Source organism: Stenella coeruleoalba (genome assembly GCF_951394435.1).
Source record: "Stenella coeruleoalba genome assembly, chromosome: 21".
Taxonomy (NCBI): Eukaryota; Metazoa; Chordata; class Mammalia; order Artiodactyla; family Delphinidae; genus Stenella; species Stenella coeruleoalba.
Window position 1 is genome coordinate 25903453 of NC_137167.1, and position 128705 is coordinate 26032157.

A 128705-nucleotide genomic window follows, 5' to 3' on the forward strand; every position below is an offset into this window, starting at 1 on the left:
TAACGCCTTCCTGGGGCGATGTGTAAACAGAAGCGCTCTCTTGTGTTCTGTTTTATTGTAGACGCTTTCCTAGCTTACAAAATGTTTTGTTTTGGTGTTTTTAAAAAATATATCAGTGTCCTTATTTTTCCCTTTCCTCTGCAATATCATTATTCATGGGAAGATAAGAAGAGCTAAAGATGAGAACGTGTCATCTTCTGGTTGCGTCTGAACGTATGTCAGCGGCCACGTTCTCTACACTTTCCCCCCTTCCAGGAAGGTGCCTGGACCACAGGAGCTGGCAGGGCACTTCGTACCTGCTTGGTGAATTGGTTTGAGATGAATTGAACTAAAGGCCTAGATGTGTTCTCATGCGAGATGAAAGCTCCTCTGAGGCTTTTGAAAGCTGTAAGCAGTGCTGCAGTGTGGCCGGGTATTAAAGGCAAACAGGTGTCTTGAAGACACAGTTCAGGCCGGCTGATGCTTTATGGGTCAATGCTTCAGTTTCTAGGTCCTGGGTACCAATCGCGTAAAACCTTGTACGTCTGTCTGTTTATCCTGAGATGAAATAAATCACTGGGCGATGCCAGCGCTCCTGAAACCTGCGCAGCTGTTCTTGTGTCTTTTCTTAGGAGCGGAGCCCTGGGTGGGGGTCCTTGCCTGGGAATGTGCTCCCGGGGCTGGGAGATTCCGGCCCGACCTGCGAGGCCCAGGGCTGGAGTCCCCCGTCTGAATGTGGAATCCGGGGACTCCGGAGGGTCCGTGCAGCTCCGGTTCTAAGCCGGGGGGTCTCTTCATACTCATCAGGTGCATATGAACCCCTTGGTCCCCCTTTCCTCACCTGTCCCCTCGGCCAGCAGGCTGTGGGCCGCCCCCCGTCACTGCTTCCCGGAGAGGCTGTCCTCAACGACACGATGTTGGTTGTGGGTTAGGAGAGTTGGTGTGGACACAGGAGAAGCAGGAGCCAGGCTGGCGGGGGCGAGGTTATCACACTCACAGCCCGGAGAGGGGTCCGCGCACAGCTGGCTTCGTCGGGGACGCAGCGCAGGGGCGAGGGGAGAGCTGTTCTTAGGGTTCCCGTGAACAGCTGGGCACAGCTGCTCTGAACGATCCCCAGGGCTGGCAGGGGCCCCTGCTCCGCCCGGGGTGCCAGGCAGGGGAGATGTTCGCTCGTGTGAGGCAGGGCTGGGGGCGGCAGAGGCAGGATTGGCAGGGCTGGGGGGGGGGATGGTTGAGAGACTGCTCCATGTGCTTCGCCGTCTCTCAGGAATCCCGGGCCCTGGGAGGAGAGGCTCTCCCGGGTCAAATCATCACACAACAGAGAAAATAAGAAACGAGGCCTCACCCAACTGTGGAGCCCACGGCCCAAGCCCCACAGAGGGTTGGGGGCCGATGAGTGCATCGGGTGAAGCTGGAAGCGCGTCCCTGGGTTCCGCCGCTCCCCCTCCATTTCCCGAAAAACACCTCCTCCCTCTGGCGTCCAGAGGGGCACAGAATGGGGGCCTGAGGGGACTGTCTCCTGCTCTCCTGCCCTACCCACCAAGTTCAGAATAAACTGAGAAATAGGCTCAGCGGCCGAGCAGACACTTAGCAGCACAGGAGGGGAGAGAAAGTGGAATTTGGGTTGACTGACCAAGTGGCTGGTACACGCCACTGGAATCGGGCCACGGGATCCGGGCCTGCAGGTCCACAGGAGTCGGTGGATTGTACGCACTAAAAATTTTCCATCTACTGTGATGTTCTGACCTCTTAGGTCCCGCCTGGCTGCGGCGAGATGGCCCCCCTTCGCCCCCGCCAGCCAAGGGCCCAGCCAGGAGCCCGCCTGGGACCTATGCCAACAGCCCGGCCAGGCCCGGCCTCCTCCGCCTGCCCCGCCCCCGGGGAGGTGACCCTCCTCTGCCTGAAACACCCAGGCCGGGCAGCTCGGGGCAGCCCTGTCGCCCAAAGCCCAGCAAAATCACTAAAACCGGCCAACCGCACGCCTCTTATCTCTAGGGCCCTGTGAGTAGCACGGCATTTTTCATTCAGTGGCTTCTCCGTGCTGTCACTCAGTCAGCTTGGTAAACTAACGCCCGGCACAGACGGACGCCTGCGCCTTGCAGGGGGAGATCCGAAAGGGAGAGCCCAGTGCGAGGGGCAGGGCGTGCCCCCAATCCAGCACGCAGCTCCCCCGCCTGCCCTGGGGCGAGGTGGGTGCGGCGAGGTGCAGAGAGACGTCAGGAGTACCCCCTGGAAATGTCCTCCGCGTGGGAAGAGGGGAGTGGGGGTGTCCTCCCCCAGCCTCTGGGGTAGCCGTTTCCTGTACGTGAGGGGAGGTGAGCCGTGTGCATTTCAGAGCCGGGGGGAGGAGCCTGTCTAGAGGTTGTCCACTGCACCCTGTTGAGTTTCGAGCCGGAGTTTGGACGAGTGTGGCAGACGTGGGCTGTTGCACACAAGGTCTCCGGCGCTCTTTGCTCTGACCCTCCGCCGCGCACGGAAGCATCAACCGCAGCCGCTTTGGGAGGGGCATGCAGGGTCTGAGACAGACCAGGGCGGCAGAGGTGGGTCATGGCTTCAGCACCAGTACCGGGCAAGCAGTTCTGACGCACACGGTGGAGAGATGGCCTGAAGCCCTGGACGGAAGGGTTCTGTGACGGGGATTCAGGGCGAGGCTCTGACGGGCAGGAGAGCCAGAGGTCGTCTCCTCGATGTGCCTTGGAGCCTGCATCCCTCAGCTCCAGAGGAGAGAGCACGCGTCCTTCTGCACACCCCAGTCTTGAGCCGCTCGGCAGCTCTGCCGGTTCCGTCACACCGACACTCCTTACTCAGCCTCCTGGGATGGAAAGTGTGTAAAAACGCGGTGCACGCCCCCTTGTTTGCACTGGACGTGAGTATGGACTCCAGTGTTGCTGTTAACTTGTGGGGATTCTTTGAAATTTTACTTTTCCCTCTTGAGAACATTTATTTTTTCATGGCAGGGGATGCGGCTAACAGAGCATTGTTCTTAAACAGCATTTTCTTCTGCAGAAATAGAGTTAAACCCGAACGTACCCATGGCTTCATGTTTTTCTCCTGCTGAGTCTTGGGATTCTGATAAAGAGTTAAAATGATTTTCTTGGCCTTTGGCATCTCTTCAATTAGATGAAATGGCACAAAACACACGGGCTTCGCAGACAGATGATGAATCCTATAAGGAACGTTGGGGCAGATGAAGGATGTGGTGAGAAGTCACAGAAGTCTAATATTCCCGCCCAGTGAGAAGGAAGGATGTTTTCTAACCTCTTCAGACAAATTCAGTTAAATCTATTTTTAGGAAGATTTCCTTGTGCACAGTTCTTTGGAGGTCATAAACAAAGCACCACATTGAAGACTTCCGTTCGGGCTGGTAGGCGGTGTCCCTACCCCGTGTCACTAACTGCAGAGGGGCCTGGGCACTGCAGTCAGGTGGATGCCCCGTAACTGCCTGACTGATTTCCTGCGTCTTAGAAGACGCCCCCAGACCTTTCAGCAAAGGAAATCAAGCATTTGAATGCACCCAGCCTCATCCCAAAGAATTCATGCTGTAAACACGATATTGGGGTGTCTCAGAGGGTGGGTACCAACCACTGACCACTGGTCATCAGGGATGGGAACTCGGGATTTCCCTGGTGGTCCAGTGGTAAAGAATCTGCCTTCCAATGCAGGGGACGCAGGTTCGATCCCCTCTCTCCACAGTTTTGCCCTTTCCAGGATGTCGTAGAGTTGGAATCACACAGTCTGTAGCCTTTTCAGATTGGCTTCTTTCGCTCAGGTATATGCACTGAAGGCTCCTTCATGCCTTTTCACGGCTTGAAGGCTCGATTCTTTTTAGCCCTAAGGAAATACTCCGTCGTCTGGATGTGTCACTGTTAGTTTATCCATCGCCTACAGAAGGACACCTCGGTTGCTTCCAAGTTTTGGCGATTATGGATAACGTGTGCAGGGTTTCGTGTGGAACCGACAGGGTTCTAAATCCATGGGGAGGACGCGGCACGAATCTCTCTGGCCTTTGTCATCTCCCTGGGGAATGACCATTTCTGGGGTGGCTCTGTCGCTCTCCCACACAGACCCCCTGGTGGCTTGCTAGCACACCTCGGTGGACCCCAGACTCCAACCCTGGCCCACACGGCCCCACGATCAGCTTCTGCCAACCTCTGCACGCCATCCCTACTGTTCCCCCACCTTCTCGCTTTTCCAGGCACTCGGGCTGTCTTGCTGGTCCTCACCTGGGCCATGCTTGTGCCTGTCCCACAGTGTTTGCTGTTGTCCCCTCTGCCAGGGCCCTCTGTCCCCACGCCTCCGGCCCCCCATGTCCACCTGTCTCTCTCTCAGTCCTGCCCAGGAGACAGCCTTCGACACCACCCTCCAACCCAGCCACTGTCTGTCCACTCAGCCTGCTTTGCTTTCCTTGCTGGCTCTTGTTAATATCTAGTTAGGTCGTGTCTTTATTTTATTTTTTTTTGCGGTACTTGGGCCTCTCACTGTTGTGGCCTCTCCCGTTGCGGAGCACAGGCTCCGGACGCGCAGGCTCAGCGGCCATGGCTCATGGGCCCAGCCGCTCCGCGGCATGTGGGATCCTCCCGGACCGGGGCACGAACCCGTGTCCCCTGCATCGGCAGGCGGACTGTCCACCGCTGCGCCACCAGGGAAGCCCCCGTGTCTTTATCTTTATTATCCATTACGTCGTGTCCTTATTGCTAACGCCCAGTGTGTCATGTCTTTATTATTACTATCCTGTTTATCAGGCCTTTGCTATCATTATTTTTTAACTAATTAATTAATTTTGGGCTGCATTGGGTCTTTGTTGCTGCACACGGGCTTTCTCTAGTTGCGGCGAGTGGGGGCTACTCTTCGCAGTGGTGCGTGGGCTTCTTATTGTGGTGGCCTCTCTTGTTGCACAACACGGGCTCTAGGCGTGTGGGCTTCAGTAGTTGTGGCACAAGGGCTCAGTAGTTGTGGCTCGTGGGTTCTAGAGCGCAGGCTATAGTTGTGGTGCACGGGCTTAGTTGCTCCGCGGCATGTGGGATTTTCCTGGACCAGGGCTCGAATCCGTGTCCCCTGCATTGGCAGGCGGATTCTTAACCACTGAGCCACCAGGAAAGCCCAGGCCTTTATTATTGTTATCCAATTAGATCACGTCTTTATTGTTAATGTCTATTGTGTCATGTCGTTCTTATTATCCATTTATAGCAGGTCTTTCTTATAGTTATCCACTTACGTCTTTATTATTATCCACGTAGATCACGTCTCTGTTGTTACTATCCAGTTAGAGCAGGTCTTTTTCTGTTTGCTGTGGTCTGTGGTCCCCAAGCTCTGTGAAGACATGGGTGGGCCTGGTCGTTTGACCCCTGCGTCCCCAGAATCTCGGTCAGCTGCTGGGATGGCGGGCGCTCGGCTGGCACCTGTGAGCCGTGGGCACCGCGGATGAGCGCAAGATGATCTGCAGGGCAGCGTGTCCCATCCAGGAGCCCCACCGCCAGGCCCGGGATCTTGGAGAGGCGCTTATGTGGAGGAAACAGAGCGCCCAGCTGCTGCCCTGATGGAGGTGAAAACCCTGTGGCTCCGGAAGTGACTGGCACCTACCTGGCCATTTTATGTTTCCCTGTGAAAATCCACGGTCCAAGCAGCCTTTGGAAGGCGCATGGGCAGGTAGGGCCATTAGCTCAGCGAGCAGGGCCCCGATTCTTCTGTAGGAGAATCTGCCAAACCCAAACTCAAACACATGCTCACGTTTCACGTTTCTCCCCTCTCTCTCCTCCCCGGCCGTCCTCCAGCTCCACTCTCACGGGCCTGTGTCCACAGCGTCCCAGCCCAAAGCTCCCGCGTCTCTGGCCCCCGATCCTTCCAAAGCCACTGTCTCGCTCACCACACCCGAGTCTCATCAGGACGTCTTGGGAGCCACTGTGCCTCCCTCCAGATCAAGGCTTGGGTGTGACTGTGAGTTTCCTGACCTTTGAAGCCCGTCGAAGACAAACACAGCTGGACTTCAGTTGAAGCAGTGACAACAGGCTCTGTTCAGTTCCCACCCACGGCGGGGAGAGCCGAGGGCCCCTGGGGTTCACGCAGGGGTAATGGCGCCTCAGCAGGAGGCTGAAGGAGCGGGGATGGGAGAGAGGGGACCAGCAGGCGGTGCCGACGTCCGTCCCTGTTCCGCAGCCGGGCCGCGTGTCTGTAGCTGACAGTTGCCAAGTTGGGGATGCACCCTCCCCAGGGCCGCACCCTCCCCAGGGCCTGGGAGGCCAGCCCGTCCTTCCTGAAGGCTCCATCTCGAGGGCGTGGTGCTCAGGCCCCTGAGAAGGATGCTTCCGAGCTGTGGGAGGGTACATGGGCATCTCAGAGGGACAGAGGAAGGACCCACACTTGTCACCCCTTTTTAGTAAACGCTCTGAAAGGCCAGGGCTACGGCCGGGTGTGGGTGGGACAGATGGTGAATTCCCCCGGCGACCCTGAGCTTTTGGGGCAGGTGTTTCCATGGGGTCTGGGCCCCCCAGGACACAGCCTCGGGCCAGCGGCCCTGCTGGAGTTTGGTCGAGGGTCCTGGTATCACAGCTCGGATGGAGTGGTTGATGTGCAGAGCCCAGAGTCCTCAGGCAGACAGAGTAAACCCAGCTGGGGGAGATACTCAGGCACTAGTGAGATTCAAATCCAAACCCACTCCTTTTTCTGCAGATTTGACGTTAATCCTTCTAAGGCGCTCTGAAAACATCTTCTTCTGCTCCCCTGGCATAAGTCGGAAACCCTCTAACTTGAGCAGTAATGGTACAGTGGGCTTGCACATACAATCTAAGGAAAAGTTTCATATATCAGAAACATCCGTCACGCCCATGGCTGTGGTTTCAGTATTGTGTAACCTTTAGGTATACTGCACACGCCGAGTCAGGCAACAGGCCCCCAGAATAATCTACGAGTAACCTGATATCAAGGCTGTTAGGTCACAAAGGCTGTTTTCCTTTGACAGCGCCCTGGGACACGGGAGGTCGAGGCTTAGCCCCCCATATCCAGCACAAGAACTGGCCAGCAGCTGTTGGCGTTTAGAGAGTGTTTACTCTTCAGATGCGATTTTGTGATTCAAGCGGTAACTTATAGAAGGATGTGGGCGCATCTGCTGCTCTAGAATCAGGTTTGCTTTGGGTCTGAAACGGGCCCAGGATGGCGACCCGGGATGAGCGGGGAGGGCAGCCGGGTGCCCGGATGCAGTACGACGGCCGTGACTCCTCAGGCCTGGTCTATGACTTCCATCAGGGTGCAGCGTCCTGGAAAGTCCTCCAAGGCAGGTCACAAACGATTCTAGCAAATAACCAGACCTTTGGAGCAGCTGGCTCAGCTCTCCCACTGCGTGAACATTGCCGGGGCGATTTCCGGGTTTTCTTTGCCCACTTTTTCTGCTGTTCAGCCTCCCATTACCTTTTCCTTGGAGAGACTCTGTAACCGACACCCTGATTTCCCAGGCCGAGTTTTGCACGGCAGGTGCTTTCCTGCCTTCCGTCCTGCTCTGTAAACACCCAGGGACAGGAAAACAGCAGAGGAGTGTCCACGGCCTTCCTTTGTGTGTGTGTGTGAAAGCGACTGTGGGAATCAGCCGCTCCCGGCAGACAAAGGCTCTTTCTCTCCGCCGGCCTCCGGTCTGAATCTCCTACTGTTTTCTGGGTTCCAGTGGGACGGCGTCCAGGAGCAAATGAGGAACCTCGCAGGGGCCTCTGCTGCTGAGAAAGGTGACCGCAGTGGAGAAAAGAGCCGAGGCATCTGTTAATTCCTCACAGTTTTCCTTAGCAGTTAAAGGGCTTTCTGTGATGGGCTTGCTGTGTTCTTTTCAGGTCGAGGTCTGAGGATTTATGTCTGGGTCAGGGAAGTCATCCTCTAACCCTTGGCCCCAAGGAATGATGGTCTGCCCCGTCTGGTTACTGATCATTGATTTGGCACAATTCAAATGCATTAAACCTAAACAGAGACTCGTGTTCTAGGGAGGGGCGATAGTACACAACCATAAGTAGGAGCTGTTATCTCAACAGTGGTGGAATTCCCGTTGCGCCGGAGCCGCAGACAGAACGAGACGCAGCTGGGGGCTGGGGGGGCGGAGTGGCCAGCTGTGAGGACCCCAGCTGTGAGCAGGCCTAGCGCAGCTGTGTCTACGCTGCCGGCACGACCGGGGGTCCTGAGCATCAGGGAAGGCTTCCTGGAGAACGTGGTACCCAGCCAGGTGGAGAATGGACCCCAGGACACTGCACTCTGGGGGGCTGAGCCTGACAGGTGCGGGGTGGCACGTGGCCGAGCAGGGCCGGTCGTGGGCTCGCTGTGGTTCTGGGGAGCGTGTCAGAGGCCAGGGAAGAGGCAGGAGGACCATGTGTGGCTGGTCAGTGCCTCCCGGGGGCCCAGTGAGGCTTCGGAAGCTGGTGGGGTCAGAGGAGGATGGGGTGAGGGCCGTCGACACCTGCACGAAGCCGAGGCCGGGAGGACCGCGTGTCAGGGCTCATGGGGCCTGGACCAACCCGCCTCTCACCTGCTCGCTGTGGGGGGGGAGGCACGTGCGTCCTCGGGGTGTTGCTGACACGAGAGCGCGGCCACCACAGATGGGAGTGAGCGAGGCCCACGCCCAGGGCTGTGACCACAGAGAGTCCAGGGCTGCTGGGCTTCTGTCCCTCCAGGAGCAGGGACACAGAGGAGGAAGGGTCCCCCATGCCCCCGGGAGATGAGGGAGGAGTGAGCTCCATCTTCCAGAAAAAAAGCCAGCTTTCCATGGCCTTGAGGTCACGGGAGACAGTGTTAGGGACCAGAGACCCTTGGGCCCTGACTGCTTCCCACCCCCCTCCTCCGTTTCCCCGTGAACCCTGGGCTCAGAGGAGGCAGAGGCTGGGAGATGGCGTCCCGGAGACCCAGGTAGGTGACCCCGGCCTGGCCAGGAGCCCAGGACCCTTTCTCTGTTCAGCCGCCACCTGCAGATCACGGAAATGCTGACTCGGTGACCTGCTCGGGGTCACCCCTTCCTGTTTCCTCCTGCTCCTCGCCCACGGCTACCTCCACACCACCCTCCACCTTCGCTGGAGCTCCTGCACCCGAGCGCCTGTGCCCACGCGCCTGTGCCGACGCCCCTGAGTCCATGCCCCTGCGTCCACTCCCCTGCGTCCACACCCCTGCGCCCACGTCCCTGCATGCACGTGCCTGCACCCACGCCCCTGCACGCACGCGCCTTCACCCACGCCCCTGCGCCCACGCCCCTGCACGCACGCCCCTCCGCCGACGCCCCTGCACCCACGCCCCTGCGCTCACGCCCCTAAGCCCACGCCCCTGCACGCACGCGCCTGCACCCACGCCCCTGCACGCACGGCCCTGCGCCCACGCCCCTGCGCCCACACCCCTGCACCCACGCCCCTGCGCTCACGCCCCTAAGCCCACGCCCCTAAGCCCACGCCCCTGCGTCCACTCCCGTGCGTGCACACTCCTGTGCCCATGCCCTTGCGCCCATGACCCTGCGTCCACTTCCCTGCGTCCACACCCCTGCATCCACGCCCCTGCGCCCACGCCCCTGCGTCCACACCGGTTCCCCATTTCCCTCCAGCCTCTGCAGGCACCTCCTCCGTCAGCACAGCCCCCGCCTTCTCACGCACTCCCCACCTCCCCCCCTCTCCTGTCACCTCTCTGTCTTCCACCAATAGGCTGACTGTTCCTAGAAAACACTGCCAACCAGAACCAATGTTGAATTCATTATTTGAGACATCGAGAGGGGGCTGACTTTCTCCTCCTCTCTGCCCTGTTCTGGGTCTTCATTTATAAAGGTGACTGGGTGATGGCAGGGAGAAATCGGTCTCATGTTACAGTCCCCTGGAAAGAGGGCACAGCTGGCCACGCCGGGCACGTGGGGGGATGGCCAGGGGGTCAGAGGGCGGAGGACAGGACGGAGGGAAGACTGAGGGCACGGCCTTTACTGGGGTTTCCTGGGGAAAGGCAGGCGGGGCGGGGGGAACACGTACGATTGGCTGCTTTTAGTGATTTTGCCGGGCTTTGGGTGACAGGGCTGCTCCGAGCCGCCGGGCACCCGGCCCGGGTGTTTCGGGCAGAGGAGGGTCACCTCCCCGGGGGCGGGGCAGGCGGAGGAGGCCGGGCCTGGCTGGGCTGTCGGCGTAGGTCACAGGCGGGCTCCTGGCTGGGCCCTTGGCTGGTGGGGGGTTGTCTCTGCCCAGCCAGGCGGGACTTAAGATGTCAGAGCATCACAGTAGACAGAAAATGAAAGCCAGGACGATGCACTGTCTCTGAGACAAAGTTCACTCCTCTAGCTGCGACTCCCTGGCTGCCACCTCTGACCCCCACCCCGACTGCTTCATCCTCCTTAGCCCAGACCTGCGACGTCTCTGGGGGCCTCCACCCTCCTGCTCGTCGTGGGGGGAGGGTGTCTGCTCGGGATGTCACCTGTTCCAGCCACACCCCCCTCCCCCCTCCAGCCGCCTGGTGTGTTTCAGCCCCGGATCTCTTTCTGTCCTTCACAGTGTTGGTCACAACTTGTAATTGGACTACTCAGTTGTTTATAATCAAATTGTTAATCAAAACCAATGATTACATACACTTAACTGTTGATAAAACTGATCAATGCTCAATTCACCACGTCAGTCCATCCATTTACTATTTACTTTATTTTTAGTCCATTCTACTAAACCGTGAGTCCCTGGAGGGCAGAGACGTGTCCGTGGTTTCATTTTTGAGTTCCCGGTGCATTTCACATGGCTGGTGTGTCAGCGCTGCGGCAGGTTTAGCCACGAATAGCGGAGACTCAAGCCAACAGCAGCTTAAGGGGTTTAGAAGTGTGTGTCCCTTTCCTTCCTGTGACAGGAGGAACTCAGCTCTGCATCTGAGTCACAGGCTGGTGGGGGCGGGGGCAGGCATCCCTCCTTTCAGCACAAGCTGGACTCAGTCTTAGGGCTGCACCGCTACAGGGAGGAGGGGGTGATGCTGTAGCCGCCACGTGCGTCCCGAGTGAGCGCAGACAGAATGGGAAGCTGAGGGGGTGGGAGGCGGAGCTGCCGCGATGCCCCTGCCCACCTCCTCCTTCTGTTTCGTTTTTGTTTTTTTCAGTTCTAATAGCAAGTACTCAGTCCCACCCCACACAGCTGGGCAACTTCTAAGCAACAGAAATGCCAGCAGGAATCAGCTGTCTTACGGATCAGTGTTTTCAAACCTCGCGTTGTGGCTCACGTGTCAGGAAATCAGTTTGCTGGGATGCAGCCTGACGTACGAGTTGAAATAGGCAGAATTACCAATATCAGAGCTTTTCTCTCTCTCACACACACGTGCCCTCTGGGGCAATGGGAAGAGGCCTTTAACATTGCACCTGCTGCCCTCCTGTGCCTGCCTGTCTACCCTCCTCTCCTGTCCATAAGACGTCTGGTGCCACGCGCCCAGTGATCTTTGCATCGTTTGTGATTTCCAGTTAGAGATCATGGAGACTGCGTCAGAGAAACAGGACCAGTAGGAGGTACAGAGATAGATAGATAGATACTGATATCAGTATAGACACATAGATGAACACCTGTGTCTGTATACATACATAACTACATCTGTCTCTAGAAAGACACTTGTGAAGTATTCGCTCACGTGACGCTGGAGACAGAGAAGCCCTGTGATGGGCTGTCTTGGAGCTGAAGGTGCAGGGTGGCCGAGGGGGCAGCTTGAGGCCTGAGAGCTGGAGGGCTGCTGTGTAGACCCCAGTCCGAGTCTGAGGGCCTGGGAGCCAGGAGTGCCCGGGACAGAGGTTGGGCTCAAGCAGAAAGGTAGAGAGAGTGCATGTACCCCACTTTGTCTTTTGGTTCTGTTCGGGCCCGCAGTGGATGGGGGGATGCCACCAGACACACCCAGAAATGATGTTTACTCAGAAATCAGGGCAGCCCTGGGCCCCGTGGAGTCGACACGTGAAACCAACCATCACAGAGGCAAATACGTTTGACACGACAGAGGCAGCCCTGGAGGTGGAGAGAGAACCCGGGCGAAGAAGCCGGTGGACGGTGCCCACCCGGCGCAGCCGGTCCCACTGCTGCTGTTCTATTTAGAGAGATAATTTATACCTTTCCGTTCCGAATTCCATGTGCAGTATTTTCGCCTCAGAACAAGAAGGGGGGAAATGCTCGGGCCTCCTCCGCCGGATGGGACGATTCTGGGGCCTCCGGGGGTCTGTCTAGAACCCCGGGCCCCCGCGTCCCAGGCTGTGATGGGCAGCGCTGCGTCCAATACCACCATCTGCTGGACAACGGGAGACATTACACTTTAGAGCCAACTGTGAACTGAATACTCAGGACGTTGAATTGGGGAAAGAGCCAGATGTTTTAAATGACGTTACAGCTACTATAACATAGATCAGGGCATGTAAGATACTTTCAAAACCCTTTTATGTACACTTAACATTACTTAAAGTGCATCCACACAATAAATGCTTGTTAATTAGAGAATAGAGATACATCTCTATTTTCAAAGGTGACGCGCCCTACGACGAGTTAAATCCTCCAGGGACACACATTTCTGTTAATAACACGACACACGATAGGCTCCTTCATGTGTGCCCACCACGGTGTGTGAAAGTCACCCTCAGGAGTGAACAAACGTGGCTTCCTGCTATCAACAGGGGCCTTCTGGAAAATCTCACATAGCAGCCCACAGTTATTAAGGAGGCTAGAAAAATTATATCCAGGATTTATAATATAAAAGATTAGGAACCTAAGCAGAACACTCGAGGAAGTGTTCCCGTTCGGCAACCACAAGTTCATGGGATATTGAGGAAGTGATGCCTCTGTCTCATTTATCCGACAGTATCTCCTTCTGAGGAGATGCTTCCCCAGCTGCTTGTCCAAGCCCGCAAGCCGGCCAGGCTCCGGGCCCCTTCCCTGCTCTGCTTCCCCGCAGTGCAGACCACCGGCCAGCGTGTTTGTGTGAACTCTCTGGGTCCTGTCTTACTGTGACCTCTGGTGTTTTGACCACAAATGTGAACAGTGCCCGCACACAGTGGGTGCACAGTAGCAGGGGCTGGTGGACAGGTGTGGGCTTCGGAAGGGCCCACATCCTCTTCATGACACACCCCCGTGTCCTGGGCCCTTCCTTTCACAGCCCTCTCTGGCCCTGGCAGACGAGTTTTCAGAAGTCACGCACAGTTTGTCTGAAATGACTAATCCCCAGCAGAGGGCCTGGCCCCCACACGCACTGGATTTGTTCATCTGTGTTAACCCAACATCTTTCTCTTCAAAATTTCAAATCATGTGGAAAGTTAAGTAAGCGAATATTCCCGTAGGTATATTTCTGGAGCATCCTTCTCTCTCGGGGGAAAAGGTTTACATGTGGCGGCCGTTCTTTCATTTAAAAGGCAAATGACAGGCGGTCACAGGATAAAGGCTCACGGAGGAACTTGGCCCGAGGAAGCTGGCACACCGTCCCTTTGGGTTTCCCGGAAGCTGACCCAGAGAAGTGATGGGGACCTTCGGGGCAGCGGATGTGGGTACCACGGGCTCTGGGTGAGCGGGGTTCATTCCTGAGGACATCAGCCTCCTAATGTGTGCCAGGAAGGGCCGGACTATATCTTTAGGACCATTTTCTCTCTCTGGGATCCTGTGCAGCCCACACGAGAGAGAGGGGTGGAGTTTGAAATGTCACCGCCTTTCCGGGAGCACAGTTATGTTTTTGCAAAAAAAATTATGTAGTGTCTTGGGTACACCAGCTGGTATGGGTCAACTATTTCAACACAGAATTTTGCTGGCGGGAAAACCTAGCGCACAAGCCCGTTTTCTTGTTTGTTTGCAAGAATAAGTAAGCGCTGGGACACGGAGCCCTCCAGCGGGCATGGGGTCCTGGACTGTCTGAAGCAGCGGGGTAAATACTACGAATGTTATAGATTATTCTGAGCTAATGATCCCGAAACTCCCAGCTAACACACCAGCTAATGTTCTTCACGTAAATATTTGACGTGGTTGAAAAATTAGGTTGCTTGATAGAGGAATGCAACAAACACGAATTGAATTGACATTGTTGGAGAGAAGAAAGAAGACTGAGTATTCTAGGTCCTTTGCTCCCTGCTAGTGCCTGGGATGTAGTGTTTCTCTCAGGCAAAGGGAGTGTGTGGTGAGAGCTGGCGTATGTGGCAGGGGTTGAGGCACTAATTAAAACCCCAGGAGCCAATGCTGACTTGTCACTTGAAAGGCGACGCCCCCAGGTTGGCATACAGAGACTGTCTGTAGCGTTTATACTGCATTCTTCCGTCACACCCTCAAATGCTTCTAGAAGGGTTTACCTGTAAAACGTTTCATTTGTGTATTCAAATGTAAATCCACACATACCAATTCTGTGCTGCCGTTAAGTCATCATTGGTTTTCGCATTTATTTGGAGAAGACTTTTGGCGGGTAAGTCACCCAGTTCCCATGGCTTCATCCTCCACACCTGACTTAGGAAGAGTGAAAGCATCACACTCACGCTGCATCCACACACCTTGGTCATTGTGATTCTAGACTTTGCTTGACTGCATGACAGACTTTTTTTTTTTTGGCTGCATTGGGTCCTCGTTGCTGCGCACAGGCTTTCTCTAGTTGCGGCGAGCGGGGGCTACTTTTCGTTGTGGTGTGCGGGCTTCTCACTGGGGTGGCTTCTCTTGTTGCGGAGCACGGGCTCTAGGCGCCCAGGCTTCAGTAGTTGTGGCTTGTGGACTCTAGAGCGCAGGCTCAGTAGTTGTGGCGCACGGGCTTAGTTGCTCCGCAGCGTGTGGGATCTTCCTGGACCAGGGATCGAACCCGTGTCCCCTGCACTGGCAGGTGGATTCTTAACCACTGCGCCCAGGGAAGTCCTGCACGATAGACTTTCTGTGTGTCGCTTAAGATTTGAAAGCTGTGCTTTCCGGCAGGAGGGCCAGAAGCGTGAGGCGAATAGTGATGCCGATTGGCTGCCTACCCGACAGGGGTCTGGGGACATCCCTTTCAGGTGGCAGGTCAGCATGGGCGCCTGGGGGGTTAATTTATAAGTCGACTTCCTACCACTTACCCCCAGCACACTTTACACATTTTCTCCGCCTGAGGACAACAAACTGCTCTTTTAATTAACTTTTTGCATCTACGACAGGAAAGAAAAAAACACCATCCTATAACTTAGATGATCTGGACCAGCAGTCAGCCAGCTTTGTCTGTAAAGGGCCAGAGAATAAGTATTTTAAGTTTGGTGGACCTACTGGTCTTTGTGACACGCCTTCTTTGTTTTTGTTTGTTTTGTTTTAACATCCCTTTAAAAATGTAAAAGCCATTTTGGCTTAAAGGCCGCTGAACTTGGCCTGAAGGAATACACAGCCCTGGGTCAGGCATGCCCCCAGCAGTTTTCCCTAATTTTTCTAAAATAAATATGTCCTGCCAATGAGGTAAATTCCAGTGGTGTGGGCCATTCCTCATAAATACCTCATTAGGATGTCATGAAAGTCTTACAAATTCATCCCAGTTTTAAAAACTTTCCATGAATTTGATGGGTGTTTGTTTCTGTAGAGTTGGGACCATTTCTTACTTTCTCCGTCCCTTTGTCCTGTAGACTTTTCTTCCGGCTGTGCTCCTTCTGCCTGAATTGCGTCCTTTAGTATTTTCTGCTGGTGGCAAAATGTCTTCCTTTCTCTTTGTCTGAGAAAACCATTGACATTGCCTCATTCTTGAAAGATCACGTCTCTGGCTGTGGAGTTTTAAGTTGGTGGCTGTGTGCTCTCTGTGCACCGTGGGTGCCGTTTGGCCTTGTGGCTGGTCAGAGGTCGGCTCGTTTCCACACGTCATGACTTGGAGGAAATCCCTTCTTTTCCTCTGCCTTCTGATAGGATTTAATTTGTATCTGGTTTTCTGCAGTTTCCTTATGATCAGTTTAGGTGTGGACTTCTACCATGGAACCTTCTTGGGATGTGGTAGTAGTCTGGGGTCTGAGGGTCGGCATTTTTCATCCATTCTGGAAAGATTCCACTGTCTGCATCTGTCGTCTCCGTGTCACTCTCTAATTTTTGCCTCTGGATAATTTATTCTGATTTAAATGCCACATATTTATATTTTTGTGCCAACTCTGCAGTAGAATCCAGCCATTGTGTTTTTGATTTTGGTCATTTAATTTTTATTTCTGAAAGCTCTATTTAGTTGTTTTTAAAATCTGATATGTTTTCCTGTTATCTTAGATATCTTCAGGATTGTCTCTTACTTATGTCAACGTTTTCACATATTTTTTCACTCTACTGTAGCTTTGTTGAGACATAATTCACATACCATACAATTCACCCATTTACAGTATAAAATGCAATGGGTTTTAGTATAGTTACAGGGTTGTGCAACCGTCACAGTCCATTTTAGGACACCTGCATCACCCCAGAAGGGACCCTGTACCATTCTTCCTCAATCTCTCAGCCCCAGACGACCACGAATCTACTTCCAGCCTCTGTGGATTTGCCTGTTCTGGACGTTTCATAAAATGGGATCACACAACATGTGGTCTTTGTGATTAGACCACATTTTGTTTTATCCATGAATCAGTTAGTTGTTTCCACTCTTTGGGATATTATGAGGAATGCTTCTGGGGACGCTAGGATCCCAGTGTCATGTGGACACGTGATCGTTTCACCCAGCGTCTCTGTGTCAGATGCTTCGAGGCGCGGCCAAACTGTTCGCCAACGTGGGTGCATCACTGAAATTCCTCCTCGGCCCCCCCGCCCCCGGCCTGTCCCCGTCTGTCCTGCTCACTGCCGTGGAGGGGGTGAAGGGCCACCTCGCTGTGGTTTTGGTCTGCGTTTCCCTGACGGCTGAGGCTGTAGCGTTTTTGTTACAGTCTGCCCGACGGCGGCCATAAGTGAAGTCTCTGTAGATCTGTTTTCATCGGTAGTTTTCACGGACGTTACTTTATCTTTGACAAGATACTAGTCATTGTATTTGGAAAAGTATTTGGAGGAATAATTTTCCCCACAGATGAGATGCCCTTTTTCAGATGTTATTTACATTTACGTCTGCGGGGCGTCGGGTGGGTGGGTGGGACTCCCTTTAGCCAAGGTCAGGGCTTATGGTCCTCCTGAGGGTACACGGGACCTGACCTGAGGCTGTACTGTTGCACCCACCGTGTCCCCATCCTGAGGGAGTCCCTGGGGAGCTCCTGGGGGGTCACGTACTGGATTCCTCACCTCATTCAGGACGTGGGATTTTGATTCCTGCCTTCTACGTGAGGCTGTCAAATGACAGTTACATGTGACCAACCGTCATGGACGGGGCTTCCTTATTCCCTCCGCTTCAGGCTGCTGTTCCTTGTGGAATTCCTCGTCGGCCTGTGTGTGTGTGTGCGCGTGTGTGCATGTGTGTGCTTGGCAGGGTTCTCCAGAGAAGCAGAACCAACAGGATGTAACACATAAAATCAATGTAAAAACCGAGCTAGAGAGAGACTGAAACTGGCTTGCACAACTGCGGGCCCGGCACGTCCAGCATCTGGAGGGCAGGCGGCAGGCTGGAGACCAGGGGGGAGCTGTCGTTCGAGCCTGAAGGGGGTCTGCTGGCGGACACCCTGTTTATGAGGGCCTTGGTCTTTTTCTATCAAGGCCTTCAACTGATTGGACGAGGCCCACCCGCTCACATCACGGAGGATAATCGGCTTCACTCAGAGTTCACTGATTTAGATGTTAATCCCATCCAAAAAATACCTTCACAGGAACAGCTACGTGGGTGTTTGACCAAGCATCTGGGTGCCACGGCCTGGCCAAGTTAGCACATAAAATTGAATGTCCCAGTGTGCACACACAGACGCGTGCACACACACACACACCCCCCCTCAGATTTTTAAGGGCGTACTTTCAGTATAAGAGTTACTACAAGTAACTAACCTGCCGTTACTCAGCTTGGAGCTTTTACACTGAAGTGTTTCCGACATGACTGTGACTAGCTGGAACCAAGTTAGGATTAATGTAACTTTTTTTCAAAATTGCAAAAGATTATTGGTAATATAATTATTTAAATTTGCTTATGGTGTTTTTCCTCTCTCTTATAAAACACTTTTGAATTTCTTCTTAAAGAAATTGGTATGAATACATGTTTTGACGGTTCTGCCAGTTTTGTGCGCCCTCTAGTGGCCATACGTTGAATAGTCACTTTGTCACGATTTCGATTTCCAAAGCCTGGAAGGTTCGCAGCTTCAGCAGAGGCTAAAACAGCACTTCTGAATGTGGTCCCGAGTGGCCTGGAAGTTTCTGATGCCCGCTTACAGAGTCTGGGTGTCAAGAATCATTTTCATAATACTGATGAGGTCGGTGGCTATATCAACAGTGTGAGTTTCTGCTACTGTATGATGGGATTTGGAAGATTCTGTGTAAATTCAGTGAAGTCTTATTTTCCAGTGGCCAACACAGGATGTCACAAATCGTGCATAGGGTAGAAGGCGCCTCCAAGCTGCAAGAGAGGCCAAAGGATGTAACGTAACAGGCGTGTAAAGGTCATTGCTATGGTTTCGGATTCCACATTGCAACTGATCTTTAAGAAATTAACCAGATGGTGTTTGCAGTAAAAGAAAACACTATTCACTTCTGAAAAGGCTGCTCAGATCCGCGCAGTCTTAAACTGTCTGTCAACGTGAGACTGGATCCTTCCCACACATTTCAGCCAAGAATTGGACTGCAACGAATTGAATGCAGAAACACACCCTCCGCTGTCTTTTCTTAAACCAAACGTCAGAGAGATTTGTAAAAACATAAAAGAGAGCCATTCTACCTATTTTTTTGTTTTCAAAAATACAGTTATTTTTCATAAATATGTTATTTGTGTTAACATAAAATGGGTTAGGTTTTGTTACTTTAAAGTGAATTAAAATTTCTAGTGTGGTACACGTAGGTAGATATATAACCCACATAAGTAAAAGCTGTTTGGGATATTTTTAAGGGCACATAGGGGTCCAAAAAGTTTGACAAGAATATTCAAGAAACTTTGGGCTAAAGGACTACTTGATAATCTGCAGACAATTCATAATAAAATGTAGTGCTGAATTACAAAACTAGAATGGGGTAATAATAATATCAATGTTTATATATTGTTAATTTTTGATACTTTAACATCATTTCATTTGTACGTCAAAAAAGTCAAGAGTTGACACTTGTATCTTTACTTTTCACAGCATTAAAGCAGGTTCCACTCCTGACTGGACCACATCACTTAGGTCAGTTCATTTAATTTTCTTTCAAACAATCAAATAAGGAGTATTTATCACGTGTCTATTCTATGCCAGCCCCAGGAATAGTTGTTTAAAATAAAAAGAAAGTGAGACACAGTTTCGACCTCTCCTGGGGAAGAATAATAATAGCCTTATTTATGTGCATTATTGAAAATAATTTGCTCAACTTTCTAATATCAGTGCTAAATTCAACTCAGGAAGGTCATCTTTTTTTTTTTTTTTTTTTTTTTGGGTTTGCGGGCCTCTCACTGTTGTGTCCTCTCCCGTTGCGGAGCACAGGCTCGGGACGCGCAGGCTCAGCGGCCATGGCTCACGGGCCCAGCCGCTCCGCGGCATGTGGGATCTTCCCGGACCGGGGCACGAACCCGTGTCCCCTGCATCGGCAGGCGGACTCTCAACCACTGCACCACCAGGGAAGCCCGGAAGGTCATCTTTTAATTTATGAATAATTGAGTACTTTTAGGCGCTAGGCCTACTGCAGTTTTATACCTAATTGGCTGAAATTAGAATTTTATGTGAATAACCGTTCCATGAACTTAGGATACTTTACCACTGGGGGCATCATCTGTACATTTTTTTCTCAGAGTCTTCTCCAAGTAAAATAGTCTGTGATGAGAAAAGGAATCTTTTAAAGAAGGAGGACAACGTAACGCTCAAGTCGAGATGATTCTGTGAAAGCTCCTCATGAGGAGCATGAGGAAAAGAAAGTGCAGCGCTCATGGGGAAAATGGCAAAACCCTGTGAACTCAGCTTTTAATCAGACCCGAAGGAAAAATACTAGTCTTTTGGAGGAAAAAAGTCATCCTCACAGAGAGAGCGCCTCTCGAGTGTTTCACTTTTTATGAAGTACATCTGGGCCCCCAAACGGTTCTGGTTCCCCAAGATGTGAGGTGACAACTTCCCCATTCGTGGGGCTGAGCTTATGCTGGTTGTAGTGAGGGTGTGGTAGTCAGGGTCCTCCAGAGAGACAGCCAACAGGACAGACGGATGGACAGACGGGCACAAGGGGAGGTTTATTATAGGAAGTGGCCCGTGGGGTTACAGAGGCCAAGAAGCACCCCCCATCAGCCGTCTGCAAGCTGGGGACCAGGACAGCCGGTGGTGGGACTTGGTCCAAGTGCAATTTCCGAGAACCAGGGGCCCCGACGTCTGAGGGCAGAAGGAGATGGATGTCCCAGCTCAAGAAGAGAGAGCGTTGTCCCTTCCTACACTCGTGTGTTCTATTCAGGACCTCAAAGGACTGGATGAAGCCGCCCATACTGGGGAGGGTGGTCTTACTCAGTTACTACCTCAAATGCTGATCTCTTCCAGACACACCCACCCAGACGCCCCCAGAAATACCGTTTCCCCAGCTCTCCCAGCATCCCTCAGCCCCGTCCGGGTGACACATGAAATCGGACTCCCCAGGTGACAGTAGGTACATGCCTGTTGTCTCAGAGTGTTTTTTATGGTCATTGCTCTCTTTTTTTATTAACATCTTTATTGGAGTATAATTGCTTTACAATGGTGTGTTAGTTTCTGCTTTATAACAAAGTGAATCAGCTATACATATACATATATCCCCATATCCCCTCCCTCTTGCGTCTCCCTCCCACCCTCCCTATCCCACCCCTCTAGGTGGTCACAAAGCACTGAGCTGATCTCCCTGTGCTATGCGGCTGCTTCCCACTAGCTATCTGTTTTACACTTGGTAGTGTATATAAGTCCATGCCACTCTCTCACTTCGTCCCAGCTTACCCTTCCCCTTCCCCATATCCTCAAGTCCATTCTCTACTAGGTCTGTGTCTTTATTCCCGTCTTACCCCTAGGTTCTTCATGACATTTTTTTTTTCTCTTAGATTCCATATATGGTTTCAGCCTGGGTGATAAGTTGTAAGGTCCTTCATTATAACAGAATTGTGGACACATGGCTGTGAATGGGAGAATCTGGAGTTTTCCAGGAAGCCCAGGGAGCCAACACAAACATATTCTTGATTTCAAGTAAACACAGAATTGAACGTCCTGGGGAAAATCGTTGTGGTTTTCCAGGCCTCGTCTTGTTCAAATGCCTAGTTATTGTCAGAGCAGGTCTCTGGGCCCAGATGTCACCCTGGTTCTCAGCCCTGACTGTGTCTGCTCTCAGGAACAAGGAGGTGAGAACCGAGCCACACTGGATTCTAGAACCTGTTTCTGACCTCCACGTGCTTAGGAAGAGCTGGACCTTAAAATGCAAGTCAAAACCACCGTGAGAGATAACCTCACATCTGTCAGAACGGCCATCGTCAAAAAGAACACAAATAACACATGTTGGCGAGGGTGTGGACAAAAGGGAACCCTCGTGCACTGTTGGTGGCAATGTAAATTGGTGCAGACACTATGGAGAACAGTGTGGAGGTTCCTTTAAAAACTTAAAATAGAACTACCATATAATCCAGCAATCTCACTCCTGGGTATATATCAAAAAAAAATGAAAATACTAATTAGAAAAGATGTTTATAGCAGCATTATTTACAATTGCCATGATATGGAAGCAACCTAAGTGCCCATCGCCAGATGAATGGATAAAGAAGATGTGGTACATATGTATACAATGGAATACTTCTGAGCCATATAAACAAATGACGCTTTGTCATTTGCAGCAACATGGGTGGACTAGGAGGGCATTATGCTAAGTGAAATAAGTCAGGTAGAGAAAGACAAATACCTTACGATGTCAGTTATATGTGGAATCTAAAAACAAACTAGTGAATATAACAAAAAAGAAGCAGACTCACAGATGTAGACAACAAACTAGTGGTTACCAGCGGGGAGAGGGAAGGGGGAAGGGACAATATACGGAGAGGGGAGTAAGAGGTACAGGCTATTAGGTATAAAACAAACTGCAAGGATAGACTGTACAGCACAGGGAATACAGCCTATATTTTATAATAACTATAAATGGAGTGTAACCTTTAAAAATTGTGAATCGCTATATTGTACAGCAGTAACGTGTCACATTGTACATCAATTATACTTGAATAAAAAAAAAAAAGAATTGGACCTCAGAGCCCATGTCTGAATGCGTCCTGTGGGCCTGGCCCCTCAGCAGACTTGACCTGTGTGTGGATCACCCTGTAACTCAACCTGGCTGTGGCCTCCCTGAGTGGGTCGTGGCCCAAGTCACTTGCTGAACTGGTCGTGGCCGTCACCTTGACCTTGACCTGGCCTCACACACCCACTGTGGGAACCAACTCCTCCCTGGAGGCTAAATCATGAGGGCCTGAAAATAAAGCTCTTTGAATTTTAGTTCAAACCCATGCAAGGCATGTGACCCTGCCAACGTTTTTTAACCTTTTTGGGCCTCAGTTTCCGAGTTTATAGGGTGAAGTGAGGGCCGGACGGGATTTCTGTCTGTTTCTGAGCGTCCCCCGTGGGCTGGCCTTGGGCCTGTCTCTGTCCTCACCGCGTGCAGCCCCCCGGAGCCCAGGGGCACGCAGTCTGTCTCCTGCTGTGCACAGGACAGGTGGTCCCTGCCAGCTGAACTCACTCCTGCACTTTCCACCCGCCTTTGTTTTATGACAGCCTCTAGTTACAAGCACCTGGCTTGTTGTGTTGTTGGTGATCTTTAAGCCGTTAAGCACTTTCAGAATCCTCTTGGCAGGACCATCCTGTGCTCTGGTTCCTGTTTCCTGGATCCTATTCTGGGCCAGGCCGCTGGCGACCGTGTTGGAGTGGGTGAGGCTCTCTTCTCCTGGCGTGATCGTTCAGGACTGAAATCATAGCGTATCTGCGCTTAGACGAGGATCATCTAATTTAAGTCTCACTTTCCCAGTGGGGAAGCCAAGATCTGGGAGGGTGGAGAGAGTCTGCCCAAGGCACGCAGCTTCAGCAACAGATTAACAAACAGGAAAACCAGGCCCGGAGCCAGTGCCCTTGACAACAGCTCAGGGCCCTCTGGCCACGTCTTACCTCCTCTGCCCTTGCTGTGATTATTTAATGACAGGGTAGAGATTAACTTCCCATTAATTGAGGGCCATAGCTGTACACAGGAACCCGTAAATAGCGTCTACAGGATAAAGGCCATGCTTTCTCATTTAGTAAAAATATATTGTTGAGCTTGTACGATGGGCCAGGCATGATCTGGTCAAAGTGAGAGTCCAGATGTAAACCAGCTCCTGTCTCTGCACCAGTCCTTGGCCGTTGGGGACAGTTGGTTTAGAAGAAAGGCCTACAGGGTACGGTTCTAACAGTCAGGAGGCAGTTCTCGGAGTTTTAAAACACAGCCGTGAATATTGCATTAAGGATCGCATTGTAATCCTGAACGTTGCCAAGATGTAGACATCTGTGGTTGCCTTGACAACTATAAGCGGCTTCAACGTCATCCTTTCCTCTCCCACATGGGTTTTCGTAGCCTCTTTGGGTCTCTCCTCTGCTAAGACAATTTTTTTTTTTTTTTTTTTTGCTAAGACAATTTTTATCCTCTATCTGGTCCAGATGAACCTCACGAGTTGGGAGACATCTGACCCCGGGTGAGCTGGGCTGCACGTCACCCATGGCCCTGGGGGCTCCCGGCACCCCCATCTCGGTGAGGAGTGCGTTGGAGGTGACACGGAAGAGAATGCGCACATGATACCTGCAAGGTACAAGGCCGAGAGCTGGGGCCAGGTTTCCTAGGATTAGTTTTGATTTACAAAAGATGGAAAAACTTCGGGCTCCATTACAGAGACGCTGAGAAATGCTCCAGGCCACCGGTTGCTTTGATGTTGGGACGAGCACACTGGTCGGGTCACCACACAGTTTCTTGCTCACAGTGAAGGAGACACGTTAACTAGTTTGGTGTATTCAATAGGAAGCTCTTCTTTGTTGAGAGTGTTTTTTGAGTGGGTTTGGAGCTGAGCCCCTGTATTTTCGTGGCCAGCAGAGCGCTCGGTGCTCAGAGCCCTGCCGGTGAGATGGGCGAGCCAGACCGGCGCCCGAGTCAGTGCGCATGCGCGGGTACCAATCGCAGCGAGGGCCCTGGGGAGGACGTAACGGAGGAACCCCACTCAGACTGGGCTCGGAAAAGGCGCCTGAAAAATGGGTGCTTGAGATGAGGTCTGAACAGGGGTTACCTGAGCGGAAAGAGGGAGGCCGTGCAACCAACCTGGAGCCTTCCAGCCAGGACCCTGTGGGCGGGGCTCAGACGTCAAGGTGCTGGTCTTTAGATTAAGACATAAGGGCTCTGAGGGGCGTGGGGTGACTGCTCCGATTTGCCTTTTGAGACATTTATTTGGTCGTGGTCTGGAGAGTACGCGTCAGAGGAGCCAGGATGGGCGCGGAGAGAGGCTGTCGCCGTTCAGCAGGAGCCGGTCCCAACTTGGCCTGGGGCGATGGCCCTGGAGGGGGTCCGAGGTGGCGGGACTGAGGGTGTCCAGGAGAAAGACTGTGCAGGCTCAGAAGGGCCTGGGGGAGGCGCCCGTGCTCCCTGCCTCGTGCTGCTCGTGGGGTGGGGACCGCTGGACACGGAGACGGGGCAGCAGGAGGGGGCCCGAGTTCAGTCTTCGCCTTGTTGAGTGTAAGGTTCCATCTACGCTTCCGATGGGGGAGCGAGGGCAGCTGGACACAGACTCTGGGCGCCCCCCGCCCGGGGAGGCACCTGCTTCCAGGTGGAGCCTCCGAAGGGTAAGGGAACGGGGCCCAGTTGGGAAGAGAAGGGGCCGTGAGCAGTGCCCTGGGGCAGCTTTGACATCTCACGGTGGGATCGCATGTCTTGGGAGGGAGGTGGCCGTAGGGGTCAGACAGTGGCCGGAGGTTGAGGAACCTGAGAGCAGACACGTCCCTTGGAGGTGGTGACACGGGGTCGTGGGTGACAGAGCTATTTTGGTGAGTGATGTGATGGGAACAGAAGGTGGATTGGAAGAGGCCAAAGGACGAATGGAAAGGGGATAAACGGGGAATGCGAGCATGTGCAGGTTGGGAGCCAGGCCAGGAGGGCGAGGCTGCAGCTGGAGCGCGTGTGGGGCTGGGGGCCCTGTTCCCACGGCCGGAGGACGCTGGAAGGACGTTCGGGTAGTGACGCGGCTGCGGGGCGACAGCGTGGACACCCTGAGCAGACGGGAGGGTGAGACCAGGCGCCCCCCGGGCCTCGGCCGACACCCTGGGTATGAGGCAGGGGTGTCTCCTGGGGTTCCCACTCACAGCACCCTGGCTGTGTGTGTGCATGGGCGGGGGTCACCTTCGTTTCTGAAAGGTTTTTTCCTTCTTTTGGCTGAATACCGTCCTTTGCATTGTTTCCGTGAAAACTCCTTCCTAGCCTCATTCCTCTGCAGAAAATGTCTCGTTCCTCTTTTTGCTTTTAAGCTTTCCTCTTAATCACTGACTTTAAGCGCTTGGATACCGATATGACTTGCATAGTTTCATCCATGTTTCTTGAAGTTGATGTTTGTTGAGCTTCTTGTGTCTGTGGGTTTATAGTTTTAGCAGTTTTAGGAACATTTTGCAAGTTATTTCTTCAAATATTTTCTTCTGTCCAGCCCGATCCCTTGGGGACCCGAATTCCATGTGTGTAATTACCTGCCTCAAGATGTCCTGCAGCTCTCTGAGGCTCTTTTTATTTTTTCCCATCTTTTTTCTCTGTGTATTTTATCTTGTATATGTTCTATTGTTGCATCCTCAGTATTCAGTGATATTTGTTTCTGAAGTAATGTGCCGTCAATCCCATCAGTACCTGAAAAACCTCAGACGTGGAATTTTCTAAAAGTTTCACTTGGATCTTCTCAATACCGTCTGTGTTTTTATTTAGCATGTTCAATGCATTCTCTCCTTCTTGAGCTTATAGAGATGTGAGAGCAGCCTTACCTTAGGGTAATTTGATGTGTTGCTTAGTCTGTGCCCTGTTGAGGACCTCTTCACATGTCCCGTGAACTGTGAGCTTTTCCTTTCTGGCTGATGGGCTCACAAAGTGTTCCTGACCCTCTATGAGCTCTGGGGATTATTCCGCACGAGAGGGATGGGGTCCACAGCACAGGGGGCGTATTGGCCTTAGGAGCGGAGGAGAGAAAGGGAGTGTTGTTAAAAATGTTTATTAAGTTCTTAATTTCTATAGTTGGATTTTTCAGTTCTAGAATTTTCGTTTTATTCTTTTTAAACAATAAATTCTAAGAGAAAAGTCTAGATGACTTTGAGCATGGCGATGACTTTTTAGGTACAGCACCAAAGACACGATTCATGAAAGAGATAATTGATCAGTGGGACTTGGTGAAAATTAAAAATGTCTGCTCTGTGCAGAACACTGTCAAGACAATGAACAGACAAGTCACAGACTGGGAGCAGGATTTGCCAAAGACATATCTGATAAAGGACTCATCCAAAATATACAAAGGGCTATTAAAAATCAACAAAAGAAAATGAAAAACCTGATTAAAAACTGGGCAAAAGACTTGAACAGACACTTCACCAAAGAAGATACAAAGATGGCAAGTAGCATATGAGAGGATGCTCCGCATCACGTGTCATCAGGGAAGTGCAAATTAAAACAAGGAGATACCACTACACGCCTATTAGAAGGGCCAAAATCCAGAGCACTGACACCATCAAATGCTGCTGAGGGTGCGGAGCAACGGGAACGCTCATCACTGCTGGCGGGGATGCAGAGGTGGGAATACAGCTACTTTGGAAGTCAGTTGGGCAGTTTCTCACAAAACTAAACATACTCGTACCCTGTGATCCAGCGATGGTGCTGGATGAGTTGGAAGACTCATGAAAACAAGTTTCACGAGTTAAAATTCATGTTCACATAAACGTTTGCACAGGGAAGTTTATGGCAGCTTTATTCATAATTGTTAAGACTTGGAAGCAACCAAGATGTCCTTCAGTAGGTGAGTGGATGAAATAAACTGTGGTGTATCCAGACAATGGAATATTATTCAGCACTGAGAAGAAGTAAACCTTCAAGCCATGAAAAATCATGGAGGAACCTCAAATGCATATCACTGAGTGAAAGAAGCCAACCTGAAAAGTCCACAAACTGTGTGACATTCCGGAAAAGGCAAAACTATAGAGATAGTATAAAGATCAGTGGTTGCCAGGGGTTGGGGGGAGGGATGAATAGAGCACAGAAGATTTTTAGTCGATGAATCTACTCTATATGTTACTGTAATGTGAATAAATGTCATACATTTGCCAAAACCCATAGAAAGTACACCAAGAGGGACCCCGAATGTAAGAGGACTTGGAGTGACAATTGTGACAAAGGCACCCCTGTTGTGGAGTGTTGGTCATGGGGGCGGGTGTGTATGTGGGGGGACCAGAGTAGATGGAAACCACCATACTTTCCACTCCATTTTGCTGTGAACCTAAAGCTGCTCTAAAAAAGTCTGTTTTAAAAAAAAAAAAGAGTAGGGCTTCCCTGGTGGCGCAGTGGTTAAGAATCCGCCTGCCAACGCAGGGGACACGGGTTCGAGCCCTGATCCGGGAAGATCCCACATGATGCGGAGCAACGAAGCCCACGCGCCACAACTACTGAGCCTGCGTCTAGAGCTCGCGAGCCACAGCAACAGAAACCCACGTGCCTAGAACCCGTGCTCTGCAGCAAGAGAAGCCACCACAATGAGAAGCCCGCGCACCACAACGAAGAGTAGCCTCCGCTCGCCACAGCTAGAGAAAGCCCGCGCGCAGCAACGAAGACCCAACGCAGCCAAAAATAAATAAATAAAAGAAATACATTAATTAAAAAAAAAGAGTAAAGGATAAATTACCAAAAAAATATGTTATTAAAAAAATAAACTCCAGTTCTCTGATGAAATTCTCCATTCTGTAGTCTTTTTTCTTGAACACAGGTATTTTAAAAAGGGGGTGGTTTCATCTCTCTGAACAAGGTCACACTCGTACGATGAACATTTTCAGAAAGTTCTCATCTAGGCATGTGCTTTTCTTGAGGTTTAAACCATTCTCCCGTATAATCCAAATATGGAACACACAGACACACATGTCTAGGAAGAAAGACATTCTGAAGAGAGAGAGAAGGACAAAGCACATTTCTCCAAGTGTACCTCCTTTGTGGTACTCACATTTCCGGGGCTTGAAAGGGAGGGCCAGTGATGGGGCTGATGGCGTAATGGAGTTGTCCGGGTCTACGGTTCTCGTTTCTCATATGCAGGGTTTGCTTACCATTCGAGGTGCTGCTTCATTGCCTAAAATGTGGGATTGTTTGAGAGGGCTGAGAAAATTCTGATTGCCCTCTGGAGCATGTGAGAACATGGACAGGAAGCCAGACAGGAAGCTGGTGTTTAAAATCCTGCTCTGTGGTTTCTCTTGGGTGAGTTATTTACTGAGCTCCTCTAGGACGCGCCTGCCTCAGTGGGGCAGCTGCCTCACAGGATGGTTGTGCTCCAGGGGCAGGGTCGGGGGGGCAGGGTCCGGGGGGGCAGGGTCCAGTGGGGCAGGGTCCAGGGGCAGGGTCCAGGGGGGGCAGGGTCCAGGGGCAGGGTCCAGGGGGGGCAGGGTCCAGGGGCAGGGTCCGGGGGGGCAGGGTCCAGGGGCAGGATCGGGGGGGCAGGGTCCGGGGGGCAGGGTCGGGGGGGCAGGGTCCAGGGGGGACAGGGTCCGGGGGGGCAGGGTCCGGGGGGCAGGGTCCGGGGAGGCAGGGTCCAGGGGGGACAGGGTCCAGGGTGGGCAGGGTCCAGGGGCAGGGTCGGGGGGCAGGGTCCAGGGGCACAGGGTCCAGGGGCAGGGTCCAGGGGGGGCAGGGTCCAGGGGCAGGGTCCAGGGGCACAGGGTCCAGGGGCAGGGCTGGGGGGGCAGGGTCCAGGGGCACAGGGTCCAGGGGCAGGGTCCAGGGGGGGCAGGGTCCAGGGGCAGGGTCCAGGGGCACAGGGTCCAGGGGCAGGGTTGCGGGGGCAGGGTCCGGGGTCACAGGGTCCAGGGGCAGGGTTGGGGGGCAGGGTCCGGGGTACAGGGTCCGGGGGGCAGGGTCCGGGGGGGCAGGGTCCAGGGGCAGGGTCCAGGGGGCAGGGTCCGGGGGGGCAGGGTCCAGGGGGGACAGGGTCCAGGGGCACAGGGTCCAGGGGCAGTGTCGGGGGGGCAGGGTCCAGGGGCAGGGTTGGGGGGACAGGCTTAAGCCCCCATACAGGCAGGCCAGCAGTCTGAAGGGAGTGAAGTTCATGGGGGAGTTGCGATGGGCATTGCCCCCCTCCCCTGTGGGGCCTGTCAGGTGGCATCTGCTGGGAAGATGGCTGAGCAGGGCTGGTGAGCTGGGCAGTGCATGTGTCCAGCTTAGAGGCTCAGGATAGGCCACTGCAGCAAGAATGTTAGGATCAGTTCTCTTTGGTGAGAAGTGAAACCCTCAACAACAGAGAGATGAGCAGTCGGGAGAAAGAGCTGGCGTATTTGGGGCTAAGGGGGCCCAGTTCTCCGGGCGCCCCTCCTGGCAGCCATCTGTTAGTGGGGGACCCACTGTAGACATGAGGAGATAAAGGCCAGCACACGTTCCAGACGGCCAGCAGCGCCGTTTCCACCGTGATTGATGCTCTGCTTCGTGTTCTCGCCAAAGCCTGGAAGCTTCTTTTTGACGGGCCTTCAATCTTTGCAACGTGAAATCGTCACGAATATCCGGCCAGTTGGATAGACGTTTTCTAAACTGCGTTAGACCATTTCTTTTGGTGCTTTCTGAGACAGAATGTATGGAAGTTAACAAAATATCTTAGAATAATTTTACTTTTTTCAAGTATTCGAACAGATTTTTCTGCATTGAGCATCTATTTTGGCCCTGTGCTATAATTTCATGAAATCCTGAGGACTTAACTTTGCTCCGTAATCCATGTGACCCCGAGGTTTCCATGATTCAGAACGTTTCTGACGCCACGTTTTAGCTTTCAGTCTTCTTTTTTATGTCCTCTGACATTTCTCCTTGATATCATTTTTTTCCTCCATCTTATTGCAAATTTTAGCTAAATTTGTAGAAGTAAAATCACTGAAGCTTTTCTTTGCATTAGTCAGGATTCTTTAGGTCACACGTGATGGAAACCCAATGCCAAGTGGCTTCAGTAAAAAAAAAAGGAATCCCTGTGGTTGGGAAGCCGGGGAGGGTGGCTGTAACTCACACCTCTGGCCACATCCTCCGGGTTTCCTCTCTTCGGCTCCTGTCTGCTTGCAGGTTCAGCCCACGTTCGGAACATAGATGGCAGTGTTTAGGGAGGAGAGTGAATGGCTGGATGGAGAGGATGCAGGGATGCTCAGATGGTGAAGTAAACAGCTTTTACTCTGTGCCTTTGTGATATCTCGTTTTTTTTAATGACGTGTAGTTGATTTACAAGATTGTGTTAGTTTCAAGTGTACAGCAGAGTGACTCAGTTATGCATATATATCAATATATATTTCTTTTCCAGATTATTTTCCACTATCTCAGTAGGTTATGACAAGATATTGAATATAGTTCCCTGTGCTGTACAGTAGGTCCTTGTGTGTTACCTATTTTATATACAGCAGTGTGTATATGTTAATCCCAAACTCCTAATTTATCCCTCCCCCCCTTTCCCCTTTGGTAACCATAAGTTTGTTTTCTATGTCTTTGAGTCTGTTTCTGTTTTATATATGGATTCATTTGTACTATTTTTTTAGATTCCACATATAAGCGACATCATATGATATTTGTCTTTCTCTGTCTGACTTACTTCACTTAGTATGATAATCTCTAGGTCCATCCACGTTGCTGCAAATGGCATGATTTCATTCTTTTTAATGGCTGAGTAGTATTCCATCGTATGTATGTACCACGTCCTCTCCATCCATCCGTCTGTCGATGGGCACTGGGGTTGCTTCCGTGTCTTGTGTGCCTTTGTGGTATTTACCTCGCTCATCCATTGACCTGTGCTGCTGGTCCTTGGCTACGTTCCCGATAAGCCAGATGTGGGAACAGGGAGTTTTTTGGACTCCCAGGCACTTCCTATATATTATTCTCACTAATTTTTGCAGCAGACTTAAAAGCCGGTTGTTCTCACACACATTGTGTCAGCGGGGAAACAGCCCCACTGCAGCTGAGCCTGGGACATGGCTGCAGTCAGCTCTGGCCTCTGAGGGGGGGCATCCCGACTCGGCCCGCCTCTCGGCGATAGGCTCCCTGTGACAGCCCTGATCAATCATGCCAGTCGTGTGTTATTTATACTTGGACACATGCTGCACCCTGCAGTCATCCGGGCGGGTTAGATGCCGCGCACGCCGGTGGTAATAACTATAAATAAGACGTAACTTGCCGACTAGGCATGGGTCCTCTTTTAGGTAGAAGTTCTGGCTAAATTAACCCCAGGATGAAACCAAGTCAGAGCTTGAGTCATCTCTGAAATAAATTTTAAAAAACCCAACCAAACACACACGCACCCCAGAGGCCACCTTCCCTCCATCCACGGCTAACAGCACTCTCGGGATTTGGTGTCAAAATAGTGAAAATGCTTTTGCAATCAGGTCTGTGTTAGAGACTCATCTGCGAGCGTCCGTTTAGGTACCAGGGAAACTTTAGCCCCAAAGCATTAAAGATAAGTCTGCAAATTTATGTTCGGGGTGCAGCGGAGTCTGGGGAGGGCGGGCGGGAGATGTCAGGGCCCTGCCCTCTTTTTCTCGGTCGGTAGCTGCTTCCTCAGTTTCCTGGGCGTGAGAAATGCACTTTGTGAGTCGGGAAGGATGCTTTTCACTTTTCGATTTTTCCGCCTCGAATGAAACTTTTTCCCTCCTAAGAGCAGGCTGATGATTTATGATGCAGGTATCAGCGAGGGGCCAGGCTTCCCAAGGGTCTATAAATAGCATCTCCTCAACCATAAATGGGAGGGAGGCTGGACGTTTGGAGGGAGACGTGCTTTGCTTCCCTCGGCCGGAGCCTGCAGCCCGGTGAGCCCGTGAGGCAGACGCTGTCTCCTCTTCGCCACCTTCCTTTCTCTCTGGGTGAGTTTCCTCCGCTTCTTTCCTTTTCTGATGTGAGGCTTTGGAGGAAGGAAGGATAGCGTGCAGAAGCTGGCTGCACTCAGATTTCCTAAGCAGAGGGTGTCAGGGTGAAGCCATGGGAACCAACGAACTCCGCTCCATGCAGAAAGCCAGCCAGTAATTAGAGCCAAGGTCTGGGTTTCTTTGACTGGATTCGAATACTTTCTGTGTTGTTAGGAGGTTCTGAGCCCCTTCCCAGCCCTCGCACTTTAGCCCTGGTTTTTGCAGCATCTCCTTTTGCTCCCTGAGTTGGTTGATGGATGTCTGCAATTTTCACGAGTCACAGAAATGAGAGCCTCTGTCAGGAGAGGGCAGGTTTGAAATGGTGTGAAATAAAATTGGATATTTTCTTAAGAGAAACAGAAAGAAAGCAGGGCTCTTCAGCTCAGACCTGACTGTAGCATCTAGGGGAGGGGACAAAAACAGTACTTCTTGTCACTGTTTCTAATTTCTCCCCTCACAATGATGCTTTTCCCCTTTGTGCTTTTTCATGCGTTACGATCCTGCAGCATTTTCAGGCTCGGTTTCCCTAAGAGAGCCTGAGCTTCCTCTGGTCATGCTCTTGAAACGCTGCCCCAGAAAAGTGCAGTGGAGTTGGATGCCTGAACCCAGGAGGCCCGGGAGGGGCAGTGAGGCAGGAACGTGGGGTCTCAGTGCTTGGAAATGCTTAGCTCTCTCCACCTCCTGGTCTCAAGGTCCTTCCTCACTGAGCAGAAGTAAGACAGGCGTCGAAGAGCACACACAGCAAAGATCATTTAGAGTAGCTATTTACTGGACTAAGTCTGGGTTCTATGTGCAGCGAATTCGCATGCCGCTAACTCTGAATTAGGGACCTTCACCCATGTGCCTGTGCTTCATGAAAACAAGGGTAAAGTTTATGGGATGAAATACTTGTGTCACCGTTGATTTGTTTTTAATTCTCGCCATTTATGAAAAATGTGGTAAGTCGCTGGGTTGCTGGAAAGCTTCTGTCCGGGAAGCAGCGCATTATCTTGTCTCTCCATCTAATTCGATCCTGCTTAAGCGTTGGGCCCGGGTGGGTCAGGCTCCCTGGAAGAACCCTGGAGCTTCAGGGAGAGAGGTAGCTGAGCGACCTGCTAAGACATTCAGTCCTGGGGCTGAGAGGCTCTTTGGGGGACACTTGGGAAGCTGGCTGACAGACGTTAGACGTCAGACCACGTCGGATGGTGAGATTTTGAGAGTTATGCTGTGCTCAGTTATATTTACTTTTGGAGCTGAGTAGTTTGGAAAAACCTTGGGGAAAGTAGTCCCCGATGTGAATGGAACCCGTCTTGGGAACTGAGGGCATAGTTCCTCGGGGCTGTGGACCGACTGTACCCTTTCTGTTTCTCCAGAAGAGCTTTACCTTGGTGTGTTCATGGACTTCAACAACTTTAGCTGCACAAACAACCATTTCTTTTATGAAATGGAAGTAAATGTGTTTTCATTGAAACGTCTTCACAGATTAAAACCCTTCTTGGTGACATGAGAGATCGGTTCCAAATAGGCCTCGCAGGAAGGGATCAGGATGGAGCCTGTCACGGACGCACGGCCCCCAGTGCTTGACAGGCTCGCGTTTCATTTCAGTGTCATGATTCCCAAAGGTGTCAGGAGCGATGGTGGGTGGGAAGCAGGCCGGTGCCGAGTCAGACGCCGGGATGGAAATTGGTCTTCGTCACCGGGAACCAGTGACCTGAGGGTTAGTTTCATCACCTGAAGCGGTTTCCTCATAGGAAAGGTCGAGATTCGAACCAGGACAGAATAAGGTGACGCATCTCAAGTTGTGTAAAGTCACTCACGATCGCTGAAAACACCAGAACCTGTGTGTTTCATCAAGGTCGACTCTGCTTCTGTGGTATTTGAGGGCGGTCAGTGGGCGGAGCAGTGTTGCCTCCGGTGGTTTTAAACTTGGCCACAGATCCAGGCGCCGCTGGCGCGCTTGAAGGAATGTTCCTGCCTCCTCCTCTGGCCCCTCTGTTCTCAGCAAAACAAACTGAGCCCCGAGAGCTGGGTGGGCGGCAGGGTCAGCGCTGGAATCCCGCCCCCGACGCCCCCTCCATGCGGGACTCACCCCCCAGAACTGTGCTGGGGGCCAATGTCTTCGCTGTGTTTTGAGGCGTCAGCTGGGGGTCGTTTCCCTAAAGAGGAGAAAGTGGAGGGAGCTCTGTGCACACCGCCCGCCACGCCCTCCTCTCGGTGGGGTCCCCCTAGCACAGCTGGCCACGCCCCTCACGGCCCCAGGCTGAGGGGGGTCGGAGCCCATGCTGAGCCTGCAGGGAACTCGCTTCCACGAGGCGTCCTCCCCCCTGTCTGCAGGTCCCCAGTGGGGACAGGGACACACGGGCAGGTTCTGGAATTTTTTTTTTTAATTTTATTTATTTATTTTTGGTTGCATTGGGTCTTCCTTGCTGCACACGGGCTTTCTCTAGTTGCGGCGAGCGGGGGCTACTCTTCGTTGTGGTGTGTGGGCATCTCATTGTGGTGGCTTCTCTTGTTGCGGAACACGGGCTCTAGGCGCACAGGCTTCAGTAGTTGTGGCATGCAGGCTCAGTAGTTGTGGCTCACGGGCTTAGTTGCTCTGCGGCATGTGGGATCTTCCCGGACCAGGGCTCAAACCCGTGTCCCCTGCATTGGCAGGCGAACTTTTAACCACTGTGCCACCAGGGAAGTCCCCAGGTTCTGGAATTTGAGGTCCACTGAGCAGAGCCCAAATGGGTGGCCTGGCGTGGGCTTGGGCTGTGTAGTGGCCCTTCCTGTGCACCTGGGCTGGGCTTGAGGCTCATACAGTCAGTGAGTGCGGGCAGGGGGCCCCGTGCACAGAAGGTGGGAGTTTGCTGCCTTCCCCGGAGCAGGCGTCCCTAAGATGTCTCTGTCCTTGAAATGCAATGCGCCCCCTCCCCGGTCCAGGCTTGGCCGGCGCGGGGCAGGGCAGGTGCTCCAAGTGCAGGTGGGTCAGCATCATGTCCACTCAGCTAGTAGAGAATCACGTGGGCTGAGCCCTGGGTACCGCCGCGGTCCCATGGTGTCCTGGGGGTCATACCTCCAGCCAGTCCACGGTCAGAGCGAGAGTGCGGGAACCACATGTGCTCGACTCCGGCCCTGCCCCTGATCGCCGCAAAGCACCTGCTCCCAGCAGGAGGCGTGAGGACTCAGCGGCCACACAAGCTGGCATCACGTCAGCCCAGGACACGCCGGGTGCTGACTGCACTCGGAGCCTGCAGGTCGCTGGCTCTGAGCAGGAGCAGGGTCCCACCAAGGGGGGGCTCTGAGGGCGCTAGCTGCCACACTCTACACATGTCGAGATAGCTTATCCTCTCCAGTCACCTAGGCCATTTTTGGATTCTTCTCTCTGCCAAGAAACACACCCGGATCTGCAGGGTGACTCCACACAGATGTAAGTAAATATTGTGACGGAACAGGACCACTGGTGCAGCAGCAGGTGCAGGGGCTGTTCTGGGTTTTTCTGCTGTAGCTGACTTTTCCTCCATGGGTGCAGGGGTGATGGGAGAAGGCATCTAGATGAAACTGGCTCCAAGTGGTGACCCGTGTGCCCCAACACATCAATCCAGTGACCTGTCCCCAGCAACGGAGTGTGTACCTTATGGGCGGAAGCTTTCCTTGAAGATTCACCCTGAGTAACTCACTGGAAAATCCCAGAGATGCAGTCGAGGATATTGTGCAAGTGTTAAAGTGATAAGTGCATGTTTTCAGACACCTGCAGAATTCAGCTTCACAGCAACAGACAACGACAGTGTGCTAGGGGCGGCCCCCAGTTGTTTGTTCCTCCCTGCCAAGCACGGTGCCAGCACCGTGCAGATTCAGTAGAACGTCCAAGATAGAGAAATGATAGGTCAGCCCAAGGTCACTTCACAGTAGTGCTGGAGTCGGAAGTCAGTCCTAGGCCTGTCAGGTGTCAAAACCTGTGCACTTGACCTCAACGTTATGGTACCTCTTTCAAACCGGGGGTGGAGTGGAGGGGGTATGTTTTTATTGGGTTCTTTGAGGTGCAGCATCCTATTATATATTTATAGTCAAATGTATGCCAGCCACACGCTGGACCCTCAATGGAGACGTGGTAGTTGGTTCTTAGGAGGGAATTTTGAGGTGAGTTCGTGTGGAGAAGTATAGAAGACCCCGAAGGAGAAGTCTGGCGGCCTCTGGATGGGCAGGCACTTTCTGTATGTTTTTAGGGAAATCACTTCTCCCCTCTGGCTGGCGGGTCCCCTGCCCCACTCGTCCTCCCCCATAGAATAGGGGTTTGGATAATCCCCAAGGATCTTTCCAAGCTCTATAATTCTGTGATTCTAGAAAGTCACAGTCTAAAGGGAACGGATCCTGAGACATAGACTTCGAGCAAATTCTATGCTTGTAAGGTTTTCTAACGTTTGCTTAGAGGTGTGCGCTGCAATGAGGAATGAGGGTGAGGGCCCGTCTCAGGACAGGACCTGGCATTTTCTGCCCGTTTCCACCCCCGTGTCCCCTGGGGCTGTGCTGTGAGGCCTCCTAAGGATCCTTCTTTAAATCGGGGCAGATTATTCCAATTTCAACACAGAGGACAAAAATGGAGCTCGGGTTGGGAGGAGTTCTTGTGCCCCTTAATTTGGGAGGTTAATAATCACAGGGCGGGCTTCCCTGGTGGCGCAGTGGTTGAGAGTCCGCCTGCCGATGCAGGGGACACGGGTTTGTGCCCCGGTCCGGGATGATCCCACATGCCGCGGAGCGGCTGGGCCCGTGAGCCATGGCCGCTGAGCCTGCACGTCCGGAGCCTGTGCTCCGCAACGGGAGAGGCCACAGCAGTGAGAGGCCCGCGTACCGCAAAAAAAAAAAAAAAAAAAAAAAAAATCACAGGGATTTAGGGACATTGTCTGCGTCCCTTTTTAGAGAGAGTCAAGCAGCCCGGTAAGTTGGCATTTTACTTATTTGGGTGAACACATGCAGCAAACGGCCGTCTAATACCTGCACTGCTTCAAATCCCCACATCCTTGCTGCAGGGTGGGTCTCGAAGACTTCTTGTTTGGGGAGAATTTAGCCAAAGAGCGCTCACTTCCCCGCATCCCCCAGACTGTGGAGCTGGGCTCAGCCCCCAGGCCTGTCCCGCCCAACCAAGCAGGCCGACAAGTAGCCAGTGAGACGGGATTTTAGGGGACTGGGTCTGGAAGGCTTCCTGGAGACCGTTCTGTTCTCAAACCCCCCTTCAGAGCGGGAGAGTCTTCACCTCCTGCGTGGACGCCGAAACCTCCGTGCGGCTGCATGCTTTCCGGGGCGACGTTTCCTGTCTGCTTTTCCCGAGATCCTGAGCCCCAGGGTTTTCCTGCTTCCCACTTTGCCCCTGGGATGCCCTCTGTCCGCCCCACCTCCGCCCATCACCTCCCCAGTCCATTGGGCTCTTCTCAAATGTCACCTGCTTCAGGGCCTCTGACTGCCGTGGCCCTGGGCCACGTGCTCCCCCCCCCCCCATTACTTCCCAGCACGTTTTGTGTCTCCTTTGCTCTTATCTCCTCCTCTCTTGTATTCTGTTTGTTTACTTCTGTGACCTGTGCTTTAATTATTTTTATCCTTATCACTCACATTGCTTTTCACGGTTGCCTTGAACAAACTAGATAGTTTGTAGACATTGGGTGAGTTTACAATTAAGTGAAGCGTGCGGCTCAATCTTCTAATTTTTATGGAAGCAAACGAGAAATGAAGTCAGGTCCCAGGGAACTTAATAGGCGTCCAGGATTATTTCCTCTTATAGACCCTTTCTTACATTCTCTTCCCCCACAAGGGTTTTGCTAATTGGAGTTGATTTTCCTCTTTGGAACAACCTAAAAGGTTAGTGTGAATTGCAGGAGCCTGATTACTTTAGAAATTCCAGGACCTCTGCTCTGTTTGTTACTCTTTTTCCTAGGTGTCCACAAAGATGTCGCTTGTTGCCGTGCCCTTCTACCAAAAGAGACACAAACACTTTGACCAGTCATACCGTAATATTCAAACAAGGTACCTTGTGGATGAATATGCAGCGAAAAAGTAAGTTGTAATTCACTGATGGGCGCAGGCCGAGCCTTGATGATGAGCTTTGTCTGACCTTCAAGGCAAGAAGCTTTATCCAGTCCCCTGAAGACTGGAGGTGAACTGGTTTAGCCGGGGAGGTAGGGAGGGCCGTGCTCCCCGATGCCTGTGTCCAGAGCCAGACGGGGAACGTGGCTGACCCGGCTGCACAGCAAACTTTATGTGGGGCACTGCATGGCATCGTGGCAGGTCCTGGCAGATCCTAGTAGATCCTGGCAGGTCCTGGAAGATCCTGGGAGATCCCGGCAAATCCTGTAGATGCCGGCAGGTCCTGGTAGACTGGCTCTTAGCCCCTGGTTTAGCTCATGAGTCGTGGACCTTCAGTAATTGCTCCTTGACTTCACTCTTCTTCACATGCCTTCCAGAGCTAGAATCTAAAAGGTCACCAAACAGCGAGGGCGATGAGAAGGAAACCCATGGGAAAGAATGTCGGTGGGACAGAAGTTAACGGGGGCCGAGTGAAGATGGGATGGAAGCCCATCTCAATGATAATTTTGCTACGTTAATAATAATGTTGCAAAAGGTAGACTTTTCGTTCACTGTCTGATAGGCTGGTGTCAAGCCGCAGGCTCATCTGTGAGTTTCTGAGGTTCTGCGTCTGCAGGGGCCAGCGGCACATGCCCTGGCCGCCCACGTTTCCCCGGTGTTAATTTAGGAGGTGGACGCCGGGCACGGGCTCCGGCCTCAGGTCCCCGTCCCGGCCCCTGTATTTAGAACTGCCTGTGGTCCTTTGTGCTTAGCTGCCATCCTGGTAACAAACAAAGCCAAACATTCTGTGCTCCTCCCAGCAGCCTCAGGGAGCTTCGGATCCCTTAAGATTTACATATATATATAATCATGGCCTCAGGCCAAAAGGGCCTGGAAGGCACTGGCTGGCCTGAGGGAGGGGCAGGGGTGTCGTGCAGCTGAGTCTGGGGGCACGTCCCTGTGGGGGATGGGCCTGTGCAGTCGGGCTGGAGGCCACACTTAGGGGTGTGTGTGTGTGTGTTCACATGTGCAAGTGAGCGCATACATGCAGGTGTGCCTGTAGGCATGTGCATGTGTGTGTGTCCGCATGTGCAGGTGTGGGTGCCCTGCATTTCGAGGATGGTTTGGGGGCGTGGAAAGGGAGTGATGCTGTTTGTGACGATGCATTTTTACACTTCTCCACCACATGTGATTTTTCCCATGTTCGCCAAGGCGCGCTTCCACCCAGACGTCTTCCCAGAAATCTGTCACTCAGGAGTCGTCCTCGCAGAGAGAGTCCAGCCAGACGGCACCGGGGGGGACCACCTGCAGGTTGTGTGCCAGGAGGGTGAGCTCCGCGCTGGAAGAGGACGAGCAGGAAAGGAAGCACAGGTAACGCCCTGCCCTCTCTGCCTGCAGCTGGGCCAGCCCCGGGGGCCACGCACTGCCCTGGGGCCTGGGCAGGGGCTCTGCAGTCAGAGAATGAGGCGGTGGGGGTGGGGGTGTGGGGGTGTGGGGGTGGGGTGGGGGTGGGGCATAGCTGAAAGGGGACGTGTGCAAACTGGGAAGGGAACACTTGCTGCAGTGAAAGCCACGCACGACCGTTTTCAGTCGATTCTTATTCTCCACCGTCATCGTCTTGATTCATCCCGACAAGGAAACGACTGGGGGTGGATTTTCTGCATCCTCGTGCAGAAGAGAACCCTGCGGTCCAGAGGACCCACGGCCACTGTCCACACGTTGCAGCTGGATTGGCCTCAGGCCTCTGTCCTCTGCCCCCAGACTCACTCCCTTTCCCCAGAAAGCACGCTGGTCCCATTCGGAGGCCTCAGGACCTCAAGGGCTGAGTTGGAGTTTTCCAATTTCCACCACCAGCCTCCTCGGCTACTAAGGAACAGCTGTGAGGCTGGAGACTTGAGTGGGGAATCTTCCAAAGAGAGGCCAGGACTCCAGCCACGTGTCCGTGTGGACACAGAGCTGCAGGGAGGGGCTTCTGTAGACCCTCATGCTTCACATTGCTACAGACTCAGCTCATGGGGAATATGTCACAGGAATGGGGTGGGTGACTAAGAACCTCGGTCTTAAAATTATTTCCAGATCACAGAGAAACAGGTGGTCAACTGCCTTGGATCTTTTCAGAGCAGAGGACTTGAGCATCTCATGTATGCTTCATTTCGTAGCTGCTCTGTTTTTTACCCCTCACCTTCTCCTCCTACTTACTTCTAGAAAGTTTTCTCTGTATCGCTAAAACACTCAAAACTGGAAGGAAAATGAGATTTCGCTCAACACGTTTCAGTCTGAAAGTTGCACTATGACTAAGGAATCTATTTAGTGAAAATATTGTATAGCTGAAAAGATTAGCCTTTATTTATTTATTATTATTTTTTGGCAGTACGCGGGCCTCTCACTGCTGTGGCCTCTCCCGCTGTGGAGCACAGGCTCCGGACGCGCAGGCTCAGCGGCCATGGCTCACGGGCCCAGCCGCTCCGCGGCATGTGGGATCTTCCCGGACCGGGGCACGAACCCGCGTCCCCTGCATGGGCAGGCGGACTCTCAACCACTGTGCCACCAGGGAAGCCCTAGCCTTTATTTTAAAAAATTTTTGAATCATCTTTTAGATGCCTTATGGGAATTTTGCCCTGAAAATTTATTTTATTGTCAAGTGAAGACTTCTTTTGTGAAAGAATCACTTCAGAATGTGTACATTAAGGAGCTGGGTTTTATGTGTTGGATTATTTCAGAAAGGCTTCTACTATGCTTCCGGTTTTCGCACAGGGAGTGAGAAGACCAGAGCTTTATAATTTTATTTTAATCGGTTATACCTTGGTGTGATCTTATCCCATGAAGTTCCTACTCCTCAGTTTCCTGGGGGGAAATAAATGGGGAAAGGAAGCGTATATTAATCTGAACAGTCAGGGAGTGGGTTACCACGATTGACGTGGTTCAGCAAAAATGACTTTTGTGACAATCCTGGCTGTTGGAAATCTTCCTAAAACACATGAAGCTACTCTTGCAATAGCAAATCTGACTCAAGAATGTATTTGGATTCTTGATGACTGATTATAACGTTACTGTGTCCCTGGAGCCCAGGGTAAATGTCAGTCCCTCTGGGCAAGCACAGTGGATATAGGTCAGGGCTGTGTCAGCTCTCCACGGAGCCCAGCACCCATGCTTTGGGATTCTGCATTTTAGGACCCTCACAGTATGTTATTCTCACAACCCATGTGCCTATCTCCCATGTGAAAGGTCTTATTGAAATTAGGTCTTTCCTCCTTTAAAAGTAAATCTAAGTAATTGGAGGTTTTGGTGAGCGGGGCCGGAGTTAATGGAGATGTTATCGCAACCCCTGCTCTGTCCCTGCCATTCGAGGGAGCCCGGTGTAGGGTGATTTGAGGAGTTCGATGAGTTCCAGTCCTTATTATGATAATTCACTACTCTTGCTGGCCTTCCTGAAAGTACGTATTTATTCCTTACCTCCTGTGGCATATATGAGTTTAACCTACAGGACAAATCGGTCCTTGGAGAGAGATGAAGTTATGGGTTCATCAGTTTGAGTTAAGCTGTGTCTTCATGTAAAATAAATACCAATGAGGCATCGGTGTGCCCTGAAGGGTCTGGAAATGTTCTGCTGGAAGATACAGGGGATTAGAAATGTCCCTTTGACGCCTCTACTTCCGTCCTGTGAAAAGTGGGCCTCCCTGCGTTATGCAGCTGTCCGAGGGGCTTGTCTTTAGGGCAAATGCACGATGAGTGACATCATTCTGCACAAGGGGGCAGTGTCACAGTCACCCCATCACAGACTAGCAGGGGTGCCTTCTCAATGTCCCAGATCACAGTATTGGGGGCTGGGCCGGCCAGGGGGAGCAATTCTAGTTCTAATATTTATTATAAAACATCCGGCACTGGCGGTGCGATTGACAAGTGCAATTCACATAGACATTCTAAACGAGGTCCAGGTGGGACTTCTGATCCTTTAAGCTTATCAGGACAGTTTGCGGCAGGAATAGAGATTTGCCTTTGCTTACGCTGTCATTTAGTGGGATTCACTGCAGACAGGAAAGCTCGGTTCCTGCAAGCCCTCTTAGCAAAGCGCTCGCTGTTTCTCCCACCGGGACCTACAAAATCATTTCTGTGCGTGTGGCTCCAAGAGTGAAGGGGAGCCGGGCAGTTGGGGTTACGTGATGTGACGGGTGTGCACCCGTGCCTAAAAACCTAGACGCTTGTTCTCCTCCGTGGAGAATCACCATGAGCAGAGGGTGTGGGGAAAGGCCGGAGGGGCGAGGAGATTGTGGGTGTGTGTCCGGGGAGGAGACGCAGGCAGGTGTGGGCTGGGCTGGGCTGGTCGGAAGTGAAGACGAGGCTGAATCAACACTGGCTCGGGGTTTAGCTTTTATTATAGTTCCTGTCTCCACGGTTCTGCCTGAAGAAGCTGCAGAGTTTCCTGAAACTCTGTGTTCAACCTCCAACTTCCCGGACACCTGGCACCAGGCCTGCGATTTGCGCTGTGTCTGGAGAAGCGCAAACTGGTAGTTAGGGCTGCGGGAGAGGCTGGGGATGGGGGGGAGCTGCCCGGGTTCTAGGACGGCTTTCCCCACTGGGCCACACAGAGCAGGAAGTCCTCCAGTCTGACACCCCACCGTTATGAGCCACGTCCACCTGGTCCCCGCCTCCCCGGCTGCACACGTGATGCTGCTGTTTTCCCTTCCCGGGCAGCCCAGGGAACAGCAAGCCTCTGGCTCTGCTGGGGCCTCTGGAACGCGGTGGTGAAGGAGGGGATGGGGCCGGGGAGGGGTGACAGGCTGGCTGGACGCACCGCTGGGCCAGGCAGTGCCAGGATGTAACCTGTGGAGCCCATAGAGGTGGCCCTCGGGCCAGAAAGGAGGTGCCCCTCATTTCTCTGCCCCGACAGATTAAGAAGCTGCTGACTGTATCCTTTTACTTTTTCTAGAATACAGACTTATTTCTTAATTTGAATCTATTAGTTCAGAAGGCTTCACTTCAGTCTTAAATTCACTCAGAAACGGCAGCCTCTAAGGAAAACGAGTGGGTCCTGTGAGTCGCGGCACAGAGGAGAGCTTGCAAAAGAAGCAGAAGTAGCTTCTCTCCCACCCTCTCCTCGAGCCCACTTAGGAAGTCCCCGGGGACCGCGTGTCTGGTCCCAGGCCCTCAGTGACCACATGCCCTTTGCACGTGTCCCGAGAATACTGTGGCGTCTTGGCTTCTGCAGGTACCAGTCACTGGTGGCTTCCTATGGGGAAGCCAAGCGGCAGCGTTTCCTCAGCGAGCTGGCCCAGCTGGAGGAGGACGTGCACCTGGCCCGCACCCATGCGCGGGACAAGCTGGACAGATACGCCCTGCAGCACGTGGACAGATACGCCCTGCAGCACGCGGTAGGGGTGGGCGGGTGCCGGGTGCAGCTGTGCCGTCAGCACGATGCCCGCGGGCCTGGTGGCGGGAGCCTCGCGCCCCTGGCACCCTGACGCGCTGCTTCCCGGGGCAGGTGGACGACAGTCTGGCCTGGGAGAGGCACTTACGTGAGGAGCGGCTGAACAGAGCCCCCGAGATCCTGGTGCAGCTCCGGTCACACACCATCTGGGAGCGGATGTCTGTCAAGCTGTGCTTCACCGTGCAGGGCTTCCCAACCCCCGTGGTGCAGTGGTGAGTGGGGGCGCCTCCCGGGGCGGAGGCCCCGCTCCTCTTCCTTTGAAGGATCTGCACCCGTTGACTCACCTGAGCGGGTGGAGAAGATCCACCTGCAGGGAGCGCGCGGCACCTACTCCAGGGACCGATGCTCTTGAAACTCACCAGGAAGTGCGTGCATGAAAACACGGAGAGGCCCCTGGAAATCCTAGGCAGGCGTTTTCATTTTAGTGCAATTGACCCAAATGATTTTCCAGAGGACTTTTATTGAAAACCAGGTTCCCGGAAATGACCTGTGTTTACCTGCAGCTCCGCTTTTACTCATGTAAGTGGAGACCCTAAACTCCAAGGCTCTGGAACCACAGTGAGAGGGTTCCTCGAGCCTTGTGATGCTGAAAATTAAATAAGCCCCACCGACGACACTTTTAGTTTCAACGTACGTTGCTAAGACTCACTTGTATGTTCATTTATTTTCCCACTTGCTGGTACCGAGTCCCCAGGGTCTGTCGTTGGCCACAACACGGCGCTTTCACATACGTCCTGGGTTAGGGCTCTCAGCAGTAGAGCAGAAAAGTAGTGCCTCCGCCCTCTGGCTGCTCACGAGGTGGGCCGGGGAGGCTGAGAGCCACCCACCCTTGCCCTAGGGGGAGCCGTGGCCCTGCTGTCTTGGGGGGACACCGAGGCCAGCCTCCTCCAGGCAGGGTGCAGAGCAGTTGGGTCTCTCCACGTGCACTCCGGCTACACTGCGGCCTCGCTCCAGAGGCTGGGCCAGGGCCTAACCAACTGGCACGTTTGTCCTTGGAGTGATGTATCCAGAGTTCCTGACAAGTTCCAGGGGACCTTCGGCCCACGCTCTGTCCCATGCAGGTTGAGGGTTGCCCAGGTAGTCTGAGTCCTGCCAGAGCCCGCTCCCCTTAAACAGCCAAGAGTGGGCTCTGAGCCTTTCCCGTAGCTGCTCCTGCCCTGCGATCCGAGTGGTGAATCGGGCAGAAGCAGAGCGAAAGTGTGCTGCGTGTGTGTGTGCGCGCGCGCGCTCGCCCGCCCACGAGGGGCGGCGGGGAATGGGAAACAGGAAGGTGGGGACACGTGCAAAACAGCCAGTCGGCCTTTACGCTCAGACAGGTGTTTCCCTCTTTCAGGTATAAAGACGGCAGCTTGATCTGCCAGGCAGGGGAGCCGGGAAAGTACAAGATTGAGAGCAAGTACGGGGTGCACACGCTGGAGATCAACAGGTAAGGGCTTGGCGGGCACGGCCGCGCCCCAGCACCTGCCCAGGTGAGCAGTCTCCCAAACACAGAAGCGGCGGGCAGCTCACACCACATCTAGATTCCGCGTGACGTTCCTGGTCTTTCTGAGTTAAATATGGGTGGTAGAGGCTTCCCTTTGTTTCCTTGGGGTCAGGCCAGAGGGATGTGGATTCAGTGGTTGGTTCTGCGGGGCTCCTGTTCTGGGAACGAAAGGAGAAAATGGCCTAAGGAAGGACGGCAGTGCCAGGTGTGAGGGCCGCGGGGAAACGCACAGACATCCTCACAGCCTGCTCAGCGGCCGGGCTGCATCTCCTGCAGGTTTGGGCAACGGTTCCTAAGCGCAACTCTTCAGGGAAACATGACCTTTATTTTCTTCTCGTAGCAAATTGAAAACATGCAGTAAATACAGATAACTAAAAGAAGGTAAAGTTCATCCGTATTTCCAACCTCCAGGGTCGGTATTTTGCTGTACTTACAGCGCTGCTGTTTCCCTTACACAACACACTTGTAGAACCGTACAAGCACGTTTTGATTTTTTTTTTCCACAAAAGTGAGATTCCGCTGTGCATTTACTCTCTGCTTTTCTGTATACACAGCTTCTATTTTTTACAAAAAGGTTGTAACGTTATGCAGATTAATTAGGACAGAGGCTAACAGGTTACAGTTAAGATTAAAATTTGTGTCGAGTCATAGCCTTGTTTCTCTAGGTAAATTTGAGGCTGTTTAGAAAAGCTGGAGGCCCTGGCCCCATGGGCCCCACTGGCACTGTTTATTGAGAACCTACTCTGTGCCCCACACAGGCTAGGAACTTGTGTTAAAGCGACCAAAACCTCGATTCCTGACTTGGAGGTCCAGAACATGGCGGCAAGCCTTAAGTGTAATAAAAAGGGAATCATACAGTAGGTCAGCCTGGGGCTGGGGCGGGTGTGGTGTTAAAGGGGGGCCAGGCAGGCCTTAAGAGGAGAAGACATCTAAGGGGATGGAGGAGGGGACAGATGCGTGGGGCAGAGGCTCCGAGAAGGAGCTTCAGGACCCCAGGGCTGCAGCAGTTGGTGGGAGTCATAGGACAGAAGGGTAGAGATGTCACCAGCGCCGTGAAGATTACCCCGGACCCTGTAACCATCACAAGGCTGTTACTGGGGGCAAAGGGGAAGTGAAAGATCTGTTTCCAAAGGGTCACTGACTGCGAACGGATAGTAGGGCAGACTTGGACAGCTTGGCCGAAATTCAAGAAAGATGGTGGGGCCTGGACCGCCGTGGATGAGGTAGAACCAGTGAGGTGGGCGGGGCCCGATTTTGAAGTTAGAGCAGTAGGATTTGCTGATGGATTGGATGTGGGTGTCAGTGAAAAAGAGGGGTCGGAATCAGCCCCAGGGTTGGGGGCTCCTGCGTCAGCTGAGGTGCGGAAGGCTGAGAGTGGGCGGGGTCTAGGCATCCCACTTTCCTTCAATTTCCAAAATTTCCAGAAATTTCCACAGGCAGTAAGCCATACGATCTAGAAAGAGAAACTTTCCTTCTTTTGAAGAGTATTTTTATTTGGTGTGTGTGTGGGGTGACTCTATTCTAACCTGGGATGCCCTAGCAACTGGTTTGTTTGCAAGCTGAATTTTAGTCATCGTTTTGAAAAGAGAAACGAATTCCCTTTCTCAAGTATGAAAAAGTCCTGTTCACACTACGTTGGCAGCTTTTAAATTTGTACTGGGAATCAGAGAAGCTTTGAACCATGAGAACTAAATCAGTGAGGCCCCAGTATATCCAGGTGTCCTCAGATATATTACGTGGAGTTTGCCTCAGCTTGCCAAGAGTTAAGGAATTTGGGACAAGGAAATTTTTGAGACTAACTTTTCTCTCGGTATTCTTACCCACATTGGGACATTCTTAACAGATGAAATGTAGAGAGTCTTCAGAAAAAAGAGCCAGGGGGAAGCCCGCAAATTACAGCTGACCTCAGCTGTTCATTCCAAACTGCTGAGTTACCATCATCTGACCTGTGGCCGGCTAAGTGGTGAGGGATATGTTGGCTCCTTTGCTCCACTGGCTGGGGAATGAGCTCTTTCTGTTACAAGAGTGACATTTATTCCTATGAATATTCTTTGGCCACTGTCGCCGAATTCTTGAAGTGCCAAAAAGAGAGCTTAGTTCCCTTTGGTACTGTTCGAATTTAAGCTGTAATTCATACGATTTTATATGCTCATAAGATTTTCTCTTGGGACTCATAGGGTGAGTTCTATTTCTTCAAAGAATTTTCATGCTGCTCTCGTGTTTTTATAAAGGTGCTTAGAACATCCTATCTTGTGTTTTATCCTAACCTCACCTCTCTGCGCTCCCCACTCCTCGCAGGGCGACTCCAGGGCTAATCTCTTCTCACACTTTATTTTTAGACTTTGATATTCAAATTCTACTTTGAATTAAGTTGTAAATCCCGTGTTAACACCGCTTAGAGTTTGAGTACATGGGGCCTGACTACACAAGAGAAGTTCACGTGCCACTTAAACGTTTGCCTGCCCCTCTTTAAAATAGATGAAGTGTTATTAGTTTCTCCCCTGGAGTGGTTTTGGGAGCACTTCAGATGGAGACTTTGGGCTGCAAACATGCCCCATGGAAGTTTGTAAAAATTGAGACCAAAGGATACCACCTCTGCCTATTCTGGGATGAGGTCCAAAGAGAAAATAAACCCGTTTGCCCCTTAATCACTCGCTTGCAATTTCTGACAGCATGAAGTAGAGGCTCGAAATAGACTCTGTGGGTTGGCAAAGTGCTTCTCCTAGCGTGGCGTCGGGCAGGAGAGGAAGATTGGGGGCCCCTGGGCTGTGGTCAGGCATGTGGGTCTCCAAGTGACCTGTGAGCAGAATTTTAAGTTGGGCACAGTCTCCTCCGAATCTGCAAAGTCCTGGCTGCCTGGTCCCTTGCTGTGTCCTCTGTCCGGTGCCCCCAGGCACCATGCTTCCTGCAGCCCACCCCCTGCAAGGGCAGCCAACAAATATATATGAGCCCTCCCCCACTACATGCACGTGTGTTTATTTATAATCTGTATATGTTCTACTGTATTTTATAGAATGTAAAACATTTACAAAAGAGATGTGCAAAAAGAACGAGACAAGAGTAAGCATAACCGGAAGTTCTAACTCTCGCCTGCATCCTCCCTCAGCCGGGTGCGCCCTGCCTGGGGTCTGTGGTAGTAAATCAGTGGGTCTGGAGGTTTTTAGGGGGCATGGGCTTCTTTACAAATCAGACGACCCCGTGGAGCCTCTCTTTTGCATAGGTGCGCGTGAGCAGGTGTGCACGTGTGTGGTGCACCAAGATCCTGCCTCCAAGGCGCCTTTTCCCCAGCCTGGTCCCTCCTGCTAAGTGCCAAGTGCTAACTGGTTACCTGACCGGCTGTCAGCGCTAGAGTGTTTGGTACGTCTGCCTCTGGGGTCCTAATTCTGTGAGGCAACTGAAGAGCAGCTCAGACTCCGGCGGGAGACGCCGCTGTCCAGGTGGGCTTGGTGCCTGGGGCTTCTCCTGCCCCTTCTTTGCGTCACACGCCTCCTTCTTGGGTTCCTCCAGCTGTTCTCAGCTAAGAAACGATGGAGAGCAATTCACTGCGGTTCTCAAAACGCTTAGAAATCCGTGCTGTTTCATTGGAATGTAAAGGCAAAGGAGAGGACCTTCTCCGGGGAGGGAAAGGGAACCTCTTTTGAACTTCAGTCCAAGAATTCAGCTATACATTTCAATTAATAATATACACAGTTCATACAGTACTATACAGTTGCAAAGTATTTTCAAATGCATTGTTTTATTTAATCGTCAGTGTCCCCCAAGTAAAGTGTAGGTATTCCATAAACGTGTTTGAGAAGTTTTAAATACATACTATTTATTTGTTAAAAAGTCAGTAGATGAGACTTACCAGGCTGGCCTGACGAGGGCACAGACCTGAAATCAGAACTTGCGGCTGACGACTGCAGTCTTGTAATAGTCTGAGTAAACATAATTTTGCCCCAGCTTTTATTCTGATGGCACAATATTGAAGAAAAGTCCTGATTCACAGCGATTAGTGGTCGCAAATGGGAACATTAAGTTTGACCTTGAAATCTCAGAGTGTAATTCAGTTAAGCAGGGAAGGCGTGAGCAGCTCTGCCTGAGGGCCGTCGCGCGCGGCACAGAGCTGTGTCTGGGCTTCAGTGAATGGCCAGTACGTGGTGTGTCAAGGGTGTGTTGCTACTGTTGTTTTAAAAACGGCTGAAATTCATATTGAAGAAGAAATTGGTAGCACGTTTGGGAGATTTGGTTTAAAAACTATGGGACACAGTTTGGAAACTACCAAGACTAAGTAACGTCCAGAAAGGCCTTTGAGGGAGGTATTGAAGAAGACGGAAACAGGTTTATGGTGACGGATGGACACACTCTGAGTGACGTCTGTACACGGTCTTCTCGAGCACTTGACGTGCTTCAGGCACCAGTAACCTCCTCACTCAGCAGTGGTAGCGAAGCTGACCAGCTGGGCCCGGGGACAGCCTTGGTTCAGGTCCAGCGGGGGGAGGGCCACTTCCTGTGCTGGGCTGCCCCGTCTGTCGGCTCTGGGTGGGGTGTCTGTTTTTGCCTTACGGCTCCTACTTCTGAGTCTGTGTCACAGTCAGGTTCCATCCCAGCCTCCAGGTCGGGGGATTTGGTGCTGCAGTCTGTACAGGAGCCTTTGCCTCTCGCCTGCATTGTTCTGGCTCCCGACTCCCCAGCCCATGCCCGACTCCCCAGCCCATGCCCGTGGGCGGCCCAACCCTCCGGTCTGCAGGGAGGGTGAGTCCCGCTAGTGGGGAAGGATCTTTGTAGAGCGAGGTATAGGGCTAATCCCAGAAGAATACTTCCTGTTTGAAGAATGCGTTTATGAAAACACAGTGGTTTCATTGTTTAGAAAAAATAACCCAAGGGCAAGGTTAAAAAAAATCCAAGCCAAGCCTAAGGTTATGGAAGAGAAGAAATTCTCCACTCGTTCCTAGACCCCCAGCCCTGGCCGTGTTCCCAGAGGTAGCTGCTGTGGCCTGTTTGTTGGGGGCGTGTGTGTGCGCGCGCGCGCACGCGTGCTCAGTATGTGTGTAGATCAGCAGAGAACATTAATGGCCAGTGATGGGGAAAGCATCCGTGTTATGGTTACGGGATTCTTACATGTTGTACCGTCACTCTTACTCTGCCCCTGGCGATACGCTGTACCCGCAGTGTACGTGGAAATGGCACGGCAAAGGAATGTGATGCGTTCAGGCTAGAACTGCAGTTCTGTTGAGGGGCCTTGAGGTTGGCCTGTATCCCTCCAGGGTGGGCCTGAACGTAGTGCACTCGTTTGAACATCTGCGGTAGCGGCTCTCTCTCCCTTGAGCAGCGGCCGTGACAGGAGGCCAGGTGGCATCACCGGGCGCAGCGGAACTGGATTAGAACCTCGTCGAGGCAGGGACGGGGTTCTTCCCAGGCAGCGTGGGTCCCTGAAATGTTCTCTCTCGTTTCTTGGAGACACTGTATGTTTTGGTCAAACTATTTTCAGCTCCAAATGGAATAGAAAATACAATAAGATGATGAAGGACTTCCAAAGAACGGGTTTGTCTCTGGGTCGCTGGATGCTTAAAGCATCTAAACGTGAAGTCTGAGTAAACTTTGTCTGTGTTTTTGTCACTCTGCCTGTGATGCCCATGCCTGGAGAGATGGCAGAAGGCCTTGTGGACCTTGTGGACCTTGTTTCCCCAACTTCTTAAAGGCTCTACTTTCTCTCCAAGTGAATAGGGTAATAGTACTGTCTTGCTGGGCACTTGAGACTTTTATACAGAGTAGCCAACGGAAAGTAACTAGCAGAGGGTCAGTTGAGTAAGAGTCCTCACGTCAAGTTTTGGGGGGAAGCTGGTGGGAAGACAGTTCATAGCCAGAAGCTAAGCTTCGGCTTCTGTGGGATGGATGTGGGGAGCTGAGGAGCCCCACCCCTGAGAAACTGGGCTCCGCGGTCCCTGGGCCATTGTCCTTCCCGGGGGTGGACATGTGTCCCTCACGACGCTCCGGGCCCGGAGGCCTCAGGTGGGTCCAGTCCAGGCACCTTTGTTACGCCCATGAGTGGGTGCTTCCTGTCTGGACGATCCCACTGCTTTGGGGGTCTGCGCAGGGAACCCCTGGTGGGGAGGGAGGTGGGGTTGATTCTCCTGGAGCTTGAGGCCATTGGAGTTGCCCATTGACAAGATAAAACCACGGATGATGCAGGTAGACATACAGAACCAGAGGGAATACGAGCTTCTCTCTGAGAGTGCAGTTCAGCATTTCCGGAAGTGCTAGTACACTGTCTTCCCCCGCAAAGCCAAAGCCAAGGCATCGTACGGGATCAGACGTCACCCGTGTCTGTAGTTAATACCTCGCTCCGAGGGCAGAGCTGGCACTGCTCTCAAACAAATCACTCACGAACCAGGGGTGCAGGTCCCACGAGCTGCTGTCGAGGAAGGCTGTGCTCGAGTTCGGGTCACTGACTCTCAGAGACCAGGCCGGCCCCCGACAGCACGTTCAGGACGCTGTCTTGCTTTTTTCCCTCCAAGGGTGGACTTTGACGATACTGCAACCTACTCAGCGGTGGCGACAAATGTGCACGGACAGGCGTCCACCAATGCGGCGGTGGTGGTGAGAAGTGAGTCTGCCGTCTTGCGGGGATGGGGCGCTGTCTCCCCACCTTCTGTCCTCTTTCTCCGCCGTGATCGCCGGACTGTCTTGCAGGATTCCGAGGTGACGAGGAGCCGTTGCATTCTGTGGGGCTCCCGATCAGAGGTAAGTTGATTCTGTTCCTTCTTTGTGCAGAAAAATGTGTACTGACATAGCATATCATTGAAAAATATTTTCTAAGCATCAGATCTCTTTTCAAACTGTGTTGCAAAAGGCCCTTTCTCCTAGCTGGTGTCGGTGTGCTGACCGTCGCTGCCATAGATTCAGGGGCTCACACATCTTGGGGCTGATGCAGGATTTAAACTCTTTACGCTTTGCACGTGGCTCAGAGCACGCACCCCGTGCTCACTCTGCCTTCCATCCTCCTTTGGCACAAATGACCAGATTCCACTCCGCGCTGGTTTTCTGATTCTTCAGGAGTGGCTGAGTCCGCTCGGGCACCATAACAAACAGCACACCTGGGTCTTGAACATCACACAGTTACTTCCCTCAGTTCTGGAGGCTGGAGGTCCGAGGTCGAGGTGCCCACCGGGGAGGGGACACCGCGTCCCAGCTAGCAGGTGTGGGATGCCGTGTCCTCATGAAGAGCTGAGAGAAAGGGCTGTGGTCTCGTCCTCTCTTACAAGGGCACTGACCCATCCCGGGCCCCACCTCCACGACCTCATCCAGCCTAATCACCGGAAGGCGACCCCCAATATCTTCACACCGGGGGGCGGGGCTTTGACCTGCGAACGGGAGGGACACAGGCGCTCGGGCCACAGCGCAGCCCGTGAGGATGCGAGCGCAGGCGGTGGTAAGGGACCTGCTTTGCCCAGCCGGCCTGCCGTGTGACCGCGCCCTCTGCCCCGTGCAGTGCCCCTGCCCTCCGTGATCCCACACATGCACTTCGACGTCCAGTTTCTGGAGAAATTCGGTGTCACCTTCCGGAGGGAAGGCGAGACGCTGGCTCTCAAGTGCACGCTGCTGGTGACGCCGGACCTGAAGCGGGTGCAGCCGCGGGCCGAGTGGTACCGGGACGGTGAGTGTCGCGGCCTCCTGCACGCTCTGCACCCACACCCGCCGTGCTTGGGCTCGGACCCCGGCCTCACTGGGGTGATGGTGACCTGGCGCTTTCTCCACCTCCGTGACAGCTGCGGGCAGCAAAGCAGGCAAGCCTGGGGCAGCTTGGACCTGCGTTGACCTTGAACTTCCCTGGGAATGGGTTTAGCAGGGAGGCCTGGAGGTAGATGAGTCATGGGGGGTTGTTATAGCTCCATAAAGAGGGTCTCCGTGAGATTAGGAGGAATGAGCGGGGTGTCTGTGTCTTTATGTTTTTCCTTTGCTGAAACAGTAGCTACCATTTATTAGAGCTTGTTGCGTCCCGACTCTATTCTGAGTGTGATAACTCACTTGATTTTCATCAGGTCTTTGGGAGGGAAGTGTTGTCAACCCCCTCATAAGTGGGCAGCTGAGACAAGGAACTTCCTCGCCCTACCCCCGACCTCCGGGAAGTGGCAGGGCCGGGACCCCCCCATTCCCGGGGCCCTGCTCCACTGCTTCCGCCAGCCAGCATGGGCTGCCCTGTGCGGCTGTGGTGTGTGTGTGTGTGTGTGTGTGTGTGTGTGTGTAGTGTGGATGTGGTGTGGGTGTGGTGTGTGTGTGTGTGTGGTGTGTGTGGTGTGTGTGTGTGACGTGTGTGTGTAGTGCGTGGTGTGTGTATGTGGGGTGTGTGTGTGTGGGGTGTGTGTGTGTGGTGTGTGTGGGTATGTGGTGTGTGTGTGGTATGTGTGTGTGTGGTGTGTGGTGTGTGTGTGTGGTGTGTGTGTAGTGTGTGTGACGTGTGTGTGTGTATGTGTGGTGTGTGTGTAGTGTGTGTGGCGTGTGTGTGTGTGGTGTGTGTGTGGTGTGTGTGGTGTGTGTGTGGTGTGTGTGTGTAGTGTGTGTGGTGTGTGTAGTGTGTGTGACGTGTGTGTGTGGTGTATGTGTGTGTGTGTAGTGTGTGTGACGTGTGTGTGTGGTGTGTATGTGGTGTGTGTGTGTGGTGTGTGTGTACGTGTGGTGTGTGTGTGTGTAGTGTGTGTGGTGTGTGTATGTGTGGTGTGTGGTGTGTGTATGTGTATGTGGTGTGTGTGTGTGTGGTGTATGTGGTGTGTGTGTATGTGGTGTGTGGTGTGTGTGTGTATGTGGCGTGTGTGTGTGTGGCGTGTGTGTGTGTGGCGTGTGTGGGTAGACTGTGGAAGGAAGCTTCATCTCTGGCTGCTGCTTCTAAGGGAGGTCGCTCCCTATGGATTCAGTCACAGAACATCCTGCCTGTGTTTATTCAGGGCCTAACCCAATGCAGAACAGCACAAAGAGTCACACGCCATTCCTGCCCATAAGGTGTTTATAATCCAGTTGGGGAAAATACACAAAATGGTAAAGCAGAGCCTCTGTGAAGTGTAAGGAGTGTCCCAGAACAGGCTGTGATAATTTGCCAAACTCATGGCACTGGCCCCGCGCACTGTTAAAGTTAGCCAAGAAAGCAGGTTTGCGGTGATGATGGAGAGCTTTATGGAAAGAAAAAATAGGCCGTTGACAGATGAGAAGGGCTCTGAGCTGGCGGAGGGGGAGGGGGACCCCTGGGCCCAAGCGCAGAGGAGAGGAACAGGTACGCGTCCCAGGTGCAGAGGAGATGCCTGTGACCTTGCAACCCCCGGGAGTCCGCTGCTGGGATCCGAGGGCACTGGGCTTGTGCTCTTCGGTTGGAATAGGATAGTTGTGTCTGATTTTCATGGTCCGGGAGGGAGAGAGGAAGGGAGAGAGCCTCTTTGTGGTGGCAAAGGAGATTAATTTACCCTTTGCAATTCTAATTTAAGAGTTAAGTTCTAAGATTCTAAGTTACCCTTTCTGGAAATGAAATGGGTTCGAGGAGCGTTCTCCTAACATTCCCAGAGGATGTTGGCATGGATCTTAGAAGGTGTTGCCGTGACTGGGAAGTGCCCGGGATTCTGGGGACCCGCAGTTTCATAGTCTTGGCCAATTCCAATGGAACAGGCAGGTTCAAGGCTGCACCTGACAGGCTGTCCTCTCTGCACTTTCCAGTTACGGATGTTGGCAAATCAGTAGGTGAACAATAATTTCTCATGATTTTATTTTGTGTCTCCTTGATATCCAGTGTTGAGTATTTTTCGTCACTTACCTTGTTTCTTCTCCCGAAATTTGCCTCTTTGGTTCCGTCACCTTCTGACTGGTTCGTTGGCACTGTATTATTAATTTCTAAGGAACGCGGGTGGGGGACTTCCTGGTGTCAGCGTCTGGGTGAAGTGCGTTTCGAAGCCGCAGCAGGGCCCCTTGCAGACGAGTCCCGCCTTTCACACTCCGCGTGCTGACCTCTGTCCTGTCCCGCGTGTCCCGGTCCCCCCAGCCCCACGTGTGTGTTTGTGCTCCGGGTCAGGCTGGCGGGCACCTCTGTCCTCCGCGTGTGCCCCGGGTCCCTGCGTGTCCCTGAAGCCCGTCTCCCTTGATCGTCTTCCAGACGTGCTGCTGAAGGAGTCCAAGTGGATAAAGATGTTCTTTGGGGACGGCCAGGCCTTGCTGTCCTTCAGTCACCTCAACAAGGACGACGAGGGTCTCTACACCCTGAGGATCGTGTCCAGGGGAGGGGTCAGCGACCACAGCGCCTACCTGTTTGTCCGAGGTGCGCAGGCTACGGGTGGGGTGGGACGGGGCCCAGACGGAGCCCAAGGCTGCTCCCCAGAGATGGCCTGACCGCCGGGAGGTGTTTCCTGGGCGCGTCCCGATTACATCCGCGACATAAGCAGGTGTCACTGGGGGTGGAGCAGAGGCGGAGCTTTGTGTCCCTGTCGCTGATAAATTGCTGGAATTCGTAGGATGACTCCTTGGAGTGAACAGCCCCGAACTGCTGATTCTGGAGGAAATCCACGCGGGGAGTGGGGTGCGGAGTGGAAGAGCCCGTTCCCGGGCCACCTGGGCCTCCCTCCCCTCTTCCCCTGCTTAGGCCTTGTGACAGGGCCAGGGCCGTGGCAGGAAGGACTGACACTGTCATGACCACTGACTTCAGTCACATGTGTGTTTAAGACAGTAACCACGGGGGCCACACCTCCGGGGCGCTTACACCAGGAGACACGCGTGTTGTCATGTTTCATCCTCCCAGCAGCCCATGAGAGCCTGTCCATCCCACTCATGGAAAGGAAAACAAAGCTCGTGATATCCCAGGCACAGTGGTTGATGTTATACATATACGTGTATTTATCTTTATGTATACGTATAACATAGATATTTGTGTATTATCTATAAATGCCTATCATATATAGGCTTGTGGGTGTACATATTCATACGTGTGTCGATGTATACGTCACATATACACACGTTTATGTAAGGGATGTATAAAATGGATGAAATTATATATAATATTATATATATGTGTATGTGTACACATACATACAGGTGTATATATGTGTACACACACACATACATATTCACATATGTATATATAATCTAAAGTTCTTACAGCAGTTTTGGAAGAAAATATTCTCTCTTTCTCCAGGGAAGGTGTAGCGCGCAGAGGCCTGGGCACTTCTCTGGGAAGCAGGAGCTCGCCCCCTGCGAAGCCCCGGCCCTGTGTGCGGGGCAGTGAGTGCCCCCCAGCCGAGCCCTCACCCTGCACCGGCCCTGGCTCGTGCAGCGGCCTCGGGCATAGAGGCCCCTCCTGGCTGGGGCCTGGCCGGCCCCTCCTCGGACACCAGTCTCTTCTGGGTGGCCGGCGGCTGCTTTCCTGACCGGGACGCCCCTCTTCCTCTCCCCGCGGCCCTGGCCACTCTGCCCTCCATTCCCCACCCCTGCCTTCCCTGCCCTGTTCTCCGTGTCCCCTGCACCTGTATGCCCACCTCGGGCTCCAGGTTATATGTGCCTGGAATGACACCGTCAGTATATTATTTTTTTCCAAACCATTTCCGTTAGATCCCTGGGGTTTTAGACACGTCCACAAAGTTTTACCATTCTTATTTGGTTGGCGTTAAAATGTGCCTTCCATTCTCCGTGCGTGCCTTCTAGCAAGGAGTTTTGCCCCATGAAAGCACAGTAAAAGCAGTAGCTGACATTGCCTTGCTTGTGCAGCCAGCAGGAGGAAACTAATGCACGTATGGGGAGTTTAAGTGTTCTGACAACTTCTGAGGACTTGGAATATGAGAGACAATATTTGACTTGGTGTGAAGAAATCCTTAGTTTTAATATGCTGAGGAGAGGGGAACAAGAAAGTGTACAGTGCTTACACTGCTAAGAAGGTCCAGCTGCCCTAGGTCCTGAAGAAATGCACATTTTACATGGGGAAATTAAATGTGCAGTGTATTCACTTTCTAAATGGCTCTGTTGGCCTTCAGGGCCGCCGTAATTAACAGTTGAAAACAGACGTAATTGCACTGTGACCATAATTGGCGGTGGAAGGGGTGCATGGGTACGGACCCAAAGTGTGCTCACGACTTGCAGGAAAAAAAATCTAAGTCCTCAGACCTTCGGAGGACTCTGAAACACACAAGTGTCTAAGGTACCATCTCTCAGGTGTTCAAAAGGCCCCATTGTTATTATCATTACATCGGTCGGTTTTGGACGACATGACATTATGTGATGACATGCCATCAGCAGAAGGTGAACTTCAACTTGGATTCGTTTACGGAAAATCACAGACTGAGTGTGTCCTAGAGGACAGAGTGTTTCGAGTTTAAAGACTCATCAGTACATGTATGTCTCTTGTCACCAGTCCATCAAGGGCGTGAGGACTAGGCGGGGGAGGAGAGCAAGCAGATAGCTCACTGAGTTTGAAGAAGTTGTCAGCTGGCCTCAGCTGTCCCCCCCGCACCCAGGACCCTGATCACGTGACTCCCCTCTCCTCTCCCACCCCAGACGCTGACCCCCTGGTCACAGGGGCCCCTGGCGCGCCCATGGACCTGCAGTGCCACGACGTAAACCGGGATTATGTCATCGTAACTTGGAAGCCACCCAACACGACCAAGGAGAGCCCGGTCATCGGCTATTTTGTTGATCGGTGAGTGTCCACTGATTCCTCTGGGGATGGAAACGTTCCTCAAAAGAGTATTACCCAGGACGAGGTGTGTAGGTATTTCTCTGATCTCAAGTTTGTGACGCCGTTCTTGATGGGATATAGGTAACTTCACTATTTGGTTCTTAGTCACTCCTGGCTGGGTAATTGGAAAGTATCACCTGCCAGGCGGGGCCTCGTGTACCCACACGCGGTTCCGTGTGTGCTGGCTGAGGCTCAGTTTGCCTAACTGGCACCAGTATCAAATCCCACCCTGCCTCTCCAGGCTTGCTCTGAGCCCAGCCTGCAGGCTCCGCTGAGGGTCCAGCCTGGGGCTAGGATGGGGCTCCGGCCGGCAGGTCTGTGCTCAGCCCTGTTCCTCCCTCCGAGGACGAGGGCCTGGGCATGGTGACGTCGGGCGGAGGATGCCAGCAGGAATTTGACATGCAGTTTCTGTATTGACATTTCTCAACCTGGGAAAAATGGAGGTCAATCTTTTCTACATTTTCAGATTTCTGGTCAGGACTTAATATTTCCTAAAGACTTCCAAATTCCTCATGAGAAGCGTTCTAGAAAGAAACATCTTAACGTGATTGGAGTAGACGGTGAGCCAGCCTCGCAGCGAGGACTCACTTTGTGACCCGGTGGAGAAAGATGCATCTTTGGGACACCGGGTGAAGGACCGTTGATTTCCTGGGCCTAGGCAGCAGACGTGCCAGGGATTTTAGGGGCACCCAGAGATTTTGTGGTGTAAATTGAAAGAGAACCGTCAGGGATAGATCTGAAATAACCTTTGGAGGAGATTTTGCCTAAATGTTTTTGAAGGGGGGAATTGAGCTTCAGCTGTAAGTTAGAAAGACTCAGGGACGATACATTTCCTAGATAGCTCTGTCTTTTAAAGTTTATTTATACTACTATTTGTGTAAATCAATATTTCGACAGCATTCATTTTACCAGTGGGAGATGTTCTCCTGTTATAACTGTGATATATATATATATAATATATGCGCGTAATGTATGTATACAGCTCTATATACTTACTAGACTGATATAGTTGTTATTCTCTACTCTTATTTTTTATTTGAAGATGTGAAGTGGGAACTGACAGTTGGGTTCAGTGCAATGACCGCCCCGTGAAGATCTGTAAATACCCCGTAACCGGACTTTTTGAAGGAAGGTCCTACATCTTCCGCGTGCGGGCTGTCAACAATGCAGGGATCAGCCGGCCTTCCAGAGTCTCTGAGGCTGTGGCTGCCCTCGACCCCCTTGACCTCAAACCGTTACAAGGTAGGGCGCGCAGACTTCAAGTTCCAGCAGTTCTGTGTGATTTGTTCTTTCTCTTTTCCCCCCATCTTGTATCTGAGCCTCGAGAACATCTTCAGAGCTGAGCACAGCACAGCTGTGCCTCATGGGCTCCGGGTGGCCGTCAAGGTCACGTTAGGGGTGGGGATGCCAGGCTGACATTTACACCTTGAAACGAAGGTGCTTCATCTTCCTAAGGCTCTTCACTGAAATCCAGTTAAATTGGTTCAGAATTAGACTTTTCTTAGTCCACTGATATTGTAATTTCAACACATGATGAGGCTCAGAAGGCAGTGAAGCCAAGCCCCTCCCTTTCTGAATTTTAATTTCACGTGACCCAGATTCCTTAACGGGATTGGGCCCTTAATTATGGTTTTAAGTGGGTCACTGCATTTTCCTTACCTGCGTGGCCTTCGGAGCACAGGCTCCGGACGCGCAGGCTCAGCGGCCATGGCTCACGGGCCCAGCCGCTCTGCGGCATGTGGGATCTTCCCGGACCGGGGCACGAACCCGCGTCCCCCACATCGGCAGGCGGACTCTCAACCACTGCGCCACCAGGGAAGCCCCCGGCGTGGCCTTTTGAATCCAGTACAAAGAGCCAAGAAGCACTGGATCTCTGAGACCACTTCCAAAACATCAACTGTGAGGACCTCAGAGTAGTGCGAATGATGTCATCGTAATACAAAGGTGATTCTGGGGGCTTCCCTGGTGGCGCAGTGGTTGAGAGTCCACCTGCCGATGCAGGGGACACGGGTTCGTGCCCCGGTCCGGGAAGATCCTACATGCCGCGGAGCGGCTGGGCCCGTGAGCCATGGCCGCTGAGCCTGCGCGTCCGGAGCCTGTGCTCCGCAACGGGAGAGGCCACAGCAGTGAGAGGCCCGTGTATTGCAAAAAATAAAGGTGATTCTGGGAATCCAGCGCTTTCTGGACGTCAAATTCAGCACTGACCTTTCTCTCCGCAGCAGTCCACTGGGAGGGAGATAAAGAAATCGTAATCTATCAGGAGGACCTTGAAGGTAAGGAACTCGTTACCATTTCCTTTCAGCTGCTTATACCCTAGGGATTTAGGGTTGTAATTAGAGAGTGGTGGGTACACTCTTCACATGTAAAAATAAAAACTGTGGGTCAAGCTTAAGGTCTATGGAATTTAAAAAGTCAGCAGGGCAGAGGGCGGGAATGAAAGTGAGAGTGGAGGTCAGTGGAGTCCTGGCTTCATGGCTTCATGTGGGATCTCTCAGGCATCCTCGGGGACCTACAGAGGAGTAACCAGACCCAACCTGAGACTTGAGTCCTGGCCGAGGCTGGGGTCCTTTCTCCCAGACTCCACGACTGAACAGTATTTTATTTTATTATTTTTTTAAGCAAAAATTTTATTTCTAACATTTTGACTAAAAGGGACTAGTTTTCTATCAAATAATGTCCCTGTGGTTTGAAAGTTTGCATTTCCTTTTTTCTATTGGATTTTGTGCACACTTCTTCTTAATAGTCCTTAGATATCTGGGAAGATAAATTTACTGAGAAGGAGAATCTAGCATCATTAACCAGGAATCCAAAGATTTTAATTGGAATTGTAACTACAGTTCACAGAGGACAGTGAGTGAAAACTTAAAAATTAGTAAGTCAGAAAGAGAAAAACAAATATCGTATATTAACGCATATATGTGGAATCTGAAAAAACTGGTATAGAAGATCTTATTTACAAAGCAGAAATAGAAACACAGACATACAGAACAAACGTATGGATACCAAGGGGGAAGGGGGGGATGAATTGGGAAATTGGGACTAACATATATACACTATTGATATTATGTATTAAATAGATAACTAGTGAGAACCTACTGTATAGCACAGGGAAGTCTACTCAGTGCTCTGTGGTGACCTAAATGGGAAGGAAATCCAAAAAAGGGGGGATATATGTATACTTATAGCTGATTCACTTTGCTGTACAGTAGAAACTAACACAACATTGTAAAGCAACCGTACTCCAATAAAAAGTTAAAAAATAAAATAAAGTCTTAGTTAAAACCTCTGCTTCCAGAAAAACTCAGAAACTGGGAAAGATGCCCAACAAGTAAGTAACAAAAGAAAACAATTTAGGAAAGGTGGATGTTATGACCTCCTAAACAGCTCATGAAAACACAGACGTTTGAGTGAGTAAAAAATGGCCCAGTTATATTAGAAGAGATGTTTGCTGCAGGAGACCAGCCTGTATAAAATACGTATTTTGGGGGGAATTTTTGAATTTTATTTTATTTATTTTTTTATACAGCAGGTTCTTATTAGTTATCCATGTTATACATATTAGTGTATATATGTCAATCCCAATCTCCCAATTCATCATACCAACCCCCCACCACTTTCCCCCCTTGGTGTCCATACGTTTGTTCTCTACATCTGTGTCTCAATTTCTGCCCTGCAAAACCGGTTCATCTGTACCATTTTTCTAGGTTCAACATATATGCATTAATATACGATACTTGTTTTTCCCTCCTAGCAATGGCTTCTTTTTTTTTTTAACATCTTTATTGGAGTATAATTGCTTTGCATTGTTGTGTTAGTATCTGCTTTATAACAAAGTGACTCAACTATACCTGTACATATATCCCCATATCCCCTCCCTCTTGCGTCTCCCTCCCACCCTCCTTATCCCACCCCTCTAGGTGGTCACAAAGCACCCAGCTGATCTCCCTCTGCTATGCGGCTGCTTCCCACTAGCTATCTATTTTACATTTGGTAGTGTATATATATGTCAATGCCACTCTCTCACTTCTTCCCAGCTTACCCTTCCCCTTTCCTGTGTCCTCGAGTCCATTCTCTACGTCTGCGTCTTTATTCCTGTCCTGCCCTAGATTCTTCAGAACCATGTTTTTTTCCTTTAGATTCCATATATATGTGTTAGCATATGGTATTTGTCTTTCTCTTTCTGACTTACTTCACTCTGTATGACAGACTTTAGGTCCATCCACCTCACTACAAATAACTCAATTTTTTTCTTTTTATGGCTGAGTAATATTCCATTGTATATATGTGCCACATCTTCTTTATCCATTCATCTGTCGATGGACACTTAGGTTGCATCCATGTCCTGGCTATTGTAAACAGTCCTGCAGTGAACATTGTGGTACATGACTCTTTTTGAATTATAGTTTTCTCAGGGTAGGTGCCCAGTAATGGGATTACAGGGTCATATGGTGGTTCTGTTTTTAGTTTTTTAAGGAACCTCCATACTGTTCTCCATAGTGTCTGTATCAATTTACATTCCCACCAACAGTGCAAGAGGATTGCCTTTTCTCCACACCCTCTCCAGCATTTATTGTTTGTAGATTTTTTTTTTTTTTTTTTCTGTATGTGGGCCTCTCACTGCTGTGGCCTCTCCTGTTGTGGAGCACAGGCTCCAGACGCGCAGGCCCAGCGGCCATGGCTCACGGGCCCAGCCACTCCACGGCACGTGGGATCCTCCCGGACCAGGGCACGAACCCGTGTCCCCTGCATTGGCAGGCGGACTCCCAACCACTGCGCCACCAGGGAAGCCCTGTTTGTAGATTTTTTGATGATGGCCATTCTGACCAGTGTGAGGTGATACCTCACTGAAGTTTTGATTTGCATTTCTCTAACGATTAGTGATGTTGAGCATCCTTTCGTGTGTTTGTTGGCAATCTGTATATCTTCTTTGGAGAAATGTCTATTTAGGTCTTCTGCCCATTTTTGGATTGAGTTGTTTGTTCTTCTGATATTGAGCTGCATGAGCTGCTTGTATATTTTGGAAATTAATCCTTTGTCAGTTGCTTCGTTTGCAAATATTTTCTCCCATTCTGAGGGTTGTCTTTTTGTCTTGTTTATGGTTTCCTTTGTGGTGCAAAAGCTTTTAAGTTTCATTAGCTCCCATTTGTTTATTTTTGTTTTTATATCCACTTCTCTAGGAGGTGGGTCAAAAAGGATCTTGCTGTGATTTATGTCATAGAGTGTTCTGCCTATGTTTTCCGCTAAGAGTTTTATAGTGTCTGGACTTACATTTAGGTCTTTAATCCATTTTGAGTTTATTTTTGTGTATGGTGTTAGGAAGTATTCTAATTTCATTCTTTTACATGAGGCTGTCCAGTTTTCCCAGCACCACTTATTGAAGAGGCTGTCTTTTCTCCATTGTGTATTTCTTGCCTCCTTTATCAAAGATAAGGAGACCATATGTGCGTGGGTTTATCTCTGGGCTTTCTATCCTGTTCCACTGATGTATATTTCTGTTTTTGTGCCAGTACCATACTGTCTTGATTACTGTAGCTTTGTAGTATAGTCTGAAGTCAGGGAGCCTGATTCCTCCAGCTCCATTTTTCGTTCTCAAGATTGCTTTGGCTATTCGGTCTCTTTTGTGTTTCCATACAAATTGTGAAATTTTTTTTCTAGTTCTGTGAAAAATGCCAGGGGTAGTTTGATAAGGATTGCACTGAGTCTGTAGATTGCTTTGGGTAGTATAGTCATTTTCACAATGTTGATTCTTCCAATCCAAGAACATGGTATATCTCTCCATCTGTTTGTATCATCTTTAATTTCTTTCATCAGTGTCATCTAGTTTTCTGCATACAGGTCTTTTGTCTCCTTAGGTAGGTTTATTCCTAGGTATTTTATTCTTTTTGTTGCAATGGTAAATGGGAGCGTTTCCTTAATTTCTCTTTCAGATTTTTCATCATTAGTGTATAGGAATGCAAGAGAAATCAATGTTTTTGATTTTGATTTTGATTCCATGTCCCCTGCATTGGCAGGCAGATTCTCAACCACTGCACCACCAGGGAAGCCCCCCTTGTATGTTATTTGTTGCTCTTCCCTTCCTGCTTTTAATATTTTTTCTTTGTATTTAATTTTTGATAGCTTGATTAATATGTGTCTTGGCGTGTTTCTCCTTGGATTTATCCTGTATGGGACTCACTGCGCTTCCTGGACTTGACTGACTATTTCCTTTCCCATGTTAGGGAAGTTTTCAACTATAATCTCTTCAAATATTTTCTCAGACCCTTTCTTTTTCTCTTCTTCTGGGACCTCTATAATTCGAATATTGGTGCGTTTAATGTTGTCCCAGAGGTCTCTGAGACTGTCCTCATTTCTTTTCATTCCTTTTTCTTTATTCTGCTCTGTGGTAGTTATTTCCACTATTTTATCTTCCAGGCCACTTATCCATTCTTCTGCATCAGTTATTCTGCTATTGATTCCTTCTAGAGAATTTTTAATTTCATTTATTGTGTTGTTCATCATCGTTTGTTTGCTCTTTAGTTCTTCTAGGTCCTTGTTAAACATTTCTTGTATTTTCTCCATTCTATTTCCAAGATTTTGTATCATCTTTACTATCATTATTCTGAATTCTTTTTCAGGTAGTTTGCCTATTTCCTCTTCATTTGTTTGGTCTGGTGGGTTTTTACCTTGCTCCTTCGTCTGCTGTGTGTTTCTCTGTCTTCTCATTTTGTTTAACTTACTGTGTTTGGGGTCTCCTTTTTGCAGGCTGCAGGTTCGTAGTTCCTGTTGTTTTTGGTGTCTGTTCCCAGTGGGTGAGGTTGGTTCAGTGGCTTGTGTAGGCTTCCTGGTGGAGGGGACTGGTGCCTGTGTTCTGGTGGATAAGGCTGGATCTTGTCTTTCTGGTGGACAGGGCCCCATCCAGTGGTGTGTTTTGGGGTGTCTTTGAAGTTAGTATGATTTTAGGCAGCCTCTCCGCTAATGAGTGGGGTTGCGTTCCTGTCTTACTAGTTGTTTGGCATGGGGCATCCAGCATTGGAGTTTGCTGGCCATTGGGTGGAGCTGGGTCTTAGTGTTGAGACAGAGATGTCTGGGAGAGCTGTCACCGATTGCTATTACTTGGGGCCAGGAGGTCTCTGCTGGTCCAATGTCCTAAACTCAGCTCTCCCGCCTCAGAGGCTCAGGCCTGACACCAGGCCAGAGCACCAAGACCCTGTAGGAAAGAGAGAAAGAGAGAAAGAAAGAAAGAAGGAAGGAAGGAAGGAAGGAAGGAAGGAAAGGAGGGAGGGAGGGAAGAAAAGAAACAAAACGAAATAAAGTTATTAAAATTTAAAAAAATTATTAAAATTTAAAAAGTAATTAAAAAAAGAAAGAAGACAGCAACTAAACCAAAAAACAAATCCACCAATGATAACGAGCTTGAAAAATTATACTAAAAAAAGACACACACAGACACACACAGACACACACACACACACACACACACACACAAACGGACAGATATAACCCTAGGACAAATGGTAAAAGCAAAGCTATACAGACAAAATCACACAAAGAAGCATACACATACACACTCACAAAAAGAGAAAAAAAGGAAAAAAATGTATATATAAATCAACAAAAAGGAAGAGAGCAACCAAATCAATAAACAAATCTACCAATGATAATAAGCTCTAAATAGTAAACTAAGATAAGCATAAAACCAGAAACAAATTAGATGCAAAAAGCAAACCCCAAGTCTACAGTTGCTCCCAAAGTCCACCTCCTCAGTTTGGGATGATTCGTTGTCTATTCAGGTATTCCACAGATGCAGGTACATCAAGTTGATTGTGGAGCTTTAATCCGCTGCTCCTGCGGCTGCTGGGAGGGATTTCCCTTTCTCTTCTTTGTTCTCACAGCTCCCAGGGGCTCAGCTTTGGATTTGGCCCCGCCTCTGCGTGTAGGTCACCTGAGGGCGTCTGTGCTTCGCTCAGACAGGACGGGGTTAAAGGAGCAGCTGATTCGGGGGCTCTGGGTCACTCAGGCCGGGGGGAGGGAGGGGCACGGAGTGCAGGGCGAGCCTGCGGTGGCAGAGGCCGGCGTGACGTTGCACCAGCCTGAGGCGTGCCGTGCGTTCTCCCGGGGAAGTTGTCCCTGGATCCCGGGACCCTGGCAGTGGCGGGCTGCACAGGCTCTCCGGAAGGCGGGCATGGAGAGTGACCTGTGCTCGCACACAGGCTTCTTGGTGGCGGCAGCAGCAGCCTTAGCGTCTCATGCCCGTCTCTGGGGTCCGCGCTGTTAGCTGCGGCTCGCGCCCGTCTCTGGAGCTCGTTTAGGCTGTGCTCTGAATCCCCTCTCCTCGCGCACCAGGAAACAAAGAGGGAAGAAAAAGTCTCTTGCCTCTTCGGCAGGTCCAGACTTTTCCCCGGACTCCATTCTGGCTAGCCGTGGCACACTAACCCCTGCAGGCTGTGTTTACGCCGCCAACCCCAGTCCTCTCCCTGCGCTCCAACCGAAGCCCAAGCCTCAGCTCTCAGCCCCGCCCGCCCCGGCATGTGAGCAGACAAGCTTCTCGGGCTGGTGAGTGCCGGTCGGCACCGATCCTCTGTGCGGGAATCTCTCCGCTTTGCCCTCTGCACCCCTGTGGCTGTGCTCTCCTCCGCGGCTCCGAAGCTCCCCCCCCTGCCACCCGCAGTCTCTGCCCGCCAAGGGGCTCCTAGTGTGTGGAAACCTTTCCTCCTTCACAGCTCCCTCCCACTGGTGCAGATCCCGTCCTTATTCTTTTGTCTCTGTTTATTCTTTTTTTTTTTGCCCTACCCAGGTACGTGGGGAGTTTCTTGCCTTTTGGGAGGTCTGAGGTCTTCTGCCAACGTTCAGTAGGTGTTCTGTAGGAGTTGTTCCACGTGTAGATGTATTTCTGATGTATTTGTGGGGAGGAAGGTGATCTCCGCCATCTTGAAGGTCCCTCTTTTGATCTTTTCTAATCATTTTACTGTTGGTTGGTGTCTTCCTACAAACATTTAAATTAATATCCATGCTCTCCTTTTAATATCATCCAAATCTTCCTATCTCTCTTGAGTTGCTCGATGGAAAAGTAGACACCTCATTCTTGGAAAGGCCAGAATAGGCTCTTGCAGATATAATGAGATGGTTTTTGTTCTGCTATTATATATCCAAGCATTTACCGCACTGTTTTGGATGAGCTCATTTGTAGCTAACGCATTGAATTCATCCTTTGCTCTGAATGCCGCAAACTCATTTACAGTTGTCCATTCTCTTGAATTCTGTCCTCTTGGGCGTTCTAACAATTCCGAACAAACTTTACGTTTCACTGATGTAGAGGCGAGTCTCTGGGGCAGGTTCTGGAGGCTGTGGTCAATAGAACGAAAAGCTGGGTTTGGGATTCGAAGGCCTAGGCTTGGACCCCTGCAGAGCCGCCCACTAGCTGTGTGATCTTGGGAAAGCACTGTGTTTTCCTGAGCTCGTTTCTGAGCTGTGTTTCCATCTCATATGTCCACCTTCATCCGGTGTTGACGTGGCTCGTTAGAACAGGGCTCCAGAGGAGCATCGTGACCCGGAGGCAGAGGCAAGCGCAGGACCCGCCCCCAGCAGCGCTGTGGTCAGCCCACCCCGGAAGGCACGTGGCCGTGCCGCTCTTTTTGTTTTGCCTCCATTTGCTTTTTCTCTCTCTGAGGACCCTCTCAGCGGTTGGAGTGTTAGTAACAGACATCAGTTTACTTCCTTGGTCCTCCCCTTGGCTCCCGGGGCCAGTTTGCATGTCCTCTTGTTCTGTCCGGGGCTGGGGTCATCTGCAGATCTCCAAGGCTCATTAGTGCATGGCCCCGGGTGGGGCGGAGAGTCCGCATAACCCAAGCCTCCTCCCGGATCGGGGAGTCCCTGCTGACAAAAGCCGGATTCTTCCTTCTTGTCTTGGCCTCAGATAAAGTGCTCCTTATTCCATTTTCCTCTGGGTCTCGAAGTTAGGTGCCAGGTCTAAACACAGCGAGGCGTTCAGATCTGAACGTGCAGGAGAGGCGACGCTGCACTGGTGTGTTCCCACGCCCACGCTGCTTTATCACGTGCGTCATTTCCCCTCTGCCCCCCTTTGTCCTGTGTCATCTAGTACCTCTGAGGTGCACCGCCACTCAGCTTGGAAGCTTGTCTGCGCCACCCAAGGGTGGGTGATCTGTGTCTTCTCTCTTTAGGGCCTCTCCCTGGGTCTCTTTAGGTGTGGACACGGCAGGTGGATGCAGAGAAGGCGTGTAGGGTGTGGCGGGGCCCTGCTCTGCCCGGCACACTTGGCACCTTTCTGGACATTCTCTCGCTCCTTGTTTGAAACCCAACCCATTTGCCAGATGCTCCCGGGTAAGCCCACGGCTGTGCCTCTGCGCCCCTGTTGCCTGTCAAATGTGATGAGCGCGGTAACAGGACTCTAATGAAATGAAACCCAGGCTTGTTTGGGCCGTTTCCACGCGGCTGTTAAATTCCTCCCCAGCAGTGCAGTCCAGAGGGAACCATTGGATCTTCAGCAGGGCTCCCAGGTGTCCTGGGGACGTTTTGAACCATCTTAATCTTGTGCTAATCTAATTGGAAGCTCATAATATTTTGTATCGCAATGACTGGGACTGTGCGTCTGGAAAACCTCCACCCCTCATGAAAAGTTCTCACATCCAAACATAACACGCCTGACACCTAGCATTTTTTTTTTTTTTTTTTTTTTTTGCGGTACGCGGGCCTCTCACTGTTGTGGCCTCTCCCGCTGTGGAGCACAGGCTCCGGATGCGCAGGCTCAGCGGCCATGGCTCACGGGCGCAGCCGCTCCGAGGCACGTGGGATCTTCCCGGACCGGGGCACGAACCCGTGTCCCCTGCATCGGCAGGCGGACTCTCAACCACTGCGTCACCAGGGAAGCCCCACCTAGTATTTTATTAAAAAGAGACGTGTGTCAGAAGAGACGCAGTGGGCTTCTTTGATGCGACTGTCCTATTATAGTTACTTGCTAATTGGTATCATGCTGGAATTTTAAGTATATAGACATAGATGTGATGCTTGTGGATGTGGAACAAATCTACCCAGGAAGGGAAGCCATGTGCTTTGGAAGTCGCTATATTGTTTCCATGCTTTAAGGGCATAATGAAAGGAAAACAACCAGAGAGGGCCCTTAGAGAAAGTACGACCCCCATCTTGGAAGGCTTCCCTGCTGCAGAACACCATTGCTGGTACCTTCTCTGCACAAATCCCCCATACAGTCAGAGCTGCATTTCTGGTTAAATGCCCTGTTTCTTCTGGGTGAATTCCTCTCCCACTTCCAGCTGAAATTCTGGATGAATTTTGGGTTAGATTCCTTTCTTATGAATTGGCTTATATTGGAAACAGAAGTAATTGGACGATCTTTACCAGTTCATTATACTTTGGCTCTGGAAAAATAGTCCTTGCAGTTTGCTCGCTTTCCCAGAATAGAAATGAAACAAAAGCCGACACTGATCCGTGAGGCCTTGAATGCCTGGAAAGTAGCCGAGGGTCGTGCTCCCAAGATGGGCTGCGGCAAGCGGGCGGACCCGGCTCCTGTCAGCGCTCACGGTGTTGATTCCTCCTCCAGGTGATGTTCAGGTTCCAGGACCTCCCACCAACGTCCACGCCTCAGAAATCAGCAGGACATATGTCGTCCTCAGCTGGGACCCACCTGCCCCCCGTGGCAAGGAGCCGCTGATGTATTTCATTGAGAAGGTACACCCCGGGTGGGTTTCCTGAAGCAGCAGATCTCTGTAGGCTTTCCCGTGGTGCTGTGTCGTGTGTTTTAAGGATGGGCAGCTCTCAGATCAGTTATTTAACGTGAAGCTGCAGACACTGGCTGAGCTGTGAATGCCTGAGGGGTTCTGTGAGGGGCGTGGCATCCGAGGAGCAGGTCCCGCTCAGGCTGTGCCGCCCTCCGCGGGGGCCGGTCAGGCTCCCGGCTCCCCGCTGTACACGAGGGCCTCGCACTGAGGCGGCCGCCAGCTTTCTTCCTGCTGGAACATTCTAGGCTCCCAAGTTCTGAGGATTCCGGATGTGGGCAGGGGGACAGCCGTCCCGGCTCTCAGTTTGCTCATAAGCCGAGTGGCCACTTGGTGGCGATCGTGTTGAGGAATTCACACTTCAGATGGCGAAGGGTTACACAGAATCATTGGTTTGCAGACTTTTTAGATCTGGACGCGTAGGAAGAAATAGTTTGTGTCTGCAGACACACACACACACACACACACACACACACACACAGAATGTACATCACCAACTAAATTTCAAACACAGTATCCTTACTCCGTGCCATGTGTTCTCTCTCCTGCTTTGAGATCCAACTGCACTAAAAATGCAGGTTGTGACACAGTCATTCAGATCGCTGGCCTGTGATTGGGCTGTGGACCATTGTTGAAAAACCTGTATAACCATATGAGTCCTGTAACTGTGGTTTTGTGATACTAAATTTATATTACAATGCACTAGGCAATCCAATACGTGTAATATACACATAAAGTCTATAACTCTTAATGTGAGCATATATCTCTCATACAGTAGTAATGTGTAATACAACAAGGTGAAGGAAGGCAGAATGGAAATGAACGGTTTTCAGGCTCCAGACGGTATAATGACCCTCAGCTTTCTCTGCTTATCTGCAAGGCTTACCTGTGGGCAGAGTCAAGTGTTAACTTCTTGCTGCTGGGTGCTAGCTTGTTGTTTTGCATCATGAAAATCTAGTGGTCAGCCCTCCCAGGAGGAAAGGCGCTTTCTCAGGCCCTCTTCAGAGACATTTTCCTACTCACCTACCCAGTGCTGGAAAGACCAAGTTTCAGCAAACGCATTTAAAAATCTTTTAAAATTTTAAATTATTTTTTATTGAAACGTGGTTGATGTACAGTATTATGTTGGTCTCGGGTGTAGTATGTAGTGATTTGACATTTGCATACATTATGAGGTGGTCACCACAAGTTTAGTTACCATCTGTCCCCATACAAGGTAATTACAGTGTTATTGACCATCTTTCTTCTGCTGTACATCATATCCCTCGACTTATTTACTACAGGACTGGGGGTCTGTACCTCTGACTCCCCTTCCCCTATTTCACCCCCCACTAGCAAACCCACTTTTAAAAAGAGGCCTGCCTCGGGCTTCCCTGGTGGCACAGTGGTTGAGAGTCCGCCTGCCGATGCAGGGGACGCGGGTTCGTGCCCCGGTCCGGGAAGATCCCACATGCCGCGGAGTGGCTGGGCCTGTGAGCCATGGCCGCTGAGCCTGCGCGTCCGGAGCCTGTGCTCCGCAACGGGAGAGGAGAGGCCACAGCCGTGAGAGACCCACGTACCGCAAAAAAAAAAAAAAAAAAGAGGCCTGCCTCACAGAGGGCACCCTTGCATTCCCTACCCGCTGCCACGGGTGGTGAGCAGCAATACAGGGTGTGTGATCAGGGAGAGGAAGCTTCCAGGACAGCCTGAGGGGAGCCGTGGTGTCCAGGGACTCCGGGAGGGAGGGGCAGCAGGGAGCCCGGGAGGGAGCTGGACTGGGCTACTCCCCAGTGAGCTGGCCGGGCGAGGCACCCACCTCTCTCTGTTGCTCACGGAGGACGGTCCTGCCCCAACGCGTCCAAGGTGGTCTTTGGGGGCCTTAGTCCCTATCAGGCCTAAAAGGAACCACAGGGATGAGTCAGCGTCCTCTGTCTAGTCCTGTATTTCCACTTTATGTCACGACCAGGCACAAGATGCTAGGAACGGCGGCGCTCTGGTTAATAGCTTGGCATCTGAGCACAGTTTGAAGCACGCGTCTTCCCCCGAGTGAGCTCTGCTTGGAAAACCCACGTGTGGCCACAGCCCAAGGTGCACGGCCTGTCCTGTCCACGTTGGGCTCATGTGCTGAGAGTTTGGCTGGGTGAAGGGAGTGGTGCCCTGCGGTTCTTGGGGTGCAGAACCCGAAGAACTTCCTCCAGCCCTGCTTAGAAGATGGGCACTAGCTTTTCTAGAAGCTTGGCTGTAAGACCTGAGCAGTGTTTTCCCCACTCCCTCCCTGTCTTGCCTCCTTCAGCTCCAGGGTCCTTTTCTCCCATCGGCCCAGCTGAGTGTGCCCAGGGTTCCCCTGCTGCCCCTCCCCCTGCTCTCCAGATGGCGAACATACTCGGGCCCAAGGAGGCCTCTGACTGTGGACGCCTGCGTCCGTCCAAGAAAGCCACTTCACTTTTGCTGAAATGAGAGAAGACTTCTCTAAACAGGGATCTAATTTCTAGAAGCCTGGGTTGTTCGAAATGCTTTCCCAGTCCTTTCTGGCAGCCTTAGTGGGGTCAGTGTACACCCAACTTTTACTGCCTCAGGATTCCTTTCACAAAGGGGGCTTATCTCTATAGGAAAAAACTAAATTAGACATGTAATCCCAGTTTTAAAAGTAATTGCCAATGATAAAACTTAAATACGCAGCGTAGAAAATTTGGAAAACACGTATATGTTATATAGAACAAAATGAAAATCACCGATAATTTGATCACGCAAAATAGTCATTATTAACATGTGGGACATATTTAGTCTTTTTCTCCATCGGTTTTTATATCTTGATATCTCATACGTACAACTGGCATCCTGTATTACATTTAACAAAATGATACAATTCCTCTCCTCTGAGTAAAGATCTTTTTTATACAGTAATTTAAACGGCTACATTTAGTGTATATGTGTCATTTTGTATCATAATGTACCCACCCTATTGCTGGTCATTTAGGTGGCTGTCCCTTTGTTATTACTATAATAGCTGAGAAAGAGCAAAAGGTTTAAACTGGAATGCGAGCAGTTATGATGGAACTTTACACGTCCGCTCCTCAATTATCTCTAATTGTTTAGAGTTCATCCTGTCTTTACTAAAACTACGACCTGTGTATTGATTCCCTGAAGACTTCCACAGGTTATTGGCTTTCATGTAAAAATATTCTCTGGTAACATTTCCAACTTTGGGTAGTTTCTCACCTCCTTCTCCAAATTGGTTTCCTTTTCCTAAAATTCAGAACAGAGGTATTGATGGCCCCGGAGGTGCCGTGGGCTGTGGGTCCCCCGCGGTGTAATTGAGGGCCAGAGCGGAGCATCCCCTCCCCCCACGCGGGTCTGGGGGGCATGGCTCCATCGAGGCCCCTGTCTTTGCAGTCCGTGGTCGGGAGCGGAAGCTGGCAGCGGGTCAACGCACAGACGGCCGTGAGGTCCCCCCGATACGCTGTCTTCGATCTCGCCGAGGGGAAGCCATACGTGTTCCGAGTGTTGTCAGCAAATAAGCATGGCCTGAGCGACCCGTCGGAAATCACCGCCCCCATTCAGGCCCAGGACACCATCGGTGAGTTGCTAGCGCGAGTGACCAAACTGTAGGATGGGCCCCGAACAATGTCACCCGTGTCGGACAACCAGCACCTGCGTTGATAAAGACGTTAGTGTCGCACGTGATTTAAAATTCAAATTGCCTTAAAATTCCGTTTTACAAGAGATGAAGATCTCTCTGCCTTGTTTTGGTCAACATTTCTCCAAAGTTCCATCTTCTTTTTATGAAACCAATCAATGGATTAGCAATATTTTTAGGCAATGGCCACTTTAAAAAAGACCCAAAAAACCCAACCCTAAATGCATCGGGTTTCTTGCCCATATGGCTTGACGTTCCCTCTCAGAAGATGTCAGATACAGATTAGAGAAATTCTGAATTGTGCGAGGGGAGAAATCCATGGTTTGATTCTGAGTCCCTTGCAGAGTCCCTTGAATCTGATAGAATTGTGTCCTATTTTTTTTTAAATGGCTAATTTTATATCCCAACATAGTTCCCTCCCGGGTAGCAAAGCGCGTGCATCACTGGGCGAGCTTTGTGGATGGGTCTGTAGGGGCGGCAGGGGCAGGAGATTCTGTCATGGGAATCTCTTTCTTCGGAAGGGAGCGACTTGGGGACAGAGAGCACAGGGACTGCCCGGAACCTCCTGGGTGCCCCCTTGCCCTGCACCGTCTTCCTTGTCCAAATCTCATCTAAAGCCCCAAGCTCTGTGGACGGGAGGGCCTGTGGGTCTCTGGCGTGCCCCCAGACTCCCGTGCCGCTGAGCCTGTGTCCCTGTCCCCCCTGCACAGTGGTCCCCTCAGCCCCCGGCCGCGTCGTCACCTCCCGGAACACAAGGACGTCAGTGGTGGTGCAGTGGGACCAGCCGAAGCATGAGGAGGACCTGCTTGGCTACTACGTGGACTGCTGCGTGGCCGGGTCCACCGTCTGGGAGCCCTGTAACCACAAGCCCGTCGGCTACAACAGGTGCTGCCTGCCCGGGTCCCCTTCCACCTGACATCCTCACCCCCGAGAAAACGTGAGACGCACACACCCCGGGACCCACTGGGCCTTCGGGTGCAGGTGCCACGGCAGGAACACCTGTGACGTCCACACCACGGGCCGGGTTCCTCACCCACACATGGGGGCTGCAGAGCTGGAAGCTGGGGAGCTAGTTCTGCCCCGTGGCTGAAGTGCTTTGTCTGTCGATGAAGAAAAGCCCCAGAGCATCTCCTCTGACGTACTCAGCGTTTAAGACGTACCCTGAACAGGAGAGTTAAAGTAGCGACCGGGACGGGAAGGGTGTTTTATTTCTCTGTATTGATGTTTTGAACTTTTAAAATTGCTTTGTTCACAAAGCTGACAGGCCCTCCCTCTGGCCACCAATTGCACAAAGCCGGGGAGGGGGTGGAGAGAGGCTCCTGTGCAGGGGTGACGGCGGCTCTGCCTGCAGTGGGGCCGAGCATCTTTCCTGCCGACACGGACTTGCTCCCGTCTCACGGCCTGCAGGGAAGGCCTGGGTGTGTTAGGGTTCCCGCAGGACGCGCTTAGGAAAATAGCTGTCAGATCCTCCACTGCGGACGGGTTATCCATTACGTCTCTGACACCCTTCCCTCTTCACTCTTTAAAGACCAATAAATTGGAAAAAGCTGTGGCTGGAAAAGAAGAGACACAACTGACGCTAAAGTTAGATGTTATGCACAGTCCACGCCAGCGAGTGCAGGAAGAGCTCCCAGAACAAAACACCTCAAATATGCTAGTGCAGGAATTTCGTGAATGCCTGATACATGTTTGCAGACTCGAAGATAAATAACTATTGCTCACGTTTACTGAGTACTTACCGTGTGCGAGGTGGCTGTGCTGAGAAGTAGGTACTATGATCCTCTTTCACAGATGGGAAAACAAAGTCTTTCCGGGGTTAGGTAACTTGACTGAGGACATAAAATCTGTTAGGTGTCCAAGCCGGTCTCCAAGCCAAATCTTAGCCAGTGTGGTGTCACTCCTTCTCCTTAAGTTTTACAGACGTGAATTCTTTTAGGAAAGGAGAGGAACCCTACTTTAGAATAGAGCTTCGATGCAGAGAAAACCAGAGGGCTTGGAAATGAAGGGGGAGCCTTGGCACTGAGTGAGGTCACTCAGGATTTCCAGGGCTTTGCTTCCCGCGCCCCCCGGGGCCCGCGGGCAGCAGCTGGTGCCCCCGCCGCCCCCCGAGTCCAGCTCCCTTCAGCCCCAGAGTCGTTGGCTGTTGCTGGCTTACGTTTGGACGTGGCGTGTTGATTGGAATTAATATGCATCCATGAGGCACTCGAAGAAGTAAACTTCTTTTCAGTCCCAGTGACGGATGTTCGTGGCATGTTCAAGATGCTCTCTGTGTCTATTGTAGGAAGAAAAAGGGTTGAGCCTTGTATTCACGCCCCCGATTCGTGTTTTTGTCAGGTTTGTGGTGCACGGCCTAACCACCGGCGAGCAGTACATCTTCCGAGTTAAAGCCGTTAATGCTGTTGGGACGAGTGAGAATTCTCAGGAGTCTGACGTCATAAAAGTCCAGGCCGCCCTCAGTAAGTAATTCATGGGCGACTCTGTGCCAGCTTTCGGTTCTCCACTACGTTTTCATTTCTGCATGAACAGACCTTTATGATGCCGTTTAGAATATTACCGGAGGGGAAAAGTGGATGTAAATTGTTGAACAGAGAACATGCAGTTCTGTGGAAACCTCTCATCAATTGGCTTGGAAATGCCAGTGTGAGAGGGAGAAAGGATAATATGCTAGTAAAATGCAAATTGAAAATAGAAAATATTATCAGGGGTCACACTGGTTTCCAAGCGCACGTGCCCCCATTACAATGTATGCTGTAGGGTGTGACCGTCTCTTTTCAAAATCGGTGCGTTCAAAACAGAACGTCGATGGCCTTTTCAGCTATTCTTAGCTCAAGGAACTTAACGTCATTCCAGAGGATTTCAAATGTTTATGTAACTCTGTGGCTTTGTTCATAAATAGTGATCTTTCAAAATTATCATTCTGACCACACAGAACGCTTCGGGGCCAAACTTGCAGTGATGGGCCCTAGGAAGCTTGATCTGTGCAGCTCTGTGTTGTGTAATGTTGGTCTGGTTGTTTCATATAAAATGGACCCCATGACTTAAAAGTATTCAGGAAGATTTAGAACCACGATCGCCTCTTAGACACATTTTGAATCATAGTATTATCTTTTCACTTCTGAGAGAAATGTTTTGCTTTTTATTTTTGTCTTCAACTAAATCTAAAAGTATCTTCAGAAATTATGATTTCTCATCTAACAATAGATAGAATAACATTACTGGAATTTCTAAGGAATGTCAAATCTGATGATACTTAGGTGGGTAGTATAGTAAAAGATTAACTCTTATTTTAAGCTCATTATAATCTATCAGTTTTTCCCAGGAGGGACTTTCAAACATTACCACTAGCCTCTTCAAGTCGTTCCTACTAAATGAAAGCCAATCATTTATGTTTTAATTATGCAATAAGACCAGCTCATTCCCGGGTACCTGTATCTCGGGTGACAGAGGATGATTGGACGTAGGTTGCTCGGAGTTGGGGAGGGGGGAAGCAGAGACACATCCTCTTCAACCCGTTAGGAAAAGATGGTCCATTTCCGAGCAGGGTGTTCAAAAGGGAAACTTGAATTCATACTCATTTGAATTAATCTGAAGTTTCTATAACTATGGGGGAAGTTAAGACTCACTGGCCTAAGGCTATCGGTCATCCCTGGCTGTGGAAGGTGAGGTTGTCATTCTTCATGGGCGTGATGAGAAAGCTGCTCTCTCAAGGTTTTCCTTAGAGGAGGGGGAGCGTCTTTTGTCTCAAGTGTCCTTCTTGGCCTTTGTATTATTGAAATATTGGAGGATGTATGTATGGATGTATGTATTGGAAGATGTATTTAGAAATTGCAATAAATATATATGAAAGAAGCTTTTTAAAAACTTACTCTCTTTAAAAGAAGAGACAAAGACAAGCGAAGATGGTGAGCAGGGAGACCTGGACAGGACAGAGGGGACAGGCACCCAGGGCCATCCCCCGTTGCTGCCCGTCCCTCTGAGATGCTGGAGCCGGCCGCGGTAGGTTAATGGTTATTGCACTAAGATCCGGGTGACTTCCCCGATGTGTTTCCTGCAGCCGTCCCGTCCCATCCTTACGGGATCACCCTTCTGAACTGTGACGGCCACTCCATGACCCTGGGCTGGAAGGTGCCTAAGTTCAGCGGTGGCTCACCCATCCTCGGTTACTACATAGACAAGAGAGAGGCTCACCACAAAAACTGGCATGAGGTCAACGCCTCGCCTCTCCAGGAGAGGATCCTGACGGTGGGTGCTCATGGACTCGTTCCCTTTTGCAGGCAGTTTCTCCTGTGGGGCAGGGTCCCCGTTCTGTGTCTCAGAGTTCAGTGACATTAGGCAATTTGACACAGAAACAAAAGTGAATGAAACAATTCACCATGAGAACTTAGGGTCACGGAGCATCTTCTCTTGAGAAGTGAAGCAAAGGAGGTGAGCCGGCAGGTGGGTCGTTTGCAGGTGCAGGTGTTGCTGTGAGCGGCATCCGGCCTCCAGCCCAGTGGCTGGAGCTCTCAGCCTCGGGGCAGGATGCGCAGGAGACGGTGACGATCGAGGCTCCTCTGCTTGTTTGTCCCCATTTCCCAAGGAAGGCGTGTGCTCAGACTTCCCAGTGAGCCTCTTGCCCAACTACACGTTCCATCTGGGTGCAGGGAGCGCGAGCCACATGGACTTGGAGTAAGAAAGAGCAGAACCAAGTCTCCAGGCGAGCCCTCGGCAGCCCGCGGGCAACAGCTCTCGCCTCCCTGAGCCCCCACTCCTCCCCGTGAGCCACCACACGGGGCTTCTCGTGAGAGAGATGAGGGAGAAGGTGTTTACTTAACGGAGCACGCGGGTCGGTGACGGTAGCTCACGCGGTTACCGGGTAGCACGCCCACCTGTTCATTCACAGGAGTCACGTGGTAAAGCGAGGGATTTTTTGCGGGAGGCGGAGAAGAGGTCTAATCCCTGTCTTGTACAAGATTCTGTGCTAATACCTATATTTATGCAATACGTATTTCTCATGCGTTTTATTGTGTGTGACGCGTATTGCCAAAATTCAAGCTCGGTGCGAAGATCCTGGTGTTTTGTGAACGCTTGTCCCCGGACACCTTACTATTGGCTGTCAGGTCCCAAACTCCGGAGGAAATGCCCGCGTACTTTCTGAATGCCGGCATTCCACGAGGCCAGACCTGCCTTCCGGGGGATAAAGCGGCTCCACGTGACTCGTGCTTGCTTTGGGAGCTGCTGTGTTCAGAGACAATGTCATCCAGATGCTGTGTTTGATCCAGTGGCCGGGCTGCCAGGCAGGGCTGATGGTCTGGTCCAGGGCCTTCCCTCCATCTTCTGTGGCACCGACCAGGCAGAGTGGACCCTCAGGGGCCTCCAGCCAGTGTGCGGGGAGGAGACAGGTCACTCCCCACCGCCCCGGCGAGGATGCTTCCCGTCCCGGGCCCTTGACACCCCAGGTGCGGTGCCGCCGGGGGTGGAGGGTGGAGGGTGGAGGGTGGAGAGCCTGGGCCCGAGGTCAGGTCCCGCCCACCATTCTTCCACTGGCTCCTTGTGGCTTTTGTCTCTGAGCCTGTCTTCCTGCCTGGGTCATCACGTCATCCCCGGGGGGAGGGTTTATGGAGTGAATGAGGCAAACCGTGTCGGGGTGAAGGTGGTGACTGTAACATGCAGGTGGATCAATAACCTTCCACAGACACGTACCCGACTTACTGACAAGGTCCCTCACCCTCACATTCCATCTATAAATCAACCAGGAATACCCCCTTTCCCCCGATGGATCGTGGGTCGTAACGCAGCTTTTGTTTCACCTATTAATTAATTAATTTAAAAAAATTGAAGTACGGCTGATTTACAATGTTGTGTTAGTTTCAGGTGTACGACAGTGATTCAGTTATACACACACATATGTGTATATATGTATTCTTCAGATTCTTTTCCCTTATAGGTTATTACAAAATACTGAGTGTGGTTCCCTGTGCTGTACAGTAGGTCCTTGTTGTTTATCGATTTTATATACAGGAGGGTGTACCTGTGAATCCCAACCTCCTAATTTATCCCTCCCCTGCTTTCCCCTTTGGTAACCATGAGCTTGTTTTCTATGTTTGTGGGTTCATCTATAATTTAAACATCCTCTGAACAGGTGGAGGGCTTGGCAGAAGGCTCACTCTACGAATTCAGAATTGCTGCCACCAACCTCGTGGGGATCGGGCAGCCGTCGGACCCCAGTGAGCTCTTCAAGTGCGAGGCCTGGACGGCGCCGGAACCGGGTAAGACGGTCTCTCCAGGACTCACCCCTGGGTACCTCGCGTGCACACGCAGGGCTGGCCGGAGAGGGGGCCTTCCCAGCCTCTGCAGCCAGCAGGCTTCAGTCACTCTGCACAGATCCTGGTACCACTACCACGTGCCAGGCCCGGGGCAGAGCTGTGCCTTAGGTGGCCCCGCCCTGTGGTCTGGGCCGTGGACACACAGGTAGGGCAGTGACAGGCACGGAGTCATTAGCACTGAAGTGTGAGGCTGTGGGGCCACCCACCCCCAGCTGCTCCCCCGAGTCGAGGATGCTGTGGCCGGAGGCGGGTCCAGGGCAGGCCTGCGCCAGGTGGACTTCTCCCAAAGGGGCAGAGGGAGGCCAGCTCCCAGCAGGAGAGGCTCCAGCTGGGCCAGAGTAGGGACAGCAGGACCTTACTGACTGTGTCTTCACTCAGGTCTCCTCCTCCCAGAGCACATGGGAGCTTGGGGCCTCTGGTTCTAAAGTGAACATTGACAGAATCTCTGCAGTTACTCATGGCTCCACATTTTCAAACTGTTTTCACAAACTTGCAGGCACTGGGCATTGATTTCTCTGTATCCGGTCCATCAGGACCCCTAATGCCATGGATAATATGCTCACGGTTTGAACAAAACAAAGTGAGACGAAACAACGAACCTGAAGTTGAAGCTGAAAAGCTCTAGAAACTGTTCAGTTCTGTGGCCAGATGATGTGGCTTTTCCTTTATTTTTTGGGGTGGGGGATACTTGTTTTAATGAAATTAATTTTTTCCCCTTGGAAGAGTCAGTGGAAGGAGAAGCCGTAGAAGTTCCCAGGGGCTTTTGGGGGCTTAGAGTGGTTGGTTCGGGTGGGACCCCTCCTGCCTTTACTGCTCAAGGCTCCCCTGGACCTGGGCTTGGTCACTGTCACAGGCGGGCCTGGGGTACTAGGCTGGTGGAGCTGGTGAGAGCTTGGTTCCCCGGGTGGTCAGACTCCCTGGGTGAGTCCTGTGATGCCCGGGTTTCCAGCCCAGCAGGTGGGCGGGTACCTCAGGATCCTCTCCTGCACACCTTTCTCTCTGTGAGACGTACCTGCTGGTCCCGGGCTAGCGTGTGGACCCGTGAACTAGTCCACAGGCTCACCTGACTTTTCAGGTCCTGCCTACGACCTGACGTTCTGCGAGGTCCGGGACACGTCCCTGGTGCTTCTCTGGAAGGCCCCGGTGTATTCGGGCAGCAGCCCCATCTCTGGGTATTTCGTGGACCTTAAGGAAGAGGATTCCGAAGAGTGGATCACCGTCAACGAGGCCACCACAGCACATCGCTACCTAAAGGTGACGGTACACCTTCTCAGGCATTGTCTTCTGGGGAACATGTTTCATCCCTGTCGGGGGGTCTAGCTCAAAGCCCCCACGGAACTGTGCACATGAACGGGTACCCCTGCTGCCAGCTAGCGGGGTTCCAGGAGGCGCCCGCCCCTCCGTGGACGTGGGGAACGACTGCATGTGGGGACCATCTGGGTGGGTTTCCTCTGCTTCCTGCCGTCTGACAACCCCCGGTGGTGCTGACACTTCACGGTCATGGACTGTGTTGATGTGCCTTCCACAGTGATGACTAGAATTATGTCTTTCCGCACCAAGCCCACGTTTACTTCACTCAGTTCCCGTGATCGCTGATGCACGTCTATCTGATAAACACACATACACACGTACACACAGTGTGAACACATTTGACAGAATTATGATGTGTAATTTCTCTGTCCCCTCTTTCTCCAAGTACTTCTGTTTTTAGCACCTGCAATTCACCAGTCACTGGGGTCAGGTTAGTGGTGACAGTGGCTTAGACCCGGGGACCCAGCTGCCCTCATCAGAGGCTTTCTTCTTTGGGTTGTGGGCTCTGGGGTGTGGCTTAGACAGAAAGGCAATGTGCTTCCTTAAAGAAAGGCCGCACCTGAGTGACAGGTAAATGGACAGCAACCTCTGGAGAGCAGTTGGACAACATGAAACAAGATCAGTGTCGTCTTCTGAATGAATAAAAACTGCTCAGAATCCAGCTAAATGAATTCGTTAGAAATTAGCTAATATACATTTTATTTTTGGTTATCAATGGAGATTACAATATACGTCATCCGTAGATGTATAAGACATGGGTTTAATTTTTTTGTGTGTGGTACGCAGGCCTCCGCTATTGTGGCCTCTCTCATTGTGGAGCACAGGCTCCGGACGCACAGGCCCAGCGGCCATGGCTCACGGGCCCAGCTGCTCCGCGGCATGTGGGATCCTCCCGGACCGGGGCACGAACCCGTATCCCCTGCATTGGCAAGCAGAGTCTCAACCACTACGCCACCAGGGAAGCCCAAGATGGGTTTAATTTTGATATTGCCCCAATGATAGGATATTTTGCACAAACTAAAAAATCACATGTGAAATGATATTTACTCCCGTAGAATTATGTTAAATATCAACACCAGATTATAAACTAGATGATATGATTTCAATTCTGCTTTAAAATATGCAAAGAACAAAGAAGAGGATATATCAGAACAGTAGCAACCCTGTTTATTCTCGCCAAGTGAGGTCATGAGCCTGCCCGTCTCCTTTTCCCTTCTGCATTTCCTCTGTATGGCTGTTCCGACTGGAAGAATAGGCTATTTGTAAAAAGAAAACACGTCTGTAATAAAATGTGATGAAGAATGAAGTCATTTTCATCTGTCTGTTCACATGTGACGTTTCCTCCTTCTTTCAAGGTCTGCGACCTGCACCAAGGAAAAACCTACATCTTCCGTGTCCGGGCAGTAAATGCGAGTGGGGTGGGGAAGCCCTCAGACACGTCGGAGCCGGTACTTGTGGAGGCCAGGCCAGGTGAGCCTCATCTGCTCGGCTGTTAACAGGGCAAACCTCACAGCAGGGTGATCTGGGAGGAGGGATGCGTGTGTGTGTGTGAATGGACGGCAGATGCATGGACGGTACCCGTCACATTTATAGAAGGAGTTGGATTGACAGACGCAGTACAGCATGTCTTCAAAGACCCACTGCACGCCCCCCCCCCCCCAGCATCCTGGGCAGCAAGGGGCACGTGAGGTCATTCTGCAAGGGTGGCGGGGTCTTCATTTCAGCAGTAGAACGTGCAGGGATGACGATGGTCTTTTATGTTACTGCTGAGTTTTGATCAGAAATTATAAAGCCGCTGGCAATCCTCTTGGTTAAAAGTAGTAAGAGCCCAGCTGAGGGGACCTTGGCGGGGAAGTGCTTCCGAGGGGAGGGGGGTGAGCTCTCGGGATACGTGGGGAGAAGGATCTCCGGAAACCATGTTTTCTCTGGATTTCTCCCCTCCCTGGAGATTGGCTCCATGGATACCCTCACACCCGGCTCTGTGCTCCTCTGTCCTCCTGGAAGGGGCGCGTCTGTGTGCACCTGGCTCAGGCTGGCGTCTCTCCTCCAGTTCTGATTCCTAAGGGACAGATGCTGACTGGCCTGTGTTGGGCCAGGTGTCCACTTGGTCAAAAAGGAACAAACAAACAAACAATCCCCCGAAGGAAAAAGTGGAGAAAGTAGAGCCCGGGTGTGTGGGAAACAAGTGCCCTAACCACGCTGCCCGGGCCCCCAGGAGTGGTGAAGGGTCAGATCCCAAAGGGCAAAAGGATCGTTATGGCCGGGGTTGGCAGCCCAGAGGGTTTTCTCCAGCGGTGCTGGATGCAGAAAAGGAAGTGGACAGACATGTGATGACTTAAAACCCAAACCTGAACTTCCCTGCTTTCCTTCAGCTGCCCAGAGGGCTCACTCTTTCACATCTGCCCGCTGTCCTGGGTAGACCCTAGGCAAAGCCTGATGATTCGATGTAAAACAAGCCCTCCGCCTGGGCCATCCCTCCTCCAAAAACAGGACTCGGAAGGATACCGTGTTCCTAAGATGCTCCCTGGCGTTCTCGCCCTGCAGGCACCAAGGAGATCAGCGCGGGCGTGGATGAAAAAGGCGACATCTACCTGAGCTTTGACTGCCAGGAGATGACAGACGCCTCTCACTTCACGTGGTGCAAATCCTACGAGGACATTGCAGGTGACGAGAGGTTCAAGGTCGAGACCGTGGGGGACCAGTAAGTTCCACTCTAGAGTTGGCCATCACCACCTCTTAGGAACGCCTGCAAACACAGTAATTAACATACCGGCTTTCCTTCCCTTTCAGCTCGAAGCTGTACTTTAAGAATCTGGATAAAGTGGACTTAGGGACTTACTCTGTGTCCGTCAGTGACACGGATGGTGTGTCCTCCAGCTTTGTCTTGGATGAGAAAGGTAACACCTGTAGGACATAGGCTTCCCTTTGGGGGTTTTATAACATTTTCAAAGATTGACCCTAACAGAGAAAAGACTGATTTGCTTAGAAAAGGGGTGTGTGTTTGCAGGAGGCTGGGGGCGGGGAATCCTTTTTAAAGCCAAAAATTACTTTGGAAATTACACAAACTCTTGAGTTTGTACTCTAGCCACTAAAGAAATCACTGGTCCGGGAGTATTTTATTTCTTGTTGTATATATTGCTTTTATAGCCTTCCACGTGTACTTTTAGAGATGAGTTTTAGTTACGTTTCATTAGTTTGGCAAGTAGCATATTAGCAAATAAGTCCGTAAAATTAATGAGAGGCGCACAGATGCAAGAATCCTCCCTTTTCTCCCAACATGGAATAATCGAATAATCAGATGATGAAAGAATACACATACATGTATATATATACACACACGTTTATATGTATATATTTTTTTATGTGTGTGAAATAATATTTAATTTCCATAGTTAAAATCACTCGCTCTGTTATAAACAGCAAACAGCAGAAAGAAGTGAGGGAAGTCGGTTTACTCTGACCCGGGGAAAAGCAGCCATTTCTCTTAGGCAGGGGCCGGGGTCTGAGTCCCCCAGACAATGAACTGGCCTCCGGAGGAGGATTCTTCCACTGCCTGGGTTGATGTTTGTGTCCAACCCTTATCTACCACCCCGTGCTGGTCAGAGCCAGTTTTACAAGTCTGTACGATGATTAGTCAGTGATGTGGACGGAACTGTGTAGCATTGGACAGAACCCTCAAAACTCCACGTTGGGCCTTTAAAAGCTTCTGAGTCCTGAGGGCCCTCAGTTAAAATGCCTTAAGTTTGATATTCTAATCCTTTCCTTATCAGCTGGCATCTTGCTTGGCTGCAGTGAAGGGTGTGGTCCCAGGAGAGGGATACAAGGGGGGACGCCTAGGACGGGTGGCGAGGGGACAGGGTCTGATGGCCGCAGGCGTCCGCAGGTCCCATGCAGACGTTGGGGGCATTGGGGTGAGCCCATGTGCATTTCACAGGACCAGCAGTAGAACAGCAGAGGGGCTGCACCATCTCTGCTTCCTGGGTTCCCTGGCAACCTCACTGCTCACAGACAAGGTGGGAAGGGACCGGAAGCTGCTCACCTGCATTTTAAGCTGCCCTTTCTGACACTCACTCAGTGGCCTTCACACAGCTCTTTACTAGCGAAACATCCTTAAAGACTTCTGACAAGTGCTGTACTCCTCTGCTCCATTTGAAAGTTTGCAGATGACGTTTTCACCTTAATTTTAAATCGTTGCGAAGGAGGAGCATTTCCAGCACATTTTATGCTGTATACGGACCTCAAGTACATTTCAGGCAAAACCTTGATGCTGCACCGTTAGCTCATTTGATGGATGGAAGTTCCCACTGTGAGACCTAATGGGGGTGTCAGCCCTCACCCTCAGATCAGCCGTCTAGGTGGAGTTACTTCTGGTCACAGAAAGTCTGCTTCATTGTTCATTTCAAATAAACAGGTGCATACAGACCTTGGTGACCATGGTCTCATTTCTAAATGCTAATTTTAAGAAGAAAGGAAGGAAGGAAGGAAGGGAAGGAAGGAGGGAAAAGGAAAGAAATGGTTTAGAACCTTCAGTTTTTCTTAACTTGCTCTTGGGAGTCTCAGGAGCAGTGCATTTTTACTTTTTAATGTATCATTATTATTTATTATTTAAATTCATGATAATACACCACAGTGAAATTCTGGGTGGGTGAGAGAGGTGCTGAAGCAGGACGCTTTTAACGACCAACTTCAGGAAAGAGTTCATATGGAATTAGAGGATCTGGAGATGGGTCCCTTTACATACCCCCTCTGTAGGTCTTCCTCTCTTCGAGGAATACACCTGCCCCCCCAGTGCCCCCCACTCCCAGGGACCTCTGCCCTAACCCGTCCTAACGGGTCCCGTTAGTAAGTGGGTTCTTTAAACGGTGAGGATCTTAGTTGCAGGCGGTCATTCACTGGAGGGAGTATTCAAAGTTACAGTCATCCCACGTCTCCTTTTAACTCCCAGTTCTAATTTCTTTCACAGCCTCAAATTAAACTTGGTGATGTGATGTCTAATCTCTGCTTTGCTTTTAAGCCAGCTTCTGAACGTACAGGTCAAAACCAGTGATTATATTTCTCTTAATTTTAGAGATGGAACGTTTGGTGACGCTGAGCAATGAGATAAAACATCCCAGTAAGTGAGCCTGGAGCTCAGAGCAGGATTGTGCTGTGGGAAGGCATGTTCGTTACCGCATGCAGCTCTGGAAGGGACGCTCAGGGGAGAGGATGGCCTCGTTTTGTGCGCCAGCTTTTACACACTTGTCAACAATTCGCTCAAAACAAGTATTAGCTAATATTGTAACGTGTAGCAATTTTCATGGCATGCAGTGCTTTGGATTTCGGGTTGAGTGTGGCTGTTTAATCCAAGTGAGAATTGTATCAAATGGGATCTTCAGTTATTGGATTACATTGAATTCAGAAAGAATATATCCATCTGTGGTCACCGGGCCCATCAGGAAAGCAGACCGTGCACGTGCAAGGCTTCACGGGGCATGGAGGCTTTGAATGCAGTGCCAGGCCAACTAGAGTCTCATTTCTTTGTTTTGGTTTTCATAATCCAGTTCAATACTCCGGGGTTTCACATTCTCCAAAAATTTAATAACGAGGATTGATATTTTCCTATAGTGCACAGCTATTCCTTCTCACAAGGATTCACGCATTATTGACTTGTGATCTCTTTTCTCCCTGTAGCAATTCCTCTGAAGTCAGAATTAGCTTATGAGATTTTTGATAAGGGCCAGGTCCGCTTCTGGCTGCAGGCTGAGCACTTATCACCCGACGCCAGCTACCGCTTCATCATTAATGACAGAGAAGTCAGTGACAGCGAGGTGAGTTCATGTGTGCGTGGCCCCTGGCTTTGGAGATGGCCAGGTATTACTTGGGAAGGTCAGTTCCTGAAAGTCGGTATTCTGGGTCTGTCTTCATCCCTTTTCGAGCTGTAGAAGTTGGGGCATAGAAGGCTGACAACATGAATGAGAGGTGGTTGATTCTTGCAATGTACAGAGATCTGGTCTCGGTTAGAGGAGAGATCAGGAGGCCTTTAATTAACCAAGCCTGTTGGAATTAAAAAATGAGCAACTACATTTAGAGACTCGATCTTATGAAAAGGTTCAGGTTACGTGGGGCGGCGGTTATCCTCAGTGGATCAGTTTATTCCCTCTTGATGACAGTTTTGAAGGGGTATATTTTTGCCCTGATGTGAGCAATGCCTCCCTAGGCCCCCCTCCCACTGAGAGCTGCCCATGGAAGGCGTCGGCTGGGAAATTAGTTTCTGCACCTTCCCTGAGCTTTTAGGCTGCCCCCTTGGCCTGAGCAGAGAAGAATGTGTAGGATGCTATGATACAGACACTTTGCCCTTCTTCTACTTTTAATTGTGTAGAATGAAGCTGACAGATATTACAAGATATATTACATTACATTTTTACATTATTACATTATATATTATATTACATTATATTATATATATTATATATAATATATTACTATATAATATATATAATATATTACATTACAAGATATATTACAGATATTTTGCCTGTGGCACATTGTGTCTCCATATATGTCCTCTTGTCTAATTATTACAGCGCAACTGGGAACCCAGTTAAAAGACAACCTGTTTGATGGAGCCTTTCTTTGTTGTTCAGCGGTGCCCTTGGGGTCTCTCACATCCCACCATCTTTACCCCCTCCACTCTCTTTTCCCTTGATACCCAATGCATCGTGTCTATTTAGCTATCCCACTGAGTCCTCAGTGCCTCAGCGGTGTGTCTGCTGCACGGGTATTAACGGGATGGTTGAGATGTAGGGATTGCTCATGCCAGGTGTGCGGCCCACTCACTCTCCCTCTGAGCTGGGCACCTCATCCCTAGTCTGGCCTCCGTGTCTGATGGGTTTTTAGTAAAGCTTGGTTAGACGAACGTCCCTCGGGCAGAAATCGTGTATGGAGAAAGGTTACGCGAGTTTTCTTATCCAGTCCATCTTCCCCATGAGAGTGATGGCATCCTCGGGGAACTGTACAAATTGGGGAGTTGGCTAATAAGTAGAAAGCATGCGGTTTCCTCCTGGCTGCAAAAAAAGCCCACAGTATGGATACTGTGTGTGGAAGAGCATCGCATGATCAAGGTAATTGGAGACATTTTCTTTGAGCAGAGATCATGCTACGGAATGCAACGGAATTTAGTGTAATTGCACTTTATTTGTAGAACATCTTTTGATTAACATCCCTACCTGCTGTGGAGACCTTGCCTCAAATACGGATGTCTTTGCTACCCGGCTCATCGTTTGGAATACGGCTGTACTATTTCCTTCCTTAATTAGCAATCCACAGGTGACTTTTCCATGTGGAGACTGATGCTGTTTTGTGAAAGTCACATAATAGCCTGTATTTATGGCCCCCATAAAATCATTGAACATCATCTCGCCGCATAACGGCAATCGCTAGAAGCCTGATTCTTTTCTCAAACCTGCCCAGAGCCTGCGGTGCAGAAGCTGAGAAAATGGAGAAGGCTCTGGATTGTTGAGAATCCGGCTGGTGAGCGTGGTTCCTTCTCACTTCTCAGACCTAATTAGAGCAGGTTCCTAGAGGCCTCTACTCATAGATGTTTGATGGGGGCGAGCATCTTACAGACCAGAGCAGCACCGTTGTCTGATCAACTTGAAATTTGCTCCCCGTATTCAAAAGCAAATACTCAAAACTGCAAAGAAACTCAAGGACCCCGGCGAGGTACACCTGTTGCAGCCCTCAGACTGCTGTTCCTTGCCCAGCCCCCAAGAACTACTGGAGTCTCCGGGGAGGGAGCAGTGTCCTGCTGCCGTAATCAGGAGGCTTCCTGTAATCGGTACCGCCTCCTGAAATGGCCTCTCTCTCAAAATGTAATCTGAGCTCATGTCTTCTCGTTCATTGCTCTCTCTCTCTCACTTTATATACACCAAGTTCCCATCGAGAAAAAAATCTAAGCGATGTTGTACAAGTACACAGTGTATGCTTTACTTACTTGAAACAATATTGGAGTTTCCGATTTCCAGGTGATTTTTGTATGTTTCCTGGAAGTCAGGGCCTGTGGGCAGGGGTGAGCTTTATTCACTTAAAACCTGAAAGTCATATTTGATCAAACAGAACCTCAGGCATCACGTTAACCCTTGGGACCTCAGACACTCATCTTCCTTTCCCCGTGGACGGCAGCTTATAGTCTGCAGATAGTTTTTGATTGTCCGCCGTAGCCTAGAAAAATGAGCTGTAAACTTGCCCTCCTGGAGCTTATCCCAGAGTTGAAGAAATACAGCTTCAATCAGAGAATGATATAGAAAAAATACAGAATGGAGAGCGTGTTAAAACGGTACAGCGAGCACCGATTCAGAGAAGGCGGGGGTGTGGAGAGGCTGGAGTAGTTAGGGGAGATTTCAAGAGCAGTGGATTCCTGGGTTCTCCTTCGGAGGAGGAACGCAGAAAATGGGCCCCGGAACAGGTGGGCCCTGCAGCTTACACACGTGAGAGCTAGCAAGGTGGGGGACCGGGGGGCGAGGAGGGTGGGCTGACCAGGGGAGTGGCCACAGGGCATCTTGGAAATACACTTGGATTAAACGGAAGGGGTCAGACAGCAGAGGCGCCGCTTCCAACGTCAGGCAGGAAGGTTTAGAAACGATGCCCGACGCGGAGGGAAACGGGCTTAGGGATGTCGAACAAAGGTGCTATTTTGCTAATATCCATCTTCTCAGCTCTCTTGTGACACTGGCATTTGGAATCCAAAATATAAATGTCACCTGAAAGAGAAAGAAGAGCATTGTGAAAATAAATACACACGATGTGTCAGAAAAAGGCCGATCTCACGCATTTTCTGCTAGTTACCCGCACATAGGAGTTCTTTGTGATAGTCTCATCAAGGTAAGGGCTGTAGGAGGAGTGCAGGCCCTCGGGGCAAGGCGTGGCCTTTCCTCCCTCTCATCCTGTTTGTTGGCTGCTGACCACAGGTTACTGGCGATGACTCGCTCATCTCACCCCACAGCCCCACCTTCCTGGGACGGCTCATTACTCAGGCTGGGAAGCCTTTGCGTAAATCCCAGCTGGGCTCCTCTGGAAGGAAGCAGGAATGCCTGCAGGAAAGGTCACCAGCAAAGGTTGTCATGCTTTTGTTCATTCTGGGCGTAGCGTTGGGGGGGTCAAGGCCAGAGGAAGCAGCCCTTCTGTGGTGGTGTGAGTCGTGTTCCTGAGGGGAGCCCCGGTCCCTGTGCTGTCCTTGCCCTGAATGACGACTGCATCGAAGATGAGTCATTCTTTGGATGTGCTCCTTCTGCCTCCCTGACCCCTGCTTGATTGCATTTATCGTATCCAAGGATGGAATAACAAGACATGGTCCATTCGCAACCACACGTCAGTCTCTGTAGCTCATCACAAGCGATGAGAGCAGAGTCTGAGGGAGACGTGAGCTCTGGACGGGCGGCACCAGGAAAGGGTCCCCATTGGAGGCTGCCCGGATGGGGGATGCAGAGGCTGGGCACCTTCAACCCTGGTGCTGGTGGCGGTGTTGAGTGGGGGCGACCAGTCATGATGCCCGTGTCCCCAGAGTCCCCGAGACTGAAGCCCTCGCGGCTGTGGAGATGGTTGGTTGTTGCCTGTGGTTTTGTGATCGGACATGGCCAAGGGCGCCCCGTTCTCTTTCCCCCGTGTGCTGAGTTATCTCACATCAGCTGCACATTCCCGAGGAGTGTGCAGAGTTTCTGCTGGGTTCTTCGTGTGTAGGTCACTCCCCACACATCAATGGTCATTCCCCATCGCCGAATGTCCCTCGTTTGCTCTTTGGTTCACCGAGAGGTTCAGTGGCTGAAATTTCTTTTTGTGTGTTTTTTGGGCACCATGATCCCTTAAGATAACAATAGTTGATGCAACTGTTAGGTACCAGTGAGAAAACTGGAGGGAGGAATTTCACGGTGGAATTCTCCCCTTCCTTCTGTGCTCCCAGACACACAGAATCAAGTGTGACAAGTCAACTGGCCTTATCGAGATGGTGATGGATCAGTTTACCATCGAAAACGAAGGCACCTACACTGTGCAGATTCACGACGGAAAAGCCAAAAGTCAGTCTTCTCTGGTTCTCATCGGAGACGGTATGCTGCATGGAAGGTCTTCATGTGTCTGTAAAGGAAAATTCAAAGCGAATTCTTTCAACCAGAGAGAAGCAAATGTATTTCATTTCTGTTTGTTTCCCCTCAAATATTGGATTTAGCATTCAAGGCTGTCCTAGAAGAGGCTGAATTTCAAAGAAAGGAATTTCTCAGGAAACAAGGTAGGTGGTTGGCTGGCTTCCCCACCACTAGCACAAGACAAAGGTTTAGGATTTGAGCATTTGCTTGGAGCAGATCCTACTTAATGCCAAACGACTCTAACTTTGATTTTAAATGATCGAGAAGTCAGACCACTTCTCAGCTGTAGAGGTTTGGATTCTCTTCTGGTCTTTGACCTTTCCCTTTATTTCGTCGGTATTTTCTCTTGCCTCTACCTTGAAAAGCCCTGGAATCTATTGTTGAGTGTTGGTATTTTCCTGCAGTCATAAGGAACGGATGTCTCCATTACACGTCCAGATGGAGTCCAGTGATTGTGACAAAAAGGAATAAAGAATGGGGGTGGGTGAGTTCGGGGGATTATTAGGAGAAACGGAGAGAGGGCAGGAGACCCAGTTCCAATAGCCAGGAGTTTGTTATTTTACTTAAAAGTGTGTGAACTTTTCAACTTTTAGATGTTTTCACTTTAATTACAAACAATACTTTTTAAACATACCGTTTTAAAAATGCATATTAGAAATAAATAAATAAGTAAAAAATAAAAATGCATATTAACTAGATACAAAGGAAAATGGATAAATTTGAGAAACTGAACTACAACCCAAGGGTTTATTTGAAAAATGTTTCTTATATGGGATTTCTATAGTTTTTGGAAAGAAGTTAGAATACAGCTTTTAAAATATAAAATGGAGACATTATTTTTATTGTTTTAAGTTATTTTTAGTAGTCAAAAATATTTAGTTTACTCATTTCTACAATATGATTTTTTTCCTACAATATGATTCCTACAACTTTGTAGGATGTATTTATATGGAAGAAATCAATAAATACTTTCTAAAACTGCTTTGTATTTTTGTGTTGAATGTATGATTAGCATATGACTTCTGCATTTATATTAAGTAAAAATGATATTTTTGAAAGATATGTAAATTAAGCTTTGATTTCAAATGCTATATAAATACCGTGTGTTGACATACTTGCTAGGTCAAACGGCTTTTTCTTCATCTTACCTCAATTAGTTCTCCTATTTTAACGTTTTTCTATACCATGCTGTTGGATGTTGTTAGACACACGTCTTGAGAAAAAAATATAATATTTCATTATTCTTCCTGCTAAAGAGCAATAGCTATTAGACATCACCGAGAAGGAGAGATCAGACAGCATCACCCAGCTAGAAATAGAGATTTCAGTATCAGTATTGCACACACTGACTGCGGAGCCCTGAAAATTAGTTTTATTAAATTATCTTGGTTTCACACTGAACAGCTACTTTCTTCTGCCCAAAATGCATTTGTATGTGTGTGTGTAAATGTATACATTTTTTTCCTTTATTTAAACTTTTTTCCCTTTTCCCCGCCAGGCCCTCATTTCGCTGAGTTTCTGCACTGGGATGTTACAGAAGATTGTGAAGTCCGGCTGGTCTGTAAGGTGAGGAATCGGTTCTAGCCAGGAGAGAGTGAGACTCCCATTCTCGTGACAGTGGAGACAGTCAGGGAGCAGCTACGTTCAGGTCACACTGGTGGTGAGGTGCAGGGGGTTGGATTAGGGGCGGGTGGTACTCAGACTTTCAGTCTCGTCTGTGGTCTCTGTCAACAGATTACAGGGGCAACGGAACGAAGATTCAAGTAGGTAGTTTATAAAGTATTTATTTAAGATTTCAGTAAGTGAACATATGGGAAAGAATGCTATGGTGAAATGTATCTGGTAATTTCTATGCTGCTCATATGATTTCTTTAGGAAATAAAAGGTATGTTTGGGGAATAAGATGCTCTTAAGTTTTTGTTTGAGCAGTTCAGTCATAAAGTAAGCCTGAATCACTACTAACTATAAAAACCTGTATTTTGGGGAACAGACTTTAAGTTAACGAGCCCCTGCTATATGGCTGTCTCTGTAGAAGAAGAGGCTGTGGGGAAAGCTCGATCGTGCATCATTTCTGTTCCCAAGCTACTCACAGACAAGAGAGGAAAACAAGCAGACAACACAACAAAGCGGTGAATCCTGAGCTGAGTGCGGGGGGATGACTGAGAAGGATACAGGTCGGCGAGGGTTGTCCTGAGCCGAGTGCGGGGGGATGACCGAGAAGGATACAGGTCGGCGAGGGTGGTCCTGAGCCGAGTGCGGGGGGATGACCGAGAAGGATACAGGTCGGCGAGGGTGGTCCTGAGCCGAGTGCGGGGGGATGACCGAGAAGGATACAGGTCGACGAGGGTGGTCCTGAGCCGAGTGCGGGGGGATGACCGAGAAGGATACAGGTCGGCGAGGGTGGTCCTGAGCCGAGTGCGGGGGGATGACCGAGAAGGATACAGGTCGACGAGGGTGGTCCTGAGCTGAGTGCGGGGGGATGACTGAGAAGGATACAGGTCGGCGAGGGTGGAAACTGCTCCCACAGGCTGAACTGTGAAACAGCCGCGTGGGAAACGGAGCCGCAGCATTAGAGGGTGAATTATGAGTCGGCCGCTGTGGAGAGCAGTATGGCAGCTCCTCAGAAGTCATGGGTGGAATTACGGTACGATCCAGCCTCAGATAGATACGTGTGCACCATGATGGTGGCTGCGCGATTCACAATAACCCAGTGTGGAGGCGGCCCAAGTGCCCATCGATGGATGGATAAACAAATGTGGTAAATTTGCGGACTGTCATTCAGCCTTTTAAAAAGGAAGGAAATCCTGTTACCTGCAGCAACACGGATGACCCTTGGGTGAAATAAGGCAGACCCGAAAGGACAGACCCTGTGTGATTCCACTTACGTGAGGTCCCTAGAGCAGTCAAACTCATAGACAGAGAGTAGGATGGAGGGGGCCAGGGGCTGAAGGATGGGGGTAGGGAGTCAGTGTTTAATGGGGACAGAGTATCAGGTTGGGAAGACGAGAAAGTTCTGGAGGTGGTCGGTGGTGATGGTTACCCAGCAACGTGAATGTGCGTAGTGCCACAGAACTGTACACTTAAAAATGGTGAAGATGGTAAATTTTATGTCATCTGTATTTTACCACAATAAGAAATACATAAGGTGGGTAAGACAGTTGGGGCCTGGACCAGAGGGCATCCAGCAGGGCAGAGGGGGACTCTGGTCTGCAGACGGCGGGGAGCCTTGCCTTTGGGGTTTTCAGGAACGTGATGACTCTGGCTGTTTCTTAAGGCCGGAGGGGAGGCTGCCCAAGAGGCTCAATGAGAGATGGGAACTCAGACGAGCATAGTGGTCACGTGCACAGAGTAGGAGATACACTGGAAGACTGTTGGGGAGCTACGTTTCCGGGAGGAGTCGGTGAGAATTGGATGTGAGCGAGGACAGTGTCTTGGACGATCTTAGGTCTCTGTCTTGGAGACCAGGTGGTGCTGTGATACTAACCGGCACTGCAGGGGCAGGACCAAGTCTGAGGATTTTGAGGATAAATTCAGTTTTGCAAGTACTTCGTTGGTTACGCCTGTAGCACAGGCGATATGGTATAACCAGCGCACCGTGAGCCCGGCCCTCACAGCAAACTGAAGCTCTGCTGTGGAGGCTTATGAGGTAGCGGGACACGCGTGGCAGTGAGCACGACGCCCGTGGGGCAGGTTTGCTGAAGGGCAGCCTCTGGAGACAGAAAGATAACGGAAACTTGGAGAATTTTGGAAAATATCATGTTGTCAGAGTAGAACAGGAGAGAAGGATTTTTAAGGGAATTACCGAGGGGAAGTCCTCAGAGAAGTGAGAGGAGAAACAAGAAGCGGCTTCATGGAATGAGGAAGGTGAGGAATTCAAGGAGTGAAGACTGCACAGCGGTGTCCTGAGTGAGGCGAGGGCTGATGCGGGGCCTGCCGCCTGTCCGGGTGGGCTGGTGGCCGGGGGCTGGGAGTCCGAACGGCGCTGGCTGATGGGATGGAAGATGGGTGAAGACTGAGCTGAGCCCATCACAGCCTGGGAGTCCCAGCGGGTCGTGGACGTGGGGGTCAAGTCCTTCTCTCCCCGCTGGCTGGATGGGGACATTCAATCATGTTTAGACGCTGAGCGGGAAAGCAGAAGACAAATCAAGGGTGAAGGCCACCTGTCAGGATGGCCATCATCAAAAAGACAAGAAATGACAAATGTTGGCAAAACTGTGGAGGAAAGGGAGCCCTCGTGCACCGTTGGTGGGAATGTAAATCGGTGCGGCCATTGTGGGAAAACAGTACGGAGGTTCTCAAAAGATTAAACATAGAGCTACCAGGGCTTCCCTGGTGGCGCAGTGGTTGAGAGTCTGCCTGCCGATGCAGGGGACGCGGGTTCGTGCCCCGGTCCAGGAAGATCCCACATGCCACGGAGCGGCTGGGCCCATGAGCTGTGGCCGCTGAGCCTGCGCGTCCGGAGCCTGTGCTCCGCAACGGGAAAGGCCACAACAGCGAGAGGCCTGCGTACCGCAAAAAAAAAAAAAAAAAAAAAAAATAGAGCTACCATATGATCTAGCGATCCCACCTCTGGGAGTCCATCTCAAGGAAGTGATGTCACTGTTGTGGAGAGACACCTGCACCACGTGTTCGTAGCAGCATTGCTCACAATGGCCAAGACGTAGACACAACCAAGGGTCTGCTGACGAATGAATGGCTAAAGAAGATGTGACACACACACACACACACACACACACAGGAATATTATTCAGTCATAAAAAAGATGGACATTCTGCCATTTGTAACAATATGGATGGGTCTTGAGGGAAATAAGCTCAGTGAAGTAAGTCAGACAGAGAAAGACAGACACGAGATGATTTCACTTCTATGTGGAATCTAAAAAAAGCCAAACTCACAGAAGCAAAGAGACAAGTGGTGGTTGCTAAGGGGTGGGGGAGATGTTGGTCAAAGGGTACAGACTGCCAGTTATGAAATGAGTAAGTTCTGGGGTCTCATGCCCAGCGTGGTGACTGTAGCTAATCACACTGTATTATATACTTGAAAGTTGCTGAGAGAGTGACCTTGCGTGTTCTCACCGCTCACACGTACACAGTGGTAACCATGTGAGGTGAAGGATGTGTTAACTAACCTCATTGTGGGAACCATTTTTGCAATATATACGTGTATCGAGTTGTGTACATTGTACACCTTAAACATACACGGTGGTAAATGTCAGTTAAGGCAGCGGCTGTGTTGTAGTCAGTTGGCCTTTTTTCTGACGAGGGTGTCCTGAGTACATGCTCACAATGGCGGTGGGACAGATAGGCTCCCCATGTGCTCTGACATGGTGTAGGCCCTCCTGTGAATATTTGATAATATTTTAAGTTCCCTGATCAAAGTGAGTCATAAGTCTTTGAACACAGCTATTGGAGAAACTGAATAACTATTGCTTGAGAGGTGAGTCTTTTGCAATTTAACCCACCTAGCCTGCGTACTCATGTCCCATCACTCCTGGGGTTCCGTGAACCCTTCTTCCACATAGGTTTTTGCCTAATAATACTTTGGCAGGTGGTTATGGTTCTATTTACTTACATAACAAAACACATGGAGAAAAATCAATGTGTGGACGTATTCATATTATAACTTTACAGAAAACCATCTCTTAAAAGAAAAGTTGAAGGCAAGAGAAGCCTCAGTCATGAACGGAAGGAAATCTGGGAGAGAGATTTCTCACACACCTCCAGTAAAGCTTTGGGGAGAGCGCCCTCAGACACTGTGAGAGTCGGGCAGGGCCCCGTGTCTCAGGAGAGATCCTGTGGTGACCTTTTCCTAGATACTTACGTGCATGTGAGGTGCGCGTATTGAAAAAGTGGTAGAGGACTTCCCTGGTGGCGCAGCGATTAGGAATCTGCCTGCCAACGCAGGGGACACAGGTTTGAGCCCTGGTCCGAGAAGATCCTACATGCCGCGGAGCAACTAAGCCTGTGCACCACAGCTACTGAAGCCCGCGTGCCACAACTACTGAGCCCGTGCACCACAACTACTGAGCCCGTGAACCACAACTACTGAGCCTGCGTGCCTAGAGCCCGTGCTCCGCAACAAGAGAAGCCACCACAATGAGAAGCCCACGCACCGTAACGAAGAGTAGCCCCCGCTCGCCGCAACTAGAGAAAGCCCTCGCACAGCAACGAAGACCCAACGCAGCCAAAAAGAGAGAGAGGGAGGGAGGGAGGGAGGGAGGAAGGAAGGAGGGAAGAAAATAGAAAAAGTGGTAGAGACATTGCAGAGAGTTCAGAGAAGCGACAAATGAGTTATTTGGGGACAGAAGACACCCCCCTCCCCCCCACCCGCACCCCGAGCTACAGGACAAATAAAGTAACTGAGGATATAGGTTTTAGAGAACAGAGGCTGAAGGTCATTGGAAAGGTTTTTATTTAGCACCCAAGGACCGACAGTGTAAATACCTTGGAAAATGAGAGTAAGAGGCAGCAGTGCTGAATTAAGGTGGGGGAGAGTCGGGGATTGGCTTGGCGTGGAAACGGACACAACGGAGATTTTGAGGTGTTAGGACAAAGGACATCGTCTGCTGGAATTGCTTAGCTTCGCTTCATCCTGACTGTCACCGCGTGGTCCTGGCTTCAGAAGGAAGAGCCTAGCTCCCAGACCAGCGGGAGACAGCCCTGCACTTACTCTGAAACATTTATGGAATTATTCTCCATATCGGGCACGCTGCTGTGCCCCGTGTGCGAGTGCGAGTAGAACATTCCGGAGCCCTGCCGTCTGGGATTGTCCCCCAGGGATGTCACCAACGACAGCAACTGACGTAGCTGCTACGGGAAGTCTAAAATACGTTGCACTGCTACACTCTCGGAACTAATCACGTGCTCTCAATGTTTGTAATTTGTTTTTTGTCGCTGACATCTCTTGTTGAGTCTGTATGGGATGTGAATGCAGAATGGTCCGTGTCACACAATTCAGTGTGATCAGTACATTCCGCTCCAACAGAGCCAGAATTCTTCTTCTTTGTGGGACGTGTAGGTCAGAGCATGTGACTTGAGATCCTTACTCATCTTTGGAATTCTGCAAAGCTGAGTTTCGAGTTCAGCTTATGGCAGAGATTGAATTTCGAGGAATTTTAGTAGCGGGAAAGTCCTCGTGCCCAGTGGGCTCGTTTTGTGTTAAAGTTTCTTTCCCCTGCGTCTGTGTGTCCGCAATGTCATGTTGCCAAAACAGTCACTCAACAGTTTTATAGGCCAATAATGATATTTTATATTATTTATAAATTTAAAATACACTGCTTACATCTTGTCTTTATTATTGACATCTCACATGAACCAAAAAACCTTGCACCGTCTAATTTCATGGGTTAGCACGAAGAAGAATCATTTGTTCTTCCGAATGGAACTATCAGGGCTTAATTATTTTAGAAGCTGAAATTTAGAAATGTATTTGCTATTATTAGAACCGACAGCTTTCCCATGTGCATTTGTCTGAGACTGTCTATAATAAAAATTGATTTTTTTTAGGTCTGTGATTTCAAATCAGAGTAGACTTTTTTCTCATGAGCCACAGCGATTCACATACTCAACGTAAGATTCCTGTCTTGTAGGTTGCAAACACCAAGAAGGAAACCGTTTTCAAATGGCTAAAGGATGATGCTCTGTATGAACCGGAAAAGTTGCCTGATCTGGAGAAGGGGGTCTGTGAGCTGTTCCTACCAAAGGTACATTGTGTTAAAGAAAAGAGATAGAAACAGGATAAGAAAGTTCTCTCAAACAACCTGTGAATTCTGCATCATCTCCCAGTTTGCCTCCTAAATTTCCATGGTTTGCAAAGAGAACGTATCAGCCTGTATTACCTTTTGTATCATGGCGTCAGTTTTATGTACATATGGGATGTGTTTTATTTGCAGTTGTCAAAGAAGGACCATGGTGAATATAAGGCAACCTTGAAAGACGAGAGAGGTCAAGATGTGTCTGTCCTTGAGATAGCTGGCAAAGGTAGAATAAAACCTTCTTCCTTCTACTAAAAGGAAATCCATTTCGCCAGCAGGATGAACTGGGTGATAAAGGCACAGCGTCTGTATCCTTAGTACATATTGTTTCTTTAGCGGGGACACAGGAAGAGAAAATAGATTTGTACTTGAGTTGCATTCAAAGCTGTTTGAGTGTTTTAGAACAAGGTATGATATTACTCTGGGCTTCAATGAAATGCTGTCTTAGTTCACCTTCAAGGAGCCAAGTTCTATCTTGTGACAAATGTATTAAAGTGATCGAAACAGTGATGAAGAGGTTCAATTAAATGTATGGTCGGATTTATGTCGAGCAAAATGTTCCTTGTTTAAAAAGTGAATAGATTAGAAGCATTTATCGCCACACGTGAGCCCTTTATGGGTAACTATTGCCATTTTAATGTTTCATTTTTCAAATGAACATCCTGATTCCCTGTATCAATTTAATTAAACATGAAAATGCTGCTGATAAAATTAGACACCGTAATGGTACGTTTCCTTCTTCCTTTCAGTGTACGAGGATATGATTTTGGCCATGAGTAGAGTCTGTGGTAAGTAAATGCCTTCTAACTTTCAAGTCATTTTGGTGCTAAAATTGCTATTTCCCGAGAAGGGCATTTTCCACAGCTAATGGAACCACAGTGCATCTCCTGTGAACAGGCCCCAGATTCAACGGCGGAACAGTTATCTGACCGCCTCGGTGATGCTTTTTAAGGGGGTTTTCGGCATTATATGCAGAATATGTTTTTCTTAAAAAAAATATTAGGAGAGACAAAACAAACTCAGTTTGGACTCCCTAATTAGCCACTTCTTGTAATTTGCCTTAGGTCAACTCCGATGATGCTTTGTCCATAATTGCTCTCCGCGTCTGCGTTACAAATGCTGAATAGCGATAATGAATTTTGAAGCCTCTGGTTTTGCGTCTGGTTTCATACATACTAAACCACTTCTTAGCTTTGCAGATAAATTCTCCCTCTCTATTTACCCTTCCCTGGAAACTGTGAGAACAAAGATGTCGGTTATTAATTTGATAATAATAGCTTAAGGGCTTTCTGCTGATAATAAAATTTTACGGCTGTGGGCTTTCTAGAGGTGACCTAATTGATGTCATCAGATCAGGCAGCTAAGGCCCGGAGCAGTTAGGTGGCTTAACCACGGGGCTCTGGAAGCCGGTCAGGACCAGAAGCTCACATCTCTCCCAGGTCTGAGCTTAGCTGCTGCCCCGTAAGGTTTTTCGGTCATTCTTCTGGAAAACTTCTGACGTTTATTTTTTCATCACTCTCTCAAAACGTCCCCGTAAGATAGACTGTTCCTCTTTGCTTTTGCTTGTCACGTAGGTGACCACATTTTGAATGAGTTTTACTGCTGATGATTATTAATGGGCCAAATGCCACTCCATGGTGTACACGCCACTTTGCGCAGGTACATGAAGCCACTTGAAAGGCGGCTTCACGCTTATGCTCCATGGGATGACCTTGCATTAAAGCATCATGTGACCTGTAACATTGGTGATGCGAGTGGTCGTGGTGTCTTGAAAAGTGAAGGTACCAGTGAAGGGGACAGAGGTAGTTTCCTATTGTATTCTCGTGATCTTGGGTCCCAGATGCCCGAGCCTGGAAGGACCACGTGTGTCTTACTGAGAGTGTGGTGGGCAGAGAGAAGGCACGGGACACACGGCATCACGTTTCAGCCTCTGTCCTCCCGAGGAGCCAGGCCCTGGGTCTACTGGACGCTGCGTGTTCAGTGCTGTTGCAGCCGGAAAGAAGCAGAGCAAGCGTTACCCGATCTACGAGGTGGCTGTGTTAGTAGCAAGCGGGGGCTTCTCCGCAGCCCACGTGCGCGCCCCGTTATCCCAGAGCTTACCCGTCTTCCTGGCCGTCCCGCTCAGGCTGCAGTGGGCTCTCCCCGCAGCCCTGAGGTGTCGTGGCCATCTGGGGTGTCGGTCCGGGTGTGACATCTGTGGTTCCCACGTCCCCTTGCTGCATCCATCAGGGACCTCGGTCACCTCCATCCTCTGTCCTCTGACCTCAGGGAAGCTGTGCCTCTGCCTCTTCTGTGTCTTCTGAGAGCCCTTGGGGGTGCTGACGCCCAAGCACATACTCAGACACGCTCACACGTACACACACCCTCACTTCTCCTCCACCTGCCCCCCCGCCCCCCAGGAATATTCTTAATCCTTGAAAACGCCATGATTCCTGCTCGGGTTCCAAGTGGGCTCTTGTCACCTGCAATCAGTGGCTTTTTAGACCTAATGCAGCCCCGAGTCGGTCTAACCAATAGCAGACAGCGCTGAGCGCGCCACTCCTGAAACAGCCGGAGTGAAGATGGGTACGCGTCCTCCGTGCTCTGCTGACAGTCACGTGGACGCTGTGACGCGAGTCACGGTCTCGCCACGCGTGTTGGGTGCCTGGCGGCCTCTGCCTATTGAACGAGGGTCCAGCTCCACCCGGGAGAGGCGTTTTGGGTCAAACTCTATAGTTCCACGGAGCAGCGTCAGACGTAATACTGGGTTGTTGTAAGGAGTACTTCTGAATTTTCAAGTAGAGAGCTGTCAGAACAGTGATTTCCTGTTTCCTGGAGCACAGAAACGTTTCCCTATTCGTTTTCTTGGCTTTTAAACCAAATTTCCCTTCACAGCTTGGTGGGGGGGGGGGCGCGGTGTGGGGAGATAGTGTTCCCGGAGCTTCTAAGTCCAAACAGCCTCTGGGGTTTGCATGTTGGGAAGCAATCAGTGGCTCTTCTTGGGGACCCCCCCCCAAATTTTGTTCGAATTTCAGGGCTAACTAGAGGCTTTGGATAAACATGGGATCCTCACGTCAGCCTCCCGGGCTTCCTCCTTCCCGACCCTGATCCCACAGAGAGGATCCTGCAGCGGCTTGTGGGTGGCAGAGTGTAGGAGGCTTTCCTGCCGGGTCAGCTAGCAGCCCGCAGAACAGAACTGTTTGTTCTTCGTGTCCCGAAGGTTAAAGGCTGTGCTTGGCTGTGAAGCAAACCTGCTGTTATAGAGAGAGTTAGGGTTCCTCAACCTCTTCATCCTTATAATAAGGAATTTGGACAAGGCGACATCCAAGTTCTCATCCGGATGTAAAGTTCTGTAATTCTCTGGCTGCAAACAAACCCGTTATAAAAATCGATGCCAAAGTTACAGTTCTCTGCGTGGATGATGCTCTGTGTGTGTGTGTGAACGTGCACGTGCTTCTGTGTATGTGTGTGCATGCCTTTGACATTCCTCTTCATTTCCATGCTGACTTTTGAGATGGAGAAAGCACAATTGGAGACTCAAAGTCCTTGGTTAGGTTTTCGGCATCTCCATGAACTGTATCTGACAAGACGTGCTGAGGGACTCTTTGTATTTTTGCAGAACCTTGGAAGAGACCCACATTATCTAGATGAGGACTCTGGTCACCGAGAAGTTGTGTGATTTGTCCTGGGTCACTCAGTTAACCACTAGCAGAGTATTCTCATGTCCCTAGATTAGGAGTCCAGCCTTCCTTCTACAGCGCTTCGGAACTCCCCCCTCATCACGAGATGTGTATTCTAAGACGTTACCCACCCAGCTCTTTAACGTTGGCAGTCCTTCAATTTTACAAAAATGTCTAAGGTGTATTTTGCCTAAAGGGGGCCAAGGTTAAACTGTATACCTTGATTTTTAATAGTTATAGAACTCTGAAATGTCTAATCAAATAACTTTCAGAATCAGTTGTGAAACAGAATACCAATAGCAGAACTTACTTTCGGTGTGGCGACTGTGTAGATTGAATACCTATCTGGTTAAATTTTGTCTAATAAGATATAAATGCCCCTTAAGCCTTCAAAATCAAGGCTCAGTAAGGATGCAGCGGATATAAAATCAGAAAATAGGGATACAGCTTCCTAGGTCACGTTGCCCTGGTCAGCGTCATTCTTGGAAGTCAGGCTCTTGTAATCTGATTACTTAGAACATGCATCCTGCCATCCTTTCCTTCCTGTGGTGGGCGAAGTTAATTATCTGTTGATTTTCTAGCTGAAATGAAACCCATCTGGTTCTGTGGGGTAGCGTTTAATTGTGTGTGCAGGGCTTGATTCTCAGTATTTAGGGAAAATGCCAGGCACCATCCTTGCATTTGAGCTGAGAACTGCTCTCCTGTCTGTCCGTTTCATGGATGGTACCTTTCCCTCCTCCCCGCTTGAGTGGAAAACCCTGTGGGCTCGTGATCATTTACCGACTGCGAGTGTAGTCTGAAAAATGACCCTCGACTTGAAGCTATTTGGCCTCCTTAAGACTGCAACACTTCCGTATTTTTGTGCTCAGGGATGTGCAGCTTGTTACCCTCTGCATCTGGTCAGCCCACTGCCCTCCCCCATGTAGGGAGAAGCAAAGCGGAGGAAGGGGTTTGGAAAAATCATTTTCTGCCTTTCTCTCTGGGCAGGAGTAGAGAGAAAGAGGACGCCAGAGGCCATGGAGGTCGGGCATTCAGCTAGACGGGCTGCAGCCACGGAGCTCCATGAGGGGATTCCCATCCCTACATCATTTACATGGATTTTCCAGAAAGTTCTATAGGGGATTGAGTGCCTAGGGGCTCCATTCCCTTCAGGGGAAAGGTTATTTTAGCAAATGCCAGGACGAAGGAGTGGGGAGATGCAAGAAGGTGGATGCAATCTTGCAGACAGGGCAGACCCCGTCAGTTTGGAATCTCATCTATATGGGAAGCTTGTGTGTGGTCTAATTTATAAGTTGATTCCTGTGGTAATGACGGGATGGAAGTGGTCAGGGATGTGAGAAGTGCCCTTAGGGAATATTTTCTTGGGGCCATTTGAGTTCCTTGATGCTATTGTCAAAGAGATTTTCAGGTAATTTTGGTGTGGCAAAAGCTTATTTAATGAATGAACATGGCCTGGGCAAATGGTAAGGATTTGTGGCTGACGGATGTTAGAATATATGCGTGAGGATGCATTTACAGCAGGATGTAACCTGGCCACAGGGCTTGTCCATCCTCACACAGCACAGACGGCTTTCCTCAGATCTGAGTATGTTTCATTTTCTGCAGGAGCCTCTGCTTCTCCACTGAAGATACTTTGCACCGCGGAAGAAATAAGACTTCAGTGTTTCATGAAATATTTCACCGAAGAAATGAAAGTGAACTGGTACCACAAGTAAGTGTCCATGTGCCGTGGACTGTGGCCATGCCATCCATGGGGCGGTGCCCAGGGCTCACGGCTGGGACACGCGTTCATAGCCAAGTCTGCTCAAGACTTTGTAGTTTTGAGAAATGATGACAGCCTTGGGCTCGGGGAGGGACCATCACAGAAACGGGGGGGGCAGGGAGTGGGGGGTGGAGAAGGAGAAAGATAAAGATGTGCCTGAAGGTACTGGAGACAAAGTTCTTCAGGGTTTTGGTTTGGACAAAGGTGGTTTTACTGGTGACACACATTTTGTCTGGAATCCAGCAGAGCTAATGGAAAAATAATATTTGGAAAAGGTGCTCCAGATTTCCAATCTGTTGGTTTCTCACTAGATTGATTAAAGAGAAAAGGACCAAAACAAACTTAATTGTACGTAAAAGAAGAAAGCGAGAGGATGAAACCCTGTACAAACAGCAGGTTTTCTCTGTATTTCATGTCTGCTGCTGGTTGCCTGTCCAGGTGGGCATGTTCGCTACTAAAACATTGGAGACTCTCATTATGGTCACAGCGTGTGGACGAGTGCCTGCCCCCAGCCCCCTGGAGTTTGCCCTTCCGACCATCCCCCCAGGGTTATCTCTAACGCACTCCGTCAAAGGGGGCGGATGGAGCGGGGACCATGGTGTCTGTCTCTAACCTGAGGACATGGGCAACACTTGCAGGCCAAGTTTTCAGTGATGTCCATATACCAAAGTCGTGTGCTCCTCCATGGACTGGGACCTCAGAGTGTCCACGTCGTGCCTTTAGATGTTATTTTCCCTAATTAACATTTCAAGAGGCAAACTTCATGCTTATGACTAATTTACTTGTAAAAGCATTATTGAGGTGAATCTATTCGTGAGTAAACCGAAGTGCTGAATGGATAAATGTCTTGGGATATCTTTTTCCTATTTACATTTTGACGTGCTGTGCTTTTGTCGTAGATGTTAGTTATGATCAGAAGCATAAACTAAGAAGATGTACTGACGTCTTAGTGCATCTGTGTTTGGAATCCTGCGTCTCTGTTTCTGGTAGTTAGTATGGAAATCTGTATCGGGTGCAGTCACTGCAGATCCCATACTAAGGGGTTTGTGGGGAAGTGGCTTTTTCTGGAGGATTCCAACAACAGGAGCTTTGAAGATTGAAACTCTGGTGTAGTTTTGTGATGTAATTGTTGATAAGGATATATTTTTTAAAACCAATGAGTAAATGTCTATTTCTAGCGGAATCAGACCTTCTCCTGGAAAAGGAGAATGAATCACTTCCTTCTCTGGGCTTCTTTGTCATTTACAGCCTATCATCTTTCAGTAAGTTGTGTGCAGCTGTGATAAGGGTCTTATCTTCCCTGGTAAAGGCGTCTGTCCCCTGCAGGGGGCTGCTGCTTCTCCAGCTTTGCCTCCCAGGGCACGGCTCGCTCTGTGCTGGGTGCCGGGCGTGCAGAGTTTAAATACTTGCCACATCCCGCGGGAACACGTGCCTGGGCACGCGGGTACCTGTATGTTGTGTTACCGTGTGTTATACACGTCACGCACATGATTTCATTTAACCCTCACAAAAGCCCCATGAGCTTGGTATTAATACTCATATTTTATAGATGTGAAAACTGAGGTTTTGCGAGCGGAAGATAAATCATTCGTTCAAAGTCACGCAGCTAGTAAGTGAAAGACCAGGGATCGAACACTAGTTGGTCTGATTCTGGCCACTACGGTGCCGAGGGCCATCCAGCCAAAAGGAGGGGACTGATTGCAGGCGGACAGACGGACTGAGAGATAAGGGCTCGGATCACACGTCTGCCTCATCAAAAAAGTTGTATCAGAAGAAACCATCCCTAGAGACCAACAGAGCTCGCGGTCATGTTGCAGCTTTCCACGGACTCCTGAGCGTGGTTGTCGCCATGCCTTCTCTTCTCCAAGCAGAATCAACACAAGTATTTCTTCAGTTCTTTAATAAGTAAAATATAACCTTTAGTTATTTTTTACTACTTGACTACTACATAGTATTCAGTGCTACGTTAAACTTTATTTTATAGTTATATTCTATCACTGAAATATAACCTTGGTTATTTTTCACTATTTGACTATTAAGTAAGTTCTTGTGAGGCAATACTTGGAAAAATAGAGAATAATATAACACATTTGTTGAAATAACAATCTGCGGGAACTCCCTGGTGGCACAGTGGTTAAGAATCCATCTGCCAATGCAGGGGACGCAGGTTCGAGCCCTGGTCCGGGAAGATCCCACATGGCCGTGGAGCAGCCGAGCCCGTGCGCCACAGCTACTGAGCCTGCGCTCTAGAGCCCGGGAGCCACAACTCCTGAGCCCGTGTGCCACAACTACTGAAGCCCGCGTGCCACAACTACTGAAGCCCTCGTGCCACAACTACTGAAGCTCACGTGCCTAGAACCTGTGCTCCACAACAAGAGAAGCCACCGCAAGGAGAAGCCTGTGCACCGCAATGAAGAGTAGCCCCCGCTCGCCGCAACTAGAGAAAGCCCGCGTGCAGCAATGAGGACCCAACACAGCCAAAAATAAATAAATTAATTAATTAATTTTTTTAAAAAGAAAGAAATCCAATGTGCTGCTGGATGCTAAATGGCCCACCTAACAGAGTCAGGGACGCCCAAGGGAGACTCGAGCTGTGGACCTGAACATTCTGTGCCAGTGGGTGGCGAGAAATCAATAGAGAATGGTGAGGATTTGGGGAAATGTGGGCGTCAGCAAGGCCGATTGTTCTTTGACGAAATGCTGAGTAAGACATCGAGGGCCACTTAGAAGAAATGCTGAAACCTATCTCAAACGAGTTAGAAGCGTACGAAGGGGAACTCAGCAGACATGTCCCTTCGCAAAAGGATTTTGTTCTCTTGCTCGAAGGTGAAATTACTCTGTCATCGAGAAAGGGCTAGACCTCCAGTTGCTAAGTATGGACCACTGAAGACTTAGAAGCATCACAGCCACTGAAGACGCCACATGGCCTCTTTATAGAAGAAAACGCTTTGGATTTTAATTCAAACGGGAAATTTCACATGCAGAGGCCCCTGAAATCTCAGTGAAGCCTGGAGCTCCCTGGGGGAGGGGAGATGCGGGGCAGCCACGCAGGTGCGCCCACGACCCCTTCCCACCCTCTCCTCCAGCCCCTCCCCACACCCTGCAGGGACCCATCTCCTGGGTTTCTTTCGCACAAACGAGCAGACACACCTAGGCTTTCTTCCATCCTCCTCTTTCTTACCTTAACATAAGATGTTTTAAATTTAGCTGGGAGTGAAGGGATTTGGGCATGTTTTGTGATCCAATAATAAAACCAAGGAAGAGGTTTTATCCGACTTGGCCCATTTAAGTCCCAAAACAATAACAAATAGTCCTTCGAGGCAAAGTCACTGTCTGGGGGTAACAGTGATAACAGATTCAGTGCAGCCAGCAGCTGTGCTTTGCTACCAGGACTTGTTTGCCTTCTTATAAGTTGGCTAATTCAGCAGAAGCCAGCCTTAGCGGGTGTAGGGTGAGGGTGGGACTGCTGATCAGGGAGGGTTCTGGAATTCACCCCAGGGGTGGAGCCAGGCTGGGGGCTCTGAGCTGGGAGGGGGAGCCAGGTGTGTGGGGGGTGTCTGCTGCTGGCCCTCTGCTGGCGGGTAGCTTCACATGGTGTCTGGGAACAGCATTTGTGCCCAGTCCAGCAAGGCGTCGGGGCTGTGACAGAGGCGGGGTCAGAACTCAGGTCAGGGCTTAGGATGGAAGGCGGGTGGCTACTTTCTGGAGCTGAGCTCAGGGTCACGCGCCAGGCGGTGCACATGCTGGCTCAGGGGGCCGTGGGCTCCTGCGCTAGAGCCCAGGTGGGGTTAGGGCTCTGAGAAGGGCGCCCAGCGGGTTGCGTGTGGTTTGGCGTTTGGTGGACTCCCCCTCTAGCGCAGCGTTCACCCCTCATCCTGGCTGAGCCGATGCCGCGGTCATTCTCCTTTTGCGACTGGATTCTTTCACTCAGCATAATGTCCTCCAGGCCCATCCATGTTGTAGCAGGGGTCAGAATTTCCTCCCTTTTTAAGGCTGAATAATATTCTATTATAGGGATGGACCACAGTTGGTTTATCCATCATCTGTCGATGGCCACTTGGGTTGGTTCCACCTTTTGGCTACTGTGAGTCGCGCTATTATGAACACGAGTGTACGAATATTTGTTCGAGCCCCTGCCGTCAATTCTTCTGGGTGTGCCTCCACTGGATCACGTGGTGACTCTATTTTTAACTTTTTGAGCAGAAAAATGCCATACAGTCAAGAGTATTTGAGTCTATTGCCTATTACCAATAAGCATATGTTAAACCACAAGGTATCTTTAAAAACTAAGTATCAGGTTTAATTTCAGAAGGTTTTCAGAGCTGAGCTGCTGATGTAGTTAGTAAATGTATAATATCCAGAAAAATCTATGATGACACCAGCTCCAGCCGGTTAGAGGAGGCTCTCCCTGAAAGGTGTGTAATATTGCCCCACAGGTATCGTGCATATAATATGCGATTCTAAATTGAGTATGTCCCTGTGACTTTTTCAAAGGGATGCTAAGATTGCATCGGGTGAGCACATGAGAGTTGGTGGGAGTGAGGAGATGGCCTGGCTGAAGATCTGCGAGCCCACTGAGAAGGATAAAGGGAAATACACCTTCGAGATTTTTGACGGCCAAGATACCCATCAACGGTCACTTGACCTGTCTGGTCAAGGTAAGATCATTATTCTTTAGCACCTAGTAATTTTGTACTTAGGGATGACCTTAGTGATCAAGGATGCTGAGAGGGAAGCTATCTGATTTTACCACTTTCATTCAGAGAACATGACTTCATTCATTTGGCTGTTTCGTTAAGCAAACCTTAATCAGTTTCATGAAGCAAAGTCACGAGCAGGGCAGCTAAGGGAATGAGTAAAAGCCAAGCACGTTCAAACGGTTACTAATGTACAAAATATTTCCTTGCAGCTTTTGATGAAGCGTTTGCCGAATTCCAGCAGCTCAAGTAAGATTTGCATGCTTGGCTATTCTGTTTCCGTCTGGGGTCCAGATGACGTGGTGTCGTTCTGGCTGGGTGTGGGAACATCTGTGGATGTCTAGCTGACCCAAGGAATGTGATCTTCCTAGGAACTGGGATTAAAAATAACAATTTAAGCCATTCCGTGTTTAGAAGAAGGCATTCTTCTAAACTGTAAATGCATCTATCAATTAATTTTAGAGTTATAATAACCCTGGGTTAATTTTTTTTTTTTTTTTTTTGCGGTACGCGGGTCTCTCACTGTTGTGGCCTCTCCCGTTGCGGAGCACAGGCTGCGGACGCGCAGGCTCAGCGGCCATGGCTCACGGGCCCAGCCGCTCCGCGGCATGTGGGATCTTCCCAGACCGGGGCATGAACCCGTGTCCCCTGCATCGGCAGGCTGACTCTCAACCACTGCGCCACCAGGGAAGCCCAACCCTGGGTTAATTTAAATGAATTTAAATGCTGAATTTCTGAAATAGGTATAATTGTAGCAACACATCACACAGAGCAATTGTTTAATGTTATATATTTAGGTTCTTTTTTAAGACTTTATATTTCTAGGGCAGTTTTAGGTTCACAGCAAAATTGAGAGGAAGGTACAGAAAATTCTCATTTCTTTTTAGCTGAACAATATCCCAGTGTTTAGAGCAACTTTAAAGAATAAGTGGGGATTTCTAAACATGTGTGTAATGTTTAGAGCATCCGACATGGAGAACAGTCTTTGTCTCGTACTAGATTATTCAGTAAATATTTGTTGAATGGATGAATGGACGATTTAGGTAAATCAAATACCAACATTTTCAAAAATATCTAAAAATCTCCAACGTAATCTGGCGAAAAAGAAACTTTTCTGTGAGTTTTATCAGCTGGAAGACAGGGCAGTGGGAAACGGCAGGAAAAGTACATACATACGGGTCCTCAGACCCTGTGACCCGAATGTGTTCTTCTAGGAGAAGCAAACACGTTTCCTCGTTCATTTTGCTTTCATCTCTAAGAAACCTCTGAAATGTGTGATGCTTTTGGTTGATAGCATTTGCTCATGACTCTTTTATTCTGTTCTCTGCCCCCCTTTAATTTTCAGGGCAGCTGCTTTTGCAGAGAAAAGTAAGTACATGTTAGATTATAGCAAGCACAAAATATTATTTTGGGTGGGGCAGAGGGTCTGTACTTAAGGGTGTTCATTTTGTGCATTGAATAATAGACAGCAAACCCTGTCGCCCGCTTGGAAACCCTCAGGACTGTCCACAGCCCCTGCTGCTCTCAGCTGCTCATCCCCAGCTTCCCCACAGCCTGCCTTCCAGCTCCCCCGCCACCCCGCCCCCGGCCTCCTTTCTGCCTTCACCTTCCACCACCTGTTCTGTGTCCTTTCACGAGCTGGTCAGTCAGGAGCGGCCGCCGGAGGAGGCTCAGGACAGGCCCAGGAAGGACAGTTTGTTGGGCTCTTGGGTCCTAGAGGCAGGGCCACGCCGGGCACGTGGGGGGATGGCCAGGGGGTCAGGGGGCGGAGGACAGGACGGAGGGAAGACTGAGGCCACGACCTTTACTGGGGTTTCCAGAGGAAAGGCAGGCGGGGCGGGGGGAACACGTACGATTGGCTGCTTTTAGTGATTTTGCCGGGCTTTGGGTGACAGGGCTGCCCCGAGCCGCCGGGCACCCGGCCCGGGTGTTTCGGGCAGAGGAGGGTCACCTCCCCGGGGGCGGGGCAGGCGGAGGAGGCCGGGCCTGGCCGGGCTGTCGGCATAGGTCACAGGCGGGCTCCTGGCTGGGCCCTTGGCTGGCGGGGGGTTGTCTCTGCCCAGCCAGGCGGGACTTAAGATGTCAGAGCATCACAGTAGACAGAAAATGAAAATATACCTGCAATACATCCCCCTGCAAAATCCCCTCTCCAGAGGCCAGGCTCCCAGTTCCCAAACTAAATTACAGAAGGACGGGGTCTGCCCTGTGTTGAGCCCCTGCTGAGACTTTCCTCCTCACGCCCGGCTCACGGCCGCGTTTCCTGTCGACCGTTTCACGACCCCCGTGCTCGGAGTCACTTACCCCCTGCTCCCACCCTGCACCTTAGCGCGGGTCCCCGCTACGGTGTGCCTTGCCCTGTGTCCTCTCCCGGGCCAGCGCCCCCCTCCCAGCTCCTGCTGCGCCCCTCGGTGCTCAGCCCGGGGCCCGACCCCCGGGATCGTCCCCGTGGACGGTTTTCTCAGCAGAGGCGCTTTGCTCTTGCAGATCGCGGCAAGGTGCTCGGCGGCTTACCCGACGTGGTGACCATAATGGAGGGAAAGGTGAGGGCAGGCAACGAAGCGGGGGGTCCCCACGGCAGGCCCAGTGCCAGCAGCCGGTGTGGAGGGGGGCGTCCTGGGTCCTGCTGGGAAACTTGTGTCCTCAAAGGAGGGACTAGTCTAACCCTCCGCATGCACACAGGGCACCTTTCCCATCACGGGGAGACACATTACATGGTGTGTTTGTGACACCCGGTGTTTCCAGCCCCGGTGTCCACCTGGCTCTGATGCCACAGGTCCCGGGGGCTGGTCGAGGGCGTGAATGAAGGGGCAGGCGGGCCCCACCCACACCCTCGCCCACGCGACCCACCCGCCTCGTGTGAAATAAAAAGAGCAACCTCCGCTCCAGCTGTCAAGGTCATTTTGGGGTGCATAAGGGAAACCATTTATTGGAGTTATCATCGGTCACCTGTCACTGGAATTACTGATATCTAATTGGTACTTCTCTGGGCGCTTGAGTGATTCCATCTCAGTGTCACGGGGACATAGCTACTTGAGAGAATTTTTATTAGGCCAAAACACGAAAACGTAGAGCCCTTTTCTTTAGCCACTGAGGGAAATCTGGCGAGCTGTACCTGCAGGTCATGGATTGAGGATTAGCAGTAGTTTTACTTTATCCTGGACCGAAAGCATGCTTTGCTAAGTGTCCACAATGCAGTTTATCATAAGACAACGCAGTCTCTGGATTTGCCAGAAGAACTGGTAAAGGGAACCCATGAGTCTGAATATAAAGGAAATTTAGAACCAGGCTAAAAATATCTACTGAAAAACCCAGAGCTTGATTGCCTTGAAATTCTTTAATCAACTTATGCATGGATTAGATCTGGGAACAAATAGAAAAGATTACCTTTGAGTTTTCTCTCCAGCTGCCCCAGGAAGCTGTGAACTTCCTGCTCTTTTTGGATCCCTGGTGTCTAGTGTGGTGCCTACATATGTAAAGAGCATGTTGACTAAATAAATGTCCTGAAGGGCAGATCAATAGCCGAGTGGGTGGAGGGCCTAGGCTGCTCGGAGGCCGCCAGGCTTTTCTTTCTCTAACTCTCCCCTCTCTGCCCACCCTCCCCCCAAGACCTTGAACCTGACCTGCACGGTGTTCGGGAACCCAGACCCGGAAGTGATGTGGTTCAAGAACGACAGGGACATCGAGCTGAGCGACCACTTCTTGGTCAAGGTGGAGCAGGCCAAGTATGTCAGCATGACCATCAAGGGCGTGACCTCCGAGGACTCGGGCAAGTACAGCATCCATGTCAAGAACAAGTACGGGGGCGAGAAGATCGACGTGACGGTCAGCGTATACAAGCACGGGGAGAAGATCCCCGACGTGGTGCTGCCCCAGCAGGCCAAGCCCAAGCTCCTCCCCGCGTCCGCGTCCTCGCCCACCCAGTGAGGGGCGGCCCAGGAGCCAGATGGCGCGGGTGCTTGTTCCCAGCTGGTGACAAGGGCCCGCGGCGCCCAGCGTGGCTTGATAGTCAATCGTGCGTTACGGTTTTAGTCTTCGGGTTTGGTGATTAGGGGTTTCTGTCCTTCTAAGCTGAAAGGCGGATGTTTTCCGGGAGGCTGCACCGCTGTGTCTGCAGGCGCTGGACGGGGTGGGTTGGAGGTGAGCTGGCGTTGCGCTGGGGTCGTGCTCTCTAGTGCCCTCAGGCCTAGGGGCTCTGAAATGCTGGTGGGATAGCGTGTGTGCCTCCGTACTCTCAGCTCTCTCTTGCTTCAGGTGAATAAAACTTTAAAAGGCAACTTGCGGTGTCTCTCCTGTACCATCGCGTCCCCGGCACATCTGCCTGCTCCCCTCTGGCTTGTTTAATTAGGGGTCACAGTGCAGCTTCACAGCTGGAACTAGCAGGTGATGCACCCCGAGCCGGGAGCCTGGGGCGGGGACCAGACTCCCAGCACAGCCCGCTGCCCCCAGCAGCTTCCCCGTCAGGACTTGGGCCCGAGGCTACCGGACCGGGAAGGTGACGTCTCATGCGGGCTTAGAAATGTCCACGGGTTGTAAAATCACTGTCAGGAAAACAAAATACATAGACGGCTGCATGCTTTTTGAGTGTGCTAATCAAGGCATTTCGAAGGGAAGAAAACTCATTGGAAACAATCACAGTAGTGGTCATGGGGGGAAGCGAAACTTGGCTGTTTGCAGAAGATCTCTTGGTGAAGATTTAAAAATGTGTGGGGTGAACATATCCTTTCGTTGAACTTTTTCCCTTTTTTGGAAAGAGGCTGAAATTCCTCTGGCATAAAAATCCTATCTCCGTATTTTAGTTTTGTATTAAACATATTGTTCTGTAACAGAGAAAGCTTTGAGAGTCCAGAATGTTCTCTCTCTGTGTCATGAAGGCCAATCCAAACTCTATGACATTGGATTATATGTTCCTAAGGTAATCAAAGAAATCCTGAATTGTAAGTACGTCCCTCATGACGCCAGCCAGCTGAGCAGGCTTCTGTGAGTCTCGATACGAATTTTTAGAATCATTTTGACCTCTTCTGTCGTACAGGTGATCTTTAGCCGAGTTTCTTATTACTGCAAAGTCCACCAGTGTTTCCGAGAACATCGTTGGCAAGGGTAGACCCAGGCAGATTTCTCTATATTTGGCCTTTATTTAGTTAGAAAGAACTTGCTTAATTTTTAGTTTAGTCATTTTTGTTTAGCCGTGGTAAAATTCCCTCTGGGTCCCAAGCCCTGAGAATCTGGGGCGGATGGGGTTCCTGGTCTGAGTCCAAAACCTGAGAAAAAGGCGCTCCGAAGTCGAGGGCGGACGCAGACCGTCGAATTCCCTTTCCCGGCTTCTTTGTTCTGTCCGGGCTCTCAGTGGATTGGATGAGGCCGCCCACACTGGGGAGGATGGCCTTCACTCAATCTGCAGGTTCAGATGCTGATCTCGTCCAGACACACGACCTCACAGAAACGCCCGGAAACACTGTTTTCCCAGCTCTCCGGGTATCCCTCCGCCCTGCCCAGGTGACACACACAATCAGTCTGCCCACTACCACAGGGTGCGGTGGCCTCCCCGGGGGGCACGTCCGGAAGCACAATATCCCACCGTCCTTCACTGGAAGTTGAATATCATCGTCGACCCGGGGCAGCCGCTCTGTGTCCCTGTGCGGCTCACAGGCCACCATCTGCGGGGGCACTTTAGGACCATGTAAACACCCCGCTCCTCAGCGCTTCCCCACCCGGATTTTAGCGCCCACTGATAAGTCTCGTCTGAATCCATCTTCGTTCCGATGGTTGAGGAGGGTGATGCTTCCGACAGCTGCACCCTCCAGGCTTCTTACTCAGCATCCGGCTCTGAGCAAGGGTCCCCTCCCCGTCAGGCATGAGTTTATGTGTTGTGTTTCTGTCTGTGTGAATGTCTGTATTTATCTATCATCCTCAGGTTGGACCTACAGGTTCCTGTCTTATTCAGTGAATTGTAATATTTTACTGTCCTTATTTTTTCTTATTCCCAAATTGTCCAGATTCAGCTTGAACACCATGTTCTGTGTTTGGCACCTGGTGTGGGGAGTCCCCTTTCTGGGGGTTTTTGTCTGGGTGTCACCCGTACCTCCAACCTCTCAGCATCCGCAGGCTAGAATCTTGTGAGGACTTGCCTCCTGGTCATTTGAAGTTTGCAGTGACCTTTGTCCCCTAATACTGCAGACGTCAAGTTCACATGTGGCTTCATGTTCACTCCTGCCTCAGTATGAAAGCTCGTGATGAGACACATCTGCCTCTGTTTCACGGCCTCAGGCCTTGGTAAGGACGACTCCTTGCAGAAACGCAGTGCTTGGAGCCCAGGTCCAGCACCGAGTTCCAGCTCAGCGAACGGCCGGCTTTTTATTACGGGCAAGTCACTTGGATTCTTTTTTTTGGAAAACATAATATTTAATTATCATAGCATAAGGTACTCTTTTTTTTTAAGGTAGAATAAAGGTTTAATAAAAATATAATCAGACACAAAGACAGATGAAAATACCCTCCCATGTACCTTTTCTTTTTTTTGCGATCCTATCATAAATGGTATACATTTTTTTATACAGTAGGTTCTTATTAGTTACCTATTTCATACATATTGGTGTATACATGTCAATCCCAATCTCCCAGTTCGTCCCACCCGCCCCCACACACACTTGGATTATTTTAAGTCTTGTTTTCTTGTATCTACAAAAATGGAGGGAAATGATGCCTTTTACGAATGAGTGTGATATGCATTCTGATAGCTCAGTTCTAGAAAGAGTGAATTTCAGATTCATATGATTATGAAATGTGGTAGGTGAGGGTGGAATGGGGGCTTCTAAAGGAATCAACCATCAGTTAAAAATGTCTAGTTCTCTGGCCATCTCGTGAGAATTGTTAGGTATAAATGCATATGAATCAACCATGGAAGAAGGCTTCATCTGGGAGGAGAACAGGTTGAGCAGGTGGGAACGTAAAGGATTGAAGTGTGACTCGGCATTTGTAAAAATGACGCTTCACCAAACTGATGATGTCACCAGACGTCAGCTTCCAGAACTGAGACAGGACCTACTAAGGGGACCACAGACCGAAACATTGTTCTGTAGCTTAAACATTCCTACTAGCTGCTTATCACCCAAAGAATATGTCACTGCTTCTCGGTGTATGTTCAAAGGGAGTGAGATCACTGTCTTGAAGAGATACCTGCACCTCCATGCTCCCTGCAGCGTTATTCACAACAGACAAGACATGGCAACAACCTGGGTGCCCATCAAGGGTGAGTGGAGAAGGAAGATGTGATGCGTATTTGTGAACACACACACACACACACACACACACACACACACACAGTGGAATACTGCTCAGCCATAAAAGAGAATGAAATGTTGCCATTTGCAACGACATGGATGGATGTCCAGGGCGTTGTGCTCAATGAAAGAGCCAGGCAGATAAAGACACACACTGAATGATCTCCCACGTGAAATTTAAAGACGCTGAACTCAGCAACAGAGAGTAGGATGGTGGTTACCAGGGGCTGGGGGGTGAATGGGGAGATGTTGGTCAAAGGGCACAAGCCTGCAGTTACAGGATGAGGGAGTTCTGGGGGTCTAACGCACGGCACGGCGGCTACAGTTAATCACACTCCATTGCATACTGGAAAGTCGCTAAGAGATCGAATCTCCAATGTCCTCACCACGAAAAAGAAATAGTAACTATGTGATTTGAGGCCATGGCGGGGTCACCGTTTTACAGCAGACGCACGTGTCAAATCATCCTACATCTGAAACTCATGCAATGTTATACGTCAGTCATGTTTCAATACACCCAGGGGAAACGTCTGTGTTATCTTGTTCAACTCACGTGGGAAATACAGAGATTTTTGCGTCTTCTCAAACTGGGCATCGAGATTGCCCATATCCTATCTTTAAGCAATAATTTTGAAGTTACCTCATTCACGTGCACCTCTCTGCCCTCAGGCCTGGCCAGAATGAAGCCGCGTGGCTCGCTTTTCAAGCTTCGGAAGGGCTTTGGGGCCAAAGCAGAGCTTCCTGCAGTCAGAGCGCCCAGGACCAGGGCGGGTCCTGCTTGCGTAGGATTCAGTCCCCCTCACCTTCTGTCAGGTGAATCCTGGACACCAGCGCCCTTCCTAAAAGAATCTGCCACTTTCTTTAGTCAATAAACATGAAAAGGAAGCCCATTCCTGATGCTGATCCCACCTGCATTTCCGTTTTCAGAAAAGGAGGCCCGTGCTGGATAGTTACCTCTATGGTGGAGAGTGAACGATGCCATTACTAGGGCTTGTATTTCATACGTCTGCCTCATTCAGCCCGTGACAAGTGTGCTGCTTTCAGTAAAACGTGTGGGGTTTTTTTTCCATGAAACGTTTTCACCCAGAAGTGCAGTGAGAATCCACATGTGAACGTTAATGACTTAGAAAATTAAAAACCATAAATAGATTGAGAAATTTCATAAAAAGTACACTCGCATTAACGATGGCATGAAACACATGAACAGACGCATTATTTGTGACGTATCTGAGAGTGTCTCATTAGTGGTTGGATGTTTATGAAAGTGTTTTTTAAAAAGTGGATTCAAACAATTTTTTAACTAAATGAAGGTCCGTTTGTGTGTCTATCGACGGCGGCGGGGGGGAGTCGGTAACTGGAGAGCGAAGGCTTTGTTTCTACTTCACAGAAAGTTGTTTCTCACGTTTGGGGTTCTGGGCTAGTGCTTGAGAGAAGTTGGGGTTCTGTTAAGGTGGGCTTCCAGCAAGGGTGAGAGCTGCATTAGGAATGTGATCAAGGACACTGGGAAGTTGGGGTGCCTTCGCATTCTCAGGGGGGAGCGGTAGGGGGCGCTGTCTATGGAGGTCAGACCGGCGCGGTTCTCCTTATTTTCTCCAGGAATGGGGGAGTCTAGGCCTGGCGGGGCCTGACCTCAGCTCACCTTTCCAAGCTGGATGTTGGGAAAGGAGGTCCTCAGCAGATGGTCAGGCGGCGTCAAGAGAGGAAGGTCCCACTTTGTGTTCTGTGTTTTGGTTATTTTTTAATTGACTTACTGGTTATTATGTGATTGTTGGACAGTTATGAGAAACCAGTAGGAAGATGGCAGAAGTCACATAATTTCATGAAACCACTTTGTGGTCTCACCGCTGGACTGATCCCGTCCACCGTGGCCAGCCGACGGCCCACCAGTTCCAAAGCGTCTTCTCTTTAAACCATCTGGAAATTTCCAGACTCTGACCCAGACGGCCCTACGGCTGCCCTCCGTTTGGTGACCTTAGGCAGGCTTCCCCCGCGACTCGACTCGAACCTGTGACTCCCTCAGAGATGCAGGGAAGCCTTCCCCTCTGCCGGTTTCACAGCCCGGGCCCTGGAGCCCCTCTGCGATGCGACCATCAGGAGGACAGGGCCCCGTCTCCCAGTCTCTGTGGGCGCCAGAGCGTCACTCCAGGCGGCTCCCAGTGGCAACCACAGCCCGGGGAGTTCAGGTCAGATTTGCCGCCGGTTAGTTTATTCTTTAGAGATAAGGATCCCTCTTCCCCACCCCCCCCACCCCCCACCCCCCGCCACAACTCTTCCGCCCTCCCTTCCCCATCCCCCCACCATGTCCCTGTTTAAGCTCCCAGCGCCTCTGCACTGAGGGGCCAGAGGGCCCAGACGCCTGAGCTCTGAGGACACTGCCTCTGCCAGCCTCGCTCTGGGCGCCGGGCACAGTCACCGACTCAGGTCCTCCTCCGTCCGCTGTAAAGCGGGGACAGTGGTGGACCTGACCCCCAGGCTCCGGATGAAGCTTGGTGGTCACGTGACGAGCACAGAGAAGGCGCTGGGGCCGGTGCCCGGTGCACAGCAAGTGCTGCGAACGTGCTTGCTCTCATTACGACCATCACTGTATGACTATTTAATAGTAACATTTAGTATTTAACCCAGATTACTTTCCTCTTGGCTTTTTTTCCTCTTTTTCCTCATCCACACTTTGTTGCTTTTTCTCAACCATCTTTTCTGTGATTTTATGTCAAATTTGAGGCCGATCTTCACCATTTCTCTTCAGGGAAGTTTCCCACGAGTCGGGGCCCGTCCCCGCCCTCACGGCTGCTTGCGTGGAGCTGCGGAGCCGCAGGAGGGTGTTTGCCTCTCTGTCCCCACGCTCTCTAAGCATTCATTTCAAACTGAGGCCTTGGGGATGGTTGGGGATGCCGGACTTGTCCTCCTTTCCTTCAAAATTGTGGTTTTGCTGCCTCAGCAGTAGAAGAGGGGATTGTGGGTAATTAGTGGCAACAGTTCCATAGCGACATAGGGTCACGCTTACCTCTCCATCACGGACGTTCGCAGGCCACACCGTGGCTCTGGTGTGAAGCAGTGCGCCACGCCTGGCCTCACACTTCTCTCCACGTGGTGCCACGTCACACGCAAGCACACGGCGGGATCAGCCTCACACACCAGCCTGGAGACCGTGGTCCCTCCGGGCAGTGGCAGCCGATGGCACGGGAGCTCCCGTGACCTGTGACCCCTCGGGCCGCAGCTCAGAGACGCAGCACGGCCGCCCGCGGGCAGGGGGACAGGATGGTGGCCGGTCACTCAGAAGGCAGGTGGGCTGAAAGGATGCACTACCGGCAGGGTTTTCATAAAAGCCTTCGCTTTCCTCGCATCACCTTTGATGTGCATCTTGTTTGCTGGAAAAAGAACTCAATATAACAGCCTTTCCAAGGCCCGCTTCTCCGCGGCGCTGGGTTTTAAGCTCAGATGAGTACTGGCGACTTCAAAAGGTTTCTTGGTCCTCCGTGCGAATCTGCCCCAGACCCAGGTTCAGCCCCTTTCTGCCAGCACTCTGTCGGCTGCGTTCCCACAGTTCCCGCTTGGAGTGAAGTGATGAGACAACCCAGCCCTTAGAGATACTAGTTCTCAGCCTCGGGAACAAGGCTCTCAGTGCTAAATTAATGAACGTGGAGAAAGCTCTCCCAGCCCGTTCCTGTGCTCGGGGCCCTGAAACCTCTAGATGGCACTCGGAGAACAGGTACCGAACGCCTGCCTGCACGGGCAAACCAGATCCATCTTTTTGATGCAAACACATCGCTTAGTGAATGGAAAATTATTAAAGGCATTATGCGTATCCCAGTGACAAGGAGAGGTCCGGCCAATTACTGTGTCCAGGAAATAGCAGGTCATTGTGAAAGCAGTAATACAGCCTCTTAATCTTCACGTGATACACATTAGAAGGAATAAAACATACCTTGCGAGATATTACAAGGCTCTCATTACATCAGTGAAGTCATAAAAAGATGTGATCTATCTATACATTAAGTTTGGGGTATGAATTTTACATATTCCGTGTTTCAAAGAGGCACGTCAAACGCAGCAGGCGCCCTCATTTTTCAAAGCAGTAAATTACAGCACTGGAATTTTTCCCAAGATGATGGGAAGCAAATGATGCCGTGGAGCTATCGGGTGAGGGGGTGGGATCTGAACCAGAGGAGTTTCTGGATCTTCGGGGAGCTGTGATCTCCCAGGTGCCCTTGTTTGTCCTTGAGTACTTTCTCAGTGGTTGCCCTGCTTCTCGATTTTTCAAAGGACTTTTTCACAGTGCATGTTTGGGAGAGGAAGCTGCCAGGGGGCCTTAGCAATCCCTATCACCTTTTGTCTCATAGTGAACAAACATGGTTAGTTTGGGGGATCCTTTTTAATTTTTATTGCCCCTTGGACGTATAGTTAAATAAGAAATGGAACAAAAGATTACACATAACAATCTCTCTTTTTCTTTTTTCTGGCTTAAGATAGTTGAAAATCCATTTAAACCTCATTTTCGCATAGAATTATGATGGTATTTTTTAAACAAAGGGGGCATATAAAAGAGGTACATTAAAGGGGTATCAAAAACGAAAATGAAGATAAACAATCCCCACTGAATGCCGCTTTATGACGCCAAGGCCACACCACGTCTGCTCCTCTGCTTCCTGTTCATCACTCCGCTCCCTACTCCAGCTCTCACTCCCCAGCCACACTAATGTATCTGCTTTTATTTTATTAAAGATGTTCCTCCGCTTCTCCGGTAATGCAAACGTCGTTTCTTTCGTTGCTCTTAATACATTGCCGTAGAAAAGCGGTGAACACAGCGTCGCAGGGAGAGCTCAGGATTTAGTCCTGGCTCTGTCGGAACCCAGCTGCACAGCAACCTTGGGCAAATCTTCTTTATCTTTCTGTGCCTCAGTTTCCTAATCTGTAAACGTGGGAACAGCAGTTCTCCAGCTGAGCTCCATCCACGTACCACAGGGGTGTCCCTGCATCAGCAGCTCCCCAGCACACTTCGGGCCCCGCCATCATGACGCTCAGCTTTCGTCTCGTATGCGGGACTTTCCAGAAGACTCCTTTTCAACAGGTTCTTGGGATTTTTCGGGCAGTTCAAAAGTTGCCTAAAGTACTTCTCAGATCTGAATTTTAGGACAGCAGCTTCTCTGTCTGTCGTTTTGACGAGGAGTCAGTTCAAGACCTCAGCTGCCAGCCAGTGGGCGCGCGGAGGGCGGATGCAGTGCAGGCGCAGGTGGGCTGGGCGAACACACCTGCAGTGCTGCCGGAGGTGTGGTGGAATCTGGGCTCCAGCAGGTTCTCTGGTTTCAGGGACGGCTCCTTCGCCCAGGATGTCCATGCTTTTGGCTTTGTTCCCATGTCCTAGTTGAACCACGGAGAGCGTTTAAAGAACCAGATCACAACGTGGTAAAGGATGGCTGACCCCTGGAGACCACCAGGTGAGAAACAGAGAAGCAGGTCGCCTTTAAGACCACCTGCCACCTGCAGGAAGCCGGCTCTGAAGGGATAGAGGACGCCTTAAGTTCAGCAGGGCGTTCATTAACCAGGCAGGTAGTCAGGACCCTGGTGACAGCAAAGGGGCTAGAAGGGACCTGGAATCCAGAGACAAACCTTCTGAGCATTCAGGCCCCAGACAGCTCAGCGCTCTGGGTGAACGGAGGCGGGAGGCCCAGGGTGGCCCATGCTGGGAAAGGAAGGGCTGCTGTGGGGGAGCCTGCTCCAGCCGGTGGGTGGGGCCTCCCCAGAAGGTGGGCGGGGCCTTTCCTACAAGTGGGCGGCGCCTGCTCCAGCCGGTGGGTGGGGCCTCTCCAGAAGGTGGGTGGGGCCTTTCCTACAAGTGGGCGGCGCTTGCTCCAGCCGGTGGGTGGGCGTGGTGCTTGCTATACTTGGTGGCCGGGGCCTTGGGGCCCCCACCGCTTCAAGACCCCGCTCAAGGCTGTCATCTGGTGGCTAGAGTGACTTTTTTAGATGCCCCAGTTCTTTTGACCAATGGAAGAAAACGCCTGGGCAATATGTCTCCTTGTTTTCCCTTCTAAAGATTAAAAGAAGAAAAAGAAAAAGCAAGTGCTCCTGTTTATCAACTAGGCTACCTAAGTAAAGGGATGCTTAAGTATTTCCCACCCCTATGCCACTGCTACCTGCCTTACGGTCTTTTGAGAAAATGATCTGTCGGGCTCCAGCCATGTGCTTGCTCGTCACCGGCTCATTCGCCCCTCACCCCGGGAGCGCTGGGACCACCCAGCCCCGCGCCCCCCACCGCGCAGCGGTCAGTTCATGTGATCGCTGCTCATTACAGCTTTGCATGAAGCAATGGAGGCGGCGAACGTTGCATTTTTCCAGCAAGAATTCCCTTCTTAGGCCTGAAGTTCCCGTGTTCAGCTGGCAGTGCGTCTTAGCCGCCGTCCGAGGCCTGGGGACCCCGGCCTAGGCCACGTTTCCAGGCCCTCTGCTCCTGCCACCAGGGGCTTCACAGTCCTTTACATATTAAAAACAATTGTAGTAACAGCACTTCTGCGTATTTGTAGGAGTTTTTCTGCATTACCCTTGTCTGCCATGTTTCTCGGAAGGGCACTCTTAGGGAGTGTGAGTATAAAGATGGCAGGTGAAGATGTGTTTTAATTAAGTCCCAGCCTTAAAGGGTAACGCAGGGGACATGGGCTCTCACACATGCAGATTCCTTCATGTGGGTCGCAGCGTTTGTGGCCGTCTAGTCCATCTTAGATTATGTTCTAGGCCACAGACGTGATTTCTCGTAGTGCTGTTTGCTGCGAGCTTTCTGTCTGTGCCACTACTTAAAGATGAGTGGCAGTTTCTGCAGAGAGATGATTTCTTTTTTAAAAAATTTTATTTATTTAATTTTTGGCAGCATTGGGTCTTTGTTGCTGTGCGCGGGCTTTCTCTAGTTGCGGCGAGCGGGGACTACTCTTCGTTGTGGTGCGCAGGCTTCTCATTGCGGTGGCTTCTCTTGTTGTGGAGCATGGGCTCTAGGTGCGTGGGCTTCAGTAGTTGTGGCATGCGGGCTCAGTAGTTGTGGCGCATGGGCTTTGTTGCTCCGCGGCATGTGGGATCTTCCCGGACCAGGGCTTGAACCCATGTCCCCTGCACTGGCAGGCGGATTCTTAACCACTGCGCCACCGGGGAAGCCCCAGAGAGATGATCTCTTAACTTACCAAACGTCATGTTCTTTAAATGATTTCACTTGATAGTCAGCCTACATCTTGGTATTTACTTGGATGTTGATGTAGAGCATCCTTGAGAGGCTCTTCTCTTCCTTGAGGCTGTGACGGATTCCAGAATGGAGAGTGGCCTTGGCTGAGGGACAGGTGACAGAGCAGGAGCAATGTGAACATCTCATCATTTATAATTGACACTCCCTTTTCCCGTCTTTTTGTGCCCTTACAGTTCAAGCCTTTCATCCCTCTGACCAAGACTCTCCCTGGCTTCCTCCCTGGGCCCTCATCCTCCTGACTCCTCCCAAAACCGCCTGTTGCACAATTAATCACTGGAAGCAAAGCATCGATAAAGAAAGTTTCTGTTCTACTCGGCCATAAACAAGAAGGAAATGTTGCCATTTGCAGCAACGTTGATGGGCCTGGAGGGCATTATGCCACGTTAAATAAGCCAGACAGAGAAAGACAAATACTGTCTGATCTCACTTATCTGTGGAATCTAAAAAAAAATGCAACAAACTAGTGACTATAACAAAAAGGAAACAGATTCACAGATGTAGAGAACAAACTAGTGGTTACCGGGTTGGGGGTGGGGGGGGAGGGAAGGGGGAGGGGCACGACAGGGGAAGGGAAGTAAGAGGTCCAAACTACTATGTATAAAATAAGCTACACAGTTATACTGTACAGCACGGGGAGTATAGCAAATATTTTATAACTATACATGGAGTATAATCTTTAAAAACTGTGACTCACTATGCTCTACACCTGTAATTTATATACTGGTGTACGTGAACTAGACTTCAATTTAAAAAAATGGAATCATACCAAACAAAAAAAAGAAAGCATCTGTTCAGACCTCTTTGCATGACTCCCTGTTGCCTGCAGATCCTCAGCCTGCCTTTCATTTGATATAACACACTGTGTCGTTCTGCACACACGTGGTCTAGAGGAGCCCTGCCCGTCTGTCAGGGCTGCCCTGACACTCCACCTCTGTTTTGGAGAAGAGCGTCTGCCCTTCGTCGGTCCTAACCCTCTTCTCTGCTGGAGCTCCCTCCAGCCGCTCTGTCTCCCAAATGCCCCTCTCCTCTATTTCTCCCTTCTCCCATTTATCAGAGGAGCCCTCACATCATGCCTTGTCCGTGGAGCCGTTTTTCGATTCTTCTAAGAGGTGGAAGCCACTTTATATATACCATCACCTCTTCCTGGAACCAGTGTTTGCTCATATTCTCTATGAGGTGTGTTGAATCTGATGGTACAGCGCTGGTCGTGTACCTTATTTCCCATGTTAATGGATTCTTGACCTCATCCCTCTAATACTGTTTGTGTTCCCTTTCCTGAACATTCTGTTTCATCCCACATTCTTATTCAATTCTATCTGGGCCCATAGCTGCTGGGAACCTGTCGGAGCCTCCGCGCTTTTCTCAGTCTGGAAGATGTAAGCCCCACAGGGACCCCTCCCGCAAGCCCACTCCTTTGGCCCCTCACCTGAACGGCTTTGGCTGGGTCATACTTCCTCGCAGGGGCATCTACATAATGTTGCTGGAATTCCCACCTGAAAAGATCCCCAGTTAGAGGGCCACCCCAGCCCTTCCAGAATCTTAGAATTCATGTCGATTCTATCTGTGCCCATTACTTCACTCCGGGTCACAGAAGCCTCCCTATTGGCTCCCAGCTGGTGGTGTGGCGGACACCATTCTTTCCGGATCTGTGGCTTATTACGTTTTCTGATCTATTTTCCTGAGGTTTCACTCCCACTTCCTTCTATACACTGTTACAAATAATTTTTTGAGAATTGACTTCTATTTCTGTGTTCAACCAATCAGCATCATTTTAACAATGATGTGGTCTCAATTGAATCTAGTCAAGAAAATGGGTTTTTTTCCAAAATTGCAGCTAAGGGTTCCCTTGAGGCCTATCAGTGTGGTAACACAGACATTGATTTCTTTATACATAAGCAACCATTTAAACCTCAAGAATTACAAAGAAAGAAAGGAAAAAAGAGGTAACTGCATGGGGGATGGATGTGTTAATTAGCTTGACTGTAGTGATTATTTCATCCTGCATATGCAGTATCAAATCATCACATTGTACATCTTTCGTATGTATACTTTTCGTCAGTTGTACCTGGAAAAAGAAGAAGAATTAGGTGCTAGAACCTCAGTGTTGACCTTTCCACCCAGATCAAGTTCACATGATCGTTAAGACAGACAGGCTGAATAGGAACTCTTCTCTTGATAGCATTTATTTTTCCTCTGCCCTCTTTTCCATTTACCTCAATTTTGTTGTTTATTTTTTTACACAATTTTTTGGTAATAATGGTTAAATTGGGACTCTTCTTTGAAGGAATAAATATATTTTAAGTTTGATGAAGTCGTTATAGTTTGTGAGGACAAGAAATAAAAATCAAACGATAAACAGTCTGACAGATCAGCCAGGTCTGCTGGTCCAAAGCTTCTACGAGATCAGTGTGGTTACATGAACAAGACTCAATCTTAACACGTATCGCAACATTGAGAAAATGGCTTGTATAACGTCTGGTGTAACAAATAGAAAATGTACCTTAATGTTTCTCAGTGTTACTGCGGAGTAATGGAAAACGGCAGCTTGGAGCTAAATTGTACTCCCTGGGGGAGCTGGAGAGCATCGTCCTCCGGGATTAATTAGTTGTTCTGCTATCAGCATTGAGCATCGTTGTGTCTCTGCTGCTCAATCGATGTACCATCTGCCCTCAACTCAGACTCACAAGGCGTCTTTTGTGAGTTTACCACTTACTCTGGAGCCTCAGGAGACAGACCTCTTTGCTGTTCTTTGCTATTCTGCCTCACGTTTCAGCTACAGACACACGACACGCATTCTCTGGACAGGTTTCCAGAAACGCAAGCAGCCGCTGGCTGGTCCTTGCTGGGCTGGGAGGGGCGGGCGGGGTCCCTGGTCCCCTTAGCCCGATTCTCCATCACCCTCAATTCAGCTTGTGTTTATTTGCAGCGGAAATTCCCTCTTAACTTGGCTTAAAAGATATGAATCGTGTACAGACCACAAAACAATAAAATAAATCAAGGAGGTGGAACCTACCGAAAACAGCCGTTCTCAGGGAATGAGGGCAGGTATCCGCTTTAGTCTGGGCCCCACTTCTTAGCTGGATGAGGGTCCGTGACCCCTTCTCTGGCCTTGGGCTCTTGACTATAAACAGGCACTCACGGGCGGCAGGTGTATGAGGCTGTGAAGTCAGACCCCTCCCTCGGAGTAAAACTGCCTGCCGCTGCCTCATGGAAATGGATCGTTGAGGCATTTGAGCTGATCTGGGACAGAGTTCTTAAACTAATGTAAATCAAATATGTTCCCTGGTATGCTATTCTTAACATCGGTTTGTCGCATAAGAGAAATAGTGAATCACGTTTCCCTTTTCGATTGTAGGAAGGGGATCTCCCCCAGACAGCTATTACTAACCTGGACACAGATTTGCCCTAAGGATTAAAGAAAAAAAAGGTTTGTTTTCTTGTAGTTTTTACCAGGGGAAAAGAAAAAGGTGAGGTAATGCTGTTCCCTGCTGTAACTAAGTTGAAGATAAAACCTTACCTTTTTTTTTTTTGTCCATCAAGGGAAAAAAGAGCAGATGAATCTCGCCTTTTCTTATAGTAAAATCATGTGAAGGTGATGAGCAGGGTCTTGGGCCCAAGGTGGGTGCTGCAGGTGCCTTTGCGGGGGTTGAATCGCCTGGGTTCACAGAAAGAAAGCAACATACAACCACCACCAGCAACAAAACACCATATCTACAGGCACAAGAAAGCCGCTTAGAATCTCCCCATTCCATGGACGGAAAAATACAGCCTTTGCGGTATTTTCTCTGATTACTTCAACCAAATACCATAACCTACGTATTGCCCCTTGTTTAGATATGGTTTTTTGACTAAATGAGAAAACTTGATCACTTAAGGATTTTATCGTCATCAGCGGAGGTGCCACTCACTGAGAAACAAAGGATAAAATAAGTTTTATCTTCTTTTTCTTCTTTCGAAAGACGATGTTCTTCACATCAAAACAGGAAAGCGGCCCCAAAGTGTTTGAGTGAGATGGTATAAGTGAGCATTTCCCACGTTGGTGCTTTCGTTGTTGAGGTTCCGTCCTCCGTGAAGGCAGGGACGCAGTGCAGAGGCTTTGGGGTCTGAGGTCTTGAGTCCAATGTGGATAGCACGTGAGCTATGTGCTGGGGACCTTGGAGACCTCACCTGTGGGACGGAGAGATGGGTGCTCCCAAGTGGTGGTCCAGTGCCGTGTGGGAACCAGGAACCTGATGGTAACTTGAATAATCATGTGAAATGGAGGCTGCCCAGGGAAGGGGATGGACTCACACTCAATTTCTCTGATTTACGAACCAGCAGGTCCACAAGCAGGACTGTGGAAGCACGATGAAGACGTAGCTGCCACCTCACGTCCTCTCAGAGGCAGAAGGATGAAGGAGGACATGAAATACACCACATCTATTCAGAGACAGGAAACCCTCACTAGCCCAGCACAGAGCTTTGAGTCTCAGCTAGCTCGTCATCTCCCCTTGACACGCTCCGTATCTCCAATGAGAAGAATACTCAGGCAGGAGCTTCGTTACCTGTCAATTTCAACAATTTAATTTCCAGTTCCATGGAACTGCTCACCTGTTCAAGTTTGTGAGATTTCAGTTTAATAAACACTTGCAAACTCTTTGAGAACAGTGAGTAAATAAAAAAAGGTTTTGTTTGCTGAATCTACAACTCACTGAAAAACTGTGAGACTATGTTGGTACCTTGGCCCCTGGGAATGTGCCCTCAAGCTGGAAGATGCAGGATGATACGCCTTGGGAGTGTCCTGAGGGATTTCCCAGTCTGTGTCCCCAGGACCCAGCCCTGTCCTGCAGCCACAGGCCTCCAGGTGGCCCCAGGCAGGTTCCCTCTTCCTGGACCCACCACCTCTCCTTTCAAACATCTGATGCGTGGCTTTGCCATGTAAATTTGGCTTCTTGAAGTTTTCTGTTCCTGATTTTAAGGGGCTTGCAGAATCTTTCCCTGTGGTTACTTCACCCACCACCAGGCAGACCACCTTCAGATTGTGTGTAATTAAAACTCGATGAAAAACCATTAGGAACAATTAACCTTGTCAGCTAACAATGGATACCTTATAATTATCTCTCTCCTGTTTATAATCTTCTTTCTAACAAGCCGATTTATCCTATTTCTTTAACATTAAATGGTGGAGACCCAATTAGCAAAGGCTAACTTGGGCAAGCAGGTACCAACAGGGGAAACAATTTTCTGAAGAGAAACATAAACTCAAACCATAAAGTGCAGGCTGAACACAGAGGTCAGCACGTCCACCACGCATGGCCACTGACGACGCTGGTCGCAAGCCGAGGAATGTCCAGTGTGTATGTCCACAAACACAGCGGCTTCAAGGTCTTGTGGGTACTTGTGCCCAAACCAGCCGACACCCCTGGAGGTCCTACTTCCTCAGAGTGCATGGGTTTCGCCAGGGGTGTGTACAGAATGTTGTAGAACAAGTCCAGTGCAGTGCCCACTGCCAGCCCCCCCAGTCCAGGGAAAGGGGACCTCTTGAGCTCACAGGCTGCTGGCCACCTCGCAAGTTGCAGGAACGAGACACTTGCCAAGCTCCCTGGACCCTGGGTCTCCCATCCCTTCCCGCTGCCT

At 50.4% G+C, this 128705-nt stretch overlaps 1 protein-coding gene across 1 annotated transcript; it reads left to right on the forward strand.

The window, feature by feature from the left end:
* The first annotated feature begins 37869 nt into the window (after positions 1 to 37869).
* Positions 37870 to 112856, forward strand: MYOM2 (myomesin 2). The gene is made up of 36 exons (XM_079909385.1): positions 37870 to 38053; positions 39275 to 39433; positions 43269 to 43431; positions 43542 to 43699; positions 44821 to 44913; positions 51468 to 51556; positions 51643 to 51693; positions 52442 to 52606; positions 55082 to 55243; positions 57466 to 57607; positions 58689 to 58888; positions 59866 to 59919; positions 69198 to 69325; positions 72745 to 72928; positions 73699 to 73873; positions 75323 to 75444; positions 77043 to 77230; positions 79110 to 79236; positions 80369 to 80547; positions 81960 to 82074; positions 83149 to 83305; positions 83395 to 83501; positions 85673 to 85717; positions 86275 to 86411; positions 90539 to 90683; positions 90803 to 90862; positions 92218 to 92285; positions 98308 to 98421; positions 98611 to 98698; positions 99222 to 99260; positions 103737 to 103842; positions 108388 to 108551; positions 108803 to 108839; positions 109936 to 109958; positions 111075 to 111130; positions 112197 to 112856. Exons 1-36 carry the CDS (start codon positions 37947 to 37949, stop codon positions 112512 to 112514), a joined length of 4425 nt encoding a protein of 1474 aa, XP_079765511.1. The 5' UTR covers positions 37870 to 37946; the 3' UTR covers positions 112515 to 112856.
* Positions 112857 to 128705: the final 15849 nt, after the last annotated feature.

Bases quoted from the DNA above. Each gene is read 5' to 3' on its own strand.
- MYOM2 (XM_079909385.1), top strand. From the start codon at position 37,947: ATGTCGCTTGTTGCCGTGCCCTTCTACCAAAAGAGACACAAACACTTT. The intron at 43,432-43,541 runs GTAGGGGTGGGC...TTCCCGGGGCAG, and splicing joins GATACGCCCTGCAGCACGCG to GTGGACGACAGTCTGGCCTG. The intron at 43,700-44,820 runs GTGAGTGGGGGC...TCCCTCTTTCAG, and splicing joins CCAACCCCCGTGGTGCAGTG to GTATAAAGACGGCAGCTTGA.